Source organism: Myripristis murdjan, chromosome 11 (assembly GCF_902150065.1).
Source record: "Myripristis murdjan chromosome 11, fMyrMur1.1, whole genome shotgun sequence".
Classification (NCBI taxonomy): domain Eukaryota; kingdom Metazoa; phylum Chordata; class Actinopteri; order Holocentriformes; family Holocentridae; genus Myripristis; species Myripristis murdjan.
This window is the reverse complement of record NC_043990.1, coordinates 11812530-11956708: the sequence shown is the minus strand read 5'-3', so window position 1 is coordinate 11956708 and position 144179 is coordinate 11812530. Positions and strand designations below refer to the sequence as shown.

The window sequence follows — 144179 nt, the reverse complement described above, 5'->3', positions numbered from 1 at the left end:
CCTGTCTCTCAATCTCTCAATCAGGTTTCTGCACGATAATGTGGTGCTGAGGGCAGGAAGTCACACCAGCGAGCTGCTCCTTTCTTGTGCATGCCTGGCACTGACACTTCCTTCCTTGTTTACACCCCTTAATCATTTCATCCCTGAAAAATTCCCTTCTCTAATCACGCTTTGGTCTTTCCTCTTCGAACAACTCCTGTAACAGGTGTCTGATTTGTGAAGACGAGTAAACCTTGCCAGCTGTGAAAACTTAAAAGATGCACAAAGACTTTTATAGGAAAATATATCCAGCAGTCTAAATCACAACGTGTGGTTGCAGTAGAGAAGGGCATCCCATCACCGCTAACTGAGATGCGTTAGATTATGCAAATTCTGACAGAGAAAGCTAGACTCACCACTGTTAGACCTTTTGCCCTTTTTGTCCTTATGGAGCCAGCTTCATGGCTCCAAATGTCCAAATGAGGTACTGTTAATAATAATAATAATAATAATAATAATAAAAACCTTTACTTTACTGTGGAGTATGGCTATCCCCATATTGGAAATAACACTGAAAATAGTGTGGTCTAATATAATAATATTTGCAGACATGCTGATCTAGGACAACAATGCCTCTGAAACACACACACACACACACACACACACACACAAATATATATATATGTACATGTTCACCTGAGGCGTATATCCTTTCTTTATGTTCCATGTCCAGTTGCTTGTTATGCTGTTTTGCCTGTTAGTCATTATTAATGAAGTAGCTTACTGCACACTGAGTTACTCCGAGGCCTCAGAAAATAAATAGGAATATATACGATATGGCTTTAAGGCTTAAGGGGTCTCTCCCCATAGGCAGCAAACACTCCGTCTGTATACTTGAGATATGGAGGAGTGGACTTTGTGCAGCTTCTACTCAATATTTCCTCACCAGGGTGCCCATGTATGCTGTAACTTCTGCCCTTAACAGGAGGATAACCACTATCAGACTCATCTAATAGCACAATTTCGGTAGTATTATACGCTGCCGACATAAGTGTGCTATAAACGGTCGAGCATAAAGCTAGATTACCTGTAGACTTTCTGTGGTTCCCCTGGCACTGATAAGCAGTGTGTAAAGCACTTCCTCTCAGTGACGGCAGGCAGCCATGATAAAGACCTGCAAATTCAGGCGGTGGTAAACAAATACCCACGGCTGGAAGGTAATCCTTGGGTTCAGGGAGTTCCAGGCAAGGGGAAGACAAAACAGCCTTTGAGAGTCTTCAGGCTGCTGCTGATCAGTTGCTGATAAACTCCCCGTTGGATGATGTAACGAGCCTGGCTCCTGGACGCGGCCGAGCTGACAAAGGGCATGTGTGTATGTGTGCATCAAAGTGTGCACGAGAACCCCGTCCCCGGCACACCCTGCTGTACGCCCGAGTGTACGGTAAAGTGTGCGACTCCCTCCACGCTCGGGCCTGTACGCGGTTGCGTGTTGTTTCTGCGGATGAGGTGTGAATAACAAGTCGCAAATCCAATTGAGTTTACGCTGTAAAGACTTGTGGAGGGCCTCATAAAACCAGAGAATTGAGTTGCACTGATGTAGTGTGTAATCTCCTCCACATGGTCTCCCAGGGAGTGTGCTCCTCCGTTCCAAAAATACTGCCGTGTGTGTCGCCGTTTGGACGCTTTGGAAAACTACACAAACCTTTTTGAATAAACCATCTTTAGTCTTGTCACCTGTGTTTTTATTTCCCAGTGTTTACTCCTGCAAACTCTGAGAGGGTAAAAGTTGAGAGAAGTGGGAACACATACTTACACGTAATGTGATGGAATGCTGCCGGTCCTCTCAACCTAAGGCAATGAATAAATTCTCTAAACTCTTCTATTCTCATCGCTGACAACAGAAAGTGGTGCAATGACAAACAGGCCGGAAGTTTCAGAGTTACACTAAAGGAGCAATGTGACTGATGTAGCCGTGGCAAGTGAGTGGGAGTCAATCTGGACTTGGACTTTCTGTTCTCAGACTGCCAGTCTCATGGATAGCTCCAGGCCACTGCATGCTAAATGGTGTAGCCTTGGCTATCCTTTCAAAGTGCTGCTTTCTCGGTGTGTGGGATGTCTAGTGATCTCCCCATTCTTTATTTATTTAAAGTGACCTTTCCACTCGGGAGCCGAGATTGCTTTGGGCAAACTGAGCTGGGTTTAAATGTTCGGGGGTGTGGGAGGGAGGCCATCGTTTGTTGCCAGGGCCCTGAGCGAACTGAGCTGAAACTCCGCAATTTTAACCCCGAAATTCTTCAGGGAAGTGCAGGCTGGCAGGCAGCAGCAAATGAAGCGTTTCAGGTTAGATATGGTGATAGGTTTTTGTCCTCATTAAAACAGAAATCCCTGCCACTGCCTTCTCATTTGTATTCCACCGCAATTCATTCGAGGTGGATTTTGATTTGGGGGATTTGGATGGTATGAGGCCACTGAAGCCAAGAGAAAAAGAATACATCTTGTAGTTTTGTCTTACGCAAAGCCCTGAAAGAGCAACTTTACATGTACTTTATACTTACTAACTTTACAACTTTGTGATTAAAGACAAAAGCCTTGTCTTGGCTGCGTAGACAGAAAGCATTCCTACTCACGAAAGACTCTCACTATTCTCCAGTGCCTCCCATCAAACACCTATTCTTAAGTACACTTGGCTGAATGTGCCAATCACTTGAAAAATTGGCCCACTTCAGGGAGCTGAAACATAATGAGTGCCGGTATCATTAAATCTGCTGCACTGATATTAAATCAGTATCATTCAAGAGAGCTCACGTTGATATCATTGCTTCAGAAAGTGCTGATGCTGCTGCGAGGCCCGCTGGCTACAGTAACTTAGGATTTTGCATGCATTCAGAGACTCTCTAATTCCCTCAGGGATTGCCATTGCACAGTAATCCACTTAATTTACAATTATCCATGCAAGCCGTACTCATATGGAATGATAAATGGACCTAAGTAATCCCAATGATAGAGCTAGTGAGCATGGAAAACAGATTGTCCTCATATATATCTGTATTTCTATATAAGAGCCACACATACAATGCATACGCATGCAAACACATGCACGCACACACTTATAAATATACATATATATGCACTCCACATACCCTATGTATCCCCTCGCTGCATACCTCCTCCCTGGCTGTGAACAGATGCACTGGTAAAGCCTGCTATTGCGGGGTGAATGTTAATGCTTTAACCCCACTGCCAAAGATCAGAGCAATGCCTCCTCTATTCGCCCCTTTGAACTCCCCCTCGGCCTATAGCCTCCATCTAACCCAGTTACCACTGTACCAGTCCCTGCCCTCTCTCATTCTGCGCTGCTGGATGGGTATTTAGTATTTGGGATTACTGGCATGAGGACAGTACTGGTATAAGTTTTCCTGTGCAGGTGGATGTGTGATTCTCCCTAAACCTGAAAAGCCTTGAGGCTATAGTGCTAAAGCCAAACTGTGACTTAGATGAAGCATAAAACACAGAAAGGTGGAGGGCAGCAGCCACTGAGACTTCACAGATAATATAGGGACACTATGCCTTAAATAATAACATTTTCAGAGAGATAGTGTTGGTATGCTGCTATGAGGATGGAGAGATGGTTAGACACACGGTCTCTCTGTGCCAGTGTAACTTTGCAGCTAAAAGCCATGGATTCACTTTATTTAAGTCGTTGAGATTCCCCTTCTTTCCCTCTCCCCTACTTTGTTTCACCTTGTTGCGGCTTTTAGTTCAAATAAATCAATGTCTCTTGCTTTGAATATCTTTTACACCCGCTGTCTCTGTATTTCCATACAACTCTTGTCACTGATTTGACTCTCAATCCCTCGCTCTCTACCTCTCTCTCGTCTCTCTCCCATAACTTTGTCTCAAACATTTGATTGGCCCTCATTTCGGTTTCTAGTCGTAGATAAATCAATTTCTCTCGTTCACCTTTTTAATCTCTTTCTCTGCACTTTTTCTTGTTCTCTCTCTCTCTGTATTTCTTTCTGATTTAGCCTCTCCGACCCTTTGACTCGCTCAATCCCTCTCTCTACACCCTTCTCTTTTCTTTGCTTTGATTCACACATTTTAATTGCCCGTTATCCCCATCTCTGGCATTAAAGAAATCTTCAGTCAGACAAAGATACATAGAGACTTTGAGAGAAGTGAGAGAGGAATACTGAGATTGAAGCCGTACGTGAAAAAGATATGTTTTGGGACTGATAACAACAATGTTGATAGCTATGATTACCCTATAGCCAAATAGCTCAATCTCTCCTCACTGACACAGAATAAATCACAAAAATCCCCCTCAACAAAGGAAAACGAGAAACACATTTTTCTTCTTCTGTGTGCCGAGTATCATTTGCTCTCCAAAGCCTCCGAGAGAGAGTCTGTGAAAGAAACGCGGCAGATCAAAGCCATTTCCCTCACCCTCGCTCACAATGGTCCCTTCGCAGGGAACGACAGATTCGGGTGACGGGCTGACAGTGGAGAGAACGATGCGGGGAAAAAGGTTGGAATGACATGTGAGGGCATGTTATGACTGCTGCCTTGACTTGGCAGCGCAGGGTTAATTATGGATGGCCTCCTCAACGCTAAGTCGCAAAGACGACTGAGGGCTGGCTGCCTCCTGGCTGTGTGCGTTAGGTCCTCTAATGTTTTATTACCACAAGAGGTTACACTGGAGTGGCAGTGGAGTGGAGTTTCACTTTGGATTTAAAAAGGGCTTTATGACACGAGAAGTTAACTACAACTTCAGCCGATGTTTTATGACTGACCCACTTTGCCTGCGGGCTATCTCTAACAAAAAGCATCCTCCAAGCACCAGCGAGACAATGCAAATGGATTAAATCAGTGGTTTTAAAAAGTGTAGTCCAGGCTCCCAAAGGGGTCCTTGAGTGGTTTTCGGAGGGTTGTCAGCATAATGAAGATAGTTCGGGTCCCACATCTGGGTCCGAAATGGTCCAGTGTGTAATGAGAACAGTTGAGAACAATTTTTTTTTTTTTTGAAAACGCTGAACTATGTCAGCTTACAAGAACAATGAAAAATGTTAAAAACGGTAAATCTTTCCTTTGGTGTGTCTTGTTTATTCCAGAATGGTAACAGCACTTAGAGGTCAGGCTTCACAGGTTTCGGGTTAATTACGCTTTGACATCATGTTTTAATCTCATTGCTTTGAGTCTATTTTTTGCCAGTTTTCAGTACGACATCTAAACAATTCAATACTTAACACAAACCACAATATCTTTTCATGTCAGAATCCTCAGGGCAAAATAGTTTCAAACGGGGGTCTGCTGCTTAATGAAAGCCAACTTCAACACTAAAAAGTTTTAAACCTCCTGGACTAACCAGCTGGTCTGAGAGAGGAGTGGAAGACCTTGAGTCGAGCCCGGTGGAGGTTTAAACATATGCATTTCCTCGGTGCTTTATCTTTATTCCATGTACTCAGCAATTCATTTTGGACCCCTGTGTTCAATCGATTGAGGTTGCTGCGCCGAGGTTGCCGGCACACAAGCTGACCCAGTTTACGTCGTATCGACTTGTCCAGTTCCTTAAAGGATGTCAGGCCGGTGTGGCTGTCTGCGTCGGTGAATTTACCACCGGAGGATGTGCTGTGTTCTCACATCGCTGTCACGGCACTGCTGATTCATACACTTTTGATTGCCCAGATGCCATAATTAGCTTGGTCAGGAAAACAAGCGGCCTGAAGTGCATTTGTGCGCGTTCTCTGTGTGTGTCCATGTAGAGACACCTCTTTTCTTTTCTTTTTTTTTATCTGGAGATGTATGGATCAAGACACTAAGTGGTGTCAGCATGAAACAACAGCCTGAAATGCTAAGTCAATTTGCTGTCTTGACCTGGCAAGGAGGGAGAGCTCCTCAAGCCAGGAAAGCACAGGATTTGTCTGTAGTGTCTGCAGTCTGGGGAGCGATCTGCCTGCCGTGTCGGTGTTTTGGGCGAAGGCAGGCGGGGGTAGTTTTTGCTTTGTCATGGGGAATGCAAAGATTCATGCTAAAGGAAGCCCAACATCTGGCCTCATTAATCATTTCTTTTCAAGTGTGAGTTTTCAGGGAATACTTTGCCTTTTTCATCACATTCTCTCTCTCTCACTCTCTCTCTCTCTCTCTTTCTCTCTGTCTCTCTCTTTCACTCTCACTCTCTCTCTCTCGCTCTCTCTCAATCTCTCTCTCCCCATCTGCGCTGCTTGTCATCTGTTGACATTCTGGCATGCCTCATCACCCATATCACTCCTCCCTCCTCATTTGCTCCCTAATTTGTTTAGATGGCAGCAGCAAAAAAAAAAAAAAAAAAAAAAAAAAAAAGAAGAAGAAGAGAGGGATGAGAATGAAAGCGACTGTACGGCGTGGAGGCAGGAATGAAAGGCAGGAGAAAGTGTGGGAGGGGACGAGGGGAGTCAAAAATAAGCACTGTGGAGCTGTAAATCAGGTTTGATGAAATCAGCTCGCGCGCCGTTTAAACAGTTAGGGAGTTCATGTTTGCTCATTGAGCTTTGAGTGAACGCAGTGACGCATCCGCATTAATGCCACATGCTACGTTGCCTGGGGCTAACCAACACGATGATAGGAACAACATTTTCCATTCCCTGTGATGACACCCCCCCCCTCTCCTCCTCTTGCCACCCGTCAGAGATTTACTGTGCGCAGAAATGACTGCTTTCAGATAAACGTCTCATGAGAACTGTCAGGTCAGCGGATGGGTTTGTTTGCCTTTATTACACGTTATGGCTGAGTTGAGAACCTTAAGGCACATAATCCCTGTAATACAGACACACACGGTGCGTAACATTCAAGGAAGATGTGCGGTGTGTACACATAGATCATAAATTCAACATCATACCACAGGTGTTTCGGAGTAAAGGAAATTGTAAACTGTAATGCCGTCCACCATTGGACACTTAATTCATTTTTGGAGTAATTCATTTCATGAATTCACAACGCATCTGCCCATTTGTGGTGAAACAGGGAGGAAACCCTGTGATATCAGATGTAACTCAAAACTGCTTTGTTTATTTGTAAACACGCCAGCAGTGCACTAGAATAGAGCTAGACAAGCACAATAGATGCTAAAACAATTTATTTGAAAAAAAAACTGTAATGTGCCTGTAAATAGGCCAGTGATATCATTGCCATTGTCCTCCTAATGTTTGGAAAGCATTCACTGAAATAGGCTATAATGTAATATACGGGTTGTTAAAAGCTAAGTATTAAAATTATATTGATATTTGGCGTAAACCTAAAGCGCAAACATATTGTTTCGTGAAGAACCGCTTGGGGTGATGGACAAACTAACACAAAAAACCCTACATGAAAAAGCACTTTAGCTTTGAAGTGACTAAATCACAATTACAAAGGCAGCTACTCAGGCAAGTCACATCAAATTGAATGCAAATTAGCAGGATGTGTCAGGTTTTAAAGAGGTCTGCCAATCCCGATTTTAATATGAGCTCTCTCAGCAACACGAGGCAACAAACAGAGCTCCAAAGAGGCCAGAGAGTTATAGTGCTCCAACTGCATCGGTTTAGAAAAACTGAGAAATCATTTAATGCTGCAAGAGGGACAGGCTTTAAAATTACAACAATGCATATCAAACTTGGACACACTGCAACGAACGGTAAAAGCAATTTCTAGTGAAAGCTTGCAGATAGGGATACAGAGACTCATTCGATAATTACTAACAAAACTACTGTTTCAAATATGACTACAGACGTGCATGAACACCTCTGTGACACTCTCAGCAAAGACTGGATGGTTTGGGTTTCACAAAACTGCTATTTATGGCAGGACTGCCATTTGGAAACCCCTTCTGTCCAAGACCAGCTCACAGAAAGGCAGAACCAGCTGTGCAGAGCGCGAACCCTGGATAACCGAGCGATGGAAAAAGTAAGTCTCTCGGTTTAATAAGTAGTCTTCAAAGGATTTCTCGTTTTTCAGATTGGCATCTCTCACTTCTGACTTTGCTGTTGTTTTAATTTTTAACCCTTCGATAGACGATAGACTACATCAGTGGGATGTCCTCCGTTTTACACGATCATCCTAATGTTTGAAAACAGGACTAAAGTAGCTTTTTGTAATCAGTTGCACCAACTGATTTGTGGGACGATCTGAGGAGCGCTAACACGACCTTATTCCACACAGACTATTTCCAGGCAGATAAATGCTCTTTCACAGCAGTGCAGCTTGAATTAACCAGGCAGGACATCAGTGACTGGTGTGGCAGTTCTTCTGATCTAAACAAAGTTAGTTCACTACCGAGGCCTCGCAAGAAAATGAGCAACTATGGAACTTTTTTTTCTTATCGACAGATAAAATGTACAGTATGACTGGATAACCTTACAGCAAATCTCTGAAGCTTGACTTTGATATTGCATACTGAATGACGTGCAAATGAGGAAGCATGGTTTTATAGTCCCAGTACACTTCTGGGAAAGATACGCAGAGAGGCAAATGTGACTGGTCACAAAATAGGAATAGGCCAGGAATAGGAGACCAGCTTTCACCAGCAGTGGAGGAATACTTTTCCCTACATCCCTTCCCTTAGGTTTATACTCTGCATAGTCATATAACCGTCAAGAAATAAGAGTCCATTTTAGGGGACTAGCTGCACCCTACAGTGGAAACTACATTGGCAAAGATGTTCCCCTATGCCAGTACAATGAAGCCCCCATAAAACCGTTCAGCAAATTCAAGCACATCGGAAAGAAGCCAAAAACTCTCCATGGTTTTCAGGATCACCCGTATCTAAACATTACTAAACTTGTAAGAAAAGTTCACGGGCACAGAATGTGAAGTAGATTTCCATCTTTTTCCTCTCCTCAAAGAAATGGAGACTTTATTTCTTGATGAACAGCCTGAAATCCCTTTAAACCCCAGCTCAGGACTTGTATAATTGCGATTCAGGGAGAAGTGAAGCTGTTCTGTAGGCAAAGAGTGGCCTCACTTCTCATTAGATACTTGATATTTACATATTGTGTGGTGTTTCCGTTATTTTGTGCACTGACTGTACATGTCCCACAAACAATGACAAAAAAAAAAAAAAAAACTTGTCCAGAAGCCAAAGAACCTTGCAGAGCTGAGGTTAGACGCATAACCGCTGATGCATGACAGACTGTCTGCCATGTGATGTGAAACTAAAACTCAAATTTATGTTCTGTTTTCCACTGTATGGTGAGCTGCAAGTGCTTTATATATATAAAAAAAAACACAACCTCTGTCTTTTGGTTACACAATTGAGATATGCTTCAGAAAAGGTAAATTTAATGTGGCAAAGGTTATCTGTGTAGCCTAAGCAAAGCCTGCATGAGACCTGAGTTTATTTTTGGAATAATAGATGTTATACAAATATTGCAACATGATGCATAGATGCGTATACCAATGTGAGAGGGTCACCAAGTGTGCATAACATTAAATCATTAAGCCACAGGCGTGCATGCAAACACACACACACACATGCACACACACATGCACACACGCGCATGCTCATACACATACACACCACTCAGGCGAAAGCAGTCATAAAATTAAGTGAATTTGATGGAATGTGCTGAACAAAAGCCTGCATCACAGGCAAAATGCACATGTTAAAGCCATTAGGGCTTACGTAAAGCGCAGTGTGTTAGCCAAGTAGGCCAAGTTAGAACAAACACCATTTTGTTCCTGTTACTTCTGCTGCTTCTACTACACTTGCCTTACATGCATGTCAGTGGGAGATATCATCAAACCATCACACTCTGGCGGCTTCTACAGTTGAACCTATGAATTATGGGTTTGCGCGCATTGATTTTTGGATCCAATTCAAAACGAATGCACGGCTTCAAAAGTCATTTCATAATCAGCCGTCACATGCTGTCAGTCTCCGAGCTCTGCCGATCCATTTGAGAATGAAAACAGGTCTTTGAATCAGTGAGGCCGGCAGCGGGATGATGGGAGCTCTGTTGTCCAATTGTGGATTAAGCCTTGAAATATAATGCAGATGTTAGCAGGTAAACAAAGTCATTCATATCCTTATATACACAGAGACACACACACACACTCTCACAGATCAAGCCCACTCATGCCAGTTTCCTGTGAAGAGTCTCCAGTGTGAGCTCTGTTAAGACCAAACATCCCTGGTTTCCAACCTCCAGCTGTTTCTTCCCCCGTATGGCAGAGGAGAGGGGGGTTCCCACTGTAAATCACCTGGCCAACGTCCACCATAAACCTCCGCGAACCTGGGAATCATCCAAACCTGAACTTTTGGCTTTGCCTTTTTATCAAAATGCCAGATGAAAGGGAGGAGGGGGGGAGAGGAAAGGCAGAGATAGAGGGAGGGAGGGAGGGAGGGAGAGAAAAAAAGGCAAGAGCTAAAGAGAGACTGAAGATGAAAGAGGAGGGAGTAGACGGAGTAAAGGAGGAGAGAGGAGAGGGAGAAAGAGCGGCCGTGAACTTGGACAAAATTTATCTGTAGCCGGTCAGGCCTGACGCACTGGGCAGTGATCGGTGTAAACAGAAGAACGGATGACCCAAGCCAGGAGAGAGAGAGAGACACACACTGAGAGAGAGAAGCCAGCCGGGAAATGGAGTGGGATAGGATGAGGTGTATGGAGACGGGATTTAGGGGTCTGAGTGCCATAAAGTTTGGGGTTTGGATGCGACGGGACTGGGTTTGGTTCCCAGAGAACATTGGTACATTTGTAGAGGAGATCCAACAGAAACCTTTTTTTTTTTCACACAGGCACGCCGTTATGGAAATGTTCCAGCAGTGTTATGGCACGCAAATTGAACTGTGACTGTCATAAAACCGTTCTCGCCAGCAGTGAATCATCTAATTGAGTCTCTGTCAAGCCAAAGATTTGTACTCCCAATACGTGCCGAGTTAGAGATACATCAGCTGTGTTCTTTTTATTTTTAGCTATTTTTGGACACGTCTTTTGTGAATAGCAAGAGTAACTACCTGTTCTGGAAATGTTATAACTGTAGGACAGCATTTAAAACAAATGTTTGCCTGTATGATGAAGTGAGGGTGAGAGGAACACAGCGAGAGATGGAGGACAGCTGCTTTGTCCTGGAAAAACATTTGACTTGCAGCCCCGTTCTGAGAAGATCACGGGTGCAAGTGTTGGGACTTTTTCTAAGAATGGTGCTCTGTGTTTAAACCCCGACACTTCACTCTGTGTGTTTATGTGTGTGTGTGTTTGTGCGCTCGTTTGCCGTCTGTCTCGCGCCTGTCTGTCGCGCCTGTCTCTGTTTCATTGAACCACATGCGCACACTGTTGCTCATCCGGAGTTCGAGCTTGCCTGAACAGCTTGGAAAGTATCACTGTAATACATTCCATCCACTGAAAGCCTTGCAAACTCACACTACAAGGATTTCTAAACTGATTAATCCCTGACAAATTGTCAAAATTGAAGCACTGCGAGGCAGACACGGCTTTCACCCAAATCTCATAATTTCCTGTGTTAGATTCAAATTAAGGTTATTAAGGTTATTATGCATCTTGTAGTGCGAGCGTGGCATAAAAAAAAAAAGTCGTGAGGTGTGTAAAATGCGGGACAATTTCTTTTCTTTTTCTTTTTTTTTTTTTTTTCCCACCAAGAGAAAACTGTAAAAAAGCTGCACCGAGGTAAAACAAAGTACCTGCAGGTGACAGGGGGGTTAGTGGCTCCCAAGATAGTCTAGACTGTATCGGCTGAGAAGCTCGCCATAAAATCCTGCCCGTAAAACCCTGCTCTGATTTGCGACTCAGAGAGGAAGGCAGAGCGAGAAAGAGTAAGAGAAAAGAGATAGAGAGTAAAAGAGAATAAGAGGGAAAAATGTGCGAGTGTGTGTTCAAAAGTTCAAAGTGTGTGTGTGCCTATGGCAAGAGGGGGAGGTCCACCAGGGGAAATGAACTTAAGACGGTGTTCGCACTGCACGGGGGGAAAAACAAACAAAACCATATTACAGCTGACAGACAGCGGCCTAATAAAGTGCAGAATTGCCCCTGGAAAGAATGAGGGTTAGATAGCTTATTGAGTATTTGTGGCAAATTTTAAAGGCATGGGTCTAAATTACAGTCAATGTCATCCTCAGGAAAACAAACACCGAGCTTATTAAAGTGAAATTGGGCAAATGAAATGCAAACTGTGTTTAAATGATTGAGGGAGGGGGGTGTATGCGCTGCGTTAAGCAAATTCCGCTTCACCAGTTGGGACGTTTGAAGGCCAAAATACGGATGATGAGAAATTTTCGCCACTTCTAACTAAAATGGAAGCCGTCTCTGTTCAAGATTCAAGATTGATTTTATTTGTCACATGCGTGATGTACGGGTACAGCAGCAGTGAAATGCAATTGCAACAACTCCAGCACTGTGCAAGTAAAAAATAGTTATAGATAAAAAATAAAATAAAAATAAAATAGAAAGTATATATAACCCTCCTATATACAATATGCAATCTATGTACAATATACAACAATATACAATAAGTCCAAATAAGTACAAAAAAAGAGCACAGTCTAAGAGATAAGAGATAAGATATTCCTTTATTAGTCCCACGGTGGGGAAATTTCACGCATTACAGCAGCAAAGTGGATAGCAAAATATGAAGCATAGTTTACATTATAAACAGTATAAACAGATAATAAATAGCAAAAAGCAATATAAACATTATAAACAAGGAATAAAGAAAAAAATAGGAATATGAACAATTTAAACAACAGAGTTTTAGACAATTTAAACAACTGAGTCTACGCGGAGCAGTCGCAACGGCGTCTGGACTCGTCTGCGCCATCTTTGCTTTTTCTGTCAGTTTTTCTTTTCTGTCTCTGTCTGTCTGTGTGTGTGTCCGTCCCTTCATTATCTCGAGAAGCTTTCGTCCGATCGACTTCTCACTTGGTGGGTGTGTTTTGCTGAGGACCCAAGGAGGAGGAATTCTCCAGAAAGCTGCAAACAGCAATACCGGAGGCCAAGCTATCGGCCCATTTCAAACAGGCACGCTCCAAACAGGCACTGCACTAGTGTAAATAATGGACTTTGATTGAGAGCCAAGGCCACATTCACAGTAGCATCTTGGGGCTGGAGAACTGAAGTTATTAACTGGAGTCACTCATGTGTCCGCATATCGACCGAGGCTTGTAGGAACGAGTAACAGGACTCGCTGCTATACTTTCGTTTATATTAGTTTGCATCAAATACAGGCTGTCTATTCCTGTTTTCACATCCTTGCCATTCCTCCTGATTTTCCCATGCCACTGCACTGTTATTCATCAGCTGTTTCATTTCTCCCATTTTTCTCTCATACAAATCTCACAAACTGTTGCTGTTTAGCTCAAATGTGAATCACAAAGACTTGCTGTCACTGAGACATAAACTAATGGATATCTTCATAAAGAATTGGGCCTAAAGATTGATTATCCAGTGGTGCCCTCAGCGGTGCACACCGCCTCTCTACTTAAGAAAATAAATAAAAATTCCACATATCTGGAACAGGTAAATATTTTTGGAGCCGGACTGGCGCCAGGTGCAACATCACCCTGCTGTGTCTCGCAGTAAGTAAACTAAAAGTAAACTTATGCATATTTTGGGCACATCAAGGTTTTGCCACCTAATGCTTAAGCAGGCACAGCCTGACCCACATGCAGGAAATAGAGCGGTTCTTTGTATCAGCAATTAATCATACTGAGTCCTAACAAAGTGCTGCCATCCCAGGTAGTTAGATAAGGGAAGGCATGGGCAATTATGACGGGGCTCTGTGCACTGTGCCATCCTTATCCTCCCATTGAGGTTGTGTGTGTGTGTGTTTGTGTGTGTGTGTTACAGTGGGAGGGCCTTCACCCATCTGCATGCATCAATGCTGAGAGGGAAGATAAAAAGACATGGAGAGCAGAGGGCTGTCCTGCGAGCCAGGTTCATAAATAATGCCTCCTCTCTGTTTACCTGTCTGTCTGCCAGCCTGCCAGTCTGCCTGTCTGTCTCCATGTCTCTCGACAAGCCTGCCTGTCAATCTGCCCATCTGTCTGGGTCAGCCTGAACAGGGATTGTTATTTTCAGCACCTGCGATAAATTCAGATCGCCCGCACCGGAGTTATGCGAGAGGACTTCTCATTGTGTACGGGATGTTTATGTTTGCTGCATGACTATTTGACAGGCAAAAAACTATTATTAGTAGAGCGTATTGTTTTGGAAGGCTCGATATGCAACGGTGCGTTTGCACAAGTGTTGTCACTACGCATGAGAGTGACTCTACGTGAGTGCGTGGGCGAGTGTGTGAAAAATGAATGCCATTTTGAATGCATGAATGCCATTGTGTGTGAGTATGTATCATCGGAGGGAAAGGCATGAAATGTTGATCTAACCTTGTGCCCCAGCTGTTTTCATTCCATATTCAGTACTAGAGTTTAATATTGAGGGACTCGGAGCTGTCAAAACATATCAGAGTGGTAATGCACATTACGGCGGTGTGTGCTTGGCGGCCCGGTGAGGCACATTAACATATATTGGGAGGCGTGTTGGTGGCAATATGTTCACCTCATGAGGAATATGAGTGTGCATGCTCTGGGCGGATGGATGAACTGATCAGGTATTTCAACGTCTGGTCCATTATTTGGAGCACGCTTGTGAATCTGTGCCTGTTCAATTTGATTCACAACTCAGTAGTCTGTGATTTAATTCAATGAATGATTTTTTTCTTTTTTTCTTTTTTTTGGGACAACTGAATTTGAGTTTGTAAACCCAAATGATGTTCTATTATTGTACTTTTGATTCGCTAGTGATTGATTCAAGACTAAATTGAGAATGATTTCACTGGAGTCAGTACTTTTAGCAAAAATTTTAAACATGCAATGATGCAAGGCTATCCTTTTCATCGGAAATGTGAAAAAAAAAAATCAGATAATAATTGCCTAAGCACTATTAGCATTATTCATTCTAAAAAAAAATAAAAATATTATTGATATAAAAGTTGCAATTCATAGGATTCTGCTAGATATTAATTCTATCTTTTTAGAATTGGGAATGAATTGAAGGTGTCTCATATCAAATTATGATATTAGAGCCTTTCATTTCCTTCATTTCTTCTAGCAGAGCGATTCAGCTGAAGCAGTACAATTTATAATCAATGCATTGGTGCAATTAATTATTTATTACACCTCTAATTAAGCAATAAAAGCTTCCTCTCTCAGTTTCAACCCCCCACAAAAACATTCCTCACCATTTGATTTTTGAAAAGAGCTGAAATGATACCTGTAATGATAAAAAGGGAGAGAGAGACAGAGCAGGGAGCTGTGTTGGCTCCTGAGCCGGTGCTTTCTATTTTGAACTGTTCCTCGGCAACCTGCTTTTGTGGGTACACTGACAAATGAGGTGAGACGGACAGTCAGCAAGAAAAACCCAAAGGTTCTACCTCACCTCTCCGGTTCCCTGATTCACTCCCATTAACCTCGCAGCCTCCCTCGGCGGCTCCACACTGGCTCTCTTCCACCTCCATGACTTCCTCTCCTGCTTTCCAAATACCATGTCCTCTTTTTTGGCTTCCCCTTTGGTAGCTTGGCATGCGTGAAGTAGACCTTGGGAGACTGAAAGCTGATGCCTACTCTCTGTGAGTTTTGTGCAAACTTAGTTTACTGATCACCACACAGTTATTTACCATGACGAAAAATCACATTATTCATGATTTTTTATTTTTATTTTTTTTTTTTACATTTTGAGTGAGCTAGCTTACACAAGGCAATGAGAGCAAGCTCAAAATGGACTAAAATTTACCTTAATTTGTCAAATTAAGATGCAATAAAAATATATTAAACAGGAATCTTTGCTTTTGTTCTGTAAGCATATTTAATATCAAATACTTTGATTCTTTGACTTTAATGACAGGTAATATGAGTATAATCCCACAATGAATTTTAAGTCTTATGTAAGGAATTTGTGCACTTGTTCCACCAACTACCAACACACACACACACACACACACACACACACACAAACACATGCATGCACACACAGCCACTCAGCTGCTAGCCTGTGATTGGCTCTCTCTAGTCCTACATCCTTGATCTACTGCCTCCCTTTCAATCCTCTATATCCTCCTGCTGTGTGTGTGTGCGTGTGTGTGTGTGTGTATGCGTATGTGTGTGAGAGAGAGAGACAGAGAGAGTGAGAGAGAGTGAGAGAGAGAGCAAGAGACGGAAAGACATGCGAGTTTGTGTGTGTTTATGTAGGGATCTTGCATTTCCTGTATGTATCCTAATTAGTGTATACTTGTGTATGCAACATCTGTGTGTGTGTGTGTGTGTGTGTGTGTGTGTGTGTGTGTGTATTTCTATATGTGTGTTTCCGTGTGTATGTGTGTTAGTGAGTGCTGTCTTGGTTGGCACCCAGGTCCCAGCTGTCGCAGTGCAGAGAGTGTGTGCCAAACCGGATACCCACGGGGCACAGAGGAGCCAGAGGCTGCCAGCTGGCCCGCCACTCTTACCCTCTACCTCACACATACACCCTCTACAGCACACACACACACACACACACACGCACTCACTATCTCACACTCACAAACTCCCCATCCACCTTCCATTCTCCACGCTATGCTTCCCCCTCCTCAACTCACGCACTCTTACACACATTCGGGGTGGGCACACGCCCAAGTCCTGGCATGTCGGAACTGTCAAGTCGACAGGAGTGTCAACAACATCAGACTGCTGCTATATAATCCTCCTCATCCCCCAGAGCTCAGCAGCACAGACACACAGCCTCGATCAATAAATCAATCTTCTCACTCTACACGTCTTAAGGAAAAAGGAGAGGGGTGGGGTGGGGGGGCTGCAATTAATTGCTGCGAGGGTAGAAAGTGATGTCATCATTAATTTCTGGTGGACTATTTAACGCAGTCACAAGCTATATAATAATAATCATAATGGCTGGGATTAAGAAGCTGATTTGGAGATAAGCGTGAGAGAGAATTATTTTAGGAGGAGTGTCTATTGTAGGCCAACGAGACAACCCAGACTCTGAGCTGTGGCATATGGAAAAGAGCTGAGAGTGACTTTTATTTCCCTGAATTGTTGTTTATTCTTGGCTTTCTTGCCACAGATCTTGAACTGTCCGTTCACATTGGAACGGTTATTGTTCAGCGTTATTTCAGCCCGGGCGTGCTGTGAATCACATCCAAGCCAATCAGCTGCGAGCGCTCCACGGAGCTGGTGCTTAGAAATAGAAGAATGACTGTCATTGTTGGTTATTGTGGTGAAAAGTATTGAGACGAGTAGACTTGCGAGGCTGTAACTGTTTGGCATGTGAGTTTGTCTCAGAGGTGTGGACATGATGACATCTCTTTTGTTGCCTGGATGAGAGAAACCCATGCCATTTTCTGACAGGGCCTCTGTATGATTAGGGACTATACTCAAACACACACAGACACACACACACACACACACTCACAGGTTGTGAATCTTCGCCTTAACAGAGATCCAGTTTGAGTCATGATTCACTCGATTGGAGAATTATTTTACTTTCCTGGAACAATTCAATCCAAATTTGTATAGCAAGATTCAAGTCAGCGATTCCGCTCAGTACTTTCATTCATAATTTTATATCCATTACATGGGCGATAATGTGAGACTCTTGAAATGCTAAAGACATCAGACAACTGTAAGAACCTCCACTCCTCTGGGATGGCTTTCCACTAGATTTTGGATCATGGCTGCGGGGAATTATTTCCATGCAGACACCAGAGCATCGCCGGGGTCAGGCATTGATGTTGGGAGATAGGGCCTGACTCACAGCCACGGCTCCAATTAATCCCAAAGCTGTTCAGTGGGGTTCACATCTGGGGTCTGGGCAGGCCAGCACTGCAAAAACTCAAAATCTTACCAAGATTATTTGTCTTATTTCAAGTCCAAAATGTCTTATTACTAGTCAAAATATCTCATTACACTTAAAATAAGACATGATCACCTCAGAAGTAACTTGTTTATAGACAATTGTCTCTTGTTTCAAGTGAAAATTTGCTTGAAACAAGTGAAAATTTGCTTGTTTCATTGGAAAAATTTGTTACTTGTTTCTAGCTAATTTTCACTTATTTCAAGTGAATTTTCACTTTTTCCACTGGCAAATTTTGCCAATGAAACAAGCAAATTTTCACTTGTTTCAAGCAAATTTTCACTTGAAACAAGTGAAAATTGTCTAAAACCAATTTACTTCTGAGGTGATCATGTCTTATTTTAAGTGTAATGAGATATTTTGACTAGAAATAAGACATTTTTGACTTGAAATAAGAAATAATCTTGGTAAGATTTTGCGTTTTTGCAGTGAAGATCTTCCACACCCAACTCAGTAAAATCTCTTTATGGACCTCGCTTTGTGCACAGTGGTGTCATCATGCCGAAACAGAAACGGGCCCTCCGTAAACGGTTGCCACAAAGTTGGAGGCTAATAATTCTCTGGAGCGTCACTGTATGCTGCAACATAATGATTTCCCATCACTGATATTAAAAGGCCAAGCCCAAACCATGAAAAACAGCCCTTTTCTGTGGGTGTGGTGCTCAGGTGTCTACATAGTTTTGGTAATTTAGTGGACGTACAGACACATGTAAATGCATGTATACATGTGAGCACATACACAAATGCAACACACCCAGTCAGTCCCTGCAGGTAAACGCCAGCCCAGCTCCAGAATGACTCACACCCTTGCATGTGACATCAGGTTGGACTGCTTCTTGTGACCGTTGCAGATCCCTGGCAACCGAGAGTACACAGGCTGAAGTTCACCTGAGAAATAATTGCCCAACTCAATTGAAGAATTACCCAACGCCTTTTTTTGGGAAATGATTGCCCAAGAATTCTGTGATCTTTATCAGGGAGGCCTATGGGTAACCACAATCCACAAACAAGGTTGCACAACAAGCTAGGAGGCATGTTCCTGTCTGTTTAAACCAACCATATTACCCCCAGCTGTCACGAGCCTTGAACCTTGTGTAAATATATTATGAAAGCATCCAATTCCCCTTTAAAATTAAACAGAATACGACCCAGCAGCATAAAATTGAATGGGGCGCACTAAAACAGAGGCAATATCTCTTAGGATTAAACCGGCGAATTTTCCTCATGTAATGGTTTGTTTATATAGAGGTAAATGACCTCAAATACGACCTTTGCTATTGATCATGAACTTGTAAGACAAATAAATATGCTCAGTGCTGAAAACAATACGAGGGGAGCGATTTAGGACACTAAAGTTAATCATTCACCGGGGCAGTGGAAATACCCTGTCATCAAATATTTCCCATCCAGGTGGGGAAAATAGAGAATGAAAGGGCTTTAAATGACTATTGACTCTTACACACAGTGGATGAAAGTGAGTAGGCCATCAAACAGGCCTGTATTTTAAGCCCCTGAGGGTACCAGCACAACACAAATTACCGCCCCAGTTCTGTGCAACAGTAAAAAAAGAAGAATAGACGATTTCTCACCAAAGGCGGCATGTTACATCATTTCTTCTGTTGTGCATTTTTTTTTTCTTTTCACACACACTATTATCCAAGAGTGAAGCCGTCAAGCAAGTCGCTCATGAAGTCGGCAGATCTAGGCCCAGCAGTGTGAAATGTATCAGCCATTTTGGCTCTGCTGGGGCTTATGGCACGCAGAGCAACTGCTCATTAGAAGGCCAGTGTGACAGAGGCTCTCCTTCACTCCACCAGACGGGTTCATACATCCTCACCCAAAACAGAGGGGGAGGAGAGGGAGAGGAGGGAGCCAGATGGAGGTGTGAGAAGGAGAGGGAGAAAGAAGAAGGAGAAGGAGAAGTGGGCTGTTGCCAGAGGGAGGGAGCAAAAGAGGAGGGGGAGGAGGAAAGGAAAAGCCATGAGAGCAAGAGAAGATGGGAAATGCAGATAAAGTGCGACAGAAGTGGAGAGAAAGCGAGTAAGAGAGGGAGGGCTGGAACGAGGGAAAGTGCTGGCGGATATCATTAGGGTCGGGCACGGGGCTTTTTAACGAGCAAACTCACAGCACCCCTCCATCCTCAGTGGCGCCTGCCGGCTGGAGGCCCCCACGTTCTGGCTCCCCACTGAGGGTTTTGGCCTGTTCCATCGCTGCTGCTCGAAGGGGGAGCCGAGGCTGGAGATTTATTTTCTCAAACTACCTGTGGAGCAACCAGCATGTTAGCACACTTGCACAGGCGAAAAAAAAGCATTCACTTATGATCTCATACTCACACACACATAGCCTCGGGGACGACAGGTTTACCGCGTGCTCCTCTCTTTTTTTTCCCTCCTCCCGTCAGAGGCATAATTGACTCTGCCTGACACATAAACACAGCAGTAATAACCCCGGCTTCCCCTTGATGTCGAGCAGCAGAGCACACAGCTGTGCGAGGTGCTGGGAAAAGTCGCCGGGCGTCTGCCGGCTAGCTAACATCGCATCCCTGCCGTGGCCCATTCGACCCTCTGACCGCGCTGGGCGGCGGGAGGCCGAGCAGAAAACATTTTCCTGCAGATACCGAGGAGAAGCTGTGTTGTGCTGGAATCCATCAGCTAAAAAAAGCGGGAGGGGATTAGTGCCGCAGGGCCAGAAAGTTGCAGGAGCTTGTTCTAACAGCGACAAAGGCAAAAGTGATTAGGATGAGAGTGAGAGTGAGGAGGACAGCAAGGGAAAGTCAAGGGGGGAAAAGATTTTACCCTGTTCCAGCTGGTAGCAGCACTGGGGGAAAAAAAAAATCCAAAATTCCATCTTAAAAAGTGATATGGCATCATATTCAGGGTTAAAATATTGTTTTTCCTCAAATAAGTGAAAAAATCTGCTAGTTGGAAGAAATAATCCCATTTGTTTCCAATGCAGTTTCACTTGTTTCAGGACATTTTCTGGGAATAAGTATAAAAATGTTTAAAAAAATGTAGAATGAGGCAGATCAGCCCACTAGTACCAAGAAAATGAGACTTAATGCAAGAAAATTATGGAAACAAGGTAATTAGGATTGGGAACCTACCAGTGGGATTTGAGTTCCATTGACAGATTATTATTATTATTATTATTATTGTTGTTGTTGTTGTTGTTATTACCTTGTTTAAAGAAAAAATACAAATTTAAGACTGTATATGACACTAAATAACTGAGATTTTCTGCAGTGTAGCAAGCCAGTAAATAGCTGAAACAAAAGCTATGTTGGTGTTTTTTGACTGCGCACCACAGAAAAACACAGACGCATTTCAGTCGAAAATATGATATGCACAGTTTGAAAAATGTGACACTTACTCTGATGAAACAATTGTTCTCGGGAGAATAAATCTACCTATTCAGCATTATTAAAGCCATTTCCTATCTGCTTTTGAGGCAGAATCCTATCCGTGTGGCGCTCTTATAAAAGGTAAATATATAAAATATGATCTTGTACTGGGAAATAAACATCAGGTAATGTTTTTTCCCCAGCATGGATATATAACACTTTGGATTGAACTCATTTTTTTGTACCCATTATTTGCCTCTGTGCGGTGTGTAACTGAATAGATTTGTGTAAGTGTGACCTATTTGCTTGACCTGAAAAGGATCCCTTTAGCTTTGAAAGGTTGCTGCGTTGGATCAGAGCAAGAGAAGTGCGCATTATCCTCTGCAGTGCTGACACCGGCCGCAGCAAAGCCGGCGAGATAAAGTGGTGAAGAGTGTCTGGTGGAGGGGACCGAGAGTTCATGACTGCATGGGTGTCGGCTTGATCTGTCCTGAACCACCAGCCAGTTAAGGCTGATATGAAGGCTTAACCTCCCTGGTTGGTGGAGACACTCTGCCAACTCGCATTTATTTACACGTGTGCACGGACATGCTTTTGGTGAGGATCCTGAGGAAACACACAAGTTCACAGAAAGTGACGTTTGTAGGGGCACATTACCACACACACACACACACAGAGTGAGTGAGAGAGAGGCACACACTCCCCCACATTCCTTCTGAGACCGGTGCTGATCCCTGCCGAAATGTGCAGCATCACTCCCTTTGAAAGGTTTTCCTATCAGTCACATTGACAGAATGAGCAGGACCAGGTTGGAGAAAGACAGGGAGTAAAAGGAAAGAACAGACGGACAAAAAAAAAAAAAAAGAAGCAAGAATTCAAAATCAAAAGAAAAAAAAAAGTTGAATGAAAGAGAGAGAATATAAGAGAAAGCAGGGGGAATAAAGAGAAAACAAATTTGACACAAAACCACTGGTTGAAAACAAACATCACATGCACAGAAATCAAACAAGATAAGAGAGCAGAGAGAGATAAAACACATGGAGAGAGAGAGAGAAGGAGAGAAAAGAAATATATGAAAAAAAATGAGAGAAAGAGAGAGAGAGCGAGAGAACTTTTTCAGGCTTGTGCTTTTGTCAGAATGGTAAAGCTTTGGTAATAATAATACAAAAAAAAAGCTTCTTTCTCCCCCGGGTAATATAAAACATGAAGGAAAACAGATGCGATAACCTTTGCTGCTGAATGCGATACAGAGTCAAGTACCAAGACATGCACACACGCACACACACACACACACACACACACACACACACACACGGTGTGGCCAGAGCCCCCTATCTCAACACCAGTGCTCATATTGACACTCCAAAGGGGCTCAGTGTGCGCAGCATCCAAGATGTTTAATTCATACAGCCGCCTGCTTGTGCTCGACATGAATGTGTGACAGAGGAAGATGGGAATGCAGGGAGTCATGCACACCAACCAGCCAGGGAGGGAGAGAGGGACAGAGAGAGAGAGAGAGAGAGAGAGAGAGAGAGAGAGAGGGAGAGAGAGTGATGTAGTGATTTACAAAGAACAATGGAGGGACAAAAGAGAGGAAAAGATGTGTTGTACAAGTATCCACGGCAACAAAGCAAAACAAGGATACAGAGAGGAGGCATAGAGGGAAGCCGCGATGCAACAAAATGATACCAGAGAGAAAGGAGGGGGTGTGTGTGTGTGTGGGGGGTGTGTGTGTGAGAGAGAGAGAGATTGAGAGAGAGCGAGAGAGAGAGGGGGACAGACTCCCAGATGCCTGCACACACACACAAAGTGATAGATAGAATTAGAGCGGCAAAACCAAGAGAGAAAAAACAGAGAGATACGGGGTTAAAGTGAGAAAACAGTGGAGGGGAATCATATGCATACACACAATTCTCCTTTCTCTGCTCTCTTTTTCCTCTCACATAAGCGCGGAAAACTGTAGAAATTTCATCCAGGTAGGTGGTGGGAGCCCGGAGTGCTGAGTGTGTGTTACTGGTCTTTGGAGAGGCAGGCAGGGGGACTGGACGCTACTGATTTTCTGTCATCTCTCTCTCTCTCTTCATCTCTCACCTCTCTGTTATCCTCCTCCTCCTCCTCCCTGGCTCCACGTCTCCGCTGCAGCACGGCCCTGCTTAAAGGTGCCTCGAGTAGCACTTTTAAATCATCAATAAATTATTCGATTAACGGCGATATGTAGGTTTAACTACCGTAAACAAATAAGACAACGGCTGAGACAACTGGTGGTGTCTTTCTAAAAAACGCTTTAGCTTCATTTTGCACTGGAAGGACAGCGCCCTCTTCCTGTTTTGTGCTGGAAAGCGATCGCCATTTTTTTTTTTTTTTTTTGCACCTAAAATACCTTATAATATATAATGGAGAGTTAGCAGCTTGTTTATTTATAGTGATTATGTGTACTAATGCAGTGGGTCTCAAATATTAGTCATGCATAATTCCTAAAACAAGTAGCATATGCTATAATAAGTGCAATAAAACATGTAAATTATAAGTTGGATAAACCACATTTTAGATTCAGGATTCCCTCCGGGTTTCCCAGAAGGTGTCAAATGCGTGTGTTTGTGGTTTAAAGCTGCAGCTGTGGTCGTCGAGCGAGGACGTTTGTTCACTGTGACGGGCTGAGGCCAAGACAAAAATCAAGAAAACTGATATGTGGTTGACACATAGTAGCGATACAGCTGGAAACAAGGAGAAAGAGGTGAAAAAGAAGCAAAAACAATGATATTTCAGAAACTGTTGGCACTTTATACAGGCTTTTTTTCTATCAATTTTTTTTTTTTTTTTTTGCACTGGTCAGGGGCTACTTGAGAAGTTTGAGAACAACTGTACTAATGTATCATATACATGCACATATGCATACATACATACACATTCCCTGTAATGACACCACATTCACTATGAATGCTACTAGGTAATTAACAATGCTATATAATAAATAAATGCTATAGCTTATAGCATTGGCAAAGGCTCCTACATTCAACTGCTTTTACTCCATAGCAGAAGCAACTCGGTGAGCCTGTTTACCTGTGCGTGAAATGAATATCCATATGCGTATAAGAACAAATGTTTGTGAATGGCATGACTGTGTGCTAATGTATGTGAAAATGTTATATAATGAGAGAGAAGGCGAGAGAGAGAGAGAGAGAGAGAGAGAGAGAAGAGAGAGGCACTATACCCTTGTGTGTAAATCTGCTCCCAGTCATTTCCACTTGTGATTTACAGTGTCTCCTGCAGGCTGCTGTTTGCTAACCATATGAGACTGTTTCCATGCTGTTGCGACGCCACGGCGCACCTGCCCGGCCCGTAACGCCGTCCCGCCGCAGCCGGCCCCCGCGCCACCACACCTGTCACACACATGTTAGGTAAACATGTATATACATACGCAGGTCCAACATCCAACTTTGCCAGGCCTGCATCTGCTGCAGTCAAGATAGATAGACGCATGATGTGACAAACACACAAACACGCACACACACAGGTACAAGCATGCAGATACAGCACCACATGTGTATCTGGCTCACCATCTGGGCAGATTCACTTACGGTGTATGGAGAAGCAGGATAGATGCTGTAATGTGGGTGGATGTAAAAAAAAAAAAAAAAAAAAAAAAAAAAAAAAGATGCAACATGGCCAACTGCACGCATAGAGGCATTGACACAAGCAGAGAAGAGACACACATGAAGATTAATTCGATTAACTGGTTTATTTATATATATATATATATTTATATATATACTCATCATAATATCATTATTATCATTGAGATCCTTCATTAGGCACCTTATATGTAGATAGAGGGGAGTAGAGACTGGGTCTGCATGCCTGTTGGTTACAAAACACCCAGAACAGAATCAAAACATGCTGTCAATATGGACAGAAAAGGAAAAGAAAAACTGTATATTTAGATTTTGTTTTGTGGTGTTGCTTAAAGTGTTTGCTCCTAGGTGAGTTTATGCATCATTTGTATGAAACGGCTGTGACTGTGTTCACTGTAAATTCAGTGGTGTGTGTAATTTGTGTGCCTGTGTGTGTATGCAGTGTTTGTATGTGTGTGTGTGTGTGTGTGTGTATGTGTGCGGTACACACAAATTCTGAGCCTGTGTGTATTTTAACATGTGCGCCAACGCTTGTGGGATTCCTTGTGCAATAACGCTGTGTGAGGTTCGGTCTGGCACTCCTTTTGTGTAACAGTGCTCTGTGTATCAGTGTGGCTGAGTGCCTTAGAAACCCCCTACAGGGACGGGGAGATTGCGGGGTGAGCCAGTTCAGGCAAGCCCTCGGACACCTTGGCACCGCTGCCAGAGCGTGAGTTGGTTACACCAGGATGACAGAACCAGCAACAGTGTGGAAAGTCTTCCTCAAGCCATTTGGAGCAAAATCTTGCCCGTATGGAACTCAGACTTTGGAGGGCAACAATAAATAATCAATATTTCTCAGTCCGCACCAGGGTTATTACATTTTTTTTTTTCAGGTTGGGACCCGATATGAGAAACGAGGACTCATGCGGGGACCCTAGCTCACGAAACCATGTGGCTGCATTTGTCATGTAGCGACACAATAGAGAGAAAGCCTGCGAGCCATTTTGTGTTCTGACCCAAAGTTTAAGAGATGAGGATATGGGCTGTCTGCACGAAAAAGCAAAATACATAAAAGAAAAAAGCTTTGAGAGCAAAGTAATACATTCTGTTACAACGGTTTTCAATAATTCCCCCTTGACAGTCATTTGAAACTGTAGAATTACAGAGAATACAAAGCCAGACTAGTTTTTTTTTTTTTTTCAGTCACCCTCAAAAATATGATGATGAAATCCAATGCAAGTAGATCGCTCCTAACACAAAAGGCCAGTCATGTGGTCTTTTCCGACCGCAGTTTTAAAATTCATGATCTCAGCTACATCAAGTTCTTATGCACAAATATTGTGTTTACAGCCCAATCCAAGTCAAAGCTGCTGTTGCTGAAAAAAACATTATCTTGGTTCCAGAGAGAGAGAGAGAGAGAGAGAGAGAGAGAGATTACACAGAATTTCTCCAATTTCCTGTGACACCCCCAAAAGCTAAAACTAATTTCTATTATTATCTAAGATATGGATGCTACCACTTCACAATTTTCATTTTCACTTTTTTTTTCATTATACTGATTGAGAGCACTGTGTTATGAAGTCAAGCACTCTAGTCAGAGATCATTTGTATAAATGAAGCCCGTTCTCACAGACACACTCAAAATCGATACAAAATGACTCTTGATGCTTGGTGAAAAACAAGGAATGATACCATTTTGTCAGTGCTGATACCGATACGGAGTATGAAACCTTTACAGGAACAGCTGCAGAAAACCTAAGAGATAATGATGGTGAATACTGGACTTTGGAGTGCAGTTGTTTGGTTTCAGAACACTTTGAATAATTTTATGAGCTTTTTTTTTTTTTTTTTGCCCTTTCAGGAACTCCAAAATCAGCAATCCCCATTCACTGTCTTTGTTCTGGGGAAGGCTGCCATGGTGCTGCGTGAGCCTTGCTGTGTTTTGTGTGTACATGCAAAATTCACAAGTGTCTCTACACTGTGACATTATGGTGAATAAATAAACACAACTTCCAGTTTTGGGTGAACTATTCCTTTAAGTGTCCACAGTTACCCGTGGATAAATCAATTACCTGCGACCTTTAATCTGGGATCACTGGACTAAATAATTTGGATAAAATCTTTTTCCCACCACATGATAGAGGTATCTGTGTGCCAAAAGTTTTTCATCTCTGACATGTTGCTCAGAGCATTTGCCATCAGATTATTATTATTAGTTTTGGGTATAATCTCTGGTCTTGGAGATCGGTGTCTGCAAATCACTAATGAAAACCACGGCGTGTCACTCCTTCCAGTTCACATATCGAGTTCCCAATCTGAAATTGAGGAGCGGAGCGTCCCAAAGTAGAGGGAAGCCGCAGCCCCCCTTGTGGCCTTGACAGACACTGACACTGCATTTCAACCCAACCGTGAAATAGCCACTTGTGTTTTAGCCCGAACAACTCTAGTTCCTATGTGACTATCACTGTGGCAGCAAACCCTACCTCCGCAAAACACACACACACGCATACGCGCACACACACACACAGAACAGGATGCAGACACGGACACACACTCATCTCTTGAGAGCAAAGGATGGGGCCTTTGTAATCCTGGTGGACCGACTGCATGTCCTGAAGAACTGATCAATACTATTCAATCTGCTAGCGGGTCTGTGCCGCATTAGGCTACAGCGGCTATCCAAACAATGAATGGCTGGACACAGAGGGATTCGTGTACAAATGGAATCCCATTAAAAGCCAATGGCTCTCAAGGGCTGGAACCCGATGCTGACCCCCGTTCCCTCTCTGAGCAATTTTATGTTCCTCTGATTGACAGCGGTTTGCTCCCATCCGGGAAAGGAGGCTGCTGTTACCTTGACAACGCTCATGCTACACCGTTGTGGATATAATTTCGCTAAATATCACGCAAGCACGCTGAGTTGATGTCGGAAGGTCATCGCACGGGCTACAGGATTTCAAAATGTACACACACTCACAGACATAGTGGCATAAATGACCCGAGTAACAGAGTTTGTGTTTCATAACAGATACATGTGCTTCTCAGTACAGTTAAAATATCTAGAACAGTATCAACAGTGAGTGGCCATTATTCACATTAACAGCAGAGATTGGAGTTTGTCACCAGAGATAAATAGGATGCACTGTATCTCTCTAACAGACAGACATTTTCATGAGCTTTTGCACACGGCACATAGGCGATGTGCCGCGCTACACTATTTTCAATATATCCCGTCTAAAAATAGTTTCGAGCAGGGAGATGAAAAGCAGAGAAAGAGAGAGACAAGCGAAGGAGGGGAGAAAACGAAGAGGATCTTCTGCGTCGTCTGTGATGTCTTTTCTTCTTTTTCTCCCTTCATCAGTCGTGGAGAATCACACGTCAAAGCGCTCCTCGGTTCACGAGCCCTTTTTGCATCGCATGCTCCTTTCCTCAGCCGTCCCCTTTTGGGTTGCCAGATCAGTTTACCTATATACACAGTGCTTTTAAGGTCACCAAGGGAATTTCCTTCCCACAGTTCATCTCTTTTCAGCCTCTGCTTCATCTCCTTTAGATTGCATTTCATGACGACGCGTATTTCATTTTCTGCAGCCAACTTAAGCGTATCTAATGTGTTGCCAGGTTTAATGTTTATTCCCCTACTAACTGCTGGCTGTTTTCACAGTGAAGTTCTCTCGAATGGACACGGGCTTGTTATCTACTCTAGAGGAGAGCAATCCACACTATCAAGAGGGCAAAAAGTGAAGAACAGACGAGAGACAGAGTGAGGGGAAAGAAATGGATATTGTACCCGGCAAGCCCAAACAGTTTTCACAATCTATGCACAAAATGGAGAGAGAGAGACAGACAGAGCACACACGACACAAACATGGATGTGTAAAATGTGTCACCCCCTTGCTGTTGTTGGACTATAGTCAGTGAGGGGAGAAAGAGGGGAGTGGAGGTGCAGTGGCGGTCTGGTGGACCTAAAGTCATTATGGAGCCACGGCGAAAAGTCCTTAGGAGGACAGAGGCTCAATAGTGCACCACAAGGGCACTCAAAGGAGAAAACACGCAGTAAAGTGCTACAATGAAGGAGCTAACACACCACAAACTGAGACCAAGAGGCTGTAGGAGGAGCGGAGCGAGAGACCGTAGAAATGGATTACGGGTGTCAATCACTAAGGCCATTTCCAGAGTAAGACCAAATTTACCACAACTTTTTAAGGTTCAAAGTCAGTATTAAGACGTATTTGACCCATCAGGGTTTTTGTTATTGGTTTCACGCACAGCCAAAGTGTTTGCACGTGGTAAAAGCTTTAGTAAATCAGGGCCTAAGCCGGGTGAATTTGAAAACATCTATTCCCCCCTTGGTTTTGGCCTTCTGTCCGCACCACACTGACATTTTCCACCTGCGAAAATGATTTTTACAGTTGAAAAGACCAGTCTGATGTTGTAGTGTCGATTGGGAGTTTTTTTTTGTTTTTTTTTAATAAACAAAACTCTAACACGTGATTGTCACACGATTTAATCTGCAGTCTCTTATCGAGCATGCTCAGTAGGTGACCTTTCAGTGTGGACGTGAGGAAAACAGTCTCACATTGCAGATGTGGAGCAGTTCAGGATGGGACACCAAAATGGTTTTCAAATTCACCCCGCTTAGCGTGGACATGACCTTTATGTTAACAACTTGTCCCAGACTGAATTCCCTGAAAAAGCAAATCCGCACACACATCCATTTTCCTCAATTGCGAGAAAATGGTGCAGAGATTATTCTGGTGTTTCGGCGCTTTTAGGGAAAACCAGCCGGGCTCCTCGAGGCTACAGCTGTTGATGAATGTGGAATTCTGGGAGGATGGGTGTTGCGAGGGCTTGGCCGTTGGCGTGGTTCTTGAGGGAGAGTCTGACAAGTGTAGGAGGAGGAATGGCGTGAGAGGTCTGCTGGAGAGATATGCTGGAAAGGTCGCCAATGACTTGCGATGGGATACTTGTAATGGAAACTATTGGTCAGATTCCAGGAAACGTGAGGAATTATTTGGACAATTAGGAAACAGCAACTGTGGGAACGGCCTCGGGGCTTTTCTGGAGCGGAGGCATAAATGTCTTCCAGATAAGAGTTGTCGGGGAAGCTGAAGCCGGGGGGATCGGAGGTCGCAAATGGAGGGCTGTGATTGGTCCAGAGAGAGAAGTTGGCAGGTTGGAGGGCGTCTAGGTCCTGTTGTGACTGGTCTGTCCCGCTCAGTCGGGCTATGGTGAAGACGGAGTGCACTCCAGAGAGGCTGCAGAGAAGACACAGAGAGAGAGAGAGACAGAGAATAAGGAAAAGGGTGAGCAAGGAAAACAAAAGAAACATGAAATGGAAAAAAAAAGATGGTGATGGACAGAGGAATAAAGAGAGACATTGTGAAAATATAACAGAAGGGCAAGAGGGGGAAATGATGGCAACCATCACCAAAAGGGGTGGGGATGAGGGTTGGAAATGAACCGAGCGGCATGACGTAGATGAGAGAGGAAATTAAGAAGTTGAGATCAAACAGGAAAAAAGAGAAAGGGCCAAGATAACAAGCATGGGCACAGTGAGGCATAAAAATGGATCAGGGGGAGGGAATTAGAAAAATAGAAGAGAGGGGAAGATAAGAGAGACAGAGAGGATAAAAGAGAGAGAGAGAGGGAGAGGGAGAGAGAGAGAGAAGGGAGGAGGAATAAAAAGAGAGGAGACGTAATTATAAAATGGCAAGAAAGAATCAATGCAGTGGGCATCATTGTGCTTGCAAACGCCATACAAAAGGAGGTGTAGAGCAGCAGTGTGTCCATCAAACAAACACACACACACGCCAACACGTCAACACACACACACACACACACACACAAGCATTTTGAATGCAGAGTGAAGACAGGGCGGATGAGTCAGGCAGATGAAGCGGAGAGAGAGACAAGTGACATTTAGAGCTCAGTCAGAGCATGTGATGACAAGGCACCCGAGATACATGCCAGTGTGTGTGTGTGTGTGTGTGTGTGTGAGAGAGAGAGAGAGAGAGAGGGGGAGAGAGGAAGAAAGAGAGACACTGCATGAACACAGCGCTCAGTGCAAGAAAACAGATTAGCGATTTTTTATTTATTATTCAGTTCAACTGCAGAAATTGAGTCTTTGAGCAAACAGTCAACACAGAGTTCAGACATTGTTAACATTTTAAAACTTGAGGGTATATTCATAGTGTAGAAGGAAAAAAGTCTGTGTACTTTTTTTTTTCTGGCTCAAATGGACCGTTATTAAACACATGCACACACAAACACACACACGTGCACACACACAAACACACACAGGCCACTAAAACTCAACCACATAAAATCATCATTATTGACAAATCCTGCAATGCAATGAGCTATTTCTGCATATAAGCATGTAAATACCATGTCAGCCCCCCCACATCCCCATCCCTGCACTCACACACACTCACACACGCACACACATTCACACACACACATTCTCACTCCTTGTTAACTGTATTAGTGCCAGGGCTTATCGGTACTGTGGGACCACACACACAAAGGGCTGAAATTCATTACAGTCGTAGGAGGGCCTTGACAAGCTGTCAGCGTGTTCAAGAGATTTTTCAACCCCACCCCCCACCCCCCCTCCCCCCCACCTCATTGGAAAACGCAGAGAATAGTCGAGGCTTGGCGATGTGTCTTCTCACCAACTCTCAAGCATGCACACACACGGCTACGCACACACACACACACACACACACACACACACACATAGAGAATGCTAACATGCTCTGTGTCTTAATTTCATGGATAGTTTGCATTGTCACACATGGACACACACATATGTATACACACACACTTAGAGTCTTATACAGAGAGGCGCAAAAATCTCTTTGGCAACACACGCACACACACACACACACACACACACACACACATTATTCTGAGGTTGTGGTGAATGGAGAGCGGGCCCAGAGGTGCAGTTCCATGACATACAGTGTATTTCCAATTTATGTCGCTGTCAACATGCTTATGCTCGCTTTCTGGCCGCAGGTACGCTCACACACGCAAGCACACATGGACACACACACACACACACACACACACACAGAATACACAGGCTCTGCATTTTAACATAACGTATAGTCGACTCTGTTATAGCTGTGGCTAGATCCTGGGAAAACATTTTCGCCGATTATTGCCGCCATAAAAACATGAAATAGGGCTGTGTAAATATGGGCCAAAATCAAATCTAACAACATCTTTGATGGAATACCTCGATATCAATACTGTGATGATACTCCAGAGGTGAGTATTGTTGCTTTCATAAGATTCTTACACAGAAGAGATTTTTGAATAGCTATTAGTAATGCGGATATGACAGCCAAGCAGGCAGAGGCAAATAATAGAAACGCTAGAGCAGTTTAATATGTTCAGAGAATTGCATCCCCTCACTGAAACACATTCTTTAAAACCAAGAAAAGACAACACTTACGATATATCAAAATATTACAATATCCGAAATTCCAGACGATATCTAGTTTCATATCAGAGTATTGATATTGATTTCTTCTAAATTTGCACACTGACCTACCTCTATGCACATTTTATACACCCATGCACACATTTTTTTCTGTTTTTTTTTTTTTTTTTTTTTTGCACATTGCTTTTTGCACACTGGGTTGTACTTAGATCTTATTCTGTTGTACTTAGATCTTATTCTTTATTTTTAATCTTTTTTTTATTGATTTATTTAATCTGTAATCTGTGGATACTGCTGAAAAACTGTGAATTTCCTGCGGGATGAATAAAGTATCTATCTATCTATCTATCTATCTATCTATCTATCTATCTATCTATCTATCTGATATAGTATTGAATTATCACCCAGCCAGACAATAAAATGCGGCATGTTTTGTAGATTTTTTTTCCCCACACTTCCATGTGACTGCATTTCAGAATCTGGTGGAAACAGCAGTATGAAATAAAAGGAGCGTGATCATTTTCCAGTATTGTTACAGCCATCAAGGACAGAAAAGGGCAAATTGCTTTGGAAAAGTCTTTTCTTTAACGTAATTACTATAATCTGCCAAACCCAAATTAAACAGGTCAGCATGTGAATGCTGCACTGAGACATGAATGTGTGCCAAAGAATTAGAAATTGTGCATACGTGTGTCTCTGTGTGTGTATTTCTGCTTGTGTGTTTTGACAAGTGAGTGCCCTGATGTGCAATTGCATGTGTGCGCCTGTGTGTGTGTGTGTGTGTGTGTGTGAGTGATTGTGAATGAGAGGCACAGAACATTTTGCACGTCTCCAGTTATTAAACTAACCAATTACAAGGCCCACTCATCACGTTTACCTCCCAAACAAAGGACGAGTTGATCTATTATTAATGTACTGTGCTGCAGTGTAATTTACACACGGGTTCGGTCTCATGCTCACACACACGCACACACACATGTGCATGCACATACACAGAATACTAAGTGCTATGTTCTGCTGCTGTAGCCTGCGGTGGCTGTGGCTCCCTTGCTACCAAGACGAAATGATGATGAATGTGATTTACCAGCGTGAACACATGAGCAGCTTCAGAAAGACACAGTCAAATGTCAGAATCCTCAAAATCTCGCCCTCTCTTTTCTGATTTGCCACACCTATGACCTGACTGCGACAAAATCTCCATGTCAAAAGGTCTCACATTCAGTTTCAATCTTGAAATCTTATTTTTCTTACAGCGAGTGAGTGGGATTACGACACCACTGGATTCCAATGCTAATCAGCTTGTACCCAGAATTTTCTGGAATCGAGAAATCAATGTCATTTTCTTGATACTGGCGGGCTGATAGGCTTTACTGTTGTTCCCAAACATGCCTGAAACAAGTGAAACTACATTGGAAACGAGGGATTATCTCAACCTGATGGAAGATTTTTGCACTTGTTTCAAGAAAAATAAATTTCTAAGAAACTAAATGGCTTAAGATGGATTTTTTTTTTCTCTCGCAGTGTTCACAGACCTGCCTTGCTTGTTAAATATAAGCACACCTCCTTCCCATCTCTTGCTTTTGCACCATGTCTCATAGTGAAAGCGCTGAAGCTGAGGTAGCCAGACTGGTTGTGTCTATCCGGCTTTGAAGTGTGTGATCTGGGCTGAATCCAGGCTTTACCTCAGGGTTCTTCCCAGACAGGTGCTCGTGGGAGTGAGTTTATATCTTTAGATGTGTTTCTTTTCATTTTTAATGAGTCGGTCCCTTATAATTCAGGTTACAAATTTAGTTTGCTCTGCAGTGGTAAACATCAAGCTTTGAGTGTGTGCACTGTTTAAGAATTAGCTTTGCTTTGCAGTTTACTTTGAATGAGATCACCTTGTGTTACTGCCTGGCGTGTTTTTGCATGCCGTGTGCCGGTAACTCACTGCATGTTGCGTCAGAGTAAACACTGATGGGTCAAGTGATAATGACATTGAGTTGCCACCATGTCACCACTGAAATGCTGACATTCGTGCAAAGTGGAGAGTGAGAAAGAAAAATAAGGGTCAAGAGAACCTGATCTTGATCAGCGTGCAAGCTGAGGGAGGGCTCGTAAATACATGCTCTTTTCTGTGAAATAGCATAGTCTCTATTTAATCCTACAGTAGGAAGCAAAATCCTATTAGGAATGGAGTCTTAAGCTCTAGATGCCACTTTAAAGGAAAATCGTTGAGGGTGCCATCGTCGTTCACTTGATTTAAACATGCAAAGGCAGGCAAGGCCAAATACATTCACCACATTCCCAATGATGTGAGAAACCACAGTAAAAAATAAGTACAACCATAAACACGATACATAAATAGAAATCAGAATTCATGACACAACACCGATGAGTTACAGTCACAGGGGCGCAATATCCAGTGTTATGACTCTTTAAAGGAATAGTGCACCCAAACTACAAAAAAGAAGATATTTTCCCGCTTATCCCTTGTGCAATCTATCCATCCGTGTATTTTCTGTGTGATCTGATATGGATAACAGTCTGCCACCATCTTCCCTGTCTCTCTTTTCACCCCAGTACAATGGGGCTGGATGGGTATTGTTTTGTGGAGCTCGACGGCAGCAGCTATTTCCAGAAACAATGACACAGATACTTGACGTAATCCACAGCCCTCGGGTGTTGGGAACTATTTCCTGTCAAAGAACACCGTATCTATCCACCCACCCACAAGTAGCCCTAACCCTGCAACAGGAAATGGTTCTGATGGTTTGTGCTGTAGAAATGAAAAAAGAGGGAATATCTTTTTTTTTGCATTTTGGGTGAACTGTCTCTTTAAGATTGGCCTTGTGGGTGATGGACTTGATGTCTAACTAGTCCAGAAGTAGTCTGCTCTGTATTTTCCTGTTCTTGTGCGATTCAATAGCTGTTTCCCTGCAAGATCAACACGGTTATACAAGTATTGGCATGACTGTTGTCTGGCCCATGATAACCTAAACAACAGCGCATAATTGAGGAAGGCCACAAGGTAACAACTCTGAACTTCCAGGAGAACGCCTGTTATCGATTTGTGTATTGATTTATGTGGAGTCCCATCTTCTGTGTGATTGGCTCGCAGGCCCACTGCAGCAGCTGTGGGTGAAGTCGAGAGGTCACTTGGTTCAGCCACAGGCAAGGAAAAACGGATGCACGTTTGGAAGTTTACACAAGTTTGGCAGCTAAGACACATACTGATACACGTATGTGCACACAGACATGTACATGCCAAGTTGGGGGATATTGTTTTGTGCTTCCGTGGCCCTCAGATAGGGTTTAGAGAGTCTTGTCTCCTAGTATGTGCTCAAAATAGGTCATCCTATTCTGCGACTCCAAGCGAGCGAGCCTCCTTCTTTTCCTGCCCTGATTTCAACAACATAAACAACTGACAGGAAGTTTTCCCCTCTTTCCTCTCTCTCTCTCTCCATCTCTCTAAAACAATGCTCCTCATCAGCGTAACCCAGTGAGGTTAAGTAAATAAGTCTATTTTATGCAGAGAGGGAGACAAAGGAATGGTAGTTCTCAAAGTGCTCAGTTTTCTAACTTCTTGTATCATGTTGGATCTGTTTGCTACAGTGCTCCCACCCACCAACACACACACACACACACACGCATACAAACACACACATGCACACACACATACACAGAGCTTGCCTCCCTGCTTCAGCGTCCTATACTTGCTCAGCAGGGGACTGTCATACAGAGCTCGCTAACATTTCTTTATTGTGCTGCTGTGTAATGCAGGATATCATCTCTGACGTAGAGCTGTCATGGCCTTCATGGCTTAAAGTTGCTACATGTGAAAAAAAAAAACCAAAAAAACAACAAGGCTCTCATTTATTGCAACGTGCATATGCCGGTGTATGCATGCGTGAATGCATTCTGCGTTTGTGTGTGTGTCTACGTGAGTGAAAGCATGCCTGCGTGTGTGGAAAATATTGTAGAAATGCCATAAGTCTTTAGATGTTTCATGGTATTAAACAGGCAAGAAGCACAGTCCTGCAATTTCACCATGATTTTACTGCTGGTGCGATTAGCCCAAGGCTCCAGCAGCATCTATGGTGGTTCCTGGGTGCAGAGCATGACTGTGGCTAGAGTATGTCATGGTGCTGAATTGCAGGGAATAGCCTCGGCAGGGCATTTTATATTTCAGCTCTCAAATCCATCCCATTGACTGATCAAATAAGCGTGCAATATGGAAGAGGCGCATATGCATCACCTGTTGTGCAAGTTGGAAAATGATAAATTGAGTTTGCGTGCCTGCGCCTTAAGATATCGGCGGGTGCTCCATCATTGTTTGGACTCTAAACCCGCTATGTTTTCACGATCTGGCTAATTTTGTTTTTCATTTATCTGAGAGGCGAGGGAGAACGCGATTGAGAAAGGGAGAAGGGTGGCGAAAGAAAAGCAGGGAGAGACAGAGGGGATGAGGGGGTAAGAGACAGGGACAGGGACACCAGGAGTGAGACAGCTACACAAACTTCGCTAAGCTCACGGGTTCCTCCTGACACTGACAAAATACCTGAGGAATGGGACACAGTCGAGAGCTTGGCTACGCCGTCATTAACCTTGTAAAACCTCAGCCTGCACCGGTGATTAACGACACCCCATTATGTGCTATTAAACAGGAGCAGAGGAGGGTCTCCTCGCCCATACCAAAACAGCACAATGGTGCCAAGGAACTACAGCTCCTTGGAGAAACTTTCCTCAGGCCTGGCAACATTCTCCCACAGGGAAGCGAGTATAAAAAATTCAAGCCTTTACATTATACATGGGGAAAGAGTGATTTGTTTGCAAGTTTCAGAACGACCCAGTATGGCCTAATATCCTCTGACTGCTGTTCCTTTGCGTGCCACTTACATGTTTCCCCTCCCTGTCTTGTTCAAAGGCCTGTTATTGTTTATTACAATAGAACTCTGTAGAGTCCCCATAGAGGGCTCTGCGATAAGCAAAATACTCTGACACAGAAAGGAGGCTTTTACCATATGAAAGGCAGGGGTGAAAAGAAAGGAGAGGAGGAGAAAAAATGAAGAGAGGGAATGGGAAACGGATAAAATGAGAAAAGATAGAGGTGCCGGGAAGGGGTGGAGATGCAGGGAATGGAGAGAGAGTGAGAGAAGGAGGGAAAGGAGAGTGAGGCGGGCAGGAGGGGGAGATAAAGGCAGGGCTGTATTCCCTGATGTGGCTTCTCTGTGTTGGCTCTTCGCAGCTCCTGCTCCAAGGATTACTGCATTTACACTTCAGCTTAAAAATAGCCCCCGTGATAATTTATTTAGCTGGAGCACGCCATCCGGCATTGTGTTCCCAGAGAATAGTTTTTTTTTTTTTCATTTTCTGTCTGACTCTCTTCAAGATTCCTGCGCTCTCCCTCTCTCGTCTTAAACACCTCCCTCTTCGTCTCTCTCTCTCTCTCTCTCCCCCTATAGCTTAGCTCTGATATTTTTTTTCCTCTTCATATCTATTTCTCTTAATCTTGCACTCCCCAGGAAACTCAATGTCACCTTCTCTTCCATCTGAAAATCACAAAGTAATGCCAGGGTGATGTTAACAGCCATGGAGTAACCTCGCTACTGGCCATACATGTACTTCAATTTAAGTCCTATTTGGGCTAAATTGCCTACATGCACCTTTGATTCCCTAAAACTGAGCATCCCTGTTGCTATAAATAAACCAGTCACCAACATATCCCTGTTCACTTGGGATGTACTGCCCGCAGTTAACACAGACCACCAGCAAAACAGTCTGGAAAAGGGAGCAAAAGAATTAATATCTATAAAAATAGCATTTTTTTTTTAGTGGACATGACAACGTACCCATAACGCTGTGTGAGGTTAGCATAACACATGTAACCTGTTTAAAGTCATGTTAAAATGAAAGGAAATTTTTGCTCACATCATACACCTATTTTACAATTTATATCAAAAAATGACAAATAATTTATTTGATTGATATTCTATATCAGTGTTTCCCAACCGGGGGTACGCGTACCCCTAGGGGTACGCGAGCACATTGCAGGGGGTACGTGAAAACATAGGCGGAAATCCCGGGGGTGTCGGGGGGACAAGACCCCTCCATCCATAAATTTTGAATAATATAGTAATATTCAATGAAAGTGCAATGCAAGCGGTGCTAATTATAAATGTAAAATAGTGGGTTTTTAAGTGTTTAAAAGTTATGACCCCCCCATGCCTCACAGTGGTTTGGTCCGCATCCTGCTCGTGGCAGAGCGGCAGCTCGGTAACTTTCAGTCAGTCCGTCAGCCTGAGAGGCAGCAGCCTGATGAGAACTAGCAAGAAAACCTCCTCAAGTGAAAGCCAGTGAGTCATTTATCACACCACTTGTTCACCAAGCACAAGGCTGGAATATGAAAAGTGATATTTTCCCTGCTTGGTCCAAAACCTGCCTCTTTCAGCTCACTGTTTAAGCTAATAGCTAATGATTGTTTCCAAGCTGAAGCGAGTGCAGGACAGTGAGGGAGAGAGAGGACAGACCACAGGAGGAGCAAATACTGAGCTTTTTATTCTTTCAAAAAGTCTGTCAGGATATTAATGTCAGAAATAGTTCATATTTTACTGATATTTTGAGTTTGTCTCTAGATAGATATCTATTTTTTTGCATTTTAAACTGCATTATTTTGTAGCATAGTTTCATTTCATTTTCTTATTTGATCTAAAAGGGACAGTGTACAGCTCAAACATTGTAGCGACTGTATGTCACTATTTGATGCCATATCTTGCTTTGTTTTTTGTTGACACTACAATAAATTTTTTTGAAGAATAGTTTGATGTAGTTGGATTATTCAAGGTATTTCCTGTAGTTTTAGAGCTTATTTTGAGTTTCTAGTTCTTGTAAAGCTACTTTGACAGACTGTAGTGGAAATAGAACAGTGAGTAAAGAAATTAGGATTATTGCTTTTAATAGCATTATTTAAAACCTATGAACATGCTGAGGGCTCAGCACTTAATGGCAAATTTCAAAGGAGCATAAGAGAGTTCAGAGAGAGATGTACAATCGTGCCAGACAGCAATTACTCTCTGAAATTTTGCTGTTTACCCCCCCGCCCCCCGTAGCCACGTATGAGTGAGGGGGTACTCGTGGTCTGACAAAAAGGCTCAGGGGGTACACAAGACAAAAAAGGTTGGGAAACACTGTTCTATATCATAATCTATTACTTTTACTTTCTGGAAAACAGAAAATCTCCAAATGGTGATGTCACTCTATACCAGGAGCCTTATAGCCTTCTCCTCACAAGCCAGTATCTGATTGGTTAACACTTTTGAACAACTCCTCCTCCTGCTCCAGTGTTAGGCTTCAGAAGGAACCACTTTAACTCTGTCGGTCCCACCACTGGGTTCGTCATTACAAATGCATGCTGAGTCTCTGAGTTTTGTTCAAACCCATAGAAATTTATTTTAAATTCTAGTGGAGATCAAGTGTTTCCAAAGATACCAAATTATGCCAAGACATCTATATAGTTTATGCCAAGAAATCTAGATATTTTCTGTTTGATGCAATGGTGCAGGCATGGAAAAAATGTCATCTTCCATTTTAATATTTCACCAAGTTTAGAGGATTGCAACCAGCAGATGCAGAATATGTATGCAATGTTGTTCAAATGTTAAGGAAAGGAGTTGCTTTCATAATGGGATTTCATTGTGTCTTTAATATTGGAGTAAGCCCAGCATCTTCTGGTACCCATAACTGGAATATTAGCCTAGCCGGGTTATTCTGACTACCATGTTTACATGCGTCAATCCACAGTGAATCCTCTATGCATATTAATGTATCCAGTATGACTACATACATGAGAGAAATCAGCAATATCATATCGCTCCTGTTTCTAGGACAAGCTCATAAGCCAATGATATACCACTCAAGTCAAAAAAAGGAAGTCTATCACGGTGATACTATCCAATTTGCCCTTGGGATACGCCTGCTGAGAGTACTTTGAGCATACTTCAAGAAAACGATCCCCTCAAGTCGCTCAGCTGATACGTCAGCCTATCAAGGCTTGAACAGGGCATGTTCAAAGTCAATAGCACTTAAACATAAGATATGAGAGGGCTTCAAAGAGCAAAGACAAAAAGGCTCGGTTGCTATTTTGGAACAGGAAAAGTGCTTCAGTAGCTAAGGTTAAAGGGGATCATCAGTCTTCGTGGCACAGCGAATCTCATTTTCCGCAGAAATGTGATGACTCGACAACAGGGAGGACAGCAGTGATGTAGATGGTGGGAGAGGGGATGTGGGGCTCACAATAAGGAAGGAATCGCAATGTTTAGCACTCAGCACTTTCTCCCTCTCTTCTTCTGTCCGTCTCTTTCTATCTCACTGTATGTGTCTCTCGCCAAAGCAACCTTGAGGGCTGCCGGTGAATAATGATGACCTCACATGGCACCATGGCACTGAAACATTGACAGCTCTTATATCCCAGTGTGGCTGTGGTAATGGGATCTTATTTCTCTCTATCAGGCCTCTGTGCCTCTGCCAACCGAGAGCATTTCTATGGCGAGATGGTGGCACTATAGTTGCCTTGTGCCCGAACACTGAAATGATTCATCCCAAAGTAATACCCCTTTTACACTGAGCTAAAATCCCACAGTCATCTGGGACTTGAGCTCATAAACCAGTTAACTGGCATGTCAGTTTCATGTTTTGAACATGTATACATTGGCCACCTGCTGATTTGCAGGTGTGATGATAGAGAAAAACTTATTCAGAGTACACGCCATATTGTTATAACCGTAACTATAACCTTCCTACTCTGAAAACCATTCGCATCTTCTCCCCAGTCAAATTTACAAGAGATTAGCTCGAGAGATTAATGTCATCAACATGGAAGATTTTGACAAGCATTGAGTTCATCACTGAAGCATCATCAGTAATACTTGTTATAGGTCCTTAGAGAATCTGCAGCATATAAGCTTCTACACTCATTTATTTAAGCTTTTATACACATTTATTCAGCTTATTCACACAACAGACTAGCGCTAGATTTAGCATTTGCTGTTACCCTTAAAATAAGTGTCATTGTTAATTGTGACACTTCCGTAACGATTTAAAATAACACTGAAGTCATCAAGACGACTTGTCAACTCAGATTTCCAATCTCTTTGATATGGCATGACTGCAGCATTAGCAATAATAATAATAGTAATCATAGTACTTTATATAGCACCTTTCATACAGGGGGTGTAGCTCAAAGTGCTTTCCAATGAAGTGAAAAAAACAAGAGTATAAAACAGGCAATTTAAAACAAGTGCAAATACTGCGTGTTAACACCAAGCAATCAATGTCAGTGTCAGCGAGATATATAATAGAGGAAGAAAAAACAAATTACGATTTAAAAACAGTAAGATATAAATGTAAAACAAAGGAGGACATAAAAACAGTAAAATATTTAAAAGAACAAAAAAGAATAAGGCAAAGGAAGCATGACAGTTAAAAGCAATGTTGAATAAATACATTTTCAATTTTCACTTAAAAATGTTCACACAGCATGCATCTCTTACAGACTTAGGTAGGGGATTCCATAATTTTGGTGTGCAATTAAAAAAGGCTGAGCTCCAGTAGTTTGTATTAAAAAAAAAAAAAAAAAACTGTGGCAGAGGATCTAAGAGGCCAAAAAATGACATATAAAATGACAAAGAAAGTCATATAGGCCAGAGGTAACCCATTAAAAGCCTTATAAACAAGTAGACTTGTAGAATCAATCCTAAAAGATGATGGGTACCAGTGCAGGTTACCAAAAACTGGGGTGATGTGCTCTCTCTTTCTTGTTCTAGTTAAAAGTCTGATGGCACAGTTCTGAATTAACTGGAGTTTATCAGTCGATTGCTTTGGAAGACCAGTGAAAAAAGCATTGCAGTAGTCCAGTCTACTAGAGATATATGCATGAACTAGTTTTTTGGCATCTTTTTGGGATAGGAATGCCCATACCTTTGAAATATTCCTTAAATGACAGCAAGCTGCTTATGTCACCTTCATCATGTGTGATTTAAAATTCAAGTCTGATTCGAGGATAATGCCCAGGCATGTGACCTCTGATTTAACTTAGGGTAGGGCTAAGCTGCCAAGTTTGGACTGTAACAATTCTCTTTTGGCTTGCCGACCAATCACTACTTAAGAAAACTGGTCTGCATCCGGTTGTTTTCTGTAGCCAAATCAGTTGTTAAGCGGGAGAGTATTTGGTCATCACTCTGGTTTAATGCAATATACAGCTGTGTGTCATCCGCATAGCCATAGAAATTAAAATTATGTTCTCTGATAAAGTCTCTCAGAAGCATATATAATGAAAAATTAAGGGACCAAGGCAGCTTCCCTGAGTGACACCATACTTCCCTGATTACATAATTACCCATAGTGACAAAGAACTTCTGATTGACATGTATGAGCAAAACCGGTTCAAAACACTCCCAAAGAGGCCAACCAAGTTCTCAAGGCGCTCGATAAGAATACTGCGATCAAGTGTGAACTGGACTGGACACATTGTCTTTTGTGAGGGTCGTCTCAGTGCTGTGATTTGCCCTGAAGCCTGACTGAAACTTTTCTGGAATATTATTGGTAATTTGGTTGAAGACAGTTCTTTCTAGGCTGAAGTAAACAGTGAAAACAATTTGGAAAAAATGTAGTGGAGATTGGGTCAAGACAGCACATAGAAGACTTACTTTGAGTCACAATGTTATATTGTTCCTGATCAGAGATGGTGTTCAATTTTGACGTTTTCCCAGTATTTTTCTTTGGTCGACAGATGCTGTTACCAGTAACTGTGACAATCACCTCTCTTATGGCTGTAACTTCAAGTTCTCTTATGCTCACAAACAGAATCGGTCATCCATGGTAACATTTCATCAAACAGTCTTTAGAATACTGGTCAGGTTACGATTTAAACATTTGACCATTTCACTTAGTGAGCCATTTATACTGGATACATCGGATGCATTAACCAGCTCCTTGAATTTATGCTGGGTTTTGGTGTCTACTGACCTTTTATGAACAGTAATTTGATTTTTTTTTTTTTTTTAAATCATGGGTGCCTACAACAGGGAATCAAAAAATACACAGAAGTGATAAGAAAATGTAAAATCAATCACTGAGACATTAGCATTCCTTCTGATAACACTAAGTCAAGTGTATTCCCAAGACAGTGGATGAACTCATTGACATTCTGGATGAAGTCTACATTCTCAAGTAAAATTTTAAGATAGTGTGTCAAGGAGTCACTGTGTGTGAGATTGTTAAAATTTATGTTAAAATCACCAGTAATGATGGTATGATGGAGGATAAAAATGTCTCAGTGAAAAACATAAAAATTTAAATCTTTAAAGATGATAAAATCACTTAGGATAAAAGATTTGTTGGTGAGTGATCTCACATTAAAGAGGCACAGCTTGAATACTGTAGCCTGGTTGCGTATGGCCGGGATGGTCGACTCTCTTGTAATGGGCAGCAGAGGGACTGTAGTTAAATTCCTAACATTAATAGATTTTGGTTTGCATTGTGTAGATAGTGTCCTCGGGGTGATGATGACTGGTATTGCTGCATCAATACGATAATGTGAAGTGAGATAGGGGGAGATGAATTTATCTAGGGTATAGATCTTATTACATGGGGAGCCAGCAGTTTGGGCAGGCCTGGCACCCTTAGTCAAAATACCCTTTGCATTAGATGGTGATATAACAAGAGGATCATAATCTGTGTATGTGTTTGTACTGGATACAGAACCAAGAGGGTGCTGTAGTGAGATTATCAGTAAGCCTGCTGTTTCTCAGTAAGGGGGAGAGCAATGTGATGAGCCTTTACATGAGAGCAGGGCCAGTTCAGTGTTCCAGGACAGAAGATAAGAGACACTCTAGTTAGGGTGGAGACCATCACATTTAAAAAGTTCAGGAATGTGGTAACTGGGGAACACAGTTGAATTTGACGTCTCCAAAATAGAGTGGTGGCGGTGGGCCGGAAATCACACACTGTTTTCCAGACTTCAGCACCGTGTCAGTCGAGGCAATGAGGTCAGACTTGAGTTTCTGAGATTGTTTGGATTTCAGGGCATTAATTCCAGCTTGAGCTGTGTTGCTGAAGGTGGTGGGTTGAATTGTTGTTAATATCCAAAACACGGACAAAAGGGGGACAAAAAGTTTACGTGCTCGAGAGCAACACGTGACGGACCATAGATGATAACAGGTGTGGTGACAGCCCGTTGCTTCTCGAATGGAGCAACCTCGCTTTCCTCACCCAGCAGCATCTCCAGCTAAGGCAGCAGAATGCAACTGTATCCTGTGTAATATAGTAATTACCAGTAATTACAGCAATTACCAGTAACTTACCATAATTGTGACTGACTTATGTTGTATGTATGCTATATGTTATGTTGTTTGGTGTTATGTTAGTATAGTTGAAATGAGAGACTGGCAACATGGAACAGTGGAGAAAACACTGTTTCAGTCATGTTGGAAGACTGTGACCTGTGTAAAAAAAACCCTGTGGAAAACCCACTTACTTGGTGTGAAAGGGGTGTTAGAAAAAACAAATTGTAACTGTACTTTTACAATGCAACTGCAATATATTTACTGAACTGATTATACAATTACACAGCTTGTGTGGAATTGCAATTAGCATACTGTTATAAGGAAAAAGCAAGGCATTTTCTATGTTTTCCACAATTTACAGTTAGTCTGACTCGTGCATCCCTTCTGTCCCTGAAGGCACCATTGTCACCGTAGGTATCATTATCCTGTCTCACACAGTGACGCCTCTCAAAAGGCAGCATTCAGCAGCTGAAGAAGATCGCCATTCTACTGTCTAAACTATATAACATTTCGCAATCTAGCCTACATGAAAGATGCATTAAAAAAGTGATCCAGCTCTCACAAGTCTCTATGGGGAGTGTCTGTGTATACAAAGTAGATAAAAGTGGGTACAAGGGCAATAAAGTCTCCCACTCAGCCATATAACCAATCACCATGGAAGGAGAATTTCATTTTGCACTCTACTGAAAACTTTTGGAAACACTTTTATTCCCCTCGAGTGGCTCTGGGATTTCAAGTTTAAACTAATTTGCTCGTCTTGTAATTAAATAAGAAATCAATTCTACAAACAATTAGTTCCGCCGGAGCAAGCTACGAGTGTTTGTTTATGTGTTTGTGCTCGTCTTTGAGCACTTCTGTGTGTGTATGCACGTGCCCATTTTCGTGTGTGTCTGTTATGTGGGTGTTGTAAGTACGATCGACAGTTTTTTTCCCTGTTTTATGAGGCAGAGAGGAAATTGAACGCTTAAATTATCACATCCTCGTCCGTGTTTAGAGGACTTGCAATGTATGCACAACCTATATTTACACATTTTTTTTTAGATAAAGTGGGAATAATGCCAGAGCAAAACAATGCAAACAGTGTTGATTACTATATAAAAGGCCAAACCAGATATTTTCACCTCCTGAAGGAATAATTAAAGCTGAGCACGGCTCAGTTTGGAAATTCATGTTAGTCACACTTTATGCTACCGAGCGATCATTGTTTATGATTATGAGCTACTCAAATAAACCTCACAGCCAAAAAACCCCAAAACAAAACAGATATATAAGACCTAAAACAGCGACGCCATCAAATGCATTGCGAATAATTTGGTGAGAATGACAGGGAAAACACTCGGGAGGTTACATGAGGTTACATTTCATAAGTTTATAACTGATCATTCCTGGAATCCTTTGATGCTCTGTACTATTAAATATCATCAGTCTCTTACATTCAGCTCAATTGCAGGAGTTATTTTGTGATGAAGTGTTGCAATTTACTTTTTTGCTGTACCCACTTTATTCCCTCAACCTGCCTCGTCTACCTCTGCTTCAGTTACTGATTTCCTCCATTTTCACAAAATGTATTTCAACAGCCCCCAGAGAATGGGCAGGGGCTTATTAGACTCAGTGTGTGTAGGTGGAGAGAGCAATAGTGATAATGATGGTGATAATGTAGTGACAGCTAGAGAGTGAGGTCTTTTAGTAGAGAGAGAGAAAAAAAAAAAAACAAGTGAGAGTCGCACCCCTTACTGTAGGTGGAAAAATTGGTATCTCTTTCTCTGCTTTGATGGATTTCTCTGTGTGTGGCTGCTGGACATCAGTGCAAAACATTGAGCCTGGAAATAAGCTCTTGCTTTTTGACTCCGACGGACGAACACCAAAATCTGACGTTTACTGTTTCTGTTTTAGATGGATGAAGATCAGGCTCTGCTGTGGCTGTGATGGAAATATGACATGACAAGGAAGGGATTGGGAGTGCTGCACCGGGTCAAACATAAACAGAAAATGATTGCGGGAGAGGAAATATGAAAAACAATCAGGTGCTCTTCCAGGATGAGGGCAAACGGCACACCAGACAATGAAAAATGACTGTTAAATTGTCTTGAGAATGAAGTCGATCAGTGAAGAGCGATCAAAAAAACAGAGGCACTCTGATTATTACAACAAAATAAATAGCTTTTATTGAGCAAAAACCAATGAGTTTGACTACATTATTTTCATCAGAGAATGTAGCTGAAATGCAAAAATTTGCAGGGTACAGACACAGGTACACAAATAAGATTAAGCTAAGATTTGCCTGTCTTTATTTTTTTTGTCATTATAAAATTAAAACTTTTTTTTTTGCCTGCTGGTCAGACTAAATAATAGCATTTTAAAAATATCTCTATGTACAGTACTTTTGGCTTTGGTAACATGTTATTAGCATCTATCTTTATTTTTGACATTTGATAAACAAAATGAGTGATTGACTGACAAAAGTCATTAATCTAAAAATAATTGACAGAATATATTTTAGTTGCCAATAACTGCACGCAGCTTTGTTTTCTCTCTTTCTTTTCTTTTTCTTTTTTTTTTTGAAATAGCACTTTCATTCATTGTCCAGATTTTATTTCTCTTATGATATGCTGTAAATTCTTGTCTTAATTCCCTGATTCCTGACAAAAGTGTTTGTTGTCACAAATACTGATTAGACTGGTTGAAACCATAAAGTTAGACTGACACAGAGGTATAAGGTCTTTCTTTATAAAGGCCATTCTCATGCAAAGTAACATTTTATCCTGCATATGTTTTGAATTTGTCAGATGCTTTAAATTAACGGGTTCCTCTTACCAGACTTAAAAATTTGCTTTCGTAAGGCAGTGGACAATCCTCATGCGCTGACACAGAAAATATGCCAACCAGCTCTTCACATGCCCGCTGTTGTAAAGCAAATCAGCGGCAGTGATCATGCATTCTGCGCGTGCTCCCCACCCCTGCTGACTCTGTAGCTTTAAACGTGTATTTACCAGCTGGGGGTCTGAATACATGACGAGGCTCCTGGATTCCCAGTGGGACCATATCTGCCACCGCTACACCACATCGCCCTTGAGCTAGACACCTTAACCTTAGCGCGGCACGCAGCAGAATACACATCGCATCAAGCTGGCTGTGTGTAAATGGGTATTATGTTAGTGTCACGGTGTGTATGTCCCAGTGGACTGGGGAGGGGGAGGCATCCGCAGGCTATGGGAGCCATAGGATGAATATTAATCATCATATGTGCTGCAGAGCTGGGGAGAGACCCTGGAGACTGGAGCGAAGTCTCACCTGGAGGGACTTTCTATACACTCGTTACCCATCAATGCTGTGGCTGCAACAGGGCCCACCATGTCCCAGCATGCCCTCTAGTCAGCATACAGTACTTGGAGTTTTACTGTGTAAGTGCATGTGTGCGTGTGTGTTCCTATTATGTGCACATTACACCGTGTGCACAACAACAGTGTGCCAGCGGGGTTGCTTGTGGGCTGTGGCTTGGTGCTGCGTGTTCGTCTCTGGATAACACACTCTCCAGTGCCTACCTGTAGCTTCGTAACACGCCGGGGTCAGCAGACACAGGAACGCAGGGGGGAGGCTAATGTGAAGTAGACGGTGTGTCTGCTAGCAAGTGGCGGTGTTTGTCAGGTGTATTAGACACACAGTCGGCGAATGAGACTTGCTGAGAGAAACTCGAAAAAGGTAAAATATCAGTTTGGAGAATGTTTTCAAACATACAGTATGTGGTTCTTGAGATGTGACTGATTTAAACTGTCTGGCACTTAAATGGGCTCAAAACTGGGAGCGCCAGTAATAATCAAACACTCATTTTGTTAAAATTAGAGAGCAGAGTTATTCCTCAACCTTAATGTGTAATGAAACGGAGCTCCTCAGGGTTATACAATGTTTTTTTTTTTTTGTTAAAAAAACTATTATACCAGACACATTATTATACAATACATTCGGTTCATGTTGGGTTGTCAAGCAGTAAATTTACCTTTTTCCACCTTAAAAGGCTTTGCCCGATGGCTAAACAGATGATGATGTCTTTGTCAGTTCAAAACCAACACAAACCCAACAGAGATGGACATGTCATCATCAAATGGACTCTCCTCAATTAAAAACAGACATGATGTAACATTGTGGGTACAGCCTTTAAATTATAAAGTTAATTTAGGAGTAGCATTGTATTAGTCCACACAATTAGTTAGTCATTCGTTGCCAAAGAAGCAGCTTAATCAAATCAGCTTTGCTTGTGTTTTGCGGCTTCATGCTCAGTAAAACTGAGCAGACTGCCCTGTGCCATCCCAAAACCACATTTGACCTCTCAAATCGAGAGGCATTTCCTTTTAAATGGGGTTAGTTGAAGGCTGCAGTAGTTGTCCTCTACTTATGACAGCAGTATTGACGGGAGACTGATGGTCTGTCTGCATTTAACTCGTATGTACTAAGTGTTACATAAGCACACTACACACAGACTGAAATGAAGTGCATCTGCGTTGTGCCTGCTGCTTCTGCACTGGAGAGCCAGGCATGGAGTGGGATAGATATCCTATTCACCTGTCCTCTTTGCGTCAGGTAGGCTTTTTTTTATGTAAACACAGTAGATAACTACCATCAATTCACATGGTACAGTCTGCTGGTGTGGGTGTAAAAATGACTGCATCTTCAAAGGCACTGAACTCCATGTAAAGCATTCATCTTTTATTTTAAACCAAGACTGGTCTCTTTGGGAAGTGGAACTGAAAAGAGGGAACATTTGCACAAACGATGACTAATCGCCCAAGCCTTACTCGCGTACGCCTCGCAAATAAACGTGTCACCTGTTTTCACCGCCTACTTGACACTGAGTAATCACACAGTGAGAGACATCTGCCATGTTACTGGATGGCAGTGCTGCCTCGCCTCCTACATTAGCCCCGTGCAGCCAGCTGGGAAAAAAGTGACTGCCATAGGAAGTACACAGGGGCTGCACAACTGACCCCACTAACACCATGGGAATCAGCGGATCATCAGATGCTCTTGAGAATGACTGAGGATTTCCATTCATCTGATCAAAGCTTTTATGCAAACAATCAAGAAAAATAGCAATGCTGCATCTCAGTGGCGGATTCCTGTGATGCAAATGCCCATACTTGATTTTTTCTCCTTGCCGAGAAAGAAAACACCTGCCGCCCTGCCATATACCTTGGCATGGCTATGACTGTAAGCTGTAGTCAAATGTCAAGTCTAAGCCCTCGCAGCATACAGGAGAACACCTGCTATGGGTACAAATAATGCACTAAGTGTTCACCAAGGAGGAAGAAGGAGGAGGGAGAGAGAGAGAGAGAGAGAGGGAAAGAAAGAGAGACGGCTTTGGAGAGAAAAAAGGATCAAGACAAAGAAGCAGAGAGAAGCAGTGCATGCACACAACAAATCAAATTATTGTGAGTAACTGGGTTATTGCAGGAAATCAAGATGCTGATTACTGAAAACCCCTGTATACATGGCCGCCCCAATAATCAGGGAGGAAATCTCCTCTTGCACCCGCCAAACAGCACCGGTCAGTGGGCATTTCCCTGAGCTTCACCCCTCTGCTCCGGAGGGTTGAAGCAGGTGGTGGCAGATATGTTTTTTTTTTGTGTGTGTGTCCTTTTCATCAGAGGTAGCATTGCCATAATAACAGTTCAGCAACCATGAGGTTTGTGTAGGGCATGTGGGTTTCACTGTCCTGGGCATTGTACAGTGTGTATTTATTTGTGTTGATCCTGCCAGTTTCCTGATCCACTCTTTCCCCTCACACATGCGCACATGAGAAAAAAAAAATAAAAATAAATGAATAAATAAATCAGCACATGGGTTTACAATGCACAATAACCAGGTTTTAGAGAAAGCTAGCTGCCTTTCGTTGATTTCCCTTAATCCCTTACCCTGATTATGGAAACTGGCTTTTTAGTTTACATGGCACTTGAGAAATCAGCTAAATGCAGCATGAGGGTGAAAACATGATTATTAAGGTGCATGTGAATGCAGTAATTGATAGAAGTAGAAGGAGGGAGAGAGGGAAGTTGGGAGAGAGAGGAAAAATGGAGGAAATATATTGGAGTAAAAAGGCAAACTGGGACCGATAGAGGAGAGCACACCTGGGCCGCATTGCATTTGAAAATAAACAGTGGTTGGTTTAATCAAATTTACTGCCAGATGGTTAGGGCTGGTCCGTAAAATTAGACAACAAAGTGAGGCCCAAAAAGTTTAGGGAAATGATGGGAAAGTACATGAAAGTCAATTTAGCGTGCTTGCTTCCGATAGCTTGTCTTGCTGCAGTCGACCCCGCCCGTCTGACACTCCAAACAGGTTAAAGGAAACACTGTCAATAATTTAGAAATGCTGTTTAACCCAGGTCTGCAGGGGGCTAAGCCATTACCAGCGGGGAGGATGGACTGCAGGCACACAGGGCACAAGGCACTACTCTTATGAACTGCAATTAAATATCCTGCTATTAACAGCCCTCGCTTTTCTGAAACAGCAGGGAGAATTCACTGAGGTAGTGACAAAATTACAAATCAATGTTTTCCTATGATAATCACTCACTTTCAAAAAAAAAAAAGGCATTTCTTCTTCATTTCATAATGACAGTGGAGAGAGCTAGGAAAGGCAGGGGAGAGAGAGGGGATGAGCTGCAGTAAAGGGTACAGGGTTGGATTCGAACCCAGGTGAATGTGGTAAGAGTTTAGCCTTGATACGTGGTACGCCCCGTACCGGGTGAGGCACTGGGGCGCCCCAGTAATCACTCCCTTTACAAGAAACCAGACCTGTGTATGTTACTGCTTCCTTGGAAATTCCACAGGGTAGGAGGAAGTGGATAAACAGAAAGAAATTACCCTCTGAATTTTAATTGCAGGTTAAGGAATTATAATTTAATTCAAAGGCATGAAAAGAAAATCTAATTTGAATGTTCTAAGGTGCTTTAGTACTGAGGTGCTGCATAATCACACCACACATTTTGCATTGTTAGGTAGCTTAAGTGTAACAGTGTAATTTTGCATAAGAATAGCGGCCCTGTGCATACGTGTGGCAATGTATGCATGTGCGTGTGTGTATATTTACATCTGAGTGTGTATGAATTTGTGAGGGCGGCTGTGCGTGACTGTGAGCTATAAGGTAGAGTATCAAAAGCAGCGCGTTAACAATATCTGCTTGGATGCCTCTTTAAATGAATCATCAGTCATTGTGAGCGAGCGAGAGGCAGTTAAGCAAAATCTACATGGCCCGGTGTAAGCGCAGACAGGAGTAAAGACAGACGTGCGCTAAGCCCATCGGAGTTAAATGAAAGGATTTCACTCTTCATTACCGGCAGAGGAGAAAATGAGTTTGTCTTCATGGATCAGTGGCTGCAGGGTGAGCAGGTAGTGTACAAAACCGAATCTCACACCTCACCCTGACAACCAAATCGCCCCGACGGCTTCAGAAATCAAATCAAACGACGCACCGATCTTGCGGAGCACATCGCCATCGCATGCGAGCTAACTGCGATCGAGCCTGTTAGTCAGTTAGAGGGGGCTGATGGACGAATAAGAATTACAGTCTTCGCCTCTTTATCTACTTGCTGTGTTAGAGGCCGCGCCGCTGTGATTGATGGGTGAATGCAGGCCTTAATTTGTAGGAGGTGGGGAGATGGGAAGGGGGGGTGGTGGGGGCTGACAGAGCAGGAACAAGGCAAGAGGAGATATAGACAGGAGACAGGAGGAGAAAAGAGATGTGGAAATCTGTTGTTTGTCCTTATCAGCAATGGTGCGTCAGTTGTTATTGTGGAGGAAAACTGGTTGAATACTATAGCAACACACAATATAAGCTATTCTCTACAGCAGTGGCATTCAACACGTATGCTACCACTGCAAGTGTCGTGGCTGCATCTGAATTCATTTCCCAAGTCTTATCCAGTCTTCCCACCGGATCAGGATGTGACATCACACGCAAGTGGTGTAGGTTAACTAAACCCTACCAGCATGTTGCGGGCTAAAAATAGCAGCATGCTCGAGTGAAGCCGCACAAAACAAATTCAGTTGCTGGGATCATCTATTCCTGTCTCACAAATAACCGCGTGCGGCGTACCAGGCTGCTTTCCATCATGCCGAAATTTGTATTCCATGAGCATTGTGTTGTGTAGCACCGTGTAGCGAGACACTGCCGGAATCAAAAACTCTGCCAAAGAGATGTGTTTGGATTGGCTGTATGTGTGGAATTCAGCAAACTTGAACTCTGACCTTTGCATACACACGCAGTCGATGTGAAGTTATTCTGTCGCCGGATGCCGCTGATTTTATTTTGTTTTGTTTCGATTTCATGTGTGCATGGTTTTCAACGCATCTGCATAGGGAATACAACTCATTTCTGCAGTGGTACAGTGCTGATGTGACCACACTGTTGCTAATTTTTACTTTGTTACAGTCTGCTGAGAGTGGAAACAGCCGTATATCTAAACCGAACACGGGTTATGTTGTGACAGGCTGGTTTCGACTGGAATATATGAGTGTGTGACCAGCTAGTTTGTTTTTTCCTCCTCACCGTGTACTGATAGCTTCACCTCGACTCCCTTATTCCCTGTGCCATTTTCCCTCTCAGTCCTCCCTCATCCTCTTGCAACTTTACTCTAATTCTGTTTGCACTTCTCTCCCCTCTTCACTCCAGCTCCTCATTCCTTTATTTCCATCTCCTCCGCCCACCCTCCTTCCCTCCCTTGCTCCCGTAGCTCTTGTTTTCTCATCCCCATGCCCCACCTGTTATGGCCGAGTGCTTTCAGCTTTGCTTCTGCTGTAAACTACACTGATTCCAGTGTGCTTGGACTATCAAATTTTAGGCCTATTGGAGCTATTATTAAGACTCACCGACTGGCACATCAGCGTGACCCCTCCCAACCCAGGGAGCTTTTAAAAGCACAGGATTTTTTTTTTTATTATTACCCTTTTAATGTAATAGCAGGGTTCATGCTTCATGTGCTTTTAATAGCCGTGTTTATAATACTCATGTTCCAAATGTTTTTTTTACAAAAACCCTGTAGTCCATGGAAATCACAGAACATGATCGAGTGCTGATTGTGGGAGATTTTAACATTCATGTTTGCTGTCCTGATAATCCTTGTTGAGTCTTTTAATCCAAGTGGAACTGTCACAGGGACTACTTACAACAAGGGCCACACACCCTTGATCTTGTCATTTCACATGGTGTTTCAAAAGACAGTATACTATGCAAAGATGTTAGAATCTCAATGCCACAAATGCAAAATGTTCACATCTGTTCAGTTCAGTTATTTTATTCTTACTCACAAGATAGATCTTTTAGTATAGCCACTTGCAAGTCATGGTTATCCTCCGAAGATGAAGATGACCTGCAGGGTACCCCCAGGGTCTGTCCTTGTCTTGTTCTCTCTCTACCTCTGAGGCATGTCATCCGCAGGTACGCAGATGACACTCACTTGTACCTCTCCTTTAATCCGAATGATTGTTCCCAATCCCAAACTAGAATTAGTTCACTCAACCACTGCATCCTTGACCTCAAATCCCGGATTTCCCAGAATTTCCTGCAGCTAAATAATGCTAAAATGGAGGTAATTATTATTGGCCCTGGCACAGTCAATGATTAGACTTCCAAACATCTGTATTTTCTATCCCAAAATATAGCCCAATTTTTTAAATTATTATGATTATTGTTATTATTATTATCATTATCATTATTATTATTACTTTTATCTTCTCTCCCTTCTCTCTCTCTCTCTCTCTCTCTCTCTCTCTCTCTCTCTCTCTCGTTCCCTCTTGAAGCTTCCTCCTTCCTTCCCAGGAGTTGCCGGTGTGTTAGGCACCGGGCTGGCAGGTAATTACTGTCTGAGCCTAAAGATCTTAATCAAGGTGTAGGTGTGATAGACTCAGTGGCCTGGATGGCCGTTTAAGAAGTGCTTAAGGTACACTTTTCACTTGACAATACCATGGAAGAATCAGCTGCGAGCACTTATGTAACATTATGCACAAATGCCTGCGCACAAACACGCATGAACACACAAATAAGCAGGCAAGCACACATGTTCTTGACACAGGCACGCGCATTCACAATCAAGTGCACTCCCTGTCCAACCTGCAATTAGATCAGCAGCCACTTCCAGGCGATCTGGAAGCTGCCATGATAAACTAAGGTGTTTACATCACGGAATCTGTGCTGCATTCAGAGGAGAAGAGAAAAGAGGAAATTAGTGCCGTGTGTCACATGTCAAGACCTATGAATGCGGATTTCAGTAAACTGTCTTTCCATGTGATACTGATGGAGCCTTCTCACGGTTTACTTACAGTATGCAATGGTGTGCAAATAAGTGGAAGTGAGAGAATTCAGTTTTTCTGTGTGTGTGTGTGTGTGTGTGTGTGTGTGTGTGTGTGTGTGTGTGTGTGGTTTGGCGTGTTTTACATGACAGCTCAGCAAATAGAGAATATAGAAAAATGCAAGCTACGGGCTTCATCTCTGCCAGCACTGTAGAACACTACAACCAGACCAACTGCACTTTATTGTACTTCCAGCTGCACATCACCTGAAAGCCATTATGGCAACCAAACACCATAAATGGTGGTTTATGTCATATGCCAAAGTCACCAAGGATACACTGTTAACATTTTCTGTTTAGTTGCAAAATGTAAGGCCATGGTATTGCCCGTCCTTAAACATTTTTTTCCCTTTTGACCTTGCTCACGGTCAGTGGCGAATACAGTGACTATAATTTCGGAGCTATTTAGTGTTTCCCATGGGTCAGAAAAATATATCTATTACATTAACATGAGACTGGATCTGTTATGATCTGAAATATTGAGGTGATGTCTTAAATTCATGCCACAGTGACAATAATTGGCACTGCTGAACATGCACTTTACCGCATTTTACTGCATATTACCATTTCCCTGCATTGTATTTGTTATATTTGTACAAAGAGGAATTGTGAGCAAATGTGGGATTATTTTAAGCATCTCAAATTGTGAGAACCCGGAACTGAGTCAAACTGCACTGTTAACGTTATGAAGCGGGGGTTAGTGGTTATTCACCCAAACAGTGTGTTTTCCTGCAACTGCATCGTGCTTGACCCTTGTTATACAAGTAGTTCAGCGATGGGTCAAAGAGCATGTTTAGTTAAATAACCACTTAAATCCATGTTGTTTTTAATGAGTTGAGCTGGAACTCTATAAATAGTGTTTTTTTTTCTAGGAAGAATGAATGAAATGCAAACATTTGTTAAAATGGGTTGAAATGTACTTCTGCCGCTGTGAATATACTTGGAGGGACAAGCCAAGTACAATCTGTCTCTCTGCTTTACTAAAGATGTGTGGTGGCACTAACATGAAAATCATTACTAAATCTACCGGCAGCCAATCAAGGATTGTTTTTCCAAAGTCAGTTCACATTATGCGACTTGCACGGCATTCCCCCCATTAATCAAAGGGAGGGCTTACATTTCCTGATTCCAGTGTATTTTATTTCATTTCATGAGGAGACTGAGCATACAGGGTGCAGGTTTGAACACCCTGCCTCATCTGCACAGGTGGAGCCGCTCCACAGTCCAGAGAGTGAATCACTGCTGTTTGCTGTTGGCCTGTGGATAAATGCAAAGTGTGTGATGATGAGGGTGATGATGTGGAGGGGGAGGTGCATGAGGAGGAAGATGAGGACAGACGTCCTCTTCTGCCCAGATGTGGCAGGAGCATCAAGGCTTGAGTGAAACAAGATTTTTTTTCATGGATGGCCAATTCACCATAAGGATTATTTAAAATACAATCCACAGTAGAAATGCTGTGTAATATCTGTAAACCATCTTTGTGCAAAAAAGACTAATTTGGATTGGATTATTCAAAAGCAGTACATCAAATTTGTTATATATTTGATAACATTAAAGACATGCATCTTGCACTACTCCAGTTTATGACTCTGCTATTCCAATTGGCTAATTGTGCTGAAATTGTGACGGAGCTCATTTAAACGACAGCTGTTAATAAACCTCTTGCGAAATTGGTAACAGCTTCACCTTTTTTTTTTTTTAGCACATGCAACTAGTTTGTGCCTGCCTAGTGAACCTGCGGTTATGTGTGGAAAACACTGCTATCACACTGCTGTATTTCAGTACTTGCATATTCTAACAAAAGCTGGCGATTGTTTTCCCTTTAAAGAAACCCTGAAAACCTGCTCAAAACTGCAGGCCCTTGAGGCTGATTCCACTTATGTTTTACTTCTTGTATCCCTGTAAACAATTGCATTTACTTTATGACCTCTGGAGGGAAATACACTTCCTACTGCTGCCATGCATGAGTCATACAAGCACTCAGGATAAGTGCATTTATACCTCAAAAGGTGGCTGGCTGATGTCTCCAGACAGCAGTGTTCTGCACACTCCCGGTGGAATAAGCCAGTAAAAATTAGATGCCACTATGATTAATAACCATAAAAATATATGCACATATTTGAGACGAGGTAGCAACAATATGGATGCTGAGCAGCCGACGATGACAAAGTTAAACAATTTCTGTTCCGAAGGATATGTGCAGCCATGCGCGTTGTGGGGTAGCCGTTTCCCCTAAAATGTAATTTTCAGCAGGAGCATATAGGTATTCCCAGTAATCACACAAACCTCCTTCCAAAACACAACCCGGGAAACTGCAATCAGGGTGGATTCAGAGACGTGTCTTGTGTGTGTGCATGTGAGTCAGTGTTTACGTGTGGATTTGTATGCACACGCCTGCAAATGTGTTTCCGTCTTTTTGAATGTGTGAGAGTGTGCGCCTGTCTCCTCTACTATTCTCCATCAGGCTGTGTGCTGTCAGCCAGTGTTGTATGGCGTGGAATCATCCGATCAGTCTCAGGGAATCGAGTGTGCGTCTGCTGCATGGCGGATGGCCACCACTCCTCTCCCAGGAGCCAGTTCACTTTAATTGAAGCTCCACTGAAACACAAGCCTGGGCAATAGCTCACACAACAGTGTTATCTCCAGCATCTCTGTCTCCCATAGAAATGGAATTAGACTGACAGCCACTGGCCCGCAAAGCTGCAGTGTGACAAACTCTCTCTCTCTAACCCTCTCTCTCTCTCTCTCTCTCTCTCTCACACACACACACACACCTACGCATACACTAAAAAGTGGATGCACACACAGAAGCACACATTGCATGCACACACAGTTGCAAAGACAGTGTGATAGAGTGGCTGTGCCTCTCCATCAACCTAGAAATCTCATATTGCTCTGCCTTATATTGGCCTGAGCTACTGTGAAGGAGAGGAAGAAGGAGGGAGAGAGAGGGTGGAAATGAAAGGAGAGATGAGGAGCAGGGGAAAGGAGGAGGACGAGAAAATGGTGGAGAGGATGAGGAGAGGCAAGTGAGGTGAGGAGGCCAGAGAAGATGAGAAAAGGATAGAGCGTGGTTATGTGGACAGAAGATGGATGGTTATCATAATCTCCGTGGCGGTCTCTCCTCTTCCCTGCTCAGCCTGAGTTCAAGGTTAAAGGTTAATGTTTGATCCCTCTTCAAGTCTGTTAAGCTTGGAAGCAGTGTGATGATTCATTAATGGGATCTTTACCAAGTTACAAAAAATAAATTCATAAAACAAACTGACTAGGTTCACTAATTAACTCTAGATCAGTGCAGCAGGATCAGTGGCATCTCCCCTTAACCTGCAGCTTGATGATACTTCCTCTTTGACTCATCCATGACTAGCAATGTTGCATCGGAGTAAATGCTGACTAACACACTGATAATATTTGATCATAGTCAAAGCTGTTCGTATGTTGAAAATGTGCACAGGGGATTTCTACTGATGTGTCAGGGCAGCACCATCAGTTTGCTCTTAATGAGACTTAACATACTGAAAAAGTGTAGATGCTTAATGTATCATAATATCATGACACTTGCTCTGACAAAGAAAACACGAATAAATGCTGTTTATATGAATGTTCTCTATGTGACAAAGCATAGCCATCCTCTACTATTATTGTTATTAGTGCTATTAATAAAAACATATGCCTCAATAGTATTGGATCAGTTGTCTGTTAGCTGTACATAATGCCTAACCTGTGTCAAAAGTAGTGCACTGTAATTATACACTGATTTCTATAATTTTCCATTGTGGCTGCGCCTCAGAGAGCCTAACAGCATGGACAGTTGGCTCATGATCAGATTGGTACCAACCCATATGTGATGCTTTTTGATTCATATTTACGGATAAAATCAAAGAAATACATAGCAGTGAATTATCAATTATTAATTACGTGCCAAACCCTCTGGCGGTTCCCACTCTCATTCCATCCCATCATCGGAGCCTCTGAAGTCCAAGGTCACGCAGGACCGAGCAGTAACTACATTTCGACTCCCGCCTCCACCCCGCTATTTAAATTTTCAAATCATCTGCTAATATATTCCCATCATTATAGCCTGCATAATGAGCAGCAGGACACTATTTAGCATTCAGTAAACACCTGCTTGGCCCCCTAATCATATTTCACTTTAACTCTTCGTCAGCAACTCTTTCTGAGGAGAGTGGAGGAGTTGCAGAGGACCGGGGGGGGGGGAGGCAAGAGGGGCGATTTGTATTCCACTAATCCTCCAGTACAGTGCTGCAGAGGGTAATGGGGGTTAACAGGACTTTCACTTGAACACACGCTGTGCTCCCTGCTCACAGTGAACTCCTCAGAGGCCACAAGAACGTGCGCCTCCAGATACACACCCCTCCATCACCCTGGTCACCCTCCCCCCTGCCGCAGCACCCTGATGGGGTTATGAGGCTGGGTGGGAGTAAAGGGGAGCAGGCAGAATGGGTGGTTGGGTGGAGGGTGCGAAGACGTTATAGTGGGAAAGCTAAAAGGGTGGCATTATGATTTCTTCATGTGTACACAACACACTTGTAACAGACATGTACATATGCACACGCTCTCAAGCCCACACACACACACACACACTCACATAATTGTGTTTCTGCAGGGCAAGGCGAGTACTGGGGATCAAAGAACTCCCTGATGTAGGCATTATAGTCTGCAACACACGCATGCACACACTCTCTCTCTCTAATGTGTAGCCCTTGGTGATTTCCCTATATATCCAAGGATGTATGAACAGCGAGGCATTCATCAATTAGTTAGAGGAAATTCGCCTCTAATGCATATATGCTTTTGTAATGTAAGACAATGATAGACTATTTCTCCAATTTAGTGTGTAAACACACGGGCGCAGCGCTCTATACTTTAGCTGGGGCAGAAAGAAAGGATCCCCCAGATTAAACAGTTCGCTGCTGAACCTACATTTATAAGTTATTGATTCGGAAGGTATAGAGCATCCCTCCCCTAAATCATGCATTAGTTTTACATTTGCACTTTCCATTCACTTATCATGTGGTCTCCTTACCTCATGAATTTGGTGAGTAGGAAGAAATCTGACCCCGGGCCTGCACTACAGTCATTAAGTCCATAAATAGAATATCATGATGTCTGAGAGAATAAAGACTTCTATTACTGTCAGTGACGCCATTACCCTAAATCATATAGTAGTTTCACTAATGTACAAGTTTTGAGTTTAGTTGAGCTTCTAATTAGCCCTGGGGTTCCCTTGAGTTATGATGAGAGGCCTTATAAGAGAACATTATGGTATCTATGTTAATAAGCAGCTCAGCTCAAGTTTTATTGCACTGTAAAGGCTCATGCAAGATAGCGGCAATTATCAAATCCAAGGTCAATGATTTTCATCTCTGGTTAATACTGTACATGAAATGGCTTTGTAAAGTCTGGTTGTCATAAAAAGTACTTGGCATGTGAGGAGTGTGGCGCCCAAATTGTGGTTTCTCCATTTTGAAACAATCCTCTCAACTGGTAGCACAATATTAAAACAAATGTTAGTGCTTCTTAATGGATGTGATGTAACTTAAGTCCTTGGCTGACAAAATGTTAACATGTTTACAGACTGGGTTGTGATAGCGTTTTGGGTTTTAGTTGTCATATCATGATGGATTCAGATACAAAACTCATTAACACAAACTGAATTCAACATTTCTTCCCATTTTTGAGATGATTTTTGAGGCAATTCTGCTGGCAAACAGCACCGACCATGTTCACACCCATGGGCCTGATGTCCATCCAGTGAACACCCAAAGACTTTACCTGATAAAACCTTTGAGCTCTGTGTAAAAGCCAATGACTGTACACAAGTGACATGAAGGGTGGAACTCCAAAAAATTAAATGCTAAAGATAAAGCTCATGAATAATGACGGATGTCAGACACAGTCATGACTTGTAAAAGATAATGAGGTTCTACTGCAAATGAAAATTAACAAAAGAGGGGAACAAACGCAGTGCTGCTGGGGAATCAGTGTCAGCTGTATGAGCAAGGATTTTTAAAGGGTGCTCAGCAGGTCCCTCAATTGATCAGTCAATAATGACTGGAGTTATTCCAGGTTGCCAATTTGCATTTCCTAGTACAGCATTTTTTTTTTTTCTTTTTTTACATTTTGGGTGGTCATTTTGGCTTACTTTTTAGGTTTAGGGTTAAGTTTAACTGTATGAATAAATCAGACCTTCATTTAATATAAAGAAGTCATTTGATTTGATTTATCAAATGCAATGAATCACCACTACAGTAAGCTATATGTTTATACTTTTAACTTTTAATTCATGCTTGAGCCACATATATTTTGCTTACTTTCTTCAGGTTTCCGCTCTATCTTCTTTTTTTAAGATCACAAGCATTATGAGGTGTGATTAATTCCCTCAGGCAAAGACGGCAAATTTGCAGACTTACTGAAAGTCTGCATAAGGGCTTCAACAGCCGACCCGAAAGCCCTCACGCACTAGCTGATTTTACAGTGGGATGGCCATGAGCCGTCACAGACTTATCGGGAATGTGTCAGAGTCCGTAAGGCTGTGGGTGTGGACAATGAGATCGGGCCATGGTGTCCTGGGAGTGAGGCCAAAAAGATGGATGAATCCCCCAATAACCCATGTGCCAGGTTCAAGTATCCACCCTACCAAAGTGCCCTTGAGTAAAATACTGAATCCATGTCAGCTTTGAGTGCAGTTCTTTAGGCCACTTTGTGCTTTCGTCCCCCGGTAGAGTGAAAAAAAATTGCCTTGTGGGCATCAATAAAATATCAAACTATTACTTATGTGGCACATGCTCTGATTTCCAGAGTGACCTAAACAGCAAGCACTACCGTAACTACTTAGAGTGTGGATTGTTCTTCTCTGTTGGCTGCAGTGAGACTGTGATTTAACCCAGCTTACGGCTTTCTACATTAAACACCTAATGATTCCATGAGAGTGACAGGACCCTTCATTCTCATGTGCGACTTCATGAAGTCGACTGACATGCAGTAATTTGCACTCTTATATCAGCATTCATTACATGAGGGTAGAGAGAGAGAGTGAGGGAGAGAGAGAGGGAGAGAGAGAGAGTGAGTAAGCATACTGAATATAAATATGTACAACAAAATGTATACAAACAGTAATAGTGTGTCCACTGTTAATCATCTGTCTTGGGGGCTGTGCACGCCTAAAGAGGATGTTCATGCATGAAAAAAACACAACACATGACATTGGCTGTAGTTGGGACCCCATGTAATTTCAGAGCGACATGTAAAAAGATGCAATCCACCATTACTATGACAACACATGACACTGTGGCTGGCTACAGTGCAGCAGCTAGATAGCTGGAACTCATCTCATCAAAGCTTTTTCTTTGCTACTACATTACAGTGGCTTTTCGATTTTAAATCATAAAGTTCTGGATGATTACACTCCCGTCTGACATTTCTGACTCTTAGTTGATTAATATTTGTCCTGCCCCTTTTGTGATTGTCTTCTTGCTCTAAAACAGTCAGCAGAAAGCACTGCTTTTGGGCAAAAGTTCAACTTTGAACGCAACTGAACAACGACCAGCAACTGGCTGCGTTCCATCAGAAAGAACATGAAAGCCAGTGCTGCTCCATTTTTACTGTAAATTCAGGGAGATGCAACACAATGTAAAAAGGCGTCTGTCTGGTGCATATTTAAATTGGGAAACAATTAAAAAAACAGCAAGCTGGAAATCTGGCACTTTGTCTGCATGGCCCCAAAAACAGTCAACTTGCACTGTGTGTATCCTTTTGTCTTTGCACCGTTTACACAATGTGAAGTTATCAAAATGCCTCTGCATCAAGACATATGCTCTACTTGGCAATTAAAAAGACTCTCACTGGAGGAGGGAGGTACTGAAAGGATGAGCCTGTGATTGGAGAATGATCCACTCGTTGCTAATGTAAATCAATACATGAATGCCGCAAAGACATATCCTCAAGAGGCCCTCAAGAGAATAGCGTGAACCTTTAATTTAACCCAGGCTGTGGACCTTCATTAAAATGAGAGCAATGTCAAAAGGAGAACGCGAATGGTAGGACAGTAAAGGCTGCTTTCAAAGCATGAGGTTGGCTTCAAAGAGATATGTATTTATAATGCACAAAAGGGCTGATCATAAGAGACTCAGAGAAAGCTTAATACATGACGAGATGTGGTTTAGATGTAAACACACTGTCAGTGAGATTTCCTTCATGCATAGCTTGCAGTGGCTTGTTAATGGTGCTATACTGACTCCAAAATAATAATAATAATAATAAAAAACAGTGCTCTATCACCTGAATTTGAGAGGGGGGGTGACCTTTAGTCTCTGCCAGCATCATCACTGACAATAGCTAAGTCTGTAGATAAACTGCCTGCTCCGTTGTTTTGTGATATAACCTGCATCTTAGTCACAACCTGTGTCTGTATTCTGGTGAAACTCTCAAGGCTGAAAAGCATCAGTGAATTTCAGTCAAGGTATGTGAACTATCCAGAGGTACAGGAAAATGCATTTTATGATAATTGCCGGCGGCTATTTTTGTTACGATGGCTCTCTTAGAGTGGGCACATCCCAATATGATTATTGTAAGTTATAACACAACATATGGCAGGCATTTTAATTTGCACTCAGTACCTAAGGTGCACTATTTAACATAACAGTGATGGTAGGTGCTTTGTGTCAGTATGAACTACAGCTTTTTGGCCATCAGCTATTCACAGGTCATTCTATACCACACCTGAAACCCCTGTCTCCCTTTGCCAGGACATGACGGTTATCTGAATATGTATTTATGTGTGTGTATGTACGTATGCTTTCGTCCCAGGGTTTCAGGCTCTGATGTACCTTTTCTCATCTCGCCCTCATCCACCCTTGCTGGTGCCTTTACTCAGACAGCCAACCCGCATAAGGTCACCCGGGACCCCTTCAGAGGTGGCGCGGAGGGAAAGGTCATCTTTTCAAAAACACGGCCTTCGCCTCGGAGCAGAAGAAGAAGATGAGTGCCGCAGTCATCTTCTTTGTTGTTGTTTTTTTGTTACATGCACGTTTGCGTGTGTGGGCATTTGAAGTTTCAATAATAGAAGTGTGACACGTTCTTGTGCCACACGTCTCATCTCCTTCTCCGTCCACGTATGTCTGCAGCATGTGTTTGAAGCTTCAAGGAAGCCACACACAGATACACACACTATATCTATTTTGGCAATATGAGTAATAACCTCAACCTGAACAACTGGCTCTGACCACAGCTGCCCTGCTATCACAGAGGAGAAGACTCCAGAGAAACAACATATTCTTATTCTCCGTGCCCACACTGCCTGGCTAGCCACTCTTTCCAATAAGACAGTATTAATGCCATTTTTGGTACTTTTATATACAATCTGGCCCTGGCTGGGTAGACACATCAGCAGAAATAGCAAGGGATCTGCGCTCAATATCTTTGTCAGATAGTATTGTAATTGTGTGGGGCTGGGGTGGCAGAGCAGAGCGCCTTGGTTTGGATATTGCCTGGTTAGATTTCCCTCGAGCCCGCTGCAACCTAAGCAGTCTCTCCAGGTCCCTCTGCCTCTCTCACTCCTCTGTAAACCTCTGTCACTCTCTCCGGCTTCACCTGTCTCTCTGCAAACCTCCGTGGCTCGCTCTGCCTCTTTGTCTCTCTGTCTCACCCGCCAGAAAACAAGTCATGCCTCTCAGTCTGACACAAAATGTGACACGAGAGAAAATAAACGCATGCGTGCACACAAATACACACGGGGCCGACTCATTGAGAAGGCCACCCACCCACGCACGTGCACGGACGTCACACAACACTACTGCTCCCGCCTCGCCCACAATAACAGGCCTATAATGACATTTCAAATTGAACCAGTGAATTAGGCACCCATGGCAATATGAAAGAGCAAGAGTAAGAGAGGGGAGACAGCAGTGTAAGAGATAAAAAAAAAAGAGGAGCAAGGCCAAAGGGAAGAAAAGAAAGAGATGTTCAATGAGAGAAGGGTTAGAAATGAAGCAGTAAAGGTGGTAATCTGGTTCAGGGACGATAGTGTCAGCGCTGTTACCGCCTTAATCATCTCCTTGTCACACATTCCTATCTCACTGCCTTTGTCAGATTGCTGCTTGCTCTCTTTCTTTCTCTCCATTTCCCTTCCTATTTCTCTCATTTCTTCCTCTCTGTCTCTCTGTGTGTCTGTTCATTTCCACTTGGCTGGAGAGCGAATGGCGGGGCCCTAATTCTCCCACTGCAGCCTGGACGAGCCGGCAAGAGACACAAGGCCATTTTAGGAAATAGGATTAAGGGGGGAAAAGTTCAAAAGTACAGGAGAAAAATAAGACGCAAGCGACAGTGAGGGAGAGAGAGGGCGAGAGCGAAAGCAGAGAAAAAAGGATTATTAGCAGAAGAAGGAATGTGTTGGAAGGAAAGAGACGCATCTCGTGTTCTTTTACGGAGGATGAAAAATGTGGTAAAGCGATGGGAGAGTCAGACAGAAGGCTTAGAGTGTCTTCTCGAAGGTCTGCGCTGTAAATATGGAGGTGATGAATAAGTCAATGTTGTTGGCTGTTACTCAGGATAAAACTACGCAGCTGCATGCTTTCCTTTTTGCCAGAGGCCGAATATTTGAAAAGGTCACTCGATGACAGGCCTCAAGCTTAAATTGACAATGGGCTAATTTACAGAAGGCCGCCAGTAAGGGAAAGTTTGCTTGTGCGTCTTGAAGTTTTCTATAAAGGTTGAGGACAATGGGTGAGAGTTTGAAAAAAAGTATGTTTTGGTAGAAAAGCTTGCCAGCAACAGTGTGTGTGCGAGTGTGTGCGTGCACCTTGCCCATATAAATTACTACCTCCTGTCATAAAACGATCCATTGTGATGAACTTTGAAGCATCTGTCTGACATTTGCCCAGGGTTCCCATGCGATGGTAAACAAGGATGGATAGCATCCAGAGCTGAACATAATAACAGCTGATGACGATCATCTTTCTTGGTGTTGTGTGAGAGATGTGTCTTCCTTTTGGGTGCTATTTGTCACTCCCTTTGTGGGAAAAGGGCACATAAACTGAAAACAAAGCCCAACTCATCAATGGTGAGAAACACCTCCAAAACACAAAGTAATTCTCTTTTCCTTCCTTCCTTCCTTCCTCCAATTCTCCCTCTCTTCCTAACATGACTTTCACGTTTTCCTCCTTCCTATGTAGCTTCATCAGCTGCAGTATCTTAGAAAACCAGCGCAGGAGGGCGATGATAATATCCCATGCAGCTGCCAACATTAGATTAGCAAGTGTACTGACACTGCAGATTTTTAATTTTGAATAACAATACACCTGCATGTAAGCCTCACCTTTTAATACCTTGCTAAATTATGAGGGAGAGAATTATAGCCAGCTCCTGAATCCAATTCCTTAATTACACAAGCATTAATTTTCCATTGTCTGCTGATACACTCCCAGAGGACATACACAGAGTGTCTATTTGCACCAGGCCAAATAGAGTCTATGTCTAGAATGGGGTTGGCTGCTGTGTGAGCCTAAGAATAGCATCAGTGATGTGGAAAATAGTCAGCTAATTGTTAATGAGATGTGACTGTCATAAAAGTCAAGTATTCCTATACATTATTTTTAGGTTTGACCGATAAATTCATGTCAAACTCTCTCCAGAAATTAGCCACCATCACAGATTAAAAGCAGTGACGCTGTGCTGATGTAACGCCCGAAACTTCTCCATTTAACACTGAATGGGAGAAGAGCGCCACATGCTCTTTCTCTGAACTTTTACTTTAAATTAAAGTTTCTGATTGTGTGCACTCTAATGCCCTCTAATCCTAAAAAAATATCCTTGGTCCTGTCATCTTTTCTCCATATTTTCAAAGTCATTCTCCGTGGTGTTATACAGGTAGTATGCCATCAGATTTAGGAATATGGCTCATGTTTTTTTATTACTTATGTTTTTATATAAAAATCCAAGAGGGACTATTTTTAGCAGAAAAAAACTTCTTTTGGTAGTATCCTCTGAGCGTCAGCGCATTAAGTGCTGATCCTGAATCATAGAGTAGGTCATTCTGATCCTTTTCACTGTGACATGAAGGTTTAAACTAAATCGAAATTTCGACTGAATGTAAATCAGCATTCCCCCTCTGACAGGCTTGATAGCACAGCATGAATACCATGCTGAGGGAAACCAGGCCAGTGATCCAAGATTAACACTCCTATTCTGGGAAACTGTCTGGATAGTCCTGAGGGTCCACAGTCCAAATGAATCTGCACCGACCAAAAATGTGCTGAACAGTGCAAAAAGTGACTCACTCACACCTTCATGTAAACTACTTCCAGTCTGACAGGACTGTGCCGTTGAGATGCTATTGTTAGAGAACGAACTCTTGCAAACTCTCATTGAGCACAATGTGGACGCGTGGGTGCGTGTTAGAATGAACTGTTTTGCTATCAAAGGCATTTTGTTTGCTTCGTATTGTGCTAGTTACCTCCCTGTGTATTGCATGCACCTGTGTATTAACTGGCATGGAGGTTAATAGCCTATTTTGTGAGTGAACTGTTCCTTTCCTTTTTGGCTTTTTGGAGAAAAATATATAGCTTGGAAGCTTGAAGCCTTTATAGCATTTAATTTTATTTTACACTTTACAGTGAGAGTGTTAATAATTCATGTTTGGGAGTCAAACAAGCTATTGTAAGACATGCTTTTGTGCATGCATTCCACTATACGAACATAGCCTGAAAACATTTAGTGAACAGCAGAATGTTGGAGAGAATGCTGTGGGCTATTTTTCTCTCAAGACACCCATCTGAATCCATACTTTCTCCTCCATGTGCAGACCCACATACACAACTCAGAAGGAGACCGCCACATAGGAGATCTAAACACAATCTGATTGGTCAGAGACACATGTCATTTTCCATTACACACACCACACAGATGCTGATTACTCCCATATAACATCGCCATGCCAGCTCTTGTTGTTAACGGTAACTGAACCGAGCTTGTGTTATCTTTGAGGATGAGGTTTGATTATTTGTCCTTTGATGATGCTGACTCAGCTACACATTTTGTCGACTGCATTGCTGTTGTACCCACAATCCTAGTACAGAATGCCCTCGCAGGTATTAGTGCTATAGTAAAGAAGAAACCCCAAAAGGCGCCATAAAAGAGGATGACACAATGAAAATAACATCATAAGGGCGGCATAGTCTCGGAGGGATCTAGTTTTTCCGCAATCTGCACTACATCTGTCACAGTCTAACACACAGCATTAGAGTTTAAGTTGACTACCTCCGAGTCACTGCAGTAATAGGCGAATAAAACTCTAGAGCGAAAACAGAAGTTTTTTGAGAACGTTTGCGGGCTCCGGGGCGGAATCACACCGATGAGAAAAGAGCAAAGCGCTCGCATAATATTTCAGCTGATGATTTAATGTGTGCATAATGAAAAATAATATATCCCTCATAAATATCTGGTGTGGGTGTCATGCTGCTTTGGTGTCATGTGCCCCAAGTGTGCACTGCATCATGATGTAGCTGTTCCAAGGTAGTAAATGGCTGGTATAGCAGAGCATGGCCTGCCTGCCTCATTCCAGCTCTTATGGTTTCTCTGCGCCCATTTTATAGTGGTAGCACTTAAAACACTGACATGCCGTAATTCTGCAGTTTCTGCCAAAAGCACCAATATCCCTGAAAGGGTGGAGTTGGCGAGGTTGTAGCGGGACACAGGAAAGTGTGAGGAGTGGAGGTGGGTGTGTAAAGAAATTAGGAGGAGGGGAGGGGGGACAAATACTGTAGCGGGTGTGCATGTGCGTGAGTGTGTGTGTGCGTGTGTGTGCACAGGCGTGTTGTACATTTGTTTTACATCCAAATGCCTTTGTTATGACTCATTGCCTCAGGCGGAACAAATTACAATAAATGGAACTATTAGTGGAACATAGAGGGTGAAAGGAGGAATTCAAATTAAAGTGTTGCTCGATAGATACATACTTTCCCTCCATCTGCATAATTACAGTTAGGACACCAGGCGCTTTGGTGTGTGTCTGTGTGTGTGTGTGTGTGTGTGTGTGTGTGTGTGTATGTGTGTGTACGTATGTCCGACTGAGTATTGGAGGTCATAGAGGTTCCTTTTGATTTGTCGAGGTTATAAACACCAACCGCGTTTCCCTCATAATCAGCATACACACTACGAGCCGTTTTAATTACAAAGGGCTGCGGTGCGCATGGCAGATGAGCAAATGGGCCCGAGAGCCCGGCTGAATTATCCCCTCACACCGCAGGCGGATAGGGGATCCACACCACACTGTCAGACGCCTTGCTCACACACTCCCACACATATGCACAAACACTCACACACACACACACACACACACACACACAAACACTTGCAGGATGGAGAGCACTGACCATATTTAAGTTGGAAATTACAGCTGTAGTAAAGCTGTCACGGTTGGCTGTATCATTAGATGGAGGCTCATTAAGGAGTCGCTGTGTATGTAAACGTGGATGTGTTACTGCATATGTGTGTGTGTGTTTGTTTGAGGGTGGGCGTGGTGATTGAACTCAAAATTAAATGATACATCGGCCAAGCGCCCACACACACACACACACTTACTTGAATCGTTTGAGCTTCAGTTGTTCCGCTGTACATCCTGTAAACATCAAATTGACCTTTGACCCCCCTGTGTAACGTCTAACCTGTAGATAGTAAAGGCTACTGCAGTATCTTTGTACACAATATTTCACTTTACTATTTACTTTGGCTTTTGACACCATGTAGGGTGTTGATTTTATGATTTTATGTGTATATGTGCATGTTTTTTTTTTTTTTTTTTTTTTTTTTATCTTGTGCGGGCAGTGCATTTTAAATTATTTTATTTCATCTTATTTTATTATTTTATCCTATTGTATACTTCATCTTTTTATTGTGCTTCTTTTGTGTTATCTAGTTGTGTTTTATCTTGTTGTGCAGCACTTTGGAAAACCTTGTGCTTGTTAAAATCGTGCTATATAAATAAAGTGGATTGGATTGAATTGGAGTGAACCTGCATTGGCAAGATGATACTGATATGATATAATATTGTGAAGCGGCGTACAATGTCATGTGACACTCACTGTTGTGCAGAGCTTGAGACAGCCTTGGAGGTTTTTCCTATTTGCTTTTATGGGAGGAAATGTAAAGAGTGACGATTATAATATGTGCAGCCGAGTGACGGTATGAAGCACGGTGTTGCTGGAGACCGGCATATGCGCTCAGTCAACCTCCCTTGGAAAAATAAAGGTTAAAAATAAATATGTACACACTGTAAGCCCCGGAGAACTGCATCAGACTTTATATCTACTGTGTGGTGCGCAACACACGTGCACACGCAGGTTTCTCTGCCTGCCCACACACATCTACATCTCAGAAGTGCTCACGATGGCAAGCATGCACACACACAATTCAGTAAATTTGCAGTGTGTACGGTGTGAGCCCACAGAAGTGGAACAGGCACAAAGAGGATGGGGCACATATTTTTTTTCTTATATCTGCTGTGTTCACATTTTCATGCTCTATTGATTTGAAGTCATTCATTCCAGTAGAGAATATTTTGATGGACAGTAATGGATTTAGCGCCCCTAGCGGCTGTCAGCTCCACTGGCCAACAGATGACGCATTCTTTGGATACTCTCCAATATACAGTGTAGGTCAACACAAAATGTTTTTAATATCTTTTCTTCATGATGACAGATTTGCTGTTGCCATACTGGTTGCTATTTTCATTTTTCACTAATGAAACAACCAGGGATAAAACATTTTCCCGCTGGAATGACAGATGTCTTCCTTCTGATTCTGACTTGATTAGCCAAATTTCCTCCAGGGGAAGGTTGACTTTTATGCATTGAACATGAAAGCTGAACTTTGCAATGTCAACACGGCGAGTATGAAGCTGTCCTTCATGTTTCTTTGAGCTGTATGGCTGCCTTCAGACCGAGCGTGCTGCTGTGTTCTGGGAGCAGATTGCATTGAGAGTGAGGCAATACTAAAACAACAGGGAAAGGTGTGAACTCAGTGATACTCATATATCTGGGACAATATCTGTATATAGATACAGTAGAAAAGAGGCAATTCCAGGATGCTTCATAGTATTGAATGCAATTCCTTGTTTTGGTATTGGATTCACTTAGAAAAAAAGAATGATGGAACAGGTGCTCATCTGCGCTGCTAAGCTCTCACTGCTGTGGTGTTTCTGCACTGGATTTTGTCGAGGTCTCTTCAATCAAAAAGTGCATCCTATAATGAGGTCTCTTCCCTGGATTTTCTGTTGACGAAGGTTGAATTTCTGTAGGTGATGCTCTTTTCTTTGTCTGCTCTACCATGGTGGCAATCACTGCTCATGCAAACTAGCCAGCCTTGTCTCCTTATATTACAAACTAAGTGCCCATTCTGCTGCTGGAAACCTGTATAAGGTTTCACTTCATGTGATGTAGATACAGGAAAAGAAAATATGAAACTTAAATGAGTGCAGGCTGAGTCACTTCTGTGTTATATCAGTTTGTAGTGATGGCAGAACAGAATTTTTGATTAAAAACATCACATAATATTACTTTAAGTAATGATTATGCCATTCACATATAGCTTTTTAATTGGATAGACATGGTACATAAAATCTCATGCATAGCCAATTCTCTAACCTAGAGAGAGAAGAGCATCTGTACTGTATTCTACCATTTGTGCACCTCTTTATTAAATTTTACTGTGCAGTACTGCGGTCACGTTTTACACTTTAATGAAGAGAATGCACTATGTACTGTATGTGCCGTGTTTTCGTGCCACGTCAGCATTATGCAGCCTACTGTGATGCATGTGAAACTGCAATAAAACCAATATCAACATGAGGGAAAACTGCCACTACATGAGTGCCAGATTCACACATTCCACTGCTGACTCCCTACTTAGCATCGGCACGCTTGTCAATGAAACACCTAAGGATAGGTACACGAGTTGCAGAGGAAACTTCATTATTTACTGTTTCCTAATATACAAGAATGTAGCCTCAGGTGTAAATTCAGCGAAACAATAAATCAAGGAGTCAGCCAGTGGGAAACACCAGGCACCCCTCATTAGCTGCTGCAGCAGCAGCGGCTGGCAGGCCGGCACTGCATCAGGGCCAAGCCATCCTGGGGTCAGCCTGGAGGATAATCAAAAACTGTAATTATATTAGGAGTGTCCCTCAAGCACGGTGACTGAGAGGGGCCAAGGATAGCTGACCAGAGTCAGAGAGAATAAGAAGATGGTAGACATCAAGAAAGAGATAGAGAAAGAGCGATAGATAGACAGATAGGTAGAAAGGGAGAGAGAGAGCAAAGACGAAAAAGAGACAAAACATCCCTGAGAGCACAGTTCAGAGAGCTGCTGCTGCTGGAGAGCGAGGACTGCTGTTTTAACAGAGAGCGGGCAATGTCAGAGAAATAGATGGACAAAAGAGTAGAGACGATGAAAAAGGCAGGGAATGGAGACATGTAAATGAATAAGACAGACAGAGAGTGAATACGAGACACACAGAGAGAGAAAAAGTAGAGACAAAAATGGAGGGGGGTGGAGGAGTGGGCAGAAAATCAAGAAAGAGAATGAGAGAGACAGGGAGAGTACGCAGCCTGGTATTCGGAGATGGTGTATAACAGGGGATGGAGGATGATCAATCATGTGGAATAGCAAAAAGACCTTTCAATGAACTGGCTTTAATCTTCTGACAATGCTGCAAACTGGTCGTGATGTGAAACTTCTTCCTGAGGAGTTGGGGCCCCTACTTCTAATAACTCCCCTCTGCGAACAGGCTAAATCTTTAATGGAGGGCAGGTTCAGCCTAAATCCAGCTCCAAGCAAGCACATAACATGCATGGATAAAAGGAGAGAGATTAGTCAATGGGAAAGTTAATGTATATGCTACCTAGAACAAGCAGAGTTCAAAGGAAAAATGCTAAACACACACACAGTTACACACCAGCACACAGACACAAACAAATATCATCAACACCGAGAACATGGATATATGCAGAGCATTATATCATCAGCTATTTACAAATAACAGCCTCATTCATATTTCATTCCCCTGGCAACCCTTGGCTCTAAATATTTATTAATTAAAATAAAAGTTAAAAAGCCTCTGAAGCTCGAGGTCCTGTGGATGTTTTCAGCCTGTTGTTGTGGATAAAAAAAAAAAAGCAAGGCTCAGTTACAATTAATTCTGTACAAAATCCAGAGCTTACACCAGTGCTGATTCCAATACTCTCGGGGGAATAAAGTTATTCTTCAAATGAGCTGTAGCATCATGGGGTCAATGAATATTTTGCTGAAAGCAGGCACCACAAACACTGAGATATAACCTACAAAATTAAGTGCAAACTGTACAATACTCTGCATGCCTCAAAGACGCTATGAAGCCAAGGCATCATTACTTAACAGGGCAAGAACAGTCAAAAAAAAAAAAAAAAAAAAGCAGGGAATCTTCACACGTTTCAATGGTGTAAACTTGCAATGAATGAGTATTTTCACAGTTAATGAATGTAGTGATCTTTTTTTTTTTTTTTAATTAATCTTGATTCATCATTTAGTGTTTACAGTGATGATCATATCATGATTAATTAATCATATAGTGTATAAAAATACAACTAGTGCTGGGAGCTGACAACTAGTATTAAATCTAATCTAATCTTTACAGGTAGAACATCAGATACAAGAGCTTGTGTAAACTAGCAGAAATGTTGCTATATAAATTCACAGTGTCCCTAATCAAATAAACTAATACACTACAGTGAAAAATGCACATGGGTAGTTAGCAGAGCCCAAAGTGATGAATTCAAATTCCCTCCTTAGTCTGACCAATGGATAAAAAAATCTAAATTTTATAATGGTATGAACGGAGGAAAATCAGCAAATCTTGGCATCTTAGTGAAGCTGTCAGCAGCTTCGCTTGGCCTTTTTATTTGATAAATGACTAAACTGATTAACTGATTCTCAAAACTATAATCAATTACTTTTCTATCAGTCAGCAAATTGACTTTCTAATCATTTCAGCTGTTCAACTGTGAACCATCATGATAGCACTCTAATATGAATGTACAGAGATGTTTGATGACACTGAGATTGTGAGCCACGACCCTCACATGCCATGGATTTGCGACTCTATAGCAAATACTGTAAATTTTTTCTTATTTCCTGATTTGCCCTGTACATTCCTGTAGATTTTATTGCATCGGAGCATGCTGCATGCCTCGTTGACACTCTAATTTTCAATCAGGGTCAATACAATCTTGAACATGAGGCATCGAGGACACAATGTTATTGCTGTGACATGCTCATCTGCCTCCATCATGACCCACCTCTGTTACAGTGCAGGAATGAGTCCCTGCACTTCACAGCGTCCTTTACGCAAGCAGGCACTGCGTTCCAAGACTGTCACTACTGGTTAAAAACAAACAATAGAGACAATAAAAAAGTTTTTTTTTTTTTTTTTTTTTTTTTGTTCTCCAGAAGTTTTTCTGCTTCAAAGTCCCACTTGGCATGAGACAAGCAGACAATCACTTTTAATTACTGACAGTTTGGGAAAAAAATGTGACAAGAGGGAAACAGATAGGCTGACATTTTGGCGGGCAATCAAGCATAAAAAGAGTAATAGCACCAATTACACTTGATGGGAGGCGGGATGATCAGTGTTCCTTATGCAAGGCTAGCTTTTTATTTTTTTTTGTTTTGCTTTTGTTTTGAGCTGCTGCCATGTATTTAGGGGTGGGGGAGTGGAGGGTTGCGGTGAGGCATCAGGGTTAGATTAGGGGGTGTACACTTGTGCCAAACGATGGATGAGACCCACCCAGTGTACAACCATTTCAATCAGTACATGCAGTTGCTCGGTTGGGAGATAGCCATTTTTTCTGTATTTGTTATTGGCGCCTGTGGATCTTGACACTGGGCTGTTGAGGCCTTTTGACACCATAAAAAACAAAGAGATGAAGTGGGATACAAGGCAGGCAAAGATAATGAGGTACAAAATCTGCTATTGAAAAAGATTCATAAATACATGAGTTGCATTCAACGAGGCACAAGTGCCATCTTCACCTGCATGTTTATATTCCATGACATACTTTTGTTACCATTCTGTGCTGTCTTGGTCCATGTTTAACGGTGATCAGTTGACAAATGACTCTGTTGTTTCAAGACAATGGACAATTACAAAGACCGACTCTTTAAACAGTGTGTGACATTTATCTGGTAATAATAATTTCAAACCAAAGTCATTAACAGCTCCCCATCAATCATGTGCGCCCTCAAAGTGAGAGATGTTACAATAATAATGGATGATCAGGTGTGGCGCTGGGCTGTCGCTAAGTACGCCGCCATAAATCCTTGAAACACAAACCGTGATCCAGGACTGGCATAATATACATCATTTCCTTTTATGTACCTACTCGTTGCACCCCATTTCCCTCAAAATGTCCTTGGTATCCTCTCTCTTTTCTCACCATCTTTCTTTCGCTCTCCTTTACGATCATCTCTGTGCATCTGTGGTATCTTGGTAACGAGTTCTGAGCTGAGACAATGAATAAATATTCTTTTTATGTCCATCATTTGTGCTCCTGGCTTTCAGGTTAGCTGGCTATGCCTGCTTGACGCCCACATAAACTGACAGCAATAGCTTCTGACAGAGCAACAAAGTCCCGTTATGGATAAAAAAAAAAAAACAGAAAAAAAGCAACTTTGTAACTGGGAGAACTACTTTTGGCACATCATGTATATTGATCGCATTGCAAATATTACATGAAGAAGTAGCCTATTTGTTTATGAACTCTACTGTCATCTTTCAGCTATGACTGCTGTCTCTATTGTCTAGAGAGCCCTTCCAGAAATAAAAAAAAAAATCAATGAATAAATCAGTTGGTGTGATTTGGACAAATGCACAAATTTGCACAAAAAAAACCTCTATAGCGCTTACAACACCATCAGCATCATCTCTGGCACAGCTTATAGTCGCCTGTGATGGAAATAAACCTAATACTTGCATTTTCACCTTAGAATGAGTAAAAAGGCTAATCACGACAGATTTGATGAAGAAATAATATTGTAAATCGCAATGCAAAATAATACTGCTTTAATGATTTCTTGAAATGTGTTTCCATGGCACTGTCCTCCATCTGTGAGCATTTCAAAATAAAAGCGGTGGAGGATATGGTGGATATTGACTGGCACTGATCAACAACCTTATCAAACCCATTTTGTACTATGGTACAATAAAAAATCTCTTTTTTGTTTTTGCTCTAATCTGAAAATTGTAAGTAATAAAACCTTGTTCCTTTTAAAAAATAACTTTTAAGAAATGATTTTTTACAGCACTGTATAACCTGCTGATTTGAAAATCATCTCCTGTGCCCTTCTTAAACTATACTGGAGAGGATAGCGTGGATGTCTTTTTTTTTTTTTTTTAATGAAAAAGGAGAACAATAAAGTTAATACATTATATTAAATGTAGAAATTTACATGCAATGTAAGTAGATGCAACAAGGTGAATCTGTGCTCCTATGATGAGCTACCTCAAATTAAAACAACACAAAAGAGAAAAACAAGGAGGAGAGATTAACACACTACAGTTCCTGTTATAGCTCTAAACCACATTAAATGATAGGCTTACCACCGCACTACCTCAAAACTGCATTAGGGTCACCCTGAAAACAAACAGCTAGCCAAACAACTCCTTGAGTGCCATTTTCCCTCCTCAATTACATGCACATACAGTAGGTCTGGAGCCAGTGCTGGAGTATGTTTATGGGTTAATGGCTGGTCTCAGAGTACAGTAAGTGTCCTATGGCTATTGATCCAGGTTGGTAAGATCATAAGCGGTTGCTGGGAAGCTGAAGGCGTGTGCTCAGGAGTCTGGTTTGTCCGTGCTGTCTGGGCTCCTGGATGTCCGGAGGTGGTCAGGGAGGCTGGAGACGGCATCAGACAGAGTGGAACCAGCCAAACTGCCAGCCGACCGACGCAATGACTTTTTAATGGCTCCTCATTTCACTATAAACTGATGAATGTGGCCCCGCACGGTGAAACTTAAAACGCTGCCTCTGATTTAAAAAGGCATAAAAGAACAAACTATTGAGCGTTTGGGTTTCATCGACCGGCGGGGTCATTTTTGTGGGAGCGTATCTGCGTTCACGAGGTCCTGTGTTCTCCCCAGTTCAATATTCTGTTAACACACATAAACTGTGACCCTTTAATTAACTCTAAAGCTAACTTTAACCCTAACTCTAACTCTAACATAACACCTTACCCATATAGGACCCCCCCTGGGACCCTGGGAATATAGGACCCTGGGAGAGCACATATGGAGAACTGGGGAACACAGCAACCTTTGTCATGTTCCCATTATGTGCCATATAAATCTGGGGAATATCCTAGGAACACAGGGCCCTGGGAATAAAGGAATGACTCAATTTTGCTTATAAAGTTCAGGTCATGAATTCTCGCCGATATACTATTTGAATAGTTAAATTCTGGAAGATGTGTGAACCCCATTGCCCTCATAATACTGACTCCCTCCTGACTCTGCAGAGAATTGGCCTTTGTGGCACGAGATCACATCTGTACAAATATGTCGAAGGCGAAGCTCTCTGCAAATTTCCCTCAGTGGCAGAGATCCATTATGGGACACAAGCTACAGTAAATGCGTCAGGCCTTGCTGGACATCTGGCAGCCAAGGACTCTCTAGAGACTCTGGCAAAAGAGCAGAACACCTCATCTGATGTCAGTGGATCTGTCAGAGCAATCTGTTTTCCTATGCCACGGGTCAGGTGCCAGGAATGGTGAGTATATACACACAACATGTCACGTATGACTAGACCGCTGGTGTCGCGCCTCGAGCTATCCACCTGTGCACCCTCTTTTTTTTTTTCTATTTCTTTCTCTGTCTGTCTCACCACTTCTGTATCTCTCTGTATTGCTATCCTTTTTTTTTTTTTTTTTTTTTACTCCATCTCTCTGTTCCCTTCATCTTTTGAATTCCGGCAGTGTCCTCTTTCCTTCAGCTTCATTAAGAGATTTGCACATGTTGTTCATGCTCGGCTGCATCCAGCTCTGGTGTCCTTGAGAGCAAGGAAGTTAGAGGTAAGAACAGGTTTGTTGTATTCGTGTATTCCCTGCTTCTCCCTGGGTAAAACTAGATGAAATGTGCTTTGCCTAACCTTGACGTTGCTCAGCTCCCTCTCTGCTACTTTTCCCACAGAATAAAAGAAAATGGCCGTCTGGCAGGCCAGTCAGAAGTATTTGTGAGTGAAGCAAAAATCTGTAATTGGGACCCTGAGCAGGGAGTCTTCACTACATGTCAAGGGGAATTATAACTGGAGGTAATAAAAAAAGCAGGGGTGGGGGGTGTTCAATTCAGTATGCCACACTACTTGTCCTCGATCTCTTTCTTTCTTTCTTTTTCCGTCTTTTCAAAACACCTGGACTACATGTACCGATTGAATAAATGCCATACCAGCTATAGTGTGTCTGAACCACCTCACTTTTCAAGGCCAGGTTCAATTCATGGCTTAATAAATGGAGCCTTTGCTTTCACAATGGGAGATGCAATTACTCTCTGTATTTCGTAACAGTATTAGCATCTGATGTGGGCAGCTATATCGTGAGTGCCAGTATTCATGCTTTGAGACCCTCAGAGACCCACAGTGCTAATGAGCGAGGTTAGGGCAGACAGTGTCGTCTGAGCAGTGAAGCCATTTGCTTCTAAATGACATATCCTTTGTGGGTATGAGCCTATATTAGCTCCTAATGTGCAGTGTCACCTAAGGCATCCACATTGTGTTCATATTCAAAGAGGAGTGAAAATGAAATCGGAGGAGACTTTATTAAGTGTGATATTACCATGCACCTCGGTTATATATCTATATGGGTAAGAAAAAATGTCAGGCATAGGCATTCACTTTGTCTTCACCTTAATCACATCTTTCAGGCATTGAGCCACAGATAGTCTCTAAGGGGGGAATCTCACTGACAGGAAATTATGAAAAAGAATTAATTTGACCTTCCCGTGCTGGGAGAGAGAGTAAGAGAGAGAGCGAGAGAGAGAGAGAGAAAGAGAGATAGAGGGAGAGACGAGTTGGGGGGTGGGGGTGAGAGAGAGAGAGAGAGAGAGAGAGAGAGTCAAGGGAGGTTTAAGCAGACAGTACCTCCACAGAGGGCAGGATCCTGCGGAGCACTTGGATAATGAGAGCTCTCAGCTCCCTTCACACTGGAGCAAGACATCCTATTCACTAAAAAGTCCAAAGGAAGGACAGTAGTCACCCAGGGCTCCTTAAGCCTTTAGAGTGACCTGATTCAATAAAGACTCTGGAGCAAAGACACCATTCGCTCAAGATGACTAAGTGAACACATTTCCACCAGTTTGCTGAGCAGGCCAGTCCTCACTCCTAGACCAAGAGTCATTTATTTTTCGTGAAAATTTGCATGGCAACGTTTAATATTTATAATATCGACCCCGGGATTATTTAGAGTAAAGGACCTACTACAGGCCCTGACCTTGAGGCACAGTGTGGTAGTTCAAGAAATAGTGCAGATGCACACAGGCCATCTAAATCAGGAGTTTTCAAATTGTTATAAATTCCAGATCCAACGGTTGAATTCTGAGTTCAGCTCATTACGCTGCTTGAGTTGAAGTACTGCTGCCCCAGGGAACCTTATATGTAAATATGTTTTGGTATGTGTTAAGAATCAAATTGTTCACAGTATAAACAAGTGTGCAATAATAACAGAAAATACTGTAGAAAGTGGTGAGATTAAAGCACAATGTTAAAGTAATCACTTGTACTTTAGTTTTATCAATTCAGTATCAATTGCTACTGATTTATTGTGAAATTAAACTATTCCAAATTTGTGAACAATGCTTTGCCTTTAGTCCTGTTATGATATTAATATTGATATTAATTTGGTAGCTGCTAGTTGGCCCATAATCAGCGCACTGACAAATGAAGTGCTCCAACTAATCCTAATTATTTTATCTAATCATTTTGTGGTATGGATGCAAATCTACAAGCTGGGGCCGAGCGCAGACCCAGACTGTGTGCATGTTCCAGCTCTGTCGCATTTCTGTAGTCACTCATCTTGGAGACAGCACACTTAACAAGATAAACTGGTTTATACCATGCAGCAAAGACAGCGGAGGACTTTCTGTTCGCAGAAGAATCTCTGACTGAAGAGATTTCCTCTATGAAGCCATGAAGCGGAGAAGGATAATTCACTGAGGTGCCTGGAGCGAAGGAACCAAACAGGAAGCTTCATTCACTTGCTGCCATAATTCTCTACAAAAGCTGTTACTGAACTTTTTCACTGTGGGACTTGAATTAGAGAATTTTGCCTCTTGCCGGGCTTAGAAAACAGAATGTTTCTCTTATTATTTAGGAGCCGTAATAAGACCGAATCATAACAAGATACTGACAGTGAAACAAAAACTTTGGCCCTCCAAGATGACCTTTTTCAGTAAGACCAGGGCTGCACACTCACTGGAGCTTTAATGATTCAGCTGTAGCCCATACTGTAAACTTTTATATTTGACCAGCTGCTGACATCAACACAAATGCCCCACATGCAACTGCAAAAGTCATTTAGCACTGAAAACACACAATACTAAAGAATGAATCAAACAAACTTCTGACAAATGTTAAAAAAAAAAAAGTAAATTCGTGAAGACTTAAGTGGATGAAAGGAACAAAGTGGAGAACGGCGAGGCTGTGAAGCATCTGTGTCTAATTTGTTTCAAAGTTGCATTCTTCTTCCTCCTTTAAACGAGGCTCTGTTACACTAAATGAAGCATACACAGCAAGGCAGTGTCTATATTCAAAGATTAGAACTGCAGACTTGGAAAACCACTTTCAAAAAACTCTGTCAGCTGAGTAATTCAAGTTTCTTTAAGAGTGATGATTTCACAAGCCAGTAATAGCATATTTACTGGTATGGGTGTGCTATTGAAAAACTCTGAAATGGTTATAAGCATGAAATTGAATACAGAAGAAGTAAAGAAGAGTAAAATGAGATTTTTTTTTTTTTTTTAGGAGAGGAAAAAAAGCAACAGCCTAACTTTCAAATCTTTGTATTAAAGACAATTTAGGGGAGATTGTGCGAAGTCATGACTGGCTTTTGTTTTAACACTTGATTGTTGGAGTGGTTAAATGCCATTTCAAGAAAACAACATAATTAATCATAACATTCTCATCTCTCATGTCTTGTTTTTTCTTTTTCTTTTTTTTGACTTTGAACTGCCAGAGAGGTTAATAATAAAGTATGACTCACTTTATTTGTTTTTCGCCTTGTATTGTACATTTTGTCTCAATGATCTTTATTTGTTTCCATGGCTACAGACATTAAAGGATACATATTGTATAACATGTACAATGAGCACCTTTGTCTTAGGCAGACAGAACACGGTTCGCAAGCTGTCAAGTCAACATAATCATTCCTGGTGCCTTTTTCAAAGTCTGTAATACACTTTATTGTAAATCACTTCCTAAAAATAAAATTATTAGTTTTACAGGTTTGCTTTTATTCTTTACCTTAATTTGCATGTGGTTTTATTGAATTCTATCTTTATTTGTTCTTTTGCAAAACATAATTTGACAGGCATTCCACCAATAATCAATACTTATAACTATCAAATTTATTATTATATCACTATACTTTTAGTTGTATTAGCAGCTGGGATGGAATTTGTTATTATAAACTGCTGATCATCTTAATCCAAATTTTGGTGATTTTTATTCATTTTAACTTCAGCTGAAAGATTACATGATCCTCTATGGACTCAAGAAAATTTGGGTTTTACGGATTTAGAAAATCTTTCGCCAAACAATTAGATAAAATAAACGATGCACGGCAGGCAGGTGAAAGCAAGACTCAAGACATGTTGGAGACACAAATAAACATCTGCATGAACCCAGCAAACCTGAGAAACACCTGCATCTTATTCTACAGGAAACTCTGTTCCCTGTGTCAGGTCTGTTTAAGGTAATGATAACTCGCACAGTACTGACTTTGCTTACAGCCACGTACAGTATAGCATGTAGTTTCAGAGTCAGTTTCACCATAATGCCATCCTTTCGCTATGCACCACGCACTGTGCCCACAGCGCCTGCCGCGTCAGCCAATCCACTCGACTGATCCAAACGTCCTCGACACTCGGAGGCTGTTGTTGTTTGGGTATCGCTGTCTATTTGGAGTGCCTAAGTCAGTCTCTGTTGACTGTAAGCGATAAGGGATGAGCCTCCGCTCTCCCTCTCTCTGCGCCGTCCCTGTGGCATCGAGAGAGAGGGGAAATCTAATTATTTCCCTCCCATGGCCCAGCAAGCCTTAAAGGTTAATCACTGTCCGTCTGGCTAATTCTGTCTGGGTACACTGGAGTAATTACAACACCTCTCTCTCTCTCTCTATTATGTGCCTCACTCTCTCTCTCCCTCCTGCTCCCTCTCTCTTTATGTATAGTGTAACGCTCTCTTCCTTGCTTGACTTCTCCCTTTCTCATGCACCTATATAATATGTACACCCCAACACACACACACACACACACACACACACACACACACACACACACACACACACACAAATTAGACCTGTAACTGTGCCAGTGCTGTTTCAGCCTCTGTTTCATCTTCCATCAGATTGGAGAGGGAGGACAGCTTCCATTTCTCACCTCCTCTTCTTCTTCTCACACTCCCTGCACTCTCTCTCTTTCTTTCTCTCTCTCCATCTTCTCACCACCTCTCTCTCTCTCTCTCTCTCTGTCTCTCTCTCTTGCTCTGTCTCTCTCCTCCTACATTCTAATCACCTGCTCCCTCCATCCCTGTATCTCTCTCTCTCTCCCTCATCATCTCATCACCTCTCTCTCTCTCTCTCTCTCTCTCTCTCTCTCTTTCTCTCTCATCTTCACACTTCATTTCTCTCTCCCCCTTAGCTTCCATCATGGGTACAGCTGTATTCCCCTGTAGCAACAGCTCTGGAAACTGCACCCCAGGGCCTAGAAGCACTCCTCCACATCTCCCCTTCTATCTCCACAGGCGAGTTTAGGAGGCTGAATATAACTTCTTATTCTTTCCCTCCGTGCCTTTCTCACTGTTTCCCTAATTTCCTTCTCCTGATTAGCAAACCCTGTAACCATGGGAGCAGGAACAATTATAACTGGGTGGGACACATTGTATCCACGTTTCAAAAATGTTAATTTGTCCCATCATACTTTCATTTTTGCATTTATCTGAGAGAATCCAAGGTATGAGTGAGCAAATGTTGTGAGGACGCACTAAAGTCCTCATTTTCAGAGGCTTTCTTTCTGTCTGGTAGCACGTTAGCTGATCTTACCTTGTTTCCAGACACTCTCCCATGCACATACAGAGTCAAATGCCTGGAAGAAGGTCCCCAGTTATTGTAGAAAAATGAGGGAGCTACTACGACCCACTCACCATCCTTGAATTGGTTTCTCGAGGTGTCCACCAAAATTTGAATAGGAACTCTTTATGGGCGAAATATCTTCAGGGTGAGCAGAACTAGAAATGGTGACCCAAAAATGAGCTCCATCCAATCAATCCATCAGTCTGAAGCTAAGTGACAGCAGTGTAAGATGACAGATAAATGAAATATGCTGCCTGCTGGTGAAGACAAACTAAATCATAAAAAAAAAAAAAAAAAAAAAAAAATAGATGAGACAAATGGTTATTCTGGTTTTCAAAATAAGTTACGTCAAACAAAATGTAAGTAATCCACCTTTGTATGCATTGAATTGGCTGGTGTTTGCACTGTAATGAGTTTTAGAGGGAAAATGGACTGTCTATCTGCTTTAGTTTGCTTAACTTAACATTATCTGTTTCTGTCAGGCAAGTAGCAGCACATATGTGAAGTTTGCTAAATGTTCTACACTGCCTTGACAGGCATGAATATTAGCTGAGCAAATGTTTTGTATCTATGTTTTCTTGGTGAATAAGTTTAAAATGAGAACTTACAACCACATATCAGCAATGGATATGCATTCTAATTTCTTTAACATTAGTCATTAGTAGCCTACGTGCTTGTCAAGGTACTGGCTCAGTCGTGAGTTTGTGTATTTGTATACACCCATGCATGCCTGGCACATTGTATTTTAATGTGGGAAAATGGATCTACAAAGCTAAAAAAAATAAAATAAAATAAAAAGTTGTCCCACCCACTTTTGACATGGTTCCTACACCACTGCCTCTACAGTGAGTAAGCCAAGTACGCCTTGTTACTGCCACTCCATGATGATGTAATGGGTAAAGAATATAGGTGGATAAATTGTGAACTCCAGTCGGAAATAATCAAAATGCAAAACCACTTGGATACCGCCAAACTCATCTTTTGACAAAGTGAGCAAACGAACAAATAAACAACAAATGGAATAATGGAGTAAAAAACACATTAAAAGCGTCATGCTCCCATGATCTTCTTGGTCATTTCAGCTTCCCTGCAAATGTTATTCGCCAAAATAAACCCCGTTATGCTATAAGAAAAATGATGGACGGGTGTAATTTGTCAATAAAATCTGCAGGTCATTTGAGTTGAGGGACAAAATGATATTTGATTACTAGACGTTCCTTGTTTTAAAATGTCAATTGATGATGTTTAAAGCCAAGTTTGCAGGCTGTGTGAGTGACAACAGGATTTTACAAGGCGGAATGTAAATTTGTATGATGTGTCCTCTGTGTTTCTGCATGCTCTTCTGTTTAGTGGTAGTCTGTCTCCATGTGGACTCATTATCGGAGGGTTTTACTGTGCACGTCCACTCCCTGGTATGTGGTTTAGAACAGCCCTTAATGAGGCGAAGCCGCCATACAAACATGCAAACAGAGGGGGAGTGGATGGGGCGAGCGTGTCGGGGGTGGTCTGGGCTCTGCCCTCGGTGCGTGCGTGTCGTGGGCGTGCCCGCCCGTCTCCGCTCCACCAGCTCGACTGCTCCTTGCTGCCATCAGCTCACCCTCCATCCATCAGCTCATCAACTCTGCAGTACAAGAACCCGGCTCTCGCTCCCAGACCTCGCCAGATCACTGCCTCTGTCGCAGTAACAGCATGTTCCAGTCCTCCCAGTGTGTGCTCCAAACTGTCTCCAAACCTGCACCTCCTTGTGCCCAAAATCATCTATGCCTACCCGCCCGCCTTCCTCCATCCCTCATCTGTTATCTCACGCTACGCCATCCTCGTCTGCTTGCTTAACCACACTGAGTCCAGCCACACATCGCCATCCCTCCACCATCATCCTCATCCCTTTCAAAAAACCTACTTTTTCCTCACTACCTGTTTGTCAGTGTCCAGCATTTGGATCCACCTGAACCCCAACGTGACAAATATAGCCTCCAAAAAAGCATTCATTTATGCTTTTTACACCTCAAAAGACCCTGTCCTCATATAACTTTAATACTATCTCCTATGGTTATTCTGATGGGTTTATGTCATGAATAACTGATGTCAGCCTAAAAAGGTGGGTAGACCCAATTTCTGCAAATAAAAAGTGGGTTATGAGTTTAGGTGGATTTACCCTATTTCAGTGATTACATCATCTCCCCCTCTTCCCTTGGGTTATCACCTCTCTCTCCCTCTCTGTCTGCCTCACCATCTCTTTCTCCCTTGATCAATCTCCTCCCCTCCTCTTTCAATCTCTGCTGTCCCTCTGTCCTTTCTCCCTGAGGCCCAGGCTGGCTCCATTAACAGGCTGCTTCCTGCTGGGGCTAGAGGCCCGCTGCTGCTGAGGCTGGTGGGCTGTCGCCTCCCATATCATCACTGCCAAGGACAGGATGGGTGTAGAAAGGGGTGAGAGAGGAGGAGAGGAGAGCGGAGGATGAGAGCAGAGGGAGGGGAGGGATGGGATGCTGAGAGTAGCCCTTAGCAAACTGTCATCGCTCAGCAAAACTCTCTCCCTCTCGCTGTCTCGTTTCTCTCTTGTATTTTCCGCTTGCTAGGAAACCAAAACAGTGGAAAGGGATTGAAGCTCCTTTATTACACTCCAAACTGTTTTCTAAGAATTTTGCTGAGTGACAAAGATTTTCTAGATTTTTTTTTTTTTTTTTTTTTTTTGAGTCCCTGCGGCAAACTTCTGTTTGGGAGTCTGGACTGTTGGTTTCTGATGGAAATGATGGGGATGTGGATTGCCGCTGGCGGATTGTAAATGGTGGGACTGCTGAAGAAGAGATGTAAGTGGCTGAGAATCACTGGGTGAAAAGCAGGAAGTGGGCAGAGGATGGAAAAGCGTGGTGATTGGCTGAGATATGCTACAGAGAATATATTATCTTGGGTGAGAAATGCATAGACTAGAAACCACAGAAATGAGCTTCTGGTGAGAAGCGCTCGGGCGCTGAAGATTGCACAGGAACAAGATTATAAAATCGCCAAAGGACAATGATGGACTGTTTCTTATAGGGAAATGCATCTGTGTTATCATTAAATGCAAATTCTGTGTATTATATACAGTACAATTATAGCTTAATGATGAATGCTGTTGCACTGAATGTGTCCAGTGGTGTTATGATGAAATGTGAAATTCAGCAGCAGTAATAACGTAAACCAGTTCATAGTGTGCATAGTGTTCCTCATGTGAATAAGCCCCACCGTGTTCAGTTTTCTGTTTATTATGGTTGTATTTATATTTTGTACATAATATGTAGAGTCAACACTATGGCCTCATATCAACTTGTTATATAATGTTAGAGAAAAACAGTTTTTGCAAAATTGTGAAGGAATTTGACTTGCTGAAGAGCCGGCTTGCAGCTATCCTTGCACTTAAAGACTTGAAGATATTCTTGCTGTATTGGTATAAAACAGCACCTACTGTTCAGTGTTATGGTGAAAGTGCCTTACATGAGTAGACTCTACCTTACAACTTAACCACAGCCTTAAGCCCAACGTGTGCAGGTAAGTGAAGTCATATCTTGAAGTTGCATGAGGCAATTTCCCAGGCTGGCAGCTCCAAATCCAAATCGAAAAAAAAAATCTGAACTTAAATATACAGAAATCCTGGATAAAGTACTAACTCGCATTTTTAAGAGACACTCTGCATTTTTGTTCTTACATTTTATCATATATTTATCATACATTTATCACTACCTGTGGGTGGAGCGGTGTCCATAACCTTGAACTGCAAGAAGCAGCACAGCATCAAATTCAAAAACAGAAACAATAGGACATCAACACAGATTTTAATTGCGAAAACGGCAAGAATTGTGTACCGTCATGCCAACAAGTGAGGGATATGCTTATCAGTGCTTGCTTGCTTTCGCCACCACAGTTGCTGCTGTTTGGTTACATACTACACTGGACGGTTCGTTTGTCAGCTTGAGCGAGTTAGGTAAAGATAGACACCTGTTGTGCATTTGCCTGTTGCTGCTGCCCCTTATCCAAATGCTGTGAATGCAACAGCCCAGACTTAACGAAAACAAAATCAGAGCATGACTGTGCAAGGCTCAAGTGTCCATTCTCGACCGCAGAATTTCATTTGGACTAATAGGGTGAATCTACAGATTGGCAATTACAGGGGATGGGTTGCTCTGCTCTCTTGCTATCAGCCTAAACCACTTTGTGATCTAGGGTGCATTTTCATATAAAAACCCTGCCTCGTGCGGCTTTAAAACATGCAGCGATTTCCATGACAACAGATGGCATGCACATAAATGTAGGGCACTCAATAACTTGAATATTTATCAAAATGTGAGATACCAATCCCCTGAGTGAAACTGTTTTCAGGGAAAAGCACAAATACAGTGCTATATGTGTTGCACCGTGATGAACTCGTCTTCTCTACCCTGTGGGCCTGGAAGCTTGACTGCGTGAATTCTGTTTGGTCTAAAATAAACAGTATTACAGTGAGATGTGTACCGTGCGTGAGTATGTTTTATGCAAGATCCGGTTTCCAGGGGTTTTGCTAAAATGTCCCACCTTGTGTAAGTAGTTGAAGCGTCCTGACTTCCTCCCGGACGCGAAGCTGCAGGACCTGCTGCAGGATGTGCTGCCTCTGGGCTTCCTGCATGATGCCCATTCGCTCCAGCTTTCTGTCCGTCAATCTCATCAGAGCCCGCCCTAGACAGACGAAGATGGGTAGGAGTTAGGCACAGGGTGAATGGAGGAAAGGGAGTGACAGTAATGACAAATTCAATGTACAGAGCAAAAGAAACAGTAAAAGGGTAAGAATGTAGGACTTCTCATTCTATTAATGCATTTCTATTTGTGTTCATGGTGTCTACTGAACATACACTGGTGGAAAAAAGTTTTCGGACACCCTTAAAATTTTACACTATCTCAAATATTATCATGAAATATTTGTGGAAAAATCTTTTTTTGTGTTTCAAAAGGTGTGGCTGCATTAGACAGATACAAACAAATACAAATTATATTTTTTTGTTTATTGTTTACAAGAAAAACTAACAAAACTAAAGCTGGAAACTGGACTCATCTGACCACAGAATCTTCTTCCAGTTCCTGGCTGTCCAGTTCTTGTGTCCCTGGGCCCAACGACGCCGGGCTAGCCTCTGTCTCTCATTGATCAGGGGCTTCTTGATAGCCTTGTAGGACCTTAAGCCATGATCTAAAAGTCGGCCACGTACAGTGCGGGTGGAACACTGGACACCAGTTTGGTTTGACCACTGCTGCTGAAGCTCCTGTGATGTCATTCAGCGGTTTTGCCTGCACATGCGGATCAGGATGCGGTCGTTTCTTGCTGAAGAAACCCTCGGACGCCCAGATCTTGGTTTGTCTTCCAAGCTGTTGGTTCGTCTGTATTTCTGCAGAGTGTATCCAACTGCTGAAGGACTGCATCTTTATCTTCAGGCGTGTTTCCTGCGTTAGGTTCCTTGTTTTAGCCATTTTTGTGTCTGAAGAACTTTCAAATGTGCTGGCTTTATATAGACACAAAGCTTGGCAACAAAAATTGTGTCTTTTAATAAAAAGAACGACCTTCATCACTGGTACCAAAATGACCCAATACTCAAAATTTCTTCTGTATTTTTATGGAACCAATCAATTTTAAGTTTTTAATGCCTTTTTTAGGATTTTTTTTAGTATTTTGGCTGTGACTGTGCTAAAAGAAATTGCACTTGAAGACCTAAGAGTGATTCTTAATGCAATATTTCACAAATGCATGGGGTGTCCGAAAACCTTTTTCCACCACTGTATATAGCACATTTTTTGGCATTGTTTTACATTTGTCTGTTTTTGTTTTCTTACATGTGAAATAAATAAAGCATTTATGCTGACAGAGGAACAGTATACTGTAAGGAGGACACACACTCATGGTCAGACACACGGCCAAGCAGACACAGCTCACACACACACACACACAAACCCACCCAGACAGAAAACAATGACAAGATTAACTGGCCAACAAATCATCCATTACACATTGATGACCATGTGTAAATTTCCAAGGCTTGTCAAGGTTGCAGCGCTGTTTACGACTTATAAATCTGTAAAGTGTTGTTACTGTTTTATATGAATCTGTTAAGTTGGGCTGCTGCTATCCGGCCCGACTCAGTTCAAAGCTGTTTTTCTAACACAACATACGGCATACGTTTTACATAATTACCAGTGTATCCCCTGGGCGAAATCCCCCCTTACAGCTCCTTCCTTAATTTCAAATCCTTGTATAAGATCCATAATTTAATCATCCAATCATTTTCAGCGAGAAGAATTTGGGCTGCTGATAAAAGACGGGTTGAGTATGGTCTAATTAATAACGCTTGTTAAGAGTGCCTTTGTAACATGTGGGATGGTGAGCAGATAGGAAGATAATTCGTAGTAATTACTATGCATTGGATTGGACCCCCACAGCTCCCCGTACTCCTTTGCCCTAATGACTGCCTGGGCAGAGATAGGCTCTGATTGGCTGGGATCCAGAGTTGGGATCATGCCTGATAGGCTCGAGGAGCCGTTTTATGATCTCACAGCATGGCTTATCACATGTTTTTGTCGCCCTTGTTCTCAGTCCCTCAGCTCTTTCAAGTGACAGAGTGACCCAAACTAACAGAGCCAGCAACTGCTGTCATTGCTGGAGCAAGATTAAAATTGAATTTTGATTTTTCAAATGTTTCTCTTGCTTTTCTTAAATACCACGACATAAAGAATGGTGGACTTCACAATTTCGTGTTTATTGACTTGTTTGGAAGATGTACTGTGGATCTTTCAAAACTCGCCAATCTCCATGCTACCTCTTTGCTACCACAGCACAAAAGGGAGTAGTTTGGAAAGCTAAGTACCCTTAAGTGTTAGTGGTATAAAGTTGACTGTGTTAGACCAATTTTCTCCTGCTTTAACAAAAGAAGCTCTTTGCTCGGCACTATGGCCAGATGGGGGTAAAATGCCAAATGCAGTTAAGATGCTCCAAAGCAAAATGGCTTTGAAAGTACCCATTACATAAACACGGGGGATCTAACGAGAGCCACAAAGGCTCAGAAGTGAGAAAGAGAAAGAATATTAAATGAGCAGATGGAAAGACTGAGATTAGTGAGATGGAAAGAGAATGTAGACTGGTGAAGGGGGGAGTGGGGAAAGCTGGGGAGAAGAGAGAGACTCTTATAGACTGACAGAGAAAACCAATGTGAACATAAAGCATGCTGTTATGGGTCTATAAATACTGACCAACCGTCACTTGGCACCTCATCATGTAACCAAAGATAGATCGGCATGGCAACAGAGGTTCAGTTTCTCCCTGCTTCAGTAATATCTGTCTTAAATAACATCAGATACCAGAGACACAACACAGTGTTCCAATCAGGAGATAAACAGGTGGTTCAAAGCATCTTTATTGATCTGTATTTTACAGCATGGCAAAAAAAAAAAAAAAAAAAAAAAAAAAAACCCTCTGGCAACATTTATCAAGCCTACACATTCATACAGAGAGAATTTTCTTGGTAATGGAAATCTTTCAATTGCAATTTAGATGGTAATTGGTCGTTAAAAGCATTCAGCGTGCACGTTTCATTCACCGAGTCAGTTTCCCCTCAAAGGTGTTGATAAATCAGGCCCGATGTCTTCCAATGGCACAAGAAGAGAAGTGTGTTTGGTGTGGGCAGGTGGAGCACCGTGGATGCCTGGAAGATGAGAGCCTCACCGACGACTCTGAACACACTGCCAGCTCTCAGCGGTAGGTAACCAATGTGCCGCTCCTTCCGGTCGGTCGGCGGATCGGTATCAGCAGGGTGGTACGCCTCTGTACGCAGTCCAAACTTTCTGTTCTTCTCGCCCCGCTGCAGTTCTGAATCATTGGCTTCGTCAGTCCCGCCAAGCCTCAGCTGGGAATTTTTCAAACCACAATTAATACACTGAGCATTGTAGCATGTCCATGAGGAGAGGTGAGGAGAGGAAGAGGAAGGTGGGGAAGGAGAGACGTCGAGGGAAGATGTAGTTTCTCGAGACACATATGTGGCTCTTGCAATCTCCAAATGCCACCCACCTGTCTGTATTTTTGCATGCCTGAAACTGACAGAAGTGAAGGCGGATATTTGGTCATTAACCCACGTATAAATATCCATTTCGCCATATCTGCATCCGGATTTTGGTAGTGTAAACAGGTCCTCCAGGAAACCACTTCTCCATGCCTAGTTGACACTAGCAAGCTACTAAGCGGCTGGAAATCGAGATGTATTTTGCATTTACTTATTTTGGAACTTTGCAAAATTCACTCTGTGGTTAATTTAAAACACCTTCAGTGCATGTGTTTGTTTTCAGCGAATCACTGGGGTGGAATGACTTGACTAACCTTGAAATGTGCTGCGTCAGTTTCAATTTAACTTTGGAAAAAAGTACACATCTTGTGACAGGTTCGTCCTCATTGCAGATACATTGTTTATGCTTATTGACGGCTTGTTTGACTGGTTACATCCATTCCGTCACAGTTCGAGGTGTTGCTTATAAATTAACCATGCACATCTATCATTACAATCTGCTGGCGCTGTTTTGTTTTTGATGGGAACACATTTTCATGAACACTGTGTTGTGACTGGCCGAAATAGCCTTCAGTCTGAGCTTTTTCCACTGGAGCAGGACACCTTCTGGTTTTGTCTTTTGTCTCAAACTTTGACAGGTTGCAGCACTCTCTCCCAAGCATTTGAAGACTGTGGAGGAGAGGCTACCTTGAGGGAAAATAAAGTGATCGAAAAAAAAAAAAAAGACAGTGGACAGTGGATGTGTAGAGAGTAAACAAAATGTGAAACAAAGACAGAAATGGGAAAGATCCACGACGGGGCTGTGTGGTCGTACAAACACAATATTAGCCTACGTTAGCTGGGTGTGGGGCTGAGACCTGATGGCGCGTTATGGCCAATTGTACAGGGTCAAAGCACTATGACAGAACATCGTTTCAGTTCATTTGGCGGGTCGAGACATAGAGACAATTGCAAAAAGCGGACATGGCAGAAAATCACTCGACTCTTGACCCGAACTTATACTTTGCACACACAACGGCGCACAGCGTGCAGGGACGTTAAAGCAGGCATCTATTTCTGAACATGTGTAATCATTTCATCTCTCTGTGGCCTTGTGCACGATGGGAAGAAAGCCCTCTTTTCACTCAGCCCCCTCCATCCACTTATCTTTGGCCGATTGAATGAGAAAATAATTTAAGGCACTGCAATTGCTTTGCTTGAACAGTGTGGATTCAATGCTTGGATACCTAATGGCATTTCTTTTTTCTTTCAATAATTTCTCACCCACTGCCCTGCCTGCCAACTTTTCTCCTTTCTTCTCTCACACCTTCCTGCTCTCTCCTGTCCTATCTCCCTCCCCACCTACTGTCACTTATCTATCCAGATAGCTACAGTACTTGACTACCCTACTTATCTACACCCTCCTGGAATGAGGTAAATAGTTTCTTCACGTCATCCTGTAAGGGGTTTAGTGGATCCACACTGCCAGGGAAATGGAGTGCTTTGGATTCCACTGTACTCTGAATCCCATTTTCCTTCAGCTATTTCCTCTCTTCTGGCATTTATGTGTAGCTCTCTCCATCTCCCACTGACTCTGTCCAAGAGCCTGTATTTTATTAGAGAAAGGGACTATTGTAACAATACTAATGCATTTATGATCTGGAGGTTGTATCAAGCATATACCTTTGGAGAAACAAATATGGGCACACGCACATACACAGTCACACAGGCATTGTCCCAGGGAATTAGATTAATGAGTGGTGGGAGACGAGGCCTCCCTCAGTGTTGGGCTGGGGCAGATTAATCTACAGCTATAGCCTGGCACAGTCAACGCTGGCTTTGATAAATGGGAGCTTAAAGTGCACCAGAACACATACACCAATGACACACACACACACACACACATATACACGACACACACATATATTAGATAGAAGAGCATGTGCAAACTGGGAAATAATCACCAATCGTTCTCACATACAGGAAACACATACGCACATACACTCATGCACATATACACACACACACACGCATGCAAGCACTGGCAATACTGATCTTGTAGGAGTCCATCCTATTTTGCATGGGGTAAAAAAAAAAAAATGCCATGCTAATTACAGCCGAGTGTGTGGCAGCCACGGGTGAGGACAGGAGTACAAAGGCAGCGAATTAACCCTGCTCTCCCCTCCATTGCACAGCCAAGCTCCAAAACTGGCACTTTTCAACCCTGGCGTGTTTTTCGGAAGCGGTGCTGGAAGCCAGAGATACAGAAGAAAGAAGGTGCTCTTTTCGGCGACTGCTTCTCCTCAGGTAAATCTTCCACACTCGTCTCACTCTGAAATCTCAAATCTCCTGCGCAGCTGTGAGTGTTTGTGTGTCCTCTGGGGATGAATGTCACCGAGCTGCGTCTGGCTAGCTCCACTCCACCTGCACTGCACTCACTCCAGCTAAGAATAACAAGCGGTGAGATAATTCAGCCCTGGCTACTAAGTTTACTTCTTCATGCCACATGCAATAAGATCCCCTCTCCAAAATGTGAGTGGTATAATAGTATTGGCATCTATTCTTTGATGGAAAAAAAAAATAAACAACACAAAGTAGCAACATGCAGCAAATTAAATCTTTTTTCTACTTACTGTAGTACGCTGGTATTCACTTTGGCACAGCGCAGGCTACAGTTTTTAATGTAAATGCTGACTGATTGTCTCAGTCACCAAGCCGCTTGTAGCCCTCCAGCTAAACGGCTACCACAGTCACAGAGCTCCTGTGATCAAATGCTAATGATATTCCTGACTGTAGGAGAAGAGGCCAGTTATAATCTTACAGAGGACAGGGTTTATCCTAAGTAATGAAGCTGGGCCGCTGCCACAGAGAGACAGAGGGGTGAGAGAGAGAATGAGTGAGAGAGAGACGGAGAGACATGCAGAGACAAGAAAAGGAGCGCACATAATAAGCTGCCTCAATTCTCCCTCTCTCTCTGCAGCAGCAGCCCCATGCTGATTTCACCACGACTGATCTACCTCAGTTTGCTCATAATTATGCCTTACTTCTCTTGGTTACCTGCCACTAACAACCAGCAGACAGCTCACTAGAGGACAGTTAGACTTTAACTGATTATCATTTGTCAAGTCTGCCTTTCTGCAAAAAAAAAACAAAACAAAACAAAACAAAAAAAACAAAACACATTCAGACCTCTAGATATTTGTATATAGGTGGTATAAAGAGTAAAATAGATGATTATTTAATTGTTTTTCATTTCAGCAGAGGTGGCGATGTTGTGTAAGCTGATGGTGAACATAAATCAAGGTTTGTGCAAGAGGCTCAAAGGGCTTGCAACCACAACCGCTGGAAAGTTAAGGATTATTTACCAGGAGACACATCAAGCTTCAAAAAAAAAAAAAAAAAAAAAAAAAAAGTCCTAGGGGGTAAAAAGGAGTGTGGCAAAAGTCCAAAGTAAACTCCATCAAAGCCTTAGCTTGTGACAACCAAGAAGCACTGGCTGGCCTCATTATATCTACCTGGAGAGCAGCTATTGACAAGAGGCTATTGTGATCATGTGTGTGAGAGACTAGCGGGAAACATCCAGCGCAGCATGAGGAGATTACTGTGTTTTATACAGTGATCACGTGACTAACAAGAGGCAATTAGATAGGTTGCTTTCAGCTGAATCTCTAATTTTCTTGCTGTGATCATTACAGTAGGCTCATGGGGGGCGTTTAAGCACTCTGGCTGTAATGAGCTGAATCTCAGGTGTGTGTTTTTTCTCTTCTTGACAGGACTTTCTCTCCAAGCTTCACTTCTTTCTTAAAATAATTACAAAGTCAGACTGCCATTGGAAGAGATGAGGATAAGATGTGATAATGAGAGGAATATACTGCCAGGCTTGTTTATTATCACTTTCATCACAACATAGGCCACATTATGAGTGTATATTCTATAATGATCCACAATACACTCCTCTATACTGTAATTGCACTATTATGTCATGCCACTAGTATGTCATGTTCAATTGAGGGAGATTAATTGCAAACTGTGCACATGGAATAGCAAGAAAGCGATTGACAGAATATTATTTATTATACATTACACAGTGTTATACAATCAACTTGCCAGTGGCGTCATAATTTATATTTCCCTCTGTCTTTGGATCCAACTGTCCTCCAGACAGCTCATCAGCAGCAAACTGTTAAAGTGTCCTTTCTGGGAAATATGAAACAATGGCCACCAGTGGAGCTGTTTCACAGCTAGAGGGCTGATATGAAGCCATGTTAGTCCCTTTTACGCTTTTACTATTTGCCTGCCTCTCTCTCATACAACAGCACATGATGATCGACTGTGACGCCTGGAGGATTCATTGTCTCATCTCTCAAGAGCTGTTTAGGTCCTGCTGCTCGGTGTCCTAGGCTGGTTCTAAAATGGCGTTTTTCACCTTTCATCCTTTTCCGTGGCTCATCAAATATACATTTTCTACCCAGTGTGAGACCTACCAGGGGACGAGAGGATCATGGTCGGAGCTACACAGGCTGCTGTGATTTTCTAAGTGGAAAGATGATGGATCTGGCAACCAGAGGGGGCTGAGCACAGACCTTTAAAAGAACTGAACTGGCCTAGTGTGAGCTGCTGGATACAGGCCACCCTTCATTAAACCACTAATATTACAGGCTATTAATTATTCACAGTAGGGCCTTACAACATCATACATCAGTGGATATTATGCAGCCAACTATTCATTTATCCATATAGTCCTTTGTGATGAAGACCAATCTTATAGATGGATGGCAGGATTATGCATCTTCGGATCTGCGAACATTGCAGTTTCTGAACTGACTGGCTGGTGACAGCTGCATCTGTTTCTCATCTTCGTATAGGCTAAGTTTTGAATTTCCATGATTGGATTCAATGATCTTCCATGCCAGAAAATTAACCTAAAGTCACCTGACACCCTCCCTCTCACTTTCTCCCCTCCATCTTTCTTAAAAATTACGTATGTCACCACACCTTCTGTGCCGATTACACCTACGGTAGCGATAAATGTATATTTAACTCATTTACCGTGCCATGCTCTTCTCTCACAAAAAAGAGTTTTGTCCTTGTAATTATACCGGATTAGGGACTAATATCTAATTATGCCCTAATATGCTTTAATGCATTTTTAATGACAGCTTGGTGTTAAAGTCAAACTCTGGGCTGTGTCTGCTGGGAGCAGGAGGTGAGGAAGGAGTGGAGGGCGGTGGGGGTGGGGGTTCTTGGCAGTATAGGCTGGAGGGAGGATGGGAAACATTGATTTCTTTGGCTGAGGTTAGAGGAGCCCGACAGGGAGGCAGCTGCTGCATACTGAAGTCATTCAATGTTAAAATGTTGCACCAGGCCTGATATGCAATAAAATATATTCCTCCCTATGCTGTCTATGTCAAATAAGGGAGGACATAAATATGCCAGTTTGAATTATGATCTGGAATAAAGACTGATTATTGATTTGCTACTTTGCGTAGGGATGAGTATGTTGGAGCCGAGACAAGTGAGACTGAGCACTGTTGGCAGTCGAAAATAGGGCCGGGTATTCTGTTATGGATGCAAAAAGGCATCAATACAGTAAAGAAATGCTACAGCATAGGAAATTCAACGCACAACAAATCGGAGATGAAGCCTGGCCTATAGGCAACACACAGAAAATCTAGCAGCTCCAGTTTCCAGTTTTCATGAGTCACGGTTTGTGTATGACAAGCACATTGAATAAATAGATATCATCGGAATATTGCCTGCACGCACTTATAAATGTATTCATACTCACTGTTTGTTTGTCTATGCATGATTGTTTTCCACAACAATATTCCATTCATCATTTGCTTCCCTTGTTTATTCTAATACAGTGTAGGAACAGGAAAAATATCTGCATGATATTTCAAAGATTGATTGGGATGCAAATTGCTTTGTGAGCCCAATTGTTATGGCTTGGCCTGTTTTAATTGGGTTCTGTTAATTAATGCTCGATGAGAAGACAAACTGAATTACTTGCATGTTTTGTGCATGTCATTATCTCCTAATTGGGCTGGTAAGAGGGTGTGTGTGTGTGCATGTGTGCATGCAGTTAACGCTCTCCTCATTCCTATGATCTTGTAGCACCACTACACCTAAATACAAACACAGGTCATTAATACATCATTAGGAAGCTGAGTTCCGATTTTGTAATCACTGAAAAGCTGATAAGAGAAAATATTACTTATTTACAGAATAAAGCTGAGTGTATTAGGCTTGTCAAGAGCACTGTAGTGCTTAATGCTAAAGTTGGATTAATTTTCCTTAATTACATGTAGACCTCATGAGAAATTTCTACCAAATGACTGAATTGATGTCATGAGCAGTGAAACACTCCCAGCTGCACTCGACACTATTTCTCTTTTACGGAATTAAAAACATTGCAAAGATTTGATAAGAGGGCTGTTGTCAGCGGTAGCTATTGTAGTCCTTTGTCATGCATTTACCCAGTATTTAATCTGCATTAGAACTGCAATAATTAATTCTCAAATTTTACACAGAAGAACTAAATTAGTATACTGTAAGAAAAATCTCTAGTGTCTATCAAATGATGAGCCACCAAATTATTTCCAGAGAACAAAGGGCCTGTCTCCAGACCTGTCACGGCCCGGGCGGAGTCTTAGTGTCCTTGCCAGTGTTTTCCTCTGCTCCCACTCTCCCTTGTGTTTCCCCTGTCTGTCTCTGTGTGTGGTGTGGGTGTGTCTGTCTCACTCCTGGCTTCACCGACACACCTGTCCTGCATTCCTGATAAGCGAACCTACCATCCATCAGCCCATCAAGCCAGCAGCATAAGAACCTAGTCTTACCTTCCAGTATTTGCTAGATCATTTTTTCTGCCCACACCACACCATCTACACCGCTCCACGCCTGCCGTCCTTGCCTCCCCAATCCTAGCTACACCTCTCTGCTTCACCCCCCCTTCCTCTCATCACCTGCAGCCATCAACGTCTCCACAACCTTACAATAAGTCCCCTTTTATTCACACTGCGGCCTCTTGAGTCTTGCATTTGGGTCCACTTGTGCACAAACAACAACATGACAATTTAACGGAGGATGATGGAGCACACTAAATCGTTTCGCCCTCCATGTAAATAACAATCAAAGCTCGTCCTAGGGTAAAATCAGTGCATGAGCCGTTGTGCCACTCATCATCACCACCAAATGATTCATCAAGCCAGCTAGGAGGAGCTGGGGAGGTCCTCGACGCCAACAAATAAACATATTAATGTGATCAGTCGTGCTCAGAGAGGTAGAGTGCATGGCAATTAACCGTCGTCCTGTCGCTATGTGGCTGGAGTGTCGTTAGCGCCGGGGTGACCTTGGCGGGCCTCGTTAGGGAGATGATTGACACGGTAACTGTTGCTGGTGGTGACGCTGACAGTAGGAAAGACGGGATGGACAGACGGGAAGGCCGGGTGGCGAGGCTGCAGGCGGCAGACAGTGGGTGCACGCTGCACCTGGGATGTTATGAATGAGATCAAGTTTCACCAAGAGGCAAAATGACAAATGTGGAAGTCGTCGAGGACAGAGAGAGAGAAGCTGTGTAGCTTCAAGGACTCACTGAAGAGCTGATACAGATCTGATCTAAAAAAGGACAGACATCTTGATTGAAAACTGAATGTACTGCACAAGTGTGGTGATACAGTGTACATGCAAATTTCCCTTTGCTCTGCATGTGGAAGTTGTTAATGTTTTAATGTGACTGAATTCCTTTAGCAAGCCAATTTTTGCACTTAATAACTGTTGTGTCACCTAAATTCCCTCAAATAGCAGCTTGTGATGCTTCAATTTATTTCTATCCACTTGGCACTGCTCTTTACTGGGTGAAACGAGCAGCCAATGATCGTCTAGAGATACAGCATTTACAGTAGAAATCCTGCTTTTGAAATCCTCCGCTATTGCAGTTCTGCTGTCTTAAGGTCCTTTCAGATACGACACGACCATGGGACCACTGTGCTCTGAAACCCATTGTTTCCAACGGTTTGCACCACGCCACAACGGCTTGGTTGAGCTTGGTTGAGCAAAGCGCAGCACACCACTTGGCAACCTCATGCCCAAAGTTCAACATAGCTGGACATTGGGCAATGCATGCTATGACAGATACCTGCATGGGCAATAGAAAGGAAGGAGCCTGCCATGCACCGAAGGCAAAATGTAGGAAAAGGTAAAACTGTCTGTGCCTGAACTCCCTGAGTGTACAACAAGTTTATGCTTATGTCAAGACCTCAGGAAGAAAATCCCAGTTGCTGGCAATAACAAAAAAAACAATGTTAGAAGTTTTGAAAATTCTACTTATTTTGCTGTGTTCTCCGCAATTTCCCCAAACACCTGGTCAGATCTGAAGCGAGTGGAGCTAAAAATCACATTGTGTCTGAAAATACCTTTATTCCCACAAAGAACTGCTGGGAAAATCACACAGTTATCACACAGAAAAGAGGCAAGGTGTTGGGATGTCCAGTGACAACCACTGTACATTGATTCAGCGTCTATGCCTGGTGGTACCTGTGATGTCATGCTGCTTGAATGAGTCGCTGTAGATCTGGTGCTGATTGGGGCAGTGCTTCTTCAGCCATTTGCACACATCCTGCTGGGTCCACAGGGCCACTGGCTTCGACAGCTTCACATACCCCGGCTGCATCAGAGACAAAACAAAGTAAAAACTTGAAATGATCCGCGACACTTGTCATATTTTCTATTTTTAAAATCCATGACAAGGGATATCTTCTGACTGAGAGGTATGCTGATGAGTGCCAGTATCTCTAAACCACATTTCTGTGTATTACTCCACCTTATTTGTCTTAAATACCAGTAACTAAGCTGGTAGTATGTATGGTATGACCGACTGAACTGTAGCAGCTTACAGTAATGGTGGAGAAGATGGAACTATCTTGGTTCTTGGTAGGATCATTCACTAGTGGTCCATTGTTGCTTCTAGATGGAGAACCCTGGAAAGGATATATCCACACTGGGCGAGCTCTATAATGGCAACCAATTTCACATAGCATTTCACTGACAGCATACAACTTGTAGACTGCAGTAACTACCTGATAAGTGGCATGGTTAAGGAAAACACTATGTTTAGCCCTGTTTTTCCATGTGGAACTTCTCTGTGGCTTGGACTTTTACCTTTCTCATCCTGACGCAGTGGTGAAATGCACATAAATATGTGAGGTGCTTCAGCGGTGTCCTGAAGCAAAAAGAGTAAAATAGCTGCACACTCAATCCAGTTCCATCATTTATTAATGAATCAAAGTTTCGATTCATTATTAACTCCACCAGGTGGTAGCTTGGAGGGGATCATGTGTTTGGTCATGTGTGTCTGATTGTCTGTCAGCGGCTGATATTGCAAGCGACCGGGCCTGTCAGCCTAAATTTTTTTGTGCAGAGTTATGAACGAATGATGAAGACCCTCTCCTGGTTGCGGTCATTCAAAACCTTTGAAAAACGTTTGTTCTCTCCATTTTCACTCTATCGCTTCATTCACTATCCAACTCACTCGACTACCACTGCTCTCTCCCTCTGTCTCTCTTCGCATACTACTGAGCCTATCAACCTGATATTTTATCCCATTGTGGCAATGTTCGCTCCAATCGTGGGTGTTAAAATAGGTTAAATAGCCTGATGCTTCATGACTGTAAAAAAAAATGACGTGTAGAACACCCATCGCTGGTTCATACGTCAGCAGACTATGGGACAAAGACAGAGAGGTGTAGCAGGGCAAGCCATTATGTGTACAGTGACAGACCGAGCAAAGAGTGTGTGTGTGCATGTGTATTCATGCGTGTGTGAGAGAGAGTGAGAAAGAGAGAGAAAAAGGGAGAGACCTTAGTCATAATTTTGAATTTTGCTATCATAATTCACCACGTGACTTCTGGCCAAGAGCCAGAAATGGCTTGCAAGTCATAGGTTCCCAACCACTGATATAATGTGACATATAACATATTTATTACGTCTTCTATTTTACTTGCACAGTTGCTGGTGTAGTTGCAATCCCATTTCACTGCTGCTGTACATGTACAATCATGCATGTGACAAATAAACCTCTTGAATCTTGAATACTGAATCTTAATGTGTGTGTAAACTCTTAGAGAGAGAGAGTTTCCTATGGTGTACTGTGCTATATTTGAATCATACAACAATTTAATTTGTAATTTGAAATGTGTTTGACAATGAACGAATTTAGGTGCTGAGTCTCTCTCTGTTCAAGGTAATTGACGGAATTGGAATGAGTGTGTGACCATTATCATCTTGTCATATGCTGTATACCATGTTTACTTGCTGCTGCGTTACAAGAAAATTTCCCTTCCAGGATCTATAAAGTAACTATCTTCCTAGCTGTCTAAGAAGACAGATGGCTCGCCTAGCCCTGTGGTATTGCAGTGCTTTATTAACTAATAATCAGACCATGCAGGTCACTAACAAGGCAATTATGGGATTTCTATACTCTGCAATGTAACTATAAACCATGGCTTTGTGTAGATAGGACAGCTTTAACCCAACCACAGAAAAAATGACAATTATTGACTAAGCTATATTATAAATGCAAGTAATGATACATGCACACACACACCCACACAAGCACACACAAAGCAGTGTGTTCTGGTTGCATGATGCTATTCTAGTTTGATTCCTTCGACAGCAGGCAGGCAAGCCGCCTGCCAATGGATCACTCTTGAAAGTGCTGGCAACGCTTTTGATTTTGATTGAGGGGCTACTAAAATTACAAACTGAGAGAGGTGATTAAAATTTCACATCCACTCCCTTCCACTTCAGCCTGCTCTCTAGCTGCCGTGTGGTGGGGCATAGCAATGAAACACCATCCCTCTCCACCCAGAGAAAGCAGGATAACAGGTACTGGCAGCATTTCCACTGCCTTGCCTTCTAGCTCCTTCCCCATCTCTCATCTCTCCCCCGTGTTCAGTCTCGCTCTGTCCCTGTCAGATCTATCACATTGTCTTTCTCACTTCCTCTCCCCACATATTCTACCTCTCATCTTCCCTGTCTCCCTCTCTCACCTCTTTCTTATTATATGGCACTAGCTCCCTCTCTCCCTCTCTGTGTTTCCCTCCCCTGCTCCTTCCCACTCCCACTATATCTGGCTTCCTAGAGAGAAAGAGAAATTGGGAGAGATGTGCATGCTGGCTTTGGCATATGGTTGGCATCCCCTGCAGGTAGACAAAGTGACAGACAGTCAAAGTAAGCAGGCAGGCAGGCAGGCAGGCAGGTAGGCAGGTAGGCAGGGATGTGTCTCTGGATGTGTTTGCTTGGCAGGCCACATAGATGCTGAATCCGGAGTGAGGGGCGGGAGCGGTGTCGCAGAAAGAAACCACATTAACCATTAAACACAGCTCAACTCAATGCTAATTAACCCTGACTAGCAGCCCGAGGCGACACGAGAGGGGGAGAAAGAGAGAGGAAGGGACACAGCGCGAAGGCAATAAAGAGAGTGAGGTGGAGAGAGAGAGAGCGTGTGTGTTGACTGCATGAGAGAAAAGGGCAGTTTGGGTGGGAAAAAGATAGAGGAAGAGGAGGGTGGAAATAGGGATGGTGGTTGAAACAACAGAGGGAGCGAGAGGATGAGAGAGAGGAGAGAAATGCTTGTGTTTGAGAGTGCACTCAGCAGGGTTTGACAGAGGAAAAGACACTCACTCACACTCTCTTTCTGTCTCTCCCTCTCTCTCATTTTCCACGAACCCATTTGTGAGTCAATGGCCATCTGTGTTTTACATTCTGCACTGATTTAGCCCATAGCTGTGTTCCTGGGGCCAGTACAATAGGTGAGCCGGTGCCTTCCTGCCTGCCTGCCTGCCTTCCTGCCAGCGAGCCAGAGGGAGGAGAGGAAACAGCAGAGAGGAAAAAACAGGAGTATAATCATGCTCAGAGAGCTGCATTCAAGAGACTCCAGGCCAATTAAAGATTTGAGTGACAGCACAGGGGCAAGAGATGAAGCCTGCTTTATTTCTAAGTGGTATATGTCTGGGATCAATGCGTCCGTACACACACACACACTTACACACACACACATACATGCTCTGGCTTCATGCTCAGGCTCTTTGGCATGCAAACACACATATCCAACTATAGATACACCCACACAAACTCAGACATACACAAACAATCACCTTGTCATGTGGATCAACATGCGCTTTGCGGCTCTGTCCTTGGCTTAATTGATATCTGAAGGCCCCGTACAGCTCCCTGTACTCTTCATGTTACCTTAGCAACAGAGCAAGGACAACCTCAAAAATTAAAGACGAGGAATAAGGCCTTGGGGAAACGCTCAGCCCTAACGTGAACCAGAGACGGGAATAAACATCCACACACTAACAACCACAGTGGAACACTATTACATACATAATGAACCATGTAATCACGCTTACACTGATAAGCATTTAAAGATCCATTATGAATGCACTCAGAAAAATTAATCAAGAGGCAATCACATGCCCCTTTGTGAGGAGAGTAATGGAATATTAAAACAAAAATATCTGTGAATTTGGGGTAAGCACTGCGAGGCGTTCCAAAGACGACTATCATGTGACGGAGGGAAAACTCGGCCGGCTCACTGTACACTGCAGTGGTTGCGGTCGTATTGGAGTGGGTGGACACATCAAGTCTCCCTATGCATCATGGTTTTCATTGTGGTTCCAAGAGTATTAGGCTGATTGCAGGGTTGGTGGTCAATTTACTTTTCACTCCATTCAAAAATGTTCACTAAAACAGCAATTAACATATTTGATGACAGACATGCATAATGGCAGAGTTTTTTTTTTTTTTTTTTTTTTTTGAATAATTTCTTCATAGACTGGATACAAGAATCTTTGATGGCAAACAGATTCCCAGTTTCTGACCCACCCACCCCAGCCTCACACCCCCACCCTATTAGGGTAGCTCACTTAAAAGTACAATTATAAACACACTGTATAGTTCAACCCTATTCCAAAACGGTCTCTTATAAACAGACATGGAATGTAACTTTTAAGATGTAATCTTAGTTACTGTAGTCTAGATTAAAATGTAGATTTGAAAGCATTAAGAATCAGTATGTGTACTTGTACTGGAGTACTTTCTGCTTTAAGTCTTAGGCTATTACTGTTTAGTATTTAGTCACAACTCAAAACGCATCTGTTCAAAACTGCTTATCTCACCTGATGTTAATTTCTCTGCCTCTTTCTGGTGTTTTATTCTTTATTCCTATTGCTGCTGTTTCTTTTTTAAATATGTCCTGATGTTTTTAAATGTGTTCTGATGTTTTTTAAATGTGTCCTGTACGGCGACCTTGAGTGCCAAGAAAGGCGCCTTTAAATAAAATTTATATATAAAATTTATATATATATATAGTAAATTTTGTTATCACACAAAAGTAGTGAGTGCAGTTAGATTTGGTATTTTAAGCTAAACAGTCATTCTTTATCTCCATACCTGTGTAACTGACTAAGATAAAAACTGATGAGTGACAAACCCCACGCTGACTATTCGTCTCACCATGCTACAGTAAAAGATTTGCAAGTGCCACACCAACAAAACATGGTATAATTTTTGGGAAGAGATTAGGGAATGTTTCAATAATCTTACCGATTTTCATTAAAAGCATCTGAATATTTGAGCAAACCTCTAATTAGCTGCTCTTCTGCACAATTATGTACATAAATATTCAGCTGAAATGAAACAACATTTATGAGGTAATACTAGCTCTAAGCAAAGACTTAAAGCTTTAAGTCTCTTATCTCCTTATTGGATTTTGAGTGCCTTGCACATTCTGCAGCTCAAGAGTTTACTTTTTCTCACTGGAAGTTCTCTCACTGCTTGTAGCTCAACTGTTTTCTATACAAGCTTGCAAAGATCATCTCAAACTGAGAACAGAGAGCATCTCCAGAAAAAAGCAGACTGTTGCTGGACAGCGGCACAGGAAGATAAAACAGAGAACCTATCCTTGAAATTTCTCATGAGGGGAAAAATTATAATATGCAAAATCACTTTCCTCCTGAATGCTGGACACTCATTCCCCTCTCCTCTCCAACATCAACGATTCCAAAGTCCACTGCACATCAATATTGAGAACCGAATGTTTAATTTATACAGAAAGAATGATATGTAGTCTACTGGTGGTGTATATCATGCTCTGTTCTTTCACTCTGCACCTGTATGCCTTTTAAATTTGTGCCAGAATGGTATTGCATGATGGTGGAAAACTGTTACAAGTTTAAGTGAAACTCATTCTGATTATGTTGCCATTTGTTTCATTTGGCCACAGCAGCCGTGCTTACCTGGGAGATAGGTAGCTGCGTTTTTCTCCCTCCTTACTCTCCAAAAACACCTGTGTAATGCCCAGACAACCCCTGCTGTCGACAGCAATGGGATTCATAATTGCATAGCACCACCTAGTGTTCGTAAACAAACACTGCAGCTGCCTTTGAGTGTGACTGGACAGGAAAGTGCTGAGGAGAGAGCCGCTGCCATTAGTGTCATGTTGACTGAATGAATGGCTGTTTGAGACATGGAGCCCCGTGTCATCCGCCCTATCTCCACTGCACAGCCAATTAACAGCTCCAGCAGGGTCTGGTTTTCCTCTCTCTCTCTCTCTCTCTCTCTCTCTCTCTCTCTCTCTCACTCTCTCTCTTTCTCTCTGCCTTGCTCTCTCATACTCTTTCTGCTTCGCTCTGTTTCTCTCAGCCAAAGCTGGCAGGAGATGAAAATTCCTTGTATTAATTAATCTGTTACATACAGGAATGGGAATGGAAATGGGATGTATCTGTGTGTGTGTGTGTGTGTGTGTGTGTGTGTGTGTGTGTGTACATGTGCGTGTGAGCATGCAAGCGTGGACAGGGTAAAGCGGAGTGCAGAGAGCTGTGGACGGCTGACAGAGAATAACACGCTATGCTGGATGAATTAATAAGCCTTTTAAAAGTGCCTCCGGTTGAAATTGGATTTACAGGCGCTGCCAACTTCACTGAGGCACATCAAAGAAAGTACACAAGACCCTTCCTAAGTTTCTGACCTTGGGATTTCGTGGGCCCACAAAGCACATCATAGGTAAACAAGAGCAGTTTAATAGAAAACAAAAATGTTCACCTTGGGCATCGTATTGATTATGGGTGAGATGAGCTGATTCGCTATGGATGTTACAGCCATCCACTCAGTCCAAATGGGTGTTTCATGCCTCGTACTTAATCTATGACTAAGCCTTTGCTCGATTACAAATCCAGGCGGGCGCTGGATTCAGCTTTAATTTAATATTTTAAATTAACATTGTTGGTGTGATGAACTGAAACGACCTATCTCTTTCAATAGGTGGTGCTAAGGCCTGGATTTATTTAGCCTCTAATTTTATTTAGTGCTGTTTGAGGGATCATTAACTAGACACACAAATCAAACAACAACCCAAAAATAAAAAGCAATTTCAGCAACTTCACTGAGGAACAAAAATGATACTGTGCTATCAAGTGCTTAGTGTTTTTTTTTTTTTTTTTTTTTCTGATACAGTAACAAAAGAGCCCTGATTTTATCCAGTAATCGTAAAAAGACCCCATACTGTAACGACATGCTCATTCCTCCAAGCTCATTAAACCCTTCAGGTTTTCCTCAGACTAAATTTCCATCTCAATTGCATGAAATCATTGTTATTTTGCCAATTGATTGAGCTTGTCAGCCACAAATCAGCTAATTAATGGGGTACGTAAAAGCGGTCCCATGATTAGACAGAGTGCAAATCACTTCTGGCTGTTTGTGAACTGCCTCAACCACAGCACGTGTGTCTGAGTCAGACCTGGGTCAAGTGAATTATTGGTGTGTGTTTTATTGTGCTTGCAGCAGCGGCGTTGTAGGGTTTACTGCACAAGGACATTTTATATAGTGTAAGCTAAGTTGTCAATCACAGGCAGGTACACTGACGCTCAAATAGTTTCATTATGTAAACTCTCTGCTTCTCATTAGAGCATCTTATTGAGAAACCAGTCCACATGGCTCTGAATTAGGCTCAAACAAACCCTGACAAGTATTTGTAAATACCTTTTGACCCACGGTTACATTGCATGATGGGATAAAATGAGGGCTGATAGGCACCAATCTGGGAATCGACCATCTTTATGCAGTTTCACCCCAAACAAGAAACCTCTGACGTTAACATAATCCAGAGATGATCCAAAGCAGACGAACAGCTCAAAGTCACTGAGGTCATTTCAATACTTTTGGCCAGATCTGATGATGTGATTCAGGTGTGTGCGCTAAAATGCTGTGCTCCTGCCAGAGAGGATGATATTGTGATATTAAGTTACCAGTTAGCCTACATGATGACAACCGGGGGAAACCACATAGCACCGACAGACATTTCTCTCACCACAGAACGACCACAAATTGGCCTACAAATTGCAAATTAGCTTGTGATTTCAGGGCAACACAGTACAATGCAATACAATACAGTGTGTGTGTGTGTGTGTGTGTGTGTCTGTGTGTACTAACTGAAATCAGGTTTTGGTGTCTGTTTGGTATTTCAAAGGTTCATCCACGGTTTAACCAGAGCCCTGTGTCTGACTTTAAGCATTTCTTGTTAGACTGACTGAAGGCTGATTATCATGTGAGGTTTTACACCAACAAAAGAAAGTATGTTTTTCTCTCTCTCTCTCTGTGTGTGTGTGTGTGTGTGTGTGTGTGTGTGTGTGTCTGTGCAACTGTGTGTGTCATATGATAACTCTTATCTCCCCCTTCTGTCCCATCCACAGTCTATTTCTGGCAAGGAAATAAGCAATTTATTTTTCCTTGCTGAATGTGGTACCTTTGATCTATAATCAGTAACACTGTAGAGGAGTTGAAACAGCGCCTGAAACAAAAGCTTGTACTTCCTTCTTTATTCCCAGTTCACATCTTTGTTTATACTGGAGCGGTGGATGTGTGGAAGATAGGGCATTATTTTATCTAAGCAGGTGGGTGGGGTGCTGTGTGTGTGCATGTGTGTGTGTGTGAGACATACGACTCAATTACAGCACTAGATGAATTTTCTGTCCATGGTTTCACCACAAACACAATCAATTTTGCACTTTTTGACTTTAACATTAAGGATGCTTTGCAAAAAGCAATTAAACCACCATGCAGTCACTAGCCAGTGCCTATATTTTTCAAACTTGTTCTACTAAGAGCACTGATCTAGTGTTTGTGGTTAAATCGTGACCTTAAACTCCTTGCTGAGCTTTACACAGATCTCAGATCAGCACTTCCTCTCTAAAATGGGATTAATATAGATAAAATAAATGTAAAACTATATTAACCTCTGAATTATGAACAGATAGTTGAAATTATGCCTGTGCAGCTATACAAATTATAGTCTGTGAAACAGTCAGTGGAGGCAAAAGCATGACGAAATAAGATCTCATAAATTCAAATTTAAGACTATGGACCGATTTTAACAGTCACAATGAAATGAAAAATAACTTCTTCAAATTGTTCAATAATTTTTTATGCCAAAATATTTACCTATTCAACAATAAATACCAAACAAAACGTCCGATTACTTACAAAATCCTGGAAAACAGGGCATCATGAATGGCGATGTCAGGCTTAACCAGTAGACGTGAATAAAAATTTCAACCAATAAAAGCGTCACATTTTGGAACAATCACACCACTATAATCAAATAAAACTTCCTCTCTGTCCCTAAGTGTTTGCCTATTTTTGAGCACCGCCTTAACAGCCTGTTTCAGTGAGAAATGCATCAAATTTTATTTTCATCGTGATTTCTGAGGTCTAATAAATCTATAATTGAGTTTAAGACTTTTTATGACCCCGCAGAGAGCAGGTGGGATAAAGCGTTCACGGATTTCTTATAAATACTTGTAGACTTGGACGTCCTGCTACACACAGCTGCCCAGGCAGTGGAGGGGAATGCATCACTCATTCCCTTCCACTAAATGCATCATTTTTTCAGCCACAACAGGGTTTTAGAACCAGTTTCACCCTACCACTCGCTCCAATGCTCGACCCTGCCTGCAGCGTGTGTGAGACTGTGTGAAGACTGCAGTATCGTTTGTGCACTCATAGGGCTTTTTTCTCAGATCTCAAACTGTTAAACAGACTGCGATGGGTGTGGACTTCTACTAACATCGGCGTCGTGCTAATGTTGACGCTCTCACAGTCGATGATTGTGTTGTGCAGGGCGCTCTGCAGCCGACTCCTACCCGTGTCAGCTCGGACTCGGAGACGGAGCGGTGTGGCGGGGAGCGGCGCTGGTAGGCGGGGGGGCTGATGTCCTGGTAGCCTGGGCTGTCGTCATCCAGCAGCACAGCCCCCTGCTCCACGGACTCCTCCTCTTCCTCCAGCTGTGACGTCACGTCCTCAGGGCACATCTGGTGATCGATCCCATTCTGGCTCAGATTGCAGTGAACAGCTGGGTGAGAGAGGGAAAAAGGTCGGGGGCAAACAGAAGAAGACAGGTAGAAAGTTAAAACCACTGGAGATAACGTTTTTATTTTGAAAGGGCCTTCATCTATGGTGGCATAATGATAATAGTAAACAGACTTTTTTTTCATTCATTCAACTTTTATTTGGATTCGGGGAATCATTGAGAGCAAGCCTTCATTTACAATGATGCCGAATGTAAAACAACCATAAATACAATACAGAATTACAATACAAAGCAAAAAATAGAATAAAACAGGGATTAAAACAGAATAAAACTAGGAATAAAAACAGAATAAAACAGGGATTAAATCAGAAATAAAACAGGGAAATAAAACAGAATAAAACAGGGAAAAAATTAAAAGCAGTTACAATTATGAGTAAAATAATCAGCAATCAAGGATTTGAACTGGTTGAGGTGTACAATTGTTTCAAGTTTCAGGTCACGTTGCAAAATGTTCCAGCTGTGAGCTGCACAGAAGCTAAAAAAGCTAGAAACTACATATAGACTTTAAAAGTAAACTTAATTGTGTCTTCCAGTTGTTTCATCATTACCATCCAAGTGTCATTATTAGCTCTGCTAGAGAAATTTCCATATGTGGGCATGATTTATCGCTCTTAATGTGACCACAGTGGATACCAAAAAACTCCACTAGATGGCGCCAGATGACATTACATGGTGCAGGAATTACTCACTGTATCTCCACTAACCAAGAATGTGGAAGTACCAAACCCAGAGAGTAATTGGACATATTGGACATATATTTTAAGTAGAGAAAAGAACAAGTCAGTGAAATCAGCTGCTCCAGTGTTTGGTTGAAATAAAAATGTCCATATTGTTGAGTTACACTGGCACATGGTGGAGAATTACTGGTACATCCTCGGCCCCTACTATTACTTTTACAGCTACAAATTAATGTGAAATACATGTTTGCATGAATGCCACAAACCGGCTGTCCTTATCTCGAACTCTAAGCGAATCAAGGCTTTCAATTCAAAGATGCAATTAATATCCAGGTCTTCATCTAGGGTTTCTACAGCGGATGCTATGCTAGAGAATGAAGAAAAAGTTTGTGCATATTTTTTTGCTCCATGGTACCTACGTCTTACTTTTTTTTATTTCAGTTTCTCATAAGAGGCATTAGACTCAGACACTATTTTGGTCTCATCAGGCAGCGATGCCAAGACGGAACAGACAGCTAGCAGTGAGTTGTGAGGTGTAACTGAAATAGAGCATTTGTCATCATGCCATCTGCCAGCTCATTCTAAAAACATCATCAGCTCATTTATGTGGAAAAGAAACCAAAAAGCCTTTCATCACACCTACAGGTTTGCCGCTACCGCTGTTTAGAATCCTTACCAAGGTTTTTCCAAAGGTGGCACATTCTGATCTGTCTAATTATGTATAGAATATGCTTGTTTATTCTGAGACTTCAGAAAAAGAGGTAAAAAAAAAAAATGCAGAATGCAAATGCCACATTCACTTTAGAAAACTTTTCTTTTTTTTAAACTAAATGTCAAATTTCAGAGATGCAGCTTGTTTCTATTCTAACATTGCTGTTTTCTCAGCAATAATCTAGGTGATTTCTAATAGTCTATTGCTAATAATTATCAGCTGTTAACTTAAATAATATAATAGCCTTTCATTTATTAGGGCTTGTGTCAGTGTTTGCAAATGGTGGATGCGTCATCTTGGAATTAAAGTATTTACATGGAGGAATACAGACACAGACAGTTATTAACACACACATGTACACAAAATGCAGACATGCAAAATAACACATAGCATTGCTCTAAAGATTTTTAGTTCGACATGTTACAAGTGGCTGTTATTTGCAGTGCGGTGCATGAGCTGAACATGTCTCATTTAATTAGCATCTAAGCTACATAAATATTGGGATATCTTGTTTTATTAATTTCCATCATGAGCAAATTGGTGCTGGCTGAAATTAAAAAAGATGACACTTTGATAAATCAGCCAACAGAGATCAGTAAGTCACGCTGGCGGGACAGCAAGCCTGGGAGAAGAGCCACCTCAGGAATGGTTTCAGGCCGCTGTCACCGAGTGATTTCAACAACCTGACACCGCTCAGAATGACATGAAAACACAACAGCAACAGCTACTGTACAGTGTTTCCACACAGCAGACGGGGCGAGAAAGCTACCTGAGATGGCCTATTTCTTATCTCTGAGATGGGGCTGGGAGATATGGTTGAAATCAGTATCACAATACCCAGAAGAATTCGATATTGATATCAATGTAAATCATGTATGCAACATTGCAAAAGATCCCAGATGCTCAAATTAATATCCATCCCACTAATTTGAGTTTTTAAATAAAAGTTTGCATGGTTCAAGAAAGTAGGATTATGTGTCACAATGTTGCAAAGTCATTATATCATTACGATGTGATAACTGATGTGTTTGAAATAGTCTCCCACCCTCTCTTGAAATTCATTCACAAATCAAAGTAAGCTCCCAGACTCCTTCCCCAGCCGAGTGTTTGAAGGTGAGGTGCTCTTGCATCTCAACAAAGCACTCCATATGCAACAATGTCGGCGCGGCAGACTCATTAATTATCGTCTATTAAAACCCAACTCTTCAAGATACAACTCACGTCCACGCCTTCCCTCCCCTCCTCTACCCCCCCAATCACACCTTCATCTCAAATATCTCGCTCTCCTCGTCGCGCTAAAAATACTTTGACCTTATTTTTAACGAGCACTTCCCTCACCTTCAACGATTATTCCCAGGACACAGGGATATTTGTTACAGCTCCAGTCTGGGAACTCTGAACCTTGATAATGTAGGACTTTATGCTTATCCTTCTGATGCACTAACTGTAAGTTGCTCCAAATAGGAGTGTCAGCTAAATGCCAAAAATAAAAATGCAATGTAATATAGCAATGAGGTGGTAAGGTTACACAGAATCTATGCAGCTGACTGCACACTGTGAAAGTTTTTTAAAAGTCAAATGGAAGTGGGAAAAAGTGCATTTGGCAGAATAACTGACCCTCATGGTTTAACTGTGGATGGACTGACTGCAGATTGTTATTATAAAGCGATATAGCAAATGTTGCACAGCTGCAGACCTGCTCTGATGTCTTTTGATCTCCCAGAGAGCAGACAGGGGCCTTGAGGTGGACCGTTTAAACCATAGAGGGAATATACATGAGTGGGCCATGTTTTAAACAAAGGCAACTTGAGATGCGTGGCACGAAGCGTTGCTCCCTCTCACTGCCTCCCTCCCTCTCTCTTTATGTCCCTCTCTCTCGTTCCCCTCTCCTCCTCCTCGCCCTGACTCAATTCATGACTGGTGTGCAGCCACTCTGGGCGAGCCATGAATTATACATCCTCTGTTAAGAGCTTCTGAACAATATGGTGAAACGAGGCTGAGGGGATAGAGGGATGGATGACAAGATTATGAGGAGGGTTAGGTAAGTCTGGTGTCTGTCCTACTGGGGAAGAAGGGTGGGAAGGTAGGGGGCTAGGAGATGGAGAGATGCTTTTTTTTCAGCAACAGTTACTATAAATAGCACCATTACATTCTTCCCCCTCTCCTCCCTGACATGCGCTGTGCAGACATCGCGAACGAAGAGAGACAGATGAGGGAGAATGTCTTCCTCCCACCGCCCACTCCTTTTTTTCTCAATGAGACACAGTAAATCAGGGGGAAATGAAAGGAGAAAATTTATGGGGCATGCCTGGAAATGTTAAAGAAAGCCACCATCATGGTATTGCGAAGATGCATTTCTATTATCAGGAGGAAGACTGATGAGAGATTGGATTAGTCTTGCAGAACCCTGTCTGTCTTGATTACATGGTTTCAAATAAGCAGCCGCTATTAACGTACATATGCAATCACCGTATATACAGCTTAATCATTTCCATCTCCATTTTTTTTTCCTCCACAGATATTACAATGGGATTAATGGCTCTGAACCAGAAATTCACAGGCAGAAAGCAGTCAGTCACGGGCCCACTGATTCATCGAGATATATCTTTCATCTTCAAGACTGTGCACTGGAAACCCAATAGCAAGAAAATGCATATTTCACAATACGAGAACTAGAGGAGATAAGCACTGTTTTTCTGCACCAGGCTCCAGAGCCCCTGTTTCACAGAGCATGCTGGTTCAAAGTGAAACCAGTAGTGGGTCCATAATCAAAAGTGAAGTTTGCTCAGTGTGGGCGCTCAGGCTCTCAGCGAGTCTCCCTCTCTGGCTGACGCTCAAAGTGGAGCAGAATGAATTGTTTGTGAATAGAATCAACTGTATGACCCAGAAACAAAGCCTGAAGAAAGAGGCCAGGATAAGCCAGGCCAGATGACTGTGTAGGTTGCAGCAATTCTTCGCCGCACAGATGAGACTTTCCATTCTGCTTGCTGCTTCCAGGACGTTTAGCGAAAGGTGAAGCTAATCACAATCTGCTAGGAGGCATTCGCCTGGACGGGGAGGACGTGGGTGCATTTGTTCCCCAACCCTCCAAACCGAGCCAACAGCGGCTCTTGGGAATTTGAAGAGGTGGTCTGGCACCGAAATTGGCTGGGTATCAGCAAAACGACATCTCGCAGTCCTCTATGCAGCTGCTACTCTTTTTATATGTTAACAGTAGCTCGGAGCTGTATCAGAAATCTGTCCCTTTTATAAGCCTGAGAAAAAGAAAACACAATTTTGCTGTCACTATGGAAAACAAACAACCATTTTAGGCATGATACCTGTGTAGATAAGCACCTATGTCACAGAACTGGTCAACTGGACAACACACACACACACACACACACGCGCTACAAAATGACATAAGTTAAGTATGAAAATTTTTAATGATTATTATTTGAAAATGTAACAGTGACGTTACCATTCAGTTCAATGGAATGAACATTAATTTGATTATTTATCAAGTGATTGGCATACATGATTGGAATATACAGTACATCAGTATCGGAAAAAAATCCTTATGAAACAAATAGACACACAAACACCCTATCATACATGTATTTGTACACAGCCCCATGCATAGAAGCACAGATGGAAACAAGCACACACACACACACACACACACACACATAAAAATATGCACCAATGTGTTATGACCCAATAACGGATGACAGAAATGTCGAACTAACACATCCCGCATGCATCGCCAATTCTCACCATGTCTGCTCTGAATGAGAAGTGAGCAAATCTACCAAATCTACATGGGGTGTCGAGTGAGTCCATCAACTCTCCTGCCCTCCAAATCAGAAAGTGTGTGTGTGAGAGGAGTGTGTTTGCTCAGCTGCCTACCCCCAGGACCTGCAAGAGAGCACTGTCTCCATCAGCGGGGGACAGAAGACACAGTCAGATCCTTGTTACACGCTTCTCAAAGTACTAATTAGAATAGCTTTGAAGGGTATAAAGAGACGGTGAGAGAAGCACATCGCCTACAGTATAGGGTGTTTTGGACAAGTGCCCATTGAAGAAGCCTGCTGCTCAGCAAGATTATCCTCTGCAATTTAGACAGAAAGAGGAGATGGTACCTCCAGTACTTACTCAGTGTTTGATCACTTCCCTTTAGATTGTTCCCTTTTAAACTCTCTTCAGCACAAAATGAAAGATATATAGTACCTGTGTCTGAGCTTTCTGGAATAATTCTGTGAAACAATCTCAATTTGAGACTAATTATTTACTTAAGATCATATAATGTAGAAAACCTGTTGTTCCAGTCACACTGTCACATTCCTACTCACCTCCAGTAAGAGCTATTTGTACAGCAAATGCCTCCAATGCACGAAAACCATTTAATTTCCCTCAACTTCTCTCCAGGTAGACGATTTGCTGAGCAGACAAGTTCTTTTCAATACGACCTTGTATGTTTTCAGTGTTACACTGATCTAACTTTTCATTCACACCTAAGGGCTTCTATTTACAGCTGAAATGTTCTGCTATTGGCCACTGAGCAGCTCCACTGGAGCAATCGTGGGTTAGGTGTCGTGCTCAAGGGCACCTCAGCAGTAATCATTGGCGCAGAGGAGTCCTTGAGTTTCAGCGGAGCTTTGTAAGAGAAACCACTCCAGGACCAGGCTTTCACACTTTTGAGTATGGAGAGGAAAGTTAAATGAGTTAATGCCCGATGTGGCTCAGAGAAGGAAATGCTCTGTGAAACTGTAAGTGGCTGCTGCTCTAAAAAATTTGCAGAAACTGGGGATAATGGCGGCTTTTAGTCTTGTTTTGGTGTTCAGCAGATGTGATGTGCCTCTAAAAGTGGCAATTGGGACACAAGTGACATCTCCTCTTTGTTTTTGTTCATTTTTGTTTTCCATCATTTGGTGGTCCTCTCAAATTTGCTGTGAGAGTTTAAACAGTGTCTTGAATGGTTGCTTCTGCTCTCAAGGAGCAGGAGTGCATACAACTGTGTCAGCAAAGCCAACAAGGTATTCCACTTGACACAGAACAGAGGTTAGGTATTTATGTCTCTGCAGCACTAAGGTAAGTAGTGTGTCTTACCCAAACACAGCATCATTAATAAGGCCACCTTTTACAGTTTTTCCTTGCCACATTAAAATTCATAAGTCAGCTCCGCGATCTGATTCAAGAGTCGCAGGTCATCATTGACATGCGTGGGTTAGCGTGCTGTCATAACTGCCCAAAGAGCAATTGGTCAACATGGCATTAAAAAGCATGAATCAACTGGTCACCACTGGGGTCTTATCCTTCATTAGCCAGATAAAAGTTCAAAGGCCAACTGAACTGCATGAAGAAATATAGGTCGCTAAGATGCATGACTGTAGAGACAGGTTTGAATATCAAAGTGCTAATATGAAAGGCGTGACCTGTAAAAGCTGCTAATGATGCTTAATATAAATACAGCACTAGGTTCATAATAAGTAACCTTCATTATACGTTGGGCGACTCAGGGCAGAGGCAAACTGATGTACTCGAATGGATCAAACATCGACTTTCACTGTTAATATTGCTATAGACTAACGTTACTTGGGTTTTGCTTCACTTTCTATAAAATTCTCTCTCTCTTTTTTATGTCAGAGAACAGAGTGCTGTTATATAATAAGTGTAGCCTTGTAATGTAAATGTAATGACCCATTACTAACTAGGCATGTGGAGGAATTCTTGTCAAGGTCTTCTTGGGCTTGTTGGCGCTGGTGAGTTCATGAATTTCTAATGTAAAGCCTATATATAAGAAAAACTCACTAGTCCAAAGCCCATGGAAATAAAGGTTCAGAAACCAGCAGAGTGTATATTTGACTAAAATGCATTAAACTATTGGGACAATTTGATAATATGAAACAAGCAAGCCACAATTTTAATTCTAAAGCTTCAAAATTTTTTTGACATTGTTGGGTTTTTCCTTTTGCATGATAAATTTATTATTCCCGTTTGGGTAGTGGTCTGTTCACAAGTCTGCTGTTGGGAGAATGAGGACTGACTGCATGGCTAACTTTCAAAATGAAGTCATCTAGCAAGTTAGCCGGCCAGCTAGACTCTCTGTGAGCCTCTAATTCACCCTGACATCCTATCAAAAGTTAACTGTGCTCAAACTTCACAGACCGCCTTCCGCAACCCCGGGGCTCCATCAGCCGTGATTGGTTGGTCCTGCGTGAAGCAGGCGCAGATGTGCTCAGCTTTGAACATCTCTCAGCTGCAGAGCCGGGGAGGGTAAGGAAGAAAAGGAACCAGGCGAGAAAGACAAGCGGTGAGAGAAGATAAAGGATATGAAAAAGTGAGAAGATAGAAATAGAGAGAATGAGACAGAGTAAGACAAAAGGAGGGAGATTGAGTAAGCCGGAGAAAGAAAGATAGATGGAGAGCGAGACATGACCCACTTTATAATACAACTACATGTGAGCTAAATATAACTACTGTTCACTTTGGCCCACCGCAGAGAATGTATCCAAGGCATAAAGCTGTTAACGCTCTCTGGTTCAAAGGCAGGGAGTGAAAGGACTACTAAAATAGATTGTCTTAATTTGGAACAAGAGAAACAGCTATAAATATTTGATAAGAGACACAACCCTTCTCGATTTGGCGGCCGGAAAGTGCCAAGAACTATTGCAATCGAAGAGGAATGTTTGGGATATCTCTACGTCTCAATATTGGCACAAAGTGCTTTTCTGAGTTCGCTATACATCTTTTAAAGCATCACCACATCCCGGGATGATATGGGTCAAAGTTTTAACAGTAACAGACGAGCTACAACTACACACTCACTGCACCTCCAAGCTTACAAGAGCTGACTCAAGTCTAACTTACAACTACTTTTTTATAGTTTGTTACTTGGGTGCCACATTGGAGGAGTTGCTGTGAACTCACTCTTTGGTCCCAGGGACAAATTATAGGTCTCCAATAGAGATCTAATTTATAATTATTAGAAATTATAAGAATAATATTCTGATTTTCATTTACACAAACCCTAAGAATATGTGACTACTAGCTCCAACTTTATTTTTCATTTCATTTTATTATTATTGTTAGAAGTTTACAGGAAACGAACATTACATTACATTAATCTATGTGTTAATGAGTATACAACAGTACTAACAATCTGATATTTTTGTAATTAAATGCAATTCTTTGTTTGAATACATCGTGCAAAACAAGTCAACACTGGAGGATGTGATCTTTCTTATGAGATACTATCTGCTCATTACACTCCTTCAAATGGTGTTTCTTTAAGTGACTGATTAAATGAGGAGTATTGTAATTAGCTCTGCCGCTGCCACCTCTCAAAACATTTGCAATGCAAACATTACAATTATCTATTTGACTGCTTTCGGTCTCCAGTTTAAAGTAATTCCAGACAGCAGACATGACTGCCACCAGCTGCTTTCAAACCATGTGCTGCACTGCTGTAAGTGGTGGTTGACACTTGTTTACGCTAAATACTTTTTAAAGTCAATTTGCATAAATAGATAGGGGAAGGAAATTAAATGAATAAATAGACTGGAGGTTGATCCAACAACTGGTAGCTGATATGATATATCTAGGGCTGGGTACCTTAGATACTTTTATGGCACTGACTGAATTGCTTCAATACTATCGAGTATTGAAAAATGCCATGGTACATTTGGTACCAAATTTCAGTACATAAGGAATAAATCTCATCAGCGGAAGTGAGCCAATAAAAATGCAGCATGTTTGTACCAAGACGAAGTAATGTTGATGATCAGCAGTCTAATGTTAGACATAGTAGAGACATGCAGGAAAACCACTACATTACCCATAGAGACATTTTAAAATAGATTTTATGACAAGTTTTTATAAAATTGGTATAAGAAAAAGCATTATTCAGGAAGGTAACAAAGCAGGGAATATTTGCTAGTTCTGTTTAGAATAAGACAATTTCCTTCTTGTTCTATATGTTGCTCTTACACAGAAACACCACACATCCTGACAGAGCTAATCTGAAAATACAGCAGCTCATTGTTTAAAACTGTAAAAAAAAGAAAAGAAAAGAAAATAGCCTGACCACCTTAGATGAGGGTGAAAAGAATCCACTCTGCAGTATGACTAAACCCGCACCAATAAGTCATGACTGACTTCACCTGACATTGACTCCTTCTATCTGTGTCCACTGTAATATCAATGGCGCCCAAACTGTCTCAGTTCAGCGACTTCAATCAGTCAGCAGAACGGAGCTCGGTGAACTTCATGGTCATCAGAGTCTCGAGCTGTCACACTGCCAAGGCCTGCACTCAACGCAGCAGGGTGCCAAACGAGGCAGAATATTCACTTAACACACAAAGGCCGCCGTTTGTGGGGAAGACGACAGAAGTGCAGTGGGGTGGGAGCACTTTTACAATGCTGAAATGGATGATGAACAACCGGCACATCCAAAATGTTTATCTCATCCCCTTGGTTTACTTTGCCTGACGGTCATATTTCATGAAGGTCAATTAAGCTAGTCACTGGGTTTTGTATTCCCCTGCTTGACGTGGTTATGCTGACGAGGAGGTTACACTGTCAGCCGGCTTAATGTTGTAGTGCACTGAAAGAGACCCAATTAGAGGGGGGCCGATGCTGCGATGCATTCAGAAACAAACAAAGGCAAACAACACACAGCTCCTGTTTTCTCACTGCTTCGCCTCACCTCAACTGCATATTCATCAGGTCTAAATATAGACATTTTTCTGTCTTTCATCCCTGTAAATCTGCCTCGGTAAAAATACTGAGTGTGTCAAGGGTAAAAATGGCATATGGCGTGCAACTCAAAACAACTGAGCAGCGACTTAAATCCTCCTTTAGGGTTACAGTAATTATTCAACACAGCCAGTCACAATTTTGGGGGCAGGAATGGCGTGAATATGGAAATAGCTTTAATTCAGGACAAATGGCACTTCTCCCTGAAGGTAACTACCCTGAACACTTAACTTAATTTATTTTCTCCAGTGGGTCGTATTCTAATGCCCACGGCCTACCTCCTGCTACATGACTGAAGAACTACCTTCAGCAAGGGAGCACATAACATCACATAAAGTTTCTAAGTGTGGCTCTGCCCTACATTAATAGGGTTTTTCCCCATGAATGTACTTGTTCTGCCCCTGCTATGATTACAGTGCCACATCAGCATCACTCTGTTTTCCCACTGAAATACTAGGCAGGTATGGTACTGTTTGTGTGGGGCACCGGCATGCTAACATCAGCATGTAACCCTGGCAGCACCTTTTGAAAGTGGGTCAGCATCCAATGTGTTTGGGTATCTTTTTTCAGAGCGCATTCATCGCACCCACATCAGACCTAACCATGAGAAAACATGCCATAATTTGTCTTGATGAGCACAGCATGGTGCACTGATAAAATATATATATACAATGAACAGCACAAGAAATGACCACACCCTATTGTCTGGATGGTACCACGATCTGCGGTATAAATAAAGCATGCTTTGCTGAGTTATGTGTGCCAATGCACTTTACACAGGCAGCTTGGTAGTACCTTTTGCTCAGGGCTTATGATTTGCCAGTTTGGTTTATGTCTTTGTCGGCCCTGTAATAGATCTCAATAGTTTCATATTTTGCGTCTACGACAGTTTTTCCAAGCAGCTCAAGCAGACTGCGACAGAAGGTGACACTGAAAAAGAGCGTGCAGCAGCATAAAACTTGGTGAATGTCTCCAACATTTGTAAACCTCAATACTGAATTCAGTCTTTTGCACTGCTATCAAAGTTGTAAATAAATTTCAGTTATGATGATGACACGACTGGTCACACAACGGCTTTTTTAGTATAAATGCTTGACCTGTGCACATGCAAAATGGATGGTATTCAGTGTTAAGCACCGCTACAGGCAGTCAGGAGGCATGAATTAGAAGTGCATAAGTCTATTACCCGCAAACCGTGGTTAAATGAAGAGAAAGAAGCCAGTGTTGCTTGACAACAAAGGGCCTGTCAAGTTTATCCACCAGAGCACTGGGCCCTATTGGCTTTGCCTTCGCCTGGCGCCTCCTCTCCACGCTGGGAGTCAGGCAGAGCTACAGTGATGCAGGCTGAGCCAGACAGGACACAAAGGCCATGCAGAGAATAATTCACCAAAAATGTATATAGTAAGCCGCCTCAAATTGCTAGTAGTCAATTCAGTTATAAGTAGTAGTCTTTTCAGTTATTCATTAAGTTGTCATTCATTTACTTACATTCTGGGTGAGACAGTAAAGTATCTAAAATTTGACATGGCAAAGATAATTACGCTCAGAAAAAAAGTCAGAACAGATGATTATTTTGGTTCAGTGATAATCAAAGAAGTAGGGCTCCATTGTTTGAAAGGGAATATATAAACTGGGGATGAGTCTGTTCCCACTAGCGTGTTTTCTCTTCCTTCTTCTTCATCTTTTTTTTCTTCTTCTCTATTGTTATGTTTTGCTTAGCCCTGAGTTTACATAGCCCTTCAGAATGCCACAACAATGTTGGCTCCAGGTCCACCCCAAACATGATTATACAAGAGAAAACATGGCATGGCTCCTATGGCATTTGCTACAGCCATCTTCTGTCATTTCAATCTGTCTTCTCGTGTATAATACGAGGATGCCGTTGCACTGGGTAACTCAGGACTAACTTGAAGATATAATCTTATTCCACAGACTGAAATAAACATGTCTATTCCGCTAATACTATTTCTGGGCTGGATCCCAAGGATAGATTTGAAATGAGTTTTCTGAATGGGTGCACAGGCAGGCAGGTTGGGGTAGGACACATCAGACAGGCACAGAGAATAGAGGCAAAAAGTGAGGGAGCTTAAATGAACAACCTCAGCCATGGGGGTAAACACTGCTGCGGTTAGACATGGTGTCCAGTTCTAAGCTGTGTGTGTGTGAGTGCACATGTGTGTATTGGGGTATGCAATGCATATTTGAATGCTTGTTTGTGTGTACCAAGATGAGACCCAGTGTGTAGCTGTTGATTTGGACCCTCAGGTCACAAAGTCTTTTTATAGCCTTCCTTAAGTGACATAACAGATGACATAAGCAGTCAGGACAACTTAGGTCAGCACGGTTGGAGCTAAATATATCATCACTGTCATGTCTCAAACGGCAGAACACTAAGTCATGACTGTGTCAATATCAGTTGTCATGATGTAACACCAGTTGCGACAACGATGTCTCACACGCCACCGCAGACTCAAGGCACAATGTTGCAGAGCTTTGTCACCAGGAGTCATTGTCAAGTTCAAGGTTGATTAGCACAATCAAAACTCATATGAGTCTGTACGTGTATCTGTGATCAGTTACTTGCAGGCATAAGCACAAGCGCACTGATTTATGTGCAAGTACATGTTTAGTTTATGTGATATTTTTTCATTATTTGTCACATGCGCTTGTATATAAATGTGTAGGGGGTGAGAGGGTCTCTTGCCAAAGCCACAGGCCATCACCCAGCACTGATGATGTAATCCATCTTGGAGTGGGTATCAGATATAATGTCAAATATGCTTATGATGTAACCTGCCTCCCAGGCAGCCTTCCTATAGCCACATATCTTGTTACATGGTGATACAGCATCACTTCCCCCACCAAGCATTTTCTCTCCAAAATATGTGGTGCATGCTGAACATTTCATTTTTATGAAAGAGAAAGAGATATCTGCACAATGGATCGATACTGCTATTACAGTTTCTTCAGCAGAGTTTCAACTAAAATTCATCATTACCAGGCAAAGCTATGAGTGTCCTGCCATTTATATGAACTACACAATTAAACCTTGCTTCATGGTGTAAATGAAGCCACTCGTCACCCTGCAGTATTATCAGTTCAGAGCTATGGAGCAATTTGGGGAGTTATTTGCCATCTTGCACGCCGGCTTTGTTTGCAAAACACAGCTAAGTGAAAGTAGCTTCAAAGTGATGCTCAAACGGTTGAAGACACAGTAAAATGTGATAGATTGTCAAGCATCTCATTGTCTTGTCATGTGTTATAAATGATTAATAGTTGACCTATATTCAGCGTCTTAGAGGGGTTGGTGGAACAGTTGCACAGAAAACAGTGACATGGCAGAATTGTGATTTCTTCCACATTTCAAAGCTTGAAATGTTGCTGCAAAGCACTGCAGTGAGCTTTGTCCAATCTATGGGGACAAAGCATAGAGAAATAAACAAAACCCCAATTTAATTAGATAAAATCTATAAAAAGATACACTTTTTAGCTAACTGTAGCACATTTCCAGCAATGCTGATCATTGTGTATTGCCCCTCTGAAACAAAGCAGTAAGTATATCCTCTCAGAGGGAAGGGGATAGCAACGAACCAAAAATAGGATGGTACTGCGTGCAGAGAGCTCTCAAAATGGGAAAATTTAAGTAGATAATTGTTAAATCCAAAATGACAGCAATGCCACCTCCAAGCTTCAGTTTCCTCTCTGAAGCAAAACAATATCCACACTGTCTATGAGAGGCTGAGGATGTGAACGTATCCTATTCCAACCACCTTGCATTACGAGGATGTTTTGGCTGCAGTGGCAAAATCTAATCTCGCTTCATGTGTTTAGAAATGAAGCTTTTTATGAATGTCTTGCCCAACCCCGGCAGACCAATTAGTTATTGCAACTTCAGTAGACACGGATATGACTCATGATCGATCTTTATCAAAGGCACAAGTCAGTGAATCGTGATCCAGTGCACTCCTTTGTTCTATATCTGCATGAAACGCTCATGTAGAAAATCTGTGCCATTACATTAACTTCCATGTAATTCCTTGTGGGTCTACTTCTTTAGGAATAATATGATAACCTCAATTTCCATTTTTTTCCCATTGGATTGCCAGAACAGCATCAGAACAGACAGTTTAAGCACTAGCATGCAGTAATTTTGATAAGAAGTGATCCTTCTATAAGATTCAAATGATGATCTAGGAGAATATATGAGAATGTTAACCCGGTATGATTTTGGAGTTTCATGGCTGTGAAGAGGACAAAACACATTTCTCCATAAAAGAAAAACCCGGGACTGTGATATCTAACAAATGTAAACACCCTGATGCATCTTATTTATTCACCTTAGTTATATTAGATCAAACTGGATGAGAAAGGGATACAGAAATAGGTGAAAATGGGTAACTATACTTGGTTTAGGAACAAATTGTGTATTTGTGGGCATCTCGACCGTGTGTGTTTCTCTCTGTTGTTTGAAAACAGATCTCAGGAGACATATAAAACTATACTGGAGGACAGCAGACTGGATGAACTGCAGCGTTATAAGCTGATGCTGTGCTGACTGTGTATTATTAAAGATGCATTTCAAGCGTTGAAACAGGAGGCAACACGATCTCCATGACACTGGCTGATGATCAGTCAGCAGCAACAGACATTTCTTGGTCCCATAAGCCATTTTAGCTTTGGCAAAGAGGTGCAGAGTTAAATATAACGGTTACTCCCCAAAGTGGGAGCCTGGGAGCTCTAGGGGTACTTGAGAGGGTTTCAGGCAGTCCTCAAGAAAAATACAGAATTCAGTTCATTTTATCATCCTCCCACTTGCCATTAGCTAGTCCAGAGACAAAAAAGATTATAAGAATGACTATTCTGATCTGAGGTCTGATCTCCCCCACAAGGGGGGAACCCTGGGATAAAAGTCTTTCCAAACATGGGATTTGAAGCTCCACTCATGCCTATTTTTGGCTCCTTGAAAGGAAAAAAAAAAAAAAAAAAAAAAAACATGAATCCTGCCATAGAACAATGCACTGCCATGCACAGTTCTCCTCACATTTAATTATGTTAATGCCACTGCACTTAAATAATTAACTGGTAAGCAGCATGTGACATTCTCCCACACTTCTTCAGGGGAAAAAAAAAGAGGAACAGGAGAGACAGGTTCAGATAAAACAGCACAAAGTGCGCACAATGAGCCTGAAATGCACCATAAAGGCAGTCAGAGGCAGATAACCCGACCTAAGTAAGCAGGGCTTTCACAGCCTCATACCAAACATACCTGAGCAAACCCACACCACAACAAAACACTGGCCCGGGTAAGCCTTAAAGGGAGATAGGTAGTTACACTGAATGTGAAACCCTAACCCCCACACACCTCTCTCTCCCTCCCTCTCCCTCTTTCTCTCCACATAACATACCTCTCATTGGGTTCTGGATCCACAAGATGCCTCCGATGAGGTGAGGCGATTGGCGGAGCATCCCGACTCGGTGTCACGGAGAGCAGCGGCGCACCGGCAGCGGCAGCAGCAACAGAGCACTTTTCTCACCTATTATGTCCGGGACTAGCACCTTACGAAACTATTGACAATCACGGGGGGAAGCGAGTGACTTGCTGCCCACATGTCACACCACCTGCTGCCAGATGAGCAGCCTCATCCTCAAACTGGTCTTGGAGCAGGCTGGACACACACACACATAGATACACACACACACTATCAACGGTCTAGTCTGTCACTAATAAATATTATCTATAGGACAATATTATAAACAGTAATGCTCACCACTGCGGACTTGAGCATCATCTGGTGAAGACGACACTGTGAAGATAATTACGCAAACGCCTGCGCTCTCTACACGCAGACTATGAACCCGCACGCTCCTCGGTGGCAGACCTGTTACCTACCCCCTTCCAGTCGCAGCCTTTCAATCAATGCAATGCATAGAAATCACGCCGGAGCTTTCCCCTGCACGCAGACTCGCGTAACAAGATGAATTCGGGCGCACGGCTGCGCTTAACACTAATCTTCATGGTATGCGGCCATGCACGCTCCCAACAATAACAGCACTGTGGCGTGTCCTTATCAATTGGACTGTATAGACTAGGGAAGATGACCAGGGTAATGCAGAGAGAGAGAGAGAGCACAGACTGCAACATCACCCAATCACAGGCTTTCCCAGTTGACCCGACAGTGCACAGCGGTGTCTGGATTGAGCCATCCACAGCATGCAGCTCAGTTTTTAATCATTAGTACAACAATTGTCTCACACCTCCACGCCAAAAACCCAAGATGAGGAGAAAGGCAGTTCAATTCTGAGCCACAGCAACAGAGCTAATGACATATCTTACCTTCGACAGCCATTGTGCTACTCCATAGATTTGGGCATCACTCGCAAGGGAGCAGGAGAAATGTTTTTTTTTTTTCACTCAACGCACTCTCATTGTACCTTGTTTGGCATGTTACCATCACTTTGCTGCGGGCAAGCCGGAGCGCACAGCTGCTGCCGCCGCCTCTCAAAGGATTCTGGGAAGTGTAGGCTAGGCACTTTCTGGAAGATTAGGGAAGGGCAAGTTTTGCATCGGGGTATTACTGAGGCGGAGAGAGGGAGCGCAGATCGGAGCAATCTCTCTCTCTCTCTCTCTCTCTCTCTCTCTCTCTCTCTCTCTCTCTCTCTCTCTCTCTCTCTCTCTCTCTCTCTCTCTCTCTCTCTCTCTCTCTGTGTGTGTGTGTGTGTGTGTGTGTGTGTGTGTGTGTGTGTGTGTGTGTGGCCGAATGGAAAATCACTATCCTCTCATGCTCCTGCAGAAACGTACATTTCCCCCCTGCTTTACTCAATAGTGATGAAATATATTGTTATGGTGCTGTTGTATCACCACAATTTTCAGCTAATACTCATACAGGGACTTTAGTGTATACATACTAATTTTGCCATGATGACTGCACTGTTGGCCATTCTGTTTAAATGTATTATGAGCCCTGTGCGATGAATCCTCAGGTCCACCAGATTCAGCTCTGTGGCTGCTCAATCGCTCCACCCAACTGGGGAGAAAGGGCAGTGGCCATGATAGTTACATAATGTCAACATGCAAATTCAGTAATAATCAGGATCGGCCTGTTGTCAGCCATTACAGTAAATGGACTTGTAAATCAACCTTTTTTGTGCACAACGGTAATAGAACTGATTATTTTCAAAATTTCAACCCACAAACAGTTGAAAAAATGTCAGAATAGCAAAAGGCTGGCCTCTGAAAGTCAGTCAAGGGAACGAGGTCTCCAAAGCAGATGAAGGCAGGGGGAGATACTGCACAGTCATTACGAATGGGATGCATATAGACCCAACCCAGTGTTAAACACGGTTCTGCCTGCTTGTTGTGTACCCATCCCGGTCTGCTGCGCGTGTGAGCTCCAGGGTTTAAGAGTGACATATCATTTGCTGATATCCTGGAGTGATGTTACTTCTAAGCACCAGTATAAGGAAATCTGGATGTCAAATTATCTCAGCAAAACTGGTTGGTGCTATCAGGTTCACCAAACTCTTTATCAGCTGCGTGAGGTGTGGCTGTTGGTATGCACGACGAGTCTCTTCTTCTTCTTCTTCTTCTTCCTTGTTTTGTTTTGAAATCTGTTCGACCTGTCTGATTAGTTCTTCTGCTGTTTCTTCCATTGTCTTGAAACAAATATGTGTATGTGCGTGTGAGTGTGTGTGTGTGTTTGTGTGGATGTTTTCAAGTAAATGCCATCTTCCTGACAACATAAAGGTCAAATGCGGGGAAACTCTTAAAAAAAAAAAATCCCCAGAAAATTCATTAGGAGATATGCCAAGAAAATAACCTGAAGCAAGAGCATGTTTTTGCGACAAAGCGACAGCTGTGGAACAAAGCTGACGACACTGTAGCATGCAGTCATAACAGAGTTGCAGAAATTAGGTGGTTAAAATTATAATCTCAGAGCTTTTCATAAGCTTTTCAAATTGTTTCCATCAGCGGCACAGCATTCCTTCAAAATAGCTGGCATATAACTCAGACTGGAAGGCACATTAATCACGAGAAACTTATAGTGCTGAAATGACAAGCATGGCACGTAACCGACAACTATCACTGGAGTCTTGGCAGAGATGATACGGTTGAGATATGAACTCCTCAGCTGGCATTGCTGGTGTGATGAGTTGAGTAAATTTAAACGGGAGGGAGGAAAATGGAAACGACTTATTTTCTAATTGCAAATGCTCACTTTTGAATAAAGCTTTACTGGAGGAAGCTACAGAAGGTTTGGACAGAAATGGCACCCCGTTGCTGCTCACTGTGTTCATTATAAATTAGCTACATGTGTAAGTTTTATCTGACAATCTGACCATTGGTAGCAATTAAGAAAATCAAAATGTCATGGCAAGTGTGGAACATAATTCCACTTGAGGCTTTCATGTTTTTCCCACAGCGTGCAGTGCTGCTGCCATGGGCTATGCATGGCAAAGTGCAGACAGTCCCTCCCTCACTCATGGACGACCTGTGAGTGACGTTTAGTGGGACATATTCACTGTCTGTCTATAACCAGGAAATGCCAAAGTGACACTCAAAATTGTATAATAAAAAAAACAATCAGCAAATTTCTTAGTTACGTTAAAATTGTTCATGTGAAGCAGCCGTTTCTAGTTGGTGTTGTAGATTTTTGGAAAATATCTGGACAGCTTTATGCTTGTTTGACGTAGTAAGTACTCATTCCTCATTTTAATCTCTTCTCTTTGAGTTGTTTGAGAGAGTGGTTTTGGCAGTATTATGACAGTCAGACACTTTAGAAGTGAGAAATGGTGTTGTGCCTGCATAACCTTTGAGAAAAAAAAAATAGTTTTGTCTTATTGCATAGAAAAAGGCTAATGCAACACCAATACTTTGATTCAACAACCTACAACACTATACTCAGTGAAAAAACTAAGACATAAGATCGAAGAGAATTTTAGTATTGTTTTGTTTTCCAGTTAAATTGTGTGCATTCACTGTAAGACAATGACATTACAAATTTTGCTGCATAACATCTTGCTGAGATTGTCAAAGGTTTTGGAAACATAAATGAGATTTAAAGATTTCTTAGCCCATCTCTGTGACACAGTAAACAAGTGTTCTGAACAAAGTTAAAAAAAAAAAAATAAATAAAATAAATAAATAAAAATAAAAAGAACAGTAGCACAAAAAATACTCTCCATGGTTTAGGTCTAACACAGAGAAGAAGGTTATGCAAGCTTGTGGAGAGGGTGCTTTTAAATATAGGTTAAAAGCAGTTTGTCGGTGAACCTTTGAGCACGAACCAGTGTGAACCTTGACAGGAGAAACAGCTTCCAGCTTCTCTAGTTTAGATCTTTTATTTTTCTTACATTTGAGCCGGTGAGTTTCACAGGTAAATCGGTATGGTTTCTTGTGAGGACAGCCTGGTGTTGTTAATGATCCCAAACAATCTGTGTTTATTGTACATGGCACATAGAGTGGAATTTATATACTTAAAGTGTAATATCATGCTCCTCTTATATTATGGATATGCTGCACTCCCTTCATCTATGCCTCCTGCCTGTGCTCTGGCTCAGTGTAAGTGACTCTTGCCATCGGTTCACATTCAGCTCTTACATCTTTATGCTTTGTAAAATACTTCTGCCTCTGCTCTCCGAGAAATAGCAGTAAGATACCTTTGAATTTGCTCTTTGAAAACTTGCTTTTGAAAACGGAGTAATGCCTAAAATAAAGGGCAAGGAAAGTAACAGATGTGCTGTACTTTAAAGCTGGAAGAGTCATTTGGCCTTTGATTAAGAGGTTGAACACAAATAGGCTGCTGTTCTGTCTTTGTGACCGCAGCTCCATTGAAGCGCTATTCACACTCGCCAGCTGTGGGCACTGGGGCAGGCAGATTAAGCCACCTCTTGACTGAGCTGCCTCACCACACTCAGAATATGGGAGTTAACCCGGGCCTATATCACTGGGTAAGTTAGTTCAACAAGACAAAAGTCTACCATAGAACTGCTTTACACTGTATGATGAAAGGATATGTAGAGCAGTAACTCCTGTCCAATACAAAGGCTTTGCAGTCGCATTAGTACAATGCACCAAGTACAGCACAGCATTAACTCACAAACAAGTTCAGATGCATTATTTATGAATTTAGACCACCTGATAAGCACTCAAACTTTTGTGTGTGTGTGTGTGTGTGTGTGTGGACCAGAATCAGAATCAGAAATACTTTATGGACCCCTGAGGGGAAATTAGGTCAGTGGCAGTTGCTCAAATTCTCAAGAGAAGAAATAGAAAAGAAATAAGAAATATAAAAAATACGTGCCTTACAACTTTGTAAAAAAAAAAAAAAAAAAAGTATGTGCATTACGTATAAATATATGCATTATGTGTAAAGTTGTATCAAAAGTATGTGCATTATGTGCATTAACTCTAAATATGTGGATGAATCCACCAAATATTTCAACAATAAATACAGAAATGAGAAAATGAGCACACGTAAAAAGGTATACCTATATACATCATATATACACAGGGATATTGCACTTTTGAATTATGGTCAAGTCCTGCAGTTATAGATTATTGCACAGCAAATGGGTAAACAATTTAAATAGTGTGCAGTTTTGCAGTCCGTTAACTCAGGCTCTCTGACCCTCCACGGGGGGCGTGAGGAGTGACTTCTTGTGGCGCTCTGTGGTGCATCTCAGAGGAATTAGTCTTGCTCTGAATGCACTCCTGTGCATTTTTAACAGAGTGGGGACATTTTTGGGGAGTTAGGACATTTTGATGCTCACAACAACAACAAAAAAAAACTTTTTGGTTGAAGTTCAAAGTAAGTTTAGGGGTTTGAGTAAGGGTTAGGGTAAGGATGTAGAAGGCTGTGGAAAATGAATGGAAGTCAATATAACAGATAGAAGTACAAGACTGTGTGTGCGTGTGTGTGTGTGTGGGTGTGTGTGTGTGTGTGTGTGTGTGTGGGTGTGTGGGCGGTAACGTTAGCAACATGGTGGAGATGACCTTTTTGGAAGGAGAGGCCGTGATGCAGGTGAAGATTTATTCAACTGAAGCCATGCCCCATCAGAGTAATGTGACACATAACTGTTAACACAACTAGATCTACACACTAGAAAGACCAGTGGATTAGTGAGAAGGCCAAACAAGCCATCACTGCAGGAGTTAAATGCAATTACAAGTTCTATTCTCTTTTGGGAGTTTGAAAATCTTGCAACAGTGATTTGTACAGAAACTGGGTTCAGGAACAGTCACGGCGGGACATTTTGAGACATGACATATTTCATTTTTAAAATTCAAAATTGCTGTAAATACACCACGGCCTTGGCATTTCTTGTGTTCATAAAATGACCCGAGACCTGAGGAAATTGAAGATCAGCAACCACAATAAATCCATGGCCCTTAATTTTCAATATATCCTCAGGTGCCTGGCAAGTACAACCCTACCTATATCTTCCAGTTGTGTTTCACCACTAACAGAGGATGCTGTCTGACTGCTGGCCAGCCCAGTGGGGGGGCTTTCAACCTCCTCGCCACCCACCCAGCCACCCAGCCTGCAAGCTCAAACTACTAAGTGGACTTGTCAACAGTGAAACAGTGGAAACACCTCAGTGGGTGCTGCCTGGGGCCTGTTGGATGCTCCTACAACCCCCAAATCCCCTAATCAACTCAGCTTAGATTTGAGACGACTAGAATATACTCAAGTACCAGAATAGAATAGAATGCAATCGAATGCAATAGCCCCAACTGTGTCTGAACAGCTAAACATTTATAAAATGGCTGAATGACTGAAATTTCCTTGGCTTTTAGTGCTGGGTGACAGTGTGTCAAACTTTATGGTGCTGTTCTATATTAGTGGCTCTCAATCTTTTTGGCTCATTAGCTTCAAAACAAACTAATGCCTACTCACGACCCCCTGTCACAGTAGCGAACAGTCCATCTATTTGCTTAATTATAAGCGGAGGCATCACATTTTAAAATTACTCAGTATTTCACAACAGAAAAAAGACTAACATAAGAAATAAAACAATCATGGTAGTTTTGCAAATTAAAATAAAGTTTGTTTTTTTTTCTTTCACGTATGCCTCAATCATCTCGTCTCATGACATTCTGGGGGGTTCCGACCCCCGGTTTGAGAAGTGCTGCTCTACATGATGCAAGGAAAATGCAACACTTGAATGACAGCTTTTTTGTGGATAAATGGCATTTGCATTGATTTTGCGCTGTCACATGCACAATTATTATTATTATACCCTTGATATACCAACTAAAATCAAACAATTATAAGTGTCAAATCTTCTTTCACTCAACCCTTTATTCACTGAAAGATTGATGATTACATTGGGAATCTTCTTGACAGACACACAAAAGGAAAAAGTTTGATTTCTCAGGAAAAGGGAGGGACACTCGGAATCTATTTTTAGCCGTGCTTACTAGTAAGATATCACAGATACTGTCAGGGACCAATACCTTGCATTCCTATGTTATGTTTCCTTGCCAGATTGTTTTAATTCATATTTACGCCCACTGTATTTGTCCAAAGTGAAAGCTTGCTAAAAAATGGTGATATACATTGTGTTTGACATGTAATGATGATGTGAAAAGCTTTGATGTGCAAAATTTACTATACATCTTACTTTTTAGAAAAAGGGAAGAGCATCATAGTGTGCCAGTGTAAAAATTAAAGAAAAGAAAAAAAAGAAAAAGAAAAAAATAGTGTGCACACTTGAGATGTGTTAGCAGAGATTCATGCCTCACTCACGTATCCTTTACCATACAGAGAAGTACACAGAATATGTTTGTACATCGCCCTTTCTATTTTCACATCAGAAGGGAGGATAAACATGCAAAAAGCACAGTGAGGAGATGGTATACTGACTGACACTAAACACATTCCTTTGTAATTCAAAACATGTCATTTAAAATGTTAACATGCCACTGAAGGCTGATTTTGCAAGGTCCTACTGCAGTGAATCCAGTTATCTCAGCCCATATATATATATATATATCGAAACCTGTCTTTAATAACCCTTTGGAAAATAAAAGGAATTTTGACAAAGAAAGGTGCTTGCAGCAAAATGCATTAACAGTGGAATGCAGCATGGTTGTGGGCATTATTATAATGTTCAGAGTTTAGAAAGAGTTTCAGTAAGTTCATATCACAGTAATCTGTATTTTTCTACCATAGCAATCATAATATGGGACTTATTGAAAAATGTTAAATATGGACAGAACAGAAATTCAAATGTTTGCATAAGAATCATTAGATTTGCGCTTTCTGGCATGGTCAAATAGTCACAACCACTCTCCTCTTCTCTCCCCTCCTCTCCTCTCCTCCTCAGTAGCCAGCAGTGCTGTTTGAGGCAGATGGGACCACTGCCCAGTGGGCTCCAATAGAGGTGATGCCTCCGTGGTACCGGCCGCTGATGAAGCGCAGCTCGGCCCTGCTGTTGGTGGGGTACATGTTGAAGGAATGGCCGCTGGGCTGGCCCGCAGACAGAGTGCGGCCCCGGCTAGTGGTGAACACCACTGACTGCACATAGTGAGAATACTTTCCAGAAACCTGGATGATGGCCTCATCATTGAACAGCTCGATCTCCTTGGCGTCCCCGTAGGTGAAGCCAGCAACAGGGGACCAAATGTTGTTGTAGCTGATCTGGAAGCTGATAAAAGTGAAACAGGCAAAGAGCACTGTTAAGAGTAATTAAAGGCAGAGTGGAATAGAATAGAAGACAACACACATATTTGTGCAAAAATGGAAATTTGTCTTTGGTAGAATATACAAAGCACACAGGTAACCAGAAACCACAAGGCCAGACATCAAGGGTCACCAGAAAAAATATGCAAATCAAATCAAATCAAATCAAAGCCAGGGATCCAAATAGAAGATAAAATGTCTCACAAAAGTCCAAGAATCAATAGATAATGGTACAAATGTCATCCCGTATTTAATGAGTTATGGATGCCCTGCTCTGCACTTTCAATTGTCAAACCAGACTCATGTTGTAATACAATACACTTTAAACTCTCTTTTAACGTAAAACCAAGATAAAACAATTTGACTATTTAAACTTTAATAATGTTACTATATGATTGTCAATATCATCATCTGTCCAATATACCTTTGCACAAAACTGTTTCACTCTAAACACATTAAATATTTGATATTCACCCTCTGATGTAGCTCCCTCCGTATGCCTCCCAAATTCGCACGGCTGTTATCCTGCCATTTCCAGTCAAACTGTAGGAGGTGCCACTTCCTGATCCCACTGGTGGAGAAAAGGAGTAGAACTGCTGCTGGTCTGGAGATGCAAGAAACACAAACATGAGCAAAGTGGCCAACTCTTCTCTCTCTGTCTGTCAGTGCTAAAGTAAAGCCCTGTACAAAACCTTATCAATGTGGGAATGACCTCTCAGACCAGGCCACTTCCAGCTCATAGGAGGTAAACATCCTTAAAAATGGCTAGGCAGCTCATCAGCATTTCATTACATCAATTGTTTCAGGATCAATATCACTGAAAAAAAATCAGCCTGTCATACTTGTTTAGCAAAGCCACAATGAGTGACACTACTAATTAGTGTACCTGGATGTTTGAATAATAAACTCAAAATTGTGCTATATTCGAATAATACTATGCTCTGTTCATAAATTGTACAGTATATTTCTGAAGGTAATTTAAGTTTAAACACCCAACATCCAATAAGAGGTAATGTGTAAAAGTAAAACTGAGAGATGTGGAGACTTACCGACGGCCAAAGCAGATGCCACAAGCAGAGCAACGAGGGCGAGGTTTAGCATTCTGTGAATAAATAATACATTTATAAATACATAAATAAATAAAAAATGAAAGAAAGAAACACAGAAGGAAATAATGGGTTACAGCAGGAATACTTTGCATTATGTTAAACAGTATTTCATGAAATATTATACAAAGCATTTCTTGTGGAAAAATGAAAATGACCAATTCTCACCTGTCGGATTTGTTGCACTGCGGTCACGAGATACCTGCAGCTGATGAAACAGAAAAATATTAAACAGGACGGTGTGACAACAGACAAAATATATAAATAGCTTCCTATTGTTAGTGCTATTGTATGGGACAAGATATTAGTTTGTCCCTTACAATATTTTAAGTCAACAAATTCTAGCCTATTTGATAAAAGTGGGAGAAAATGCAGAATGAAAGTAATCAAATACTCACAGATCAAGTGTCAAAGATCAAGAGCACTCAAGGTGACAAAGCCTGCTGGCATCAGGAATGTCTATCGTACATCTGTCCTTGCATATTTATACTGTCCACTGACTTCCTGAGAGACATTCCAGAGAGGCAGTGATTGTCCTTCCAATAAGCACAGGTAGCAGCTTCCAGTCAAAGGTGTGCTCCAGGAAGCACATGGACCGTTGGCGTGCCCGCTCATGAACATCAATCAGTCAACACCTATCAGCAGATGATGTATAAATGTGTGCACGTGAGTGTGTGTGAGAGAGTTGTAAAATAAATATTTATTTCCTCAATTGTTGGTTATACCACTCTAAAAATAATAATAAAATGTTGAGAATGCTGCTTTTTTGACAAATAGCTGAATTTTAGGTCTAGAGTCTTATACTGTGTTCGCCTTACTTAGCATTACTCTCACATCTTGTGTGCACAAGATGTGATTGACACTGAGGGAGAGGTGCTTCTTTGAAATGAGGTGATGAAAATTGACAGGTTTCATGCCCAGGGGAACATGTTTTACTAAGTAAATATAATGGCAATCTACCCAGCAGATTTCAAGAAATGTTGTCCTGGAGTAAAGTGTTGATTGGACAAACAGACCAACACAGCCCTCCCGAGAAGGAAAAAAAAAAAAAAACAGCCTTTCTGAGAAGGAAATTAAAAAACAAACAAACAAACAAAAAATTGTCACACCATGTTATCGGAAGTGTCAGGCTTGTTTTCTCAGAATGGTACATATTTCCTAAAAGAGAAAAATAATTAATTAAGTTCCTCCTATTATTATTATCATTATTTAATAACCAGCCATTAATCAAATCAATATTATCTACTCTAACACAAATTTCAGGATTTGTTTGTTTACGTCTTTTGACTCTAATTCGTTCATTTATATTGGAGCCACGGTAAGTAACAAACTAAACATTTTGTCATTGTGCCATTAGAATACAAATTTCCATTAATGAAGAGGTAGAGTGTTGTCAATAGTGAGATAGCAAATAATCCATTCCTTTCAAGACTTTTTGTTAAATCATGATGTCAACTTTTAATACGACCATTCTTACAAAATTAATGCAAGCCCAAAATTGAAACAAGTTATTGTACTTTTTAAAGCAGAGAGGGTAAACATCCTCAAAAATAGCTAGGCAGTAATTTTGTTTACAAAATTATAACACTTGTAGACACTGAATCATTTATATTTTTAGATTAATCTCACTTATGCAGCTAAAAAATATTTAACATATTGAGATGTATTATAAGCTTGTTAAAACCAAATAGGCAACAAGCACAGACTTTGGCGATGCCAAGAGGCAGTGCAATGGTGATGACTCACTGGTGCATTTAAGTATGTGGTTCAATCTGGATCCTCAGTCACACATGAACCGCAACTTGAAGGCGCTGTGGTCTGTCCTGTTCGTCTGCCTTTTTTCTTGTCATTTAAAAAAAAAACAAAACATGATGAATGCTGAGCTGCTGGTACTCCAATGTAATGAAACCCATTCTGAGTTTGATCTAGGTGACATGCTGTACCATTTGACAAGTATAACCAATGCTCATGCATGCTGTGAATATTAATCGTCAATAAAATGCTGCAAAAACAGAGAGACCCAACGTGAAGAGCTGTAAGCCTGAATGGAAGTTTCAGCAGTCTACAGCAGGAACTTTATCTCATGCAAAATACAAATACAAAATTGGTGCAGTTTTTCATAAACACATGAATAACAGTTGCAGTATAAATCACACACAACATACACGTCATTAACATAGAGATAGTCTTCAAGTATCTACAGATGTAGCAGCGAAAACTTTAATAATCCACATCACTGTATACAGCAAGCTCTGGATGAAAAAAAAATCAGTGACTCCTCACCCCTTTGTTCAGGCTCTGTATGTATCCACTGAGCAGACCCAGGTCAAATTTGATTTGAAATCCTCTACTCAGATAACTCAGATCAGGGTTAGGGTTATTCCACAAGTTCCATTGTGCCAGGAAGCTTTATCAATCATGGAAACGTGGATGTAAGAGGATTTCCAATACAGCTTTGACCCAGGTAATATTATCACACCAGCAGAGTGATGACCACCTCATCGTCCCGGCCTTGCCACAGCATCTCCCCTTCAAACGCCACCTTCCCGTGTTTCCTTGCTCTCATCAGAATCCCCACCACCTTATCTGAGATTCGCACGTATCTGTCAAACAGCTGTGCAAACGTGACACGGGTCTTCCCGTCTGGATCCGGATCGGCCATAGTCCTGATCACAAAGCACATGTCGTCTATCTCACGGTGGATGTGTTGCTCAGCACGTTTGGCCCTCTCCGCTGTTTTGGAGCCCTCTTTGGGGCGTCCATAACCTTCCTCGCCCTTCTGGAGGCGGAGAGACATGGAGTACTCATAGTCAAACTCTTCACTGAAAGGGTTCAGTTTCTGGTTGATGGTGTGCTCTAAGGCAAAGTTTTGCCAGCGGTTCTTGAGGTTTCCCACGGCACTATATTTCTTGGAGAGGGTGCTGATCTTGTGGGCATCCACAGCCTCTTTTTTGTGTCTGAGGGGATTTCACAAGAACATTACAAATAAATTAAAGGTATATTGTCCTTAACTTGGTTTCTAAAGCTGAAAAGGGCAGACACCTTGAGCAAGAAATAGAAATATTTAAGGGTACAAAAAAAGCTGCTAATTTCAGCTGGTATTTAAGTACAGTAACAGATCTCAAATTTGGTATGATTACAAGCCTATACAAATCTGCGGGGAACAGTATGCACTGTGGATTTTAAATGTTTTAGATGATTGTGCTTCACAGTCTTTACTAGATGGAGGCAAACTTTGATGCACAGCTGTTACTATCACTGTTTGAGGTTTCACAGCTCAAGCATAATGTGTGTATGTGTATGAAAATCAGTTGATAATGTGTTGTCTACTCTCACATTTTTTGAATTAGACTCAGTCAGTGCTGTTGCCTCAGAAACAAACAAACAAACAAATAAACATACAAAACAAAACAAAACAGAAATTCTACAGTGATATTTGACAGCTAAGTCATAAGAAGGAGATTTAACTACAGTCACGCAAAAAACACAATGAACTGGTCTGAGCATACTCACGTTCCAAAGCTGGGTCTTTTTATCTTCACTGCAGACTCTTCTTCTTCTTCTTCTTCTTCCTCTTCAGGAGACTCTTTGTTCTCTGCCTCTTTTGAAGGGCCCACCTTGTGTGTTTGACCATCTTCGGTCTCCAGACTCTTCTTCTCATCCACAAGATGCCCACTAACCTCTCTGTCCATCCCACAGGTGCGTCCCTTCCCTAGGTCCCCTCCCTCCGTTGCAAATTTTCGCTCTTTCTCCACCTGCTTCCAGCTTTTGGTTAGCGATGACACCATGTTGGAGCACTTCCTGCGACGTGTGGGTGAGCTCCGCTTGCTCAGCATCTTGTCGATCTCCTCAGCTGATGGAAGAGCCTCCTTGGTGATCTTCTCAGTCAGGAACCCAATGCCGGCACTTTTCTCTTGAACTCCACTGGTCACAGTCTTCACCACCTGCTTGGTCTTGATCCGAGACTCAACCAATGGCACTGTGGTCTCAACCTTAACGTCTGATGGAGATGAACCTTGGATCTCCTGGTGGGGAGCTGATATCTTTTGACTCTCCCCGACACCAGCTATGTGATTCTGAGAAGGTTCTGTTGGCTGGGTCTGATTGGGAAGCGCATTCTTTGCATGCAGGGTTTTTTTGGGGACCCATTTTTTATCAGGTACCTCCGTCGGTTTGTCCAATGAAGACGGTGCCCAGCCACTGGGTTCACTGGCCTGTTTGGTCTCATTGTCTGTCACCCACTGTTGCCAGCTGTGTGCCAGGCTGCACACCATGCTGATGGTGCGGAGCTTCTTGATGTTCTTATTAGTGGAGGGTTTCCGTGGGGTCGCTTTGGTAGTCTCCGACATAATTATATGTCTTACGGTTCAGTTTAGGCGTAAACAAAACCCTGAGAAATCCAGCTGCGTTGCAACAAATGCATTCAAGTCCCCTCAGCTTCAGTCTTCTTTTTTATGCAGCTGATTTACTCCCTTTGTATCTCTCTGTTGTCTTCTACTCTCACTCATGCAGCAATAGCTTTAAAGTGGGGAGAGCAAACCCTAACTTGACATGGAAACTATGTGAGTCATCCCAGGCTACCGTCCTGATCGTCTTTCCCTGACACTTGTCACCCCAACCGGCTCATGTTTCATCACAGATCGTGAAGCTAAATCTAGAGGTAAACAGGGCAATAGAGCAGAGAGGGTGCTTGGTGAGGACCAGGGCAGTCAAGTGCATGGATACATACAAAGAATAGCCAGTCTTTTTGCATTATATAAATGTATCACTGGAGTGTCTCAGTGCATATCAGTGGATTGCTTCCACTGCAGCATTCCTTCATGTTCTTTTGGGCTGTTGTATTACATTTATATTATTGTTATTTACATAAACTTTTTAGCCATTTAAAGGACACATAAGGCCTTTAAAAGAAACAATTCACTTATTGCTTATTGTTCATGCTTATAAATAATGTTCAAAACCAAGCCACGTGCACATTCCACTTGTCTTGATCATCAAAGTCGGTTCATTTGATAATGTTTGGCAGCTGTGTTTCTAGAAATGACCATAAAAGCATGCCGCCATTAACTCAGACAACCTCGTGCATTAGTTGCTAATTAAGTGATCTTCTGCTTATGTCTCCTGCTTAGCCCTGTCATTCCAGTTGTCTAGTGTAACAGTGGCATATGACGGCAATGTTTATATAGGGAGAAATCAGGAGGGGTGGGGGGAAATGAACAGTATTTGCCCACAACCGCTCAGGGCCATGATTAGCACTTAAGGGCATGACTGGAATGAAGAGATACATAGAAAGCTGAAATAAGACCAGAGTAGACATTATCCATCTGATACCAAAAGCACCCATCGGACACAGCTTTCATAAGAAAAAAAAAAAAAAAAAAAAAAAAAAAAAATTAGGCGACAGACTATCGTGGTTCATTAGTGAGTAAATAACAAGAAGAGAATCAAAATATGAGAACAAGGGTTAATTAGGAGGCAAAAACATGTCAATGAAAACATATTATCCACAAAACCACAACAACAAACATATGCTCTTGCCTGCAATTTCATTGTCATTTCCAATTTGACTCTGACAAATACATGACCTATGCAGTTGGAGAACAACTTAAAACCTGGGGCTAAAAGGGATTTAGCCAAGACAGAGATGGACGGTACTGCAGACACAGGAAGACATTTAATATGAGGGGAGAAACGGCACAAGGACTTCTCTGAAGGAATGAATGTGATACCCGGGGAAGAAGAGGAGCTCCTGCTTACGCATGGCAGGGTTTAATCTTTCAATGCAGTTGGTAGTAAGATCACAGCTCATTCACTCACAGGGGAGGGCAAGGAGAGAGCAGCATGCAGTCTGGCATTGCACCCCAAACCTCCAGACGTTAGGCTGTGCATGCTGGATAGCTGCACGTTTGATTGATATTGTGTCTATGGCTTGTAAAACTGAGCTTTAACCGAGGTGTTTAGTGCTGCTGTGTTTTATGTGATTATGTGTTTATTTTTGTGTGCTGAATTTTGATATGTCCATTTTTGCAGAGGGGGGTTGCATATAAATAGAATTTGGCAAAGTCGCACACACAGATACACAAACACACTCATAGACTCAGAGTTACAGCTGTTGGCAGTCTGTCATGAAGAGTGGAAGTGAGCCATTAAGCCTGAACACAGGACGTCTCCTATAACCATGCCAGCATGATTTACAGTTTCATTTTTCTGGTCTGAGAGGAGGACTGGGGCACCTCCACATGGACAAACATGCTCATTACCATTGCCTCAACCGGTTTTGACATGAAAATGTATTGAATGGGTGAAACTGCATTAATGAGTGATGTTGCGCTTACACATTTTTGGATATTAATATAAAAACAAGCTAGGTTCCCATTATTATCTAGATGTGCGTGGTTTGTAATTTGCTTTAATGTTGCCTCAAAGAAAAGCATTGCAACTTAAAAAGAGCACAGCACTCATTCTATTTCATTTAGTACATGTTTTTGTATTTATTATTAGTATTACTATTAGTATTAGTATTACTGCCATGTTCTGTCCTCTGTGGTCAGTACAATCTAACTTGTTTTGTGTTTCATCCTGTTACATTGGATGAAAGTAAAACATTTTATTCAAAAAGCACTTCTGTCAACTTCTGCAAAAATGTAGTATACAACATATGTCCTGACACAGATATTATAACAAGATTTTGTTATATTTTCACAAGCCCATGTCACAGGACCTCTTTGTTCTTTAAATTGCACACATCAGAAACCACTTTTTTACACCTTAATGCAAAACTATATGATTAGGTATGACAAATGACTTCTATTACATGTTACTGTGTTCTTATTTATGAATTTAATATATGAACTATCTATTTTTGATTTATTTAGCTAATATATTTTGAGGGGTCTTGTTAACCAACATCAACAACAAAGACAAAGACCACCTTCATTTTCCTTTAATTCTCTCTTATCCGGCGAAAAGATATTTATTTAGTGTCTTGTCACATTGAGTTTATGAAAATAAACACTCATTCTTGTGGACCTCTGAACAAGGACACTGTGCTTCCTAGTGGCATCTAAACTAAAATGTGAAAATGTGAGCATTGATCTCTTCCAGCAGAGGTCGCCACAAGGTCATTGATGGGGTTTTGTTGAGCTCCACAATGGTACAACTACTGCAGGTCTCTCTCTCACTTTTTTTTCACAGTATGTTGAATTCGTTTTAACGCCACAAACTTAGTACATACAGGCTTTGCCATAGTGTCTCGCTTTGGATTTTGCAGTCATTTGCGATGTTGTAAGATTTTCATACTGCCTTACAGTTCACTATCCTATCCACTGAGAAGTTTGGTTGCCATTAAAATTGTGCTCTGCACAGTGTCTATCAGCACACAAAGGAGCAACAATTTAAGAGAAAGTGCCCACTGAATGGTATTTGGACACCACTGAGGTGACTTTTCAGATACACTGAAGCAGTAATTAATCAGATGTAAATCAAGGGTAAAGAGTGGTGTCGAATTCAGGTACTCAGAGTGACAGCAATGCCATTAACATCCCTTTAAAACAGGCTGCTGGTCTCCATCCATTCGATTTTACACATCGGCAAGCTAGAACAATGAAGTCAGATGGCTTTCATCCAGTGTCAGCTCACAAAGCGATGCCTCAGTGGAAGCTGCAGGTGGAAACCCTCTTCATTTCCTCAGTGAAAGGCCGCTGCGCTGTTCCGGGCACCTGGACTGGGTGGTCCAGCAGACCGAGGGCTACAAAGCACAGAGGTCCAGCTGTGGAGCGAGTGCACCTGTGTTTACCAGTGCTTATCGATGTCTCCGCTGTTACTCCTCTGTTTTGTTTACCTTTCATTGTTCTGAATCCGCAGCTAGTTGTAAGATTGTTTTATTTGGCTGGCTGGAATTAGTTGTGCAGCGCCATATCTGTCAGGACAGCTCTTGCTCTTTCTCTGTGACCCCCGTGTAAAGCGATGCTGAGCTGTGTTGTGCTTGGAGTGACCTGCTAGCAGATAATTGGATTTCTGTTGTTGCAATTACCTGATGATTAACGAGATTTTAAACATCCGAGCATGTGATAGATGTTTAGGAGAATGATATCTTGATTGTCATGTTAGTTGCAGCTCTGCAGATGAACTCTGAATTCAGACTTTACGTACAAGAACATACAGCATGTGCAAAAAATACATAAGTGACTATGTTCATAAAAATGTAACAGTTGTAAGCAGGATTCAGAGGATGTGTTTTACCACTTGTAAGTACAATTTGATGGATTTGGTGTCATTTTCAGTCTAATCCTCAAAAACATCCCCGTGTCAAACATTATGCTGTTGACAAATCATCTGTATGAGCACACTTGACAAATTACATTTTTAGACTAACCGCTCATGTTTTTCTATACAGCTGCGTGGGATTCTTGCTCATCCACAGTGGTGACCCCAACAAGGAAGCCGGCTGTACAAATCTGCCCCGGCCTCGGAAAAGTAAATCATGTCAGCAAATCCATTAAAAAACAAAACAAAACACAACAAAAAAACTATGTAATCCAGTAATACTTCCTTCCGAAGAGCCTGTATGTTATTGATTGTGTTTGGCTGTGCCATATGACCCTCATAAATAAAGATGCAGGGACAGTAAATTTGCTTTAGCTGCAGACAGAGGTCAGCAAGGACTGGCTAGGAGGCTGAGAGGAAAGCCTGTCCCCTGCAGGGAGACGGACAGGATGACTGAGAGCGTCTGTCGAGCCACATGAGCTCAGTAAGGTCTGAAGGACTGCCTAAATTGGATTTACAGGACAGGTTTTGTGACAGATCTCTGTATGATGGAAGATGAAACCATGAGAACATTAGGAAGGCTGAGGATTTTTTTCAGTAGCACTGTTCAATACATGTGACCGAATAGTGAGAAACAGGCACATTGTTGGATATGATGATTGTGCTATGGATAACTGTGGTTTGTATTCAGAGCTATGAAATGGTAACATAGAGTACATGGGGTCAACTGATTATTGTGTTTGAATTAGTAGTTTTTGAATTAGCTTTCCAATGTAAAATGGGTTTGATGAAAAGTTAAATGAACATGGGTTTGTGCACTGTGGTTACATGTGGTTATATGGATGTGGTTCTTCACAGAGCTCCGGTGGCAGACTGCACAAGCTGTGTTGAAAAGTATTGCACAATGCAAGCAATGGCCTGGCAACGTGATCAGTCTGGAAGTTAACACCAAACTTTGGACGTTTTTAGACTCGATGGGGTCAATCAAGGATATTAGGGCAGATGAATTACAGTTGGCTTGAGCTGATGTGAAGTAGTTTGGAATACATTTTACAGTGAAGCTGGTGGATTTTCTGAGAACAGATAACTTTAATTTTCCTCGGCATATTTACATTTTTGAGTTGGATCAGTGGCGGATCCAGGTGGTGGCATCGGGTTGGAGCTGCCACCCTGGAAAAAAAAACCTTGCCACCCTATCTGCCACCCTAGTTTTGAGCAATCCATTTGATAAAATCTATCTATATATCTATTTTGAATAACAACTCCTACT

The 144179-nt window shown here is 42.1% G+C and overlaps 3 protein-coding genes across 6 annotated transcripts; all 3 read right to left on the bottom strand.

Moving 5' to 3' along the window:
• Positions 1 to 24897: 24897 nt before the first annotated feature.
• On the bottom strand, positions 24898 to 126385 carry samd12 (sterile alpha motif domain containing 12). Of its 3 annotated transcripts, XM_030063821.1 has the most exons (6): positions 125622 to 125876; positions 125259 to 125519; positions 109502 to 109710; positions 99837 to 99966; positions 87823 to 87963; positions 24898 to 30046 (listed from the first exon to the last, which is right to left on the bottom strand). In XM_030063821.1, exons 2-6 carry the CDS (start codon positions 125317 to 125319, stop codon positions 30015 to 30017), a joined length of 573 nt encoding a protein of 190 aa, XP_029919681.1. In that variant the 5' UTR covers positions 125320 to 125519; positions 125622 to 125876; the 3' UTR covers positions 24898 to 30014. The 3 variants fall into 3 exon arrangements, with proteins under 3 accessions (XP_029919681.1, XP_029919683.1, XP_029919682.1); XM_030063823.1 differs by lacking the exons at positions 125259 to 125519; positions 125622 to 125876 and adding an exon at positions 126188 to 126385; XM_030063822.1 differs by having other exon boundaries at positions 125259 to 125876.
• Positions 126386 to 132195: 5810 nt separating this feature from the next.
• Positions 132196 to 135083, bottom strand: LOC115368010 (zymogen granule membrane protein 16-like). 2 transcript variants are annotated; one of them, XM_030063965.1, is made up of 5 exons: positions 135043 to 135083; positions 134813 to 134852; positions 134588 to 134640; positions 134013 to 134142; positions 132196 to 133503 (listed from the first exon to the last, which is right to left on the bottom strand). In XM_030063965.1, exons 3-5 carry the CDS (start codon positions 134637 to 134639, stop codon positions 133179 to 133181), a joined length of 507 nt encoding a protein of 168 aa, XP_029919825.1. In that variant the 5' UTR covers position 134640; positions 134813 to 134852; positions 135043 to 135083; the 3' UTR covers positions 132196 to 133178. The 2 variants fall into 2 exon arrangements, with proteins under 2 accessions (XP_029919825.1, XP_029919826.1); XM_030063966.1 differs by having other exon boundaries at positions 135048 to 135075.
• Positions 135084 to 137117: 2034 nt separating this feature from the next.
• abrab (actin binding Rho activating protein b) lies at positions 137118 to 138993 on the bottom strand. The gene is made up of 2 exons (XM_030064172.1): positions 138158 to 138993; positions 137118 to 137601 (listed from the first exon to the last, which is right to left on the bottom strand). The coding sequence occupies exons 1-2, from the start codon at positions 138991 to 138993 to the stop codon at positions 137118 to 137120; spliced, it is 1320 nt and encodes a 439-aa protein (XP_029920032.1).
• Positions 138994 to 144179: the final 5186 nt, after the last annotated feature.

Excerpts from the sequence above, each read along its gene's own strand:
- samd12 (XM_030063822.1), bottom strand. The coding sequence starts at position 125,319 with ATGCTCCGCCAATCGCCTCACCTCATCGGAGGCATCTTGTGGATCCAG. Across the intron at positions 109,711-125,258 it reads GATCCAGAACCCAATGAGAG|CTGTTCACTGCAATCTGAGC; the intron begins GTATGTTATGTG and ends TCTCTCACCCAG. Across the intron at positions 99,967-109,501 it reads CCGAGTCCGAGCTGACACGG|CCGGGGTATGTGAAGCTGTC; the intron begins GTAGGAGTCGGC and ends TCTCTGATGCAG.
- LOC115368010 (XM_030063965.1), bottom strand. The coding sequence starts at position 134,639 with ATGCTAAACCTCGCCCTCGTTGCTCTGCTTGTGGCATCTGCTTTGGCC. Across the intron at positions 134,143-134,587 it reads GGCATCTGCTTTGGCCGTCG|ACCAGCAGCAGTTCTACTCC; the intron begins GTAAGTCTCCAC and ends TTGCATCTCCAG. Across the intron at positions 133,504-134,012 it reads GGAGGGAGCTACATCAGAGG|CTTCCAGATCAGCTACAACA; the intron begins GTGAATATCAAA and ends CACTTTTATCAG.
- abrab (XM_030064172.1), bottom strand. The coding sequence starts at position 138,993 with ATGTCGGAGACTACCAAAGCGACCCCACGGAAACCCTCCACTAATAAG. Across the intron at positions 137,602-138,157 it reads AAAAGACCCAGCTTTGGAAC|ACACAAAAAAGAGGCTGTGG; the intron begins GTGAGTATGCTC and ends AAATCCCCTCAG.